Raw genomic sequence first — 144,179 nt, 5'->3', positions numbered from 1 at the left:
GGTAAAAGAGATCCGGTCAAGTCATACTCAATGTAAACTAATAGTAATGAATGCAAATGACAGTGGTGATCTCCAACTGGTGCTTTTTAATAAGAGGATGATGACTCAACATGAAAGTAAATAGATAGGCCCTTTGCAGAGGGAAGCAGGGATTTGTAGAGGTGCCAAAGCTCAGTTTTGAAACAGAGATGAATAATATTTTGAGCGGTATACTTTCATTGTAAACATAACAACCAAGAGATGGTGATATCTTCCATGCTACACACATTATAGGCGGTTCCCAAACAGAATGGTAATGTTTATACTCCCTGTCGGTGTCAAAACCGGCGGACCTCGGGTAGGGGGTCCCGAACTGTGCGTCTATGCCGGATGGTAACAGGAGACAGGGGACACTTTGTTTTACCCAGGTTCGGGCCCTCTCGATGGAGGTAAAACCCTACTCCTGCTTGATTAATATTGATGATATGGGTAGTACAAGAGTAGATCTACCACGAGATCGAGGAGGCTAAACCCTAGAAGCTAGCCTATGGTATGATTATGTATGGAGTTGATCCTCTACGGACTACAACCCTCCGGTTTATATAGACACCGGATGGGGTTACACAGAGTCGGTTACAATGGTAGGAGATCTTGAATATCGCATCGCCAAGCTTGCCTTCCACGCCAAGGAAAGTCCCATACGGACACGGGACTAAGTCTTCAATCTTATATCTTCATAGTCCAGGAGTCCGGCTGAAGGTATAGTCCGGCTATCCGAACACCCCCTAATCTAGGACTCCCTCACTCCCCCTCCACCAACAAGCATCAATCCATGGCTTGCTCGAAACAACGAGTGCCTCCAACTAACAAGAGTCCCAGGGGGAGTTTTGTTTGCAATTATTTTGATTTGATTTGCATAAAGCATGGGACTAGGCATCCCGGTGACCAGCCATTTTCTCGTGAGTGAGGAGCGGAGTCCTCTCCTCTTGAGAATAAGCCGCCTAACATGGAAGATACGGACAGCCCTAGTTGACACATGAGCTATTCGAGCATACAAAACAGAATGTTTATTTGAAGGTTTAGAGTTTGGCACATACAAATTTACTTGGAATGGCAGGTAGATACCGTATATAGGTAGGTATGGTGGACTCATATGGAATAACTTTGGGGTTTATGGAGTTGGATGCACAAGCAGTATTCCCGCTTAGTACAGGTGAAGGCTAGAAAAAGACTGGGAAGGGACCAACTAGAGAGCGACAACAGTCATGAACATGCATTAAAATTAATCAACACCGAATGCAAGCATGAGTAGGATATAATGCACCATGAACATAAATATCGTAGAGGCTATGTTGATTTTGTTTCAACTACACGCGTGAACATGTGCCAAGTCAAGCCACTCGAATCGTTCAAAAGAGGATACCACCCTATCATACCACATCACAACCATTTTAATAGCATGTTGGCACGCAAGGTAAACCATTATAAGCTCCTAGCTAATTAAGCATGGCACAAGAAACTATGATCTCTAGTTGTCATTGCAAACATGTTTATTCATAATAGGCTGAATCAGGAACGATGAACTAATCATATTTACAAAAACAAGAGAGGTCGAGTTCATACTAGCTTCTCCCATCTCAATCAGTCCATCATATATCGTCATAATTGCCTTTCACTTGCATGACCGAATGATGTGAATAATAATAATAATAATAGTGCGCGTGCATTGGACTAAGCTGGAATATGCAAGCATTCAATAAACCGGAGAAGACAAGGCAATATGGGCTCTTTTGTCAGATGAACAATAATGCATATAAGATCCACTTCAACAATTTAGTTATGGTCTTCTCCTATCGACCCCCAAAGAAAACAAAAGAAATAAAACTATTTACACGGGAAAGCTCCCAACAAGCAAAAGAAGAACATGAAATCTTTTTGGGTTTTCTGTTTAATTACTACTACAACCATGGAAATTAAAATTAGCTAAAAGCTATAACTATTTTTTTGGTTTTTCTTAAGGTTTATTAAATACACAAGAAGAAAGCATAAAAAGGAAATAAACTAGCGTGGATGATACAATGAAAAAGTATGAGCACCGACATCTAGCAATGAGTGTGTAAACATGAATGTAACGTCGGTGAGAAATACATACTCTCCCAAGCCTAGGCTTTTGGCCTAAGTTGGTCTAATGCCACGGATGGCCTGGTGGATATCCAAAGTTGTAGTTGGGGTCGTACTAAGATGCAGCAGTCATTGCATTGTGGGCTGCAGCTTGGAGGCGAGCTATCTCAGCTCTCCTCTTATACTCTTCCGCCTCCTCTCCGGTTATAGAATATCTCCCTTTTGCCTGAAAGTCAAAGAAAGTAGAAGCGGGGAGAGTGACGTGATAGGTGCGTCATCTGTCAAAGATTAGTCGGTACTGGAGGAACTGATCATTCATCTCAACAAACTGATGATGAACCATAGCCTCATAATCCAAATAAGCTGGGGGCAACTCAATATCATCCTCGCGTATGGTTATACCAAGAAAATTAGCTATGCGGGTTGCATAAATTCCCCCAAAGAAATCTCCATTAAATCTATTAAGATTCAACCTACGTGCAATAATGGCTCCCAAATTATAAGATTTATCTCCTAACACATCACTCCTAAGAATACTGAGGTCAGACACACACATATGGCATGCTTCATCTTTACCATTTATGCACCTACCTATGAAGAGAGCAAAATAATGTATAGCAAGAAAATGAATGCTCCCTGTGGTAGCTTGTGCTATATCTCTAGATTCCCCCACAGTTATACTAGCAAGAAAATCTCTAAATTCAGATTTGCGAGGTTCACTAGCACTACCGCATTGTGGAAGTTTGCAAGCAGTGGTAAAGTCCTCTACGTCCATAGTGTAAGATTTTTCATAAAGATCAAACAGGACAGTTTGAGAATTATGTGAAGATGAAAATTTGAACCTCCTAACAAAGGAACTAGTGAGATAGTGGTACTGACGGCATTTTTCTTCCTCGAAGCTCACAAGATCAGCGTTACGCAAATATGCGTTATATTCTTCCTTAATCCCCACTCGATCCATGAAGTCCTCTGAAGGCCATTCACAAGGCCGCACTGGAGCGTCCCTTGGTGGCTCATCATCAGCATCACGCATTGCAATCCCGGGTTCTTGTTTCCTTGAAGAACCACCTTGGTACATTTTCCTAAACATATTTCTTCCTCTGAAAAATTTCTGAAATTTTTGGTAACTTCGAATAAAAGTGAACCAAACTCAACAAAATTGATAGCAACTACTCCTACAAGTGCCTAGAGCCTATATCATGTATCAAAACTACTTGGGACCATATAAATTTGATGTGCAAGCTCAAGAACATGGTCACCTAGGCAGCATAAATTATCAATGAATAAAGCACTAGAACAAAAACTAATTGGGCCAATGAAGGAGACACATACGAAGGAACAATCCCCCAAAGCGGTTTTCTGAGAGGTGTTGTGAGCAAGGAGATCGAAAATCGCAGCAAAATGAGCTTGGACTCGGGCTTGAGCTGGATAATGGTGTTTGTGGGAGGAAGAAGGAGTGTGTGGGTGCAGGAATAAGTGGAGGAGGTCCACTGTGGGCCCACGAGGTAGGGGGCGCGCCCTCCACCCTCGTGTCCAGGTGGATGCCCCCCTGCTGTGCTCTCAGTGCCAAATATTCTCAAATATTCCAAAAAAATCATATTTAAATTTCAGGGCATTTGGAGAACTTTTATTTTTGGGGTATTTTTATATTGCACGGATAATTCAGATAACAGACAGAAAATACTATTTTTACTTCATTTAATATAAATAACAAAAAGTAAAAAGAGGGTACAGAGAGTTGTGTTTTCTAAATTCATCCATCTCATGATCATCAAAACGAATCCATTAACAAGGTTGATCAAGTCTTGTTAACAAACTCATTCCGAATAACATGGAACCGGAGAATTTTCGAATAACACTAGGTTACCTCAACGGGGATATGCACATCCCCAACAATAAGAATATCATATTTCTTCTTGATAGTAGGAAGAGGATATTCAAAACCTCTAAAAATAATTGATGGAATTTTTCCAATAGAATTAATACTGTGGACTTGAGGTTGTTTCCTCGGAAAGTGCACTATATGCTCATTACCATTAACATGAAAAGTGACATGGCCTTTGTTGCAATCAATAACAGCACCTGCAGTATTCAAAAAGGGTCTTCCAAGAATAATAGACATACTATCGTCCTCGAGAATATCAAGAATAACAAAGCCCGTTAAAATAGTAACGTTTGCAATCACAACAGGCACATCCTCACAAATACCGATAGGTATAGCAGTTGATTTATCAGCCATTTGCAAAGATATTTCAGTAGGTGTCAACTTATTCAAATCAAGTCTACGATATAAAGAGAGAGGCATAACACTAACACGGGCTCCAAGATCACATAAAGCAGTTTTAAGATAGTTTCTTTTAATGGAGCATGGTATAGTGGGTACTCCTGGATTTCCAAGTTTCTTTGGTATTCCACCCTTAAAAGTATAATTAGCAAGCATGGTGGAAATTTCAGCTTCCAGTATCTTTCTTTTATTAGTAACAATATCTTTCATATACTTAGCATAAGGATTCATTTTGAGCATATCAGTTAATCGCATACGCAAAAAGATAGGTCTAATCATTTCAGCAAAGCACTCAAAATCCTCATCATCCTTTTTCTTTGACGGTTTGGGAGGAAAAGGCATGGGTTTCTGAACCCAGGGCTCTCTTTCCTTACCGTGTTTCCTAGCGACAAAGTCTCCCTTATCATAATGTTGATTCTTTGATTGTTGGTTATCAAGATCAACAACAGGTTCAATTTCTATATCATTATCATTGCTAGGTTGAGCATCAACATGAACATTATCATTAACATTATCACTAGTTTCAGGTTCATTACCAGATTGTGTTTCAGCATCAGAAATAGAAATATCATTTGGATTCTCAGGTGTTGCAGCAATAGGTTCACTAGAAGCATGCAAAGTCCTATCATTTTTCTTTTTCTTCCTTTAAGAAGGACTAGGTGCATCTATATTATTTCTCTGAGAACCTTGCTCAATTCTCTTAGGGTGGCCTTCAGGATACAAAGGTTCCTGAGTCATTTTACTAGTTCTAGTAGCCACTCTAACAGCAAAATCATTATTCTTACTATTCAATTCATTGAGCAAATCATTTTGAGCTTTAAGTACTTGTTCTACTTGAGTGGTAACCATAGAAGCATGTTTACTAATAAGTTTAAGTTCACCTTTGACATTAGCCATATAATCACCCAACTGTTCAAGCATATCAGCACTGTGTTTTAATTCTCTACCAAAATAAGCATTGAAGTCTTCTTGCTTAACCATAAATTTATCAAACTCATCTAAGAATGGGCTAGCAAACTTAGTAATTGGGATTTCAGATTTATCATATCTATAGAGAGAATTTACCTTTACTACCTGTGTCGGGTTATCAAGACCATGTATTTCTTCAATAGGAGATGGATTAAAATTATGCATTTCTTCGACAGGCGGTAAATTGTTAACATCTTCAGCTTTAATACCCTTTTCTTTCATGGATTTGTTTGCCCCTTGCATATCTTCAGGACTGAGAAATAGAACACCCCTCTTCTTCGAAGTTGGTTTAGGAATAGGCTCAGGAGTTGGCTCGGGAAGTGTCCAATTATTTTCATTAGTCAACATATTGTTTAATAGAATTTCAGCTTCATTTGGTGTTCTTTCCCTGAAAACAGAACCAGCACAACTATCCAGGTAATCTCTGGAAGCATCGGTTAGTCCATTATAAAAGATATCAAGTATTTCATTTTTCTTAAGAGGATGATCAGGCAAAGCATTAAGTAATTGGAGAAGCCTCCCCCAAGCTTGTGGGAGACTCTCTTCTTCAATTTGCACAAAATTATATATATCCCTTAAGGCAGCCTGTTTCTTATGAGCAGGGAAATATTTTGCTGAGAAGTAATAAATCATATCCTAGGGACTACACACACAACCAGGATCAAGAGAATTAAACCATATCTTAGCATCACCCTTTAATGAGAACAGAAATATTTGAAGGATATAAAAGAAGCGAGTTCTCTCATCATTAGTGAACAGGGTGGCTATATCATTTAATTTAGTAAGATGTGCCACAACAGTTTTAGATTCATAGCCATAAAAAGGATCAGATTCAACCAAAGTAATTATATTAGGATCAACAGAGAATTCATAATCCTTGTCAGTTACACAGATAGGTGAAGTAGCAAAAGCAGGGTCAGGTTTCATTCTAGCATTAAGGGATTGCTGCTTCCATTTAGCTAATAACCTCTTTAGATCATATCTATCATTGCAAGCTAAAATAGCTCTAGTAGCTTCTTCATCCATAACATAACCCTCAAGAAAAATAGACAATTCATATTTATTAGGGGGAGAGTCTTCATCATCACTTTCATCAATATTATCAGTTTCAATAATTTCATCCTCTCTAGCCCTAGCAAGTTGTTCATCAAGAAATTCACCAAGTGGCACAGTAGTATCAAGCATAGAAGTAGTTTCATCATAAGTATCATGCATAGCAGAAGTGGTATCATCAATAACATGCGACATATCAGAATCAATAGCAGAAGCAGGTTTAGGTGTCGCAAGCTTACTCAAAACAGAAGGTGAATCAAGTGCAGAGCTAGATGGCAGTTCCTTACCTCCCCTCGTAGTTGAGGGAATGATCATGGTTCTTGGATCTTTCAAGTTCTTCATAATGATAAGCAGATATAAATCCCAAGTGACTCAAAGAATAGAGCTCTGCTCCCCGATAACGGCGCCAGAAAATAGTCTTGATAACCCACAAGTATAGGGGATCGCAACAGTTTTCGAGGGTAGAGTATTCAACCCAAATTTATTGATTCGACACTAGGGAAGCCAAAGAATATTCTCAAGTATTAGCAGTTGAGTTTTCAATTCAACCACACCTGGAAACTTAATATCAGCAGCAAAGTATTTAGTAGCAAAGTAATATGATAGTAGGGGTAACAGTAGCAAAAGGTAATCATAGCAAAAGTAATGTTTTTGGTATTTTGTAGTGATTGTAACAATAGCAACGGAAAAGTAAATAAGCGAGGAACAATATATGGAAAGCTCGTAGGCAATGGATTAGTGATAGAGAATTATGCCGGATGTGGTTCATCATGTAACAGTCATAACCTAGGGTGACACAAAACTAGCTCCAATTCATCAATCTAATGTAGGCATGTATTCCAAATATAGTCATACGTGCTTATGGAAAAGAACTTGCATGACATCTTTTGTCCTACCCTCCTATGGCAGCGGGGTCCTAGCGAAAACTAAGGGATATTAAGGCCTCCTTTTAATAGAGTACCGGACCAAAGCATTAATACATAGTGAATACATGAACTCCTCAAACTACGGTCATCACCGGGAGTGGTCCCGATTATTGTCACTTCGGGGTTGCCGGATCATAACACATAGTAGGTGACTATAGACTTGCAAGATAGGATCAAGAACTCTCATATATTGATGAAAACATAATAGGTTCAGATCTGAAATCATGGCACTCGGGCCCTAGTGACAAGCATTAAGCATAGCAAAGTCATAGCAACATCAATCTCAGAACATAGTGGATACTAGGGATCAAAACCTAACAAAACTAACTCGATTACATGATAAATCTCATCCAACCCATCACCGTCCAGCAAGCCTACGATGGAATTACTCATGCACGGAGGTGAGCAGCATGAAATTGGTGATGGAGGATGGTTGATGATGACGACAGCGGCGGATTCCCCTCTCCAGAGCCCCGAACGGACTCTAGATCAGCCTTCCCGAGAGGTTTTAGGGCTTGGCGGCGGCTCCGTATCGTAAAACGCGATGAATCCTTCTCTCCTATTTTTCTCCCCTAAAGTGAATATATAGAGTTTGACTTGAGGTCGGAGGAGCTCTAGGGGGCCCACGAGGTAGGGGGTGCCCAAGGGGGCAGGCGCGCCCCCCACCCTCATGGCTAGCGTGTGGGCCCCATGGCGTTGATCTTTTGCCAGTATTTTTTATTATTTCCAAAAATACGCTCCATGGAGTTTTAGGTCATTCCGAGAACTTTTGTTTCTACACATAAATAACACCATGGCAGTTCTGCTGAAAACAGCGTCAGTCCGGGTTAGTTCCATTCAAATCATGCAAGTTAGAGTCCAAAACAAGGGCAAAAGTGTTTGGAAAAGTAGATACGACGGAGACGTATCAGCCACCACATCCTCCCCCTCGGCCGTAGCCCCAGTCGCTGCGCTCGGGGCATCGATCGAAGCGTCCTTCTCGAATGGCTCTGAGCTCTTGATAGTCCCTGGTGTTGTGGGTATGCAGGTTATGGAAGGCGCAGAACGTTCGGCTGCTCTTGGACGACTCGGGCTGGTCTCTGCCGCGCTTGGTGTCTGGTTCTGCCGCGAGCACGGCTGCTCCCTTGCACTTCATGTCCTTGGCCTTGGCTTTCTTCTCTTTCGGGTCTGCAGCCGGGAGCCCGAGGAGGGAGAGGCGCCCCTGCTCAGCTCTGGCGCACTTGGTCGCCAGGTTGAACAACTCCAGAGACATGCACAGCTCCTCGTGGATGGCGAGCTCCTCCTTCATCTTGATGTCACGGATGCCATCAGAGAACGCGGAGATGATGGCTTCGTCCGTCACCTTGGGGATCTTGAGACGAACGTTGTTGAAGCGCTTGATGTATTTCTGGAGGGTCTCTCCTGGTTGTTGCTTGACACGACGTAGGTCACTCGCAGCCGGGGGGCGGTCGTGAGTGCCCTAGAAGTTGGCGACGAAGCGGTCGCGCATCTCGTCCCAGGAGGAGATCGATCCTAGAGGCAGGTTCAGAAGCCAGGAGCGGGCGCCATCCTTGAGGGCCATGGGAAACCAGTTCGCCGTGACTTTCTCGTCGCCGTTGGCCGTCTCGATGCTCAGCTCGTAGAGCTGCAGGAACTCCGCGGGGTCAGGGGTGCCGTCATAGCGAGGAGGCAGATCTGGCTTGAACTTGCCTGGCCAGGCGACGCTACACAGCTCGGGGGTGAAGGCGCGGCAGCCAGCCATGGTCACCAGGGCCCGCCTTGGAGGTGGAACTTGGTCTTGGCACCTGCGTGCCGCTACGGCAAGCGGTGCGAGGCCTTGCCGCAGCAAATGATCCTTGCGCGGCGGTGCGAGGAGTGGCAGAGCGTTCTCTTGCGGTCGAGGGACTTCTTGACAGCTTCTTTCTTCACACGCGGGCGCCGGAAGTGGTGGGTCGCGCCGTGGAGCCGCGCACCTTTGGCGCTAGGGTGACGTCTTGGTGCAGAGGTGGTGGAGGCGCTTCATGAGCTACGTCGCCCGTGGTTGGCGGAGGGCGAGGCAGAGAGAGGGACGGCGTAGGGGAGCCCCCTGCAGCGCGGACAAGCTCGGCGATGCGGTCAAGCCAGTCCTCGTAGAGGTCGTCGATTGGGCGGTAGCGCAGGAGCTCGTGTGCCATGAGGAGCGCAACCCATGCGTCCTTGGGAACGCGACGAGTGTGAGACGACGAACCAGCGGGAGTCAGTGATGGAGTGGCGATGCGGCCATCTTGTCGCACCGAGGGATGCAGCGAGGATGCTTGCTGCTCGTTCCCCGCCGGGCCGGTGGCGGTGTTGGCGGCCGGCAACGGAGAGCGACAGGGTGGCCCGCCGACAGGGGCCGTCTGAGCAACGCGGGTGGCGAGGGCAGCCCCGTGCTCGACGCGGGCGCGGCATGCATCCGCCATGGAGACGATGAAGCGACATGGCGCGGAGCAACGGAAGGGAAGCTTCGGCGCACCCCTACCTGGCGTGCCAAATGTCGGATCATGGGTTCCGGCAAAACCCTTAAGGTTCGAACTCTGGGGTGCGCACGAAGATTTCCCCCTACTGATCCACACCCTAGTTTTGCTAAGATCTCGCGGACTAACTCGACGAACTCGCAACACAAAGGACACAAGATTTATACTGGTTTGGTCCACCATTGTGGTGTAATACCCTACTCCGGTGTGGTGGTGGTGGATTGCCTCTCGGGCTGAGGATGAACAGTACAGGGGGAAGAACAGCCTCCTCGGGAGAGGTGTTCTTGCGCTTGGTGGATGTGCTTGTGGGGATGAACTAGTTCTAGTCTAAGATGACGTTGCCCCTTGTCTGAGATGAGGTCGCCCTAGCTACGGTGGTGGCTAGTTCTATTTATAGAGGCCTGGTCCTCTCCCCAAATATTGAGCGAGAAGGGAGCCAATAAAGGCCAATTTGAAAGGGGACAGCTAGTATAGCTTATCCTGACAAAAGTGGTCTTCGCCTGCAAAAGGCTCTGGTGGTGACGTCGCCTTGGGCTCCATGGTGACCTCCGTCTTGCCGTCCTGTTGGTCTTGGTCTTGTTGCACCGATATGGAAACCTTTGCTTGATGCCTCGGTACTTCGGACCTGCACTTGCCCCCTTAGCACCAAAGAGGAAATAAGGACGCTACGCGCGCTGGCGCCTGCCTGGCGCCCACCTGGTCTCGATCATCATGTCTCACATCACGGGAACCTCGCGAGGTTTGTTGTGCCTTGATCTCTCCGCCCCTCGCGAGCCTGCCTGGCGAGGCCGCTCCTGAGGGGGTCTTGCGTCATCCGCCTCGCGAGGCTTGGCCCCTCGCGAGGGTCTTGAATGCCTTGTTGATGAAGATGGGCCATACAGGCCTGGTAGCAAAGCCACATCGTGGGCCGCAGGCAGGCAAGTCTGGGGACCCCCGTTCCCAGAATGCCGACAAGTACTTCCATAACAATGGCTTCTGTTTGACAGAAACTTTGAAAAATCACTGAGGAAGATCCACTAGGAAAATAAAGTTGAATTTTGGAATGTGGCAATGATTTGGACATAAAAGCATGCCCAAAAAGTCTGGGAGTAAACAAGACAATATAAATGGCACTTCCTTCACAAAATGCCATTCAGGGCAGAATAGGAAAAGGAATATTGGGGAATTATTTTTGAACTAGCCAAGGAAACGTTTGGGCATATTTGAGCAATATATGACCCAAAGGAATTATGAGAATTATTTGGGAATTTTTGGATGGATAGAAATATAGGTTGCTTCACAACATAGGGCAAATAGGGTTATTCCTTTAATAGAAAAGGAATATTCCCTAGAAAAGGATTTTAGGGTTTGGTCAAGGAGTGAAGTGACATGATCTTGGGATGAGTTTGAGGATGAAGAGTCACTTGGGAGAGCAAATGAGGATGATCTCCCAGGTTGCAAAGCCACAGATCCACTCCAAAAAGAAAAATCAGAGCAAAAACCAATAAATCAAAGGAAAAAAAGAAAAGGGCCAAAAACCAGACTGTTACAGAAGGACCCCCCTATTGCCCACACTCACTTGGAGACGGTTCCAAATGCCGTCGTGGAAAGGGGTTAGAAACCATTTGTATAGCACCTCGTTGTACCAGTGTATGGCTTCCCACTGCGCCTACCCACCTTTATATAGGCATGGGGGTGGTATCTTGCCCTCCAAGCCCCTAGGGTCGTTGGCAAAGGGGGGAGGAAGGAAATCCCTCCTTTACTTCCCACCAATCGCTATCCCCTTTGTAGGGATCTTGATCTTATCCCTTCAGGATATGATCTTATTCCATTTGGGGGGGTCTTGGTGATCCTGGACCAGGGGTGTGGGGCCTTGCCCCACTACCCAGGTCCATGTGGGTCCCCCGTGTAGTGGGCTCCACTCCAGAACCATCTAGAACCTTAGCGGTACAATACCCAAAAATCCTGAACATTTTTCGGAACCCTGAATACGACTTCCCATATATAAATCTTGACCTCCAGACCATTCCGGGGCTCCTCGGATCCTATCTGAGACTCAAAAAATATTTGGTCTTGCCATTACTTATATCCCAATACTACCCTAGCGTTAGCGAACTCAAGTATGTCACCCTATGGGTTTGAGAACATGCAAACATGACCGAGACACGTCTCCGGTCAATAATCAATAGCGGGACCTGGATGCCCATATTAACTCCCACATATTCAACGAAGATCTTTATCGATTTGAACCACGATGTCGAGGATTCAGTTAATCCCTTATACAATTCCCTTTGTCCGGTGATATGTTACTTGCGTGAGATTCGATAGTCCGTATCTCCATACCTAGTTCAATCTCGTTACCGGCAAATCTCTTTACTCATTCTGTAATACAAGATCCCCATGACTAAATCATTAGTCACATGCTTGCAAGCTATTCACGTTGTTGTATTACCGAGAGGGCCTGGAGATATTTCCCCATCACACGGAGCGACAAATCCCAGTCTTGATCCATGCAACCCAACAAACACTTTCCGAGATACCTGTAGAGCACCTTTATGATCACCCGGTTACGAAGTGATGTTTGATAACCCACAAAGTATTCTTCAAGTATTTTGGAGTGGCATGATCTCATCGTCTAAGGAACAGATACTTGACATGAACAAAGTTGAAGCAAATAAACTAAGTGATACAATCTGATGCTAAACTTATGGTTTGGTCAGTTTATCACATCATTCTCCTAATGATGTGATCCCGTTATTAAATGACAATTCATGTCTATGGTTAGAAAACCTTAACCATCTTTAATCAATGAGCTAGTCTAGTAGAGGCCCACTAGGGACACGACATTCATTTATGTATCCACACATGTATTTAAGTTTTCTATCAATACAATTATAGGATGGATAATATATATTTAACATGGAAATATGATAATAACATCTTTATTATTGCCTCTATGGCATATTTCTAGCAGGTCTTGAGGAAGATCTTCATGCCACCTAAGAAGGGGCATGGACTTGGTCATGCGGGCTAGCGACCCAAGCTGCCTGTTACCGGCTGTTGTAGCCTGTGCAAGACGGTTCCGTGGGTACTGCGGTCTTCACGGGGCCGATAGATCCCCGTGTACTAAAGAACACATGACGGTCTAGGAAGCCTTGTGCAATGCAGCATGGTTAAAGGACATTAGAGGCCCATGCATATTCAAGCTTTTCTACAATTGATTACACTTCGGGAAAGGTCAGGTAACTTCCACTTTAGTTCGGGCTTCGTAAATGCTTGGCCGTGGCCGTGGAAAGCCAATGAGAAGTTTTCTACCAAATTGGTTTTTGCTACTCATTTAGTTGGCTCTCCAAGAAGCTGCACTACTGCAGACATTTGGAGTGCCAACACCCCCCTCAAATGCAAGCTCCACTTGTGCCTCGTTGTGTGCGATCACATTTGGATGACCGATCAACAAGCTAAGTGAGTGTTTCAACATAACGAACTCTCCGTCATGTGTAAGTCCTCACTGGAGGATTGCAGTCACTTGTTCGCATGTTGTCTTTCCAACATCATTTGAAATTCCCTAGTTCGTTCGGCTAACCTTCGGGTGGTCATGACCACCATGGATTAGGAGCTTATCCTACGATGGATTGTTGTTTGGGACGACAAGGATAAGGAGAGATTGGGTAGCCTCTACATAGAGGTGTTGGCCTTCCGCTACGGTCCATGACGTGGTGATTCAGATCCGATCGGTCAGATGGAGATGACTGCAAACATTATGCAGTGATTTCCTATGGCTCTGCGATGGCGGTGGTCAAGAAAGGTCTTCGAGGGGGCTCATCTCTCCTGATTCGATGGTTCACTTCGGTGGTGAGATACAAATTATGGACAACGACTTGGTGTAGAGGGATGGTTGTGCAGTGGCGACGATCACGTCGCATGTAGCTGCGGGGATCATGAAAAAGTGGTGGCGACAACACATCGGTGACTTTGATAGTGGTGCTACTTGAGCACCTGGTCTCGAGCTCCAGGGTGAAAGCCTAGGTCAAACTCGAATGGTTTTACCTGGCAACAGCGATGTATTTATTAAGTCATAGCCTTGTTGAAGGCATTGCTTGGATATGCTCAGACTGATTCTTCTGGGTGAAAACCTTGATTCTAGCCTTGTGGTTGGATCCGACGACGGCGCCACTTGAGTGTCGCTCCATTCCTGCAGGCGTTGTTGTTTAAGAACCTCGGCGTCAATGTGTGTCATGAGATGGTTGGTGCGAATATGATCATTGTTGTAATTTGCCAATCGCAGTTCTGATCACTTTGGGATTTTTTTCTGCCTACCCATAGCTTCGGTCTTATATGACTTTGCTAGTAATGACATGTTTTTGTGTGTGTGATTTGGTGTTGGCTATGTGCATCCTAGCTATGCGGAGGCCAGGTGTGTGCTCATTGTGTTTTGTATCTTCTTGATACTCCATTTCAAGCCAATAAAATCCACCCTTCTCGAAAAATCTGGCATGAAAGGAATGCTCATGTCTTCGACAACAAAGTCAGGCCCATCCTGCAAGCCATGAACCATTTAAAAGCATACTCCTACTTATATTTTTGAGACGCAAGTATGAGATTTGCCTCATCTATTAATTAAGGTGATGATAGAGTTTACTTGTTTCACAAGTGCCCCTCGTAATACAATATTCCCTAGTTTCTTGGCACCCACAGTGATCCACTTTGCATAAGCCATGATGATGTCGAGTAAGATTGCTGGTCGGGCGCTCTTGTGACTGAAGCTCGAGCATTTCTCTCATTCCAAATTGTCCAAGTGATAAGCTTGGTGAGAGAGACCATGGATTTTCTACTTGGGGTCCTCATGTCGTTTCTACTAGCCCACCAATCCTTGATGATGCCTCTAAATGCCAAGAAGAAGTATCCATGTTCTTAGCATGGAGCCTCTCAATAACGAAGTTCCAAATCCCAGGAGGGTATTGACACTTGAAGAATAGATGTGCCCGGGATTCTCCACCCTCTTACAAAAGGGACAAAGACGACAATTTTTCCACCCATGCTTGACCAACCTATCAGCGGTCCAAATTCTATGTTGTAGTGCCAACCAAGCAAAAAACTTAATTTTTGACAGTGCCCAAACTTTCTAAACCATATGCTACATGAGAGAAAGAAGTGTGCCTTGTAAGCGGAGACAGCCGAGTAGCGCCCACTAGCCGTTTTCTTCCACACAATGCCATCCTCAGCGAGCCTATCAAGGTGGAAGTCATGGAAGAGTATCCAAAGTGTGAAAAACTCATGAATGTGTTTCACAGAGATGTCTATAGAAGGATTGATCTTGAAGATCAAAGCATTGTCTTTTAGTACCTCACGCACCTTCCAATACGTTCTCGACGATGCCTAAAAAATGAGTGGAGCAATATACTTGGGCTTCTTTCCAAGAAGCCACAGCGAGTCCGAAAAGTGTTTCTTCATGTCGGTTCCCACCAAGACAGGGGTGGAAGCATCAAAGAAGTTGAGGTCCTCTTTGTCACACTGATTTCCATTCCCACCCACAACTTATAATTCAGAAAAATGTTGTGTCGTTTTATGTCTTACTTGTTTGGTTGAACCGTCTTTCGCAATTTGTTTTCTTTGGGGTCCTTTGATCCTACTCTTCTTATTATTTATATATTTATTAGTACTTGCAGTTCTCCTAAATGGTTTGAAAAAGATTTGTAAAATCTCAAATCCATATTAGTCAGTTATTTCGAGTCGAAATTTCAAATGTTCAAATGTCTAATTGAGATCCTATGTTTTAGGGCGACCTGTGAGTGAGAAGGGAACAAAATGTAGTAGGATTGCATATATTTTTTGGATTTCTTATGTTAGTGCTGACGAGCTTCTATGGGATGAAATGCAATATCTTCTATTCTGGTAAAGAGCCTTTTAATGATGCATGTAGAACATTCGATGAGGCTGTTCAACACCTGGGAAGGCTAATAACGGGTGAAGGTGAACGTGTTGGATATATTGGAACTTTCCCGACTAATCTAATCCATGAGTAAACACTAAGCATGGCAAATAAGGTAGGCATCTCATACCAATACCTAAGAATGTGAGCACGTACAGTACATAGAACCGAAACATCTATGAACATCATATATATACGGCCAGCACATGAACGAGCAAATAGGGAATGAACGAGTCATACCCTCCGGTTGGCCAGGCCAACGCGGCGGGGGCAGCAGTAGCCTCGGCATCGGTCGAGGCCTTCTTCTTGGCGGCTTCGTCGTCAGCCATGGAGTCGATGCAGGGGAAGTAGTGGAAGCATAGGCGATCAGTGAAGGGGGCGGATCGGGAGCAGTCGCGTCGAGACGCTCCCCAAAAACCTTATTGCCATTCTCCCGGGCAGGATATCGAACAACAGGGTTCCTAAGGCACATGCCCTCCTAACCAACCATGAACGCGGTCGTTGGGATGGGATCGCCGGAAGCAGCACAGAGAGAGGAACAGTAGATGACATCTAGGGTTGTGCGAGAGGGAGTGAGTGAACTGAGTTAGGGTTCACTCCACTGGCCGGCGCCTTCTTATATAGGCCGTCGGGTAGATGGGTCCTACCTCTTGAGCACTTGTGTTGGTTTTCCCTTGAAGAGTAAAGGGTGATGCAGCAAAGTAGCATAAGTATTTCCCTCAGTTTTTGAGAACCAAGATATCAATCCAGTAGGAGGCCGCGCACAAGTCCCTCGCACCTACACAAACAAATAAATCCTCGCAACCAACGCGATAAGGGGTTGTCAATCCCTACACAGTCACTTACGAGAGTGAGATCTGATAGATATGATAGGATAATATTTTTGGTATTTTTATGATAAAAAGAAATAAAAGATGCAAAGTAAAATAAATGGCAAAGGAAATACTAAGTATTGGAAGATTAATATGATGGAAGATAGACCCGTGGGCCATAGGTTTCACTAGTGGCTTCTCTCAAGAGCATAAGTATTTATGGTGGGTGAACAAATTATTGTTGAGCAATTGACAGAATTGAGCATAGTTATGAGAATATCTAGGTATGATCATGTATATATGCATCACGTCCGAGACAAGTAGACCGACTCCTGCCTGCATCTACTACTACTACTCCACACATCGACCGCTATCCAGCATGCATCTAGAGTATTAAGTTCAAGAGAACAGAGTAACGCTTTAAGCAAGATGACATGATGTAGAGGGATAAACTCATGCAATATGATATAAACCCCATCTTGTTATCCTCGATGGCAACAATACAATACATACCTTGCTGCCCCTACTATCACTGGGAAAGGACACCGCAAGATTGAACCCAATGCTAAGCACTTCTCCCATTGCAAGAAAGATCAATCTAGTAGGCCAAACCAAACTGATAATTCGAAGAGACTTGCAAAGATAACCAATCATACATACAAGAATTCAGAGAAGATTCAAATATTGTTCATAGATAAACTTGATCATAAACCCATAATTCATCGGTCTCAACAAACACACCACAAAAGAAGATTACATTGAATAGATCTCCACAAGAGAGGGGGAGAACTTTCTATTGAGATCCAAAAAGAGAGAAGAATCCATCTAGCTAATAACTATGGACCCGTAGGTCTGAAGTAAACTACTCACACTTCATCGAAGAGGCTATGGTGTTGATGTAGAAGCCCTCCGTGATCGATGCCCCTCCGGCGGATCTCCGGAAAAGGCCCCAAGATGGGATCTCATGGATACAGAAAGTTACGGCGGTGGAATTAGGGTTTTGGCTCCGTATCTGGTAGTTTGGGGGTACGTAGGTATATATAGGAGGAAGGAGTACGTCGGTGGAGCAACAGGGGGCCCACAAGGGTGGAGGGCGCGCCCCCCTACCTCGTGCCTTCCTCGTTGATTGCTTGACGTTGATACGTCTCCGTCGTATCTACTTTTCCAAACACTTTTGCCCTTGTTTTGGACTCTAACTTGCATGATTTGAATGGAACTCACCCGGACTGACACTGTTTTCAGCAAAATTGCTATGGTGTTATTTATGTGCAGAAACAAAAGTTCTCGGAATGACCTGAAACTTCACGAAACATCTATTCGAAAAATATAAAAAATCCTTGCAAAAGATGAAGACCAGGGGGCCCACCACCTGTCCATGAGGGTGGGGGGCGCCTGCCCCCCTAGGGCGCGCCCCACTACCTCATGGTCCCCCTGGAGCTCCTCTGGCCTCAACCCCAACTCTATATATGTGCTTTCGAGGAGAAAAAAATCAGGAGAAGGATTCATCGCGTTTTACGATACGGAGCCGCCGCCAAGCCCTAAAACCTCTTGGGAGGGCTGATCTGGAGTCCGTTCGGGGCTCCGGAGAGGGGAATCCATCGCCATCGTCATCATCAACCATCCTCCATCACCAATTTCATGATGCTCACCGCCGTGCGTGAGTAATTCCATCATAGGCTTGCTGGACGGTGATGGGTTGGATGAGATTTATCATGTAATCGAGTTATTTTTGTTAGGGTTTGATCCCTAGTATCCACTATGTTCTAAGATTGATGTTGCTATGCTTAATGCTTGTCACTAGGGCCCGAGTGCCATGATTTCATATCTGAGCCTATTATGTTTTCATCAATATATGAGAGTTCTTGATCCCATCTTGCAAGTCTATAGTCACCTATTATGTGTTACGATCCGTTAACCCCGAAGTGACAATAATCGGGATACTTACCAGTGATGACCATAGTTTGAGGAGTTCGTGTATTCACTATGTGCTAATGCTTTGTTCCGGTACTCTATTAAAAGGAGGCCTTAATATCCCTTAGTTTCTGCTAGGACCCCGCTGCAACGGGAGGGTACGATCAAAGATGGCATGCAAGTTCTTTTCCATAAGCACGTATGACTATATTCGGAATACATGCCTACATTACATTGATGAACTGGAGCTAGTTCTATGTCACCCTAGGTTATGACTGTTACATGATGAACCGCATCTAGCATAATTCTCCATCACTGATCCATTGCCTACGAGCTTTCCATATATTGTTCTTTGCTTATTTACTTTTCCGTTGCTATTGCTATCATCACTACAAAATACCAAAAACATTACTTTTGCTATTGTTACCTTTTGCTACCGTTACCACTACTATCATATTACTTTGCTACTAAATACTTTGCTGCGGATATTAAGTTTCCAGGTCTGGTTGAATTGACAACTCAGCTGCTAATACTTGAGAATATTCTTTGGCTCCCCTTGTGTCGAATCAATAAATTTGGGTTCAATACTCTACCCTCGAAAACTGTTGCGATCCCCTATACTTGTGGGTTATCAGACGTAGGGTCCAAGTCCTCTGGATCATGTTCGTTCCGAAAATCACGTTCCTGAAGGTTTCATTCCGTTTGGACTCTGCTTGATATTCTTTTTCTGCGAAATCCTAAAATAGGCAAAAAATAGCAATTCTGGGCTGGGCCTCCGGTTAATAGGTTAGTCCCAAAAATAATATAAAAGTGTATAATAAAGCCCAATAATGTCCAAAACAGAATATAATATAGCATGGAACAATCAAAAATTATAGATACGTTGGAGACGTATCAAGCATCCCCAAGCTTAATTCTTGCTCGTCCTCGAGTAGGTAAATGATAAAAACAGAATATTTGATGTGGAATGCTACTTGGCATAATTTCAATGTAATTCTTCTTAATTGTGGTATGAATATTTATATCCAAAAGATTCAAGACAAAAGTTCAATATTGACATAGAAATAATAATACTTCAAGCATACTAACTAAGCAATTATGTCTCTTCAAAATAACATGGCCAAAGAAAGTTATCCCTACAAAATCATATAGTCTGGCTATGCTCTATCTTCACCACACAAAGTATTTAAATCATACACAACCCCGATGACAAGCCAAGCAATTGTTTCATACTTTTGGTGTTCTCAAACTTTTTCAATCTTCACGCAATATATGAGCATGAGCCATGGACATAGCACTTTAGGTGGAATAGAATGGTGGTTGTGGAGGAGACAAAAAGGGGAAAGATAGTCTCACATCAACTCAGCGTATCAACGGGCTATGGAGATGCCCATCAATAGATATCAATGTGAGTGAGTAGGGATTGCCATGCAATGGATGCACTAGAGCTATAAGTATATGAAAGCTCAACAAAAGGAACTAAGTGGGTGTGCATCCAACTCGCTTGCTCACGAAGACCTAGGGCATTTTGAGGAAGCCCATCATTGGAATATACAAGCCAAGTTCTATAACGAAAAATACCCACTAGTATATGAAAGGGATAACATAGGAGACTCTCTATTATGAAGATCATGGTGCTACTTTGAAGCACAAGTGTGGTAAAATGATAGTAGCATTGTCCCTTCTCTCTTTTTCTCTCATATTTTTTTATTTGGGCCTTTTTATGGCCTCTTTTTTCGTCCGGAGTCTCATCCCGACTTGTGGGGGAATCATAGTCTCCATCATCCTTTCCTCACTCGGGACAATTCTCTAATGATGATGATCATCACACTTTTATTTACTTACAACTCAATACTTAGAACAAAATATGACTCTATGTGAATGCCTCCGGCGGTGTACCGGGATATGCAATGAATCAAGAGTGACATGTATGAAAGAATTATGAACGGTGGCTTTGCCACAAATACAGTGTCAACTACATGATCATGCAAAGCAATATGACAATGATGGAGCGTGTCATAGTAAACGGGGCGGTGGAAAGTTGCATGGCAATATATCTCGGAATGGTTATGGAAATGCCATGATAGGTAGGTATGGTGGCTGTTTTGAGGAAGGTATATGGTGGGTGTATGATACCGGCAAAAGGTGTGCGGTATTAGAGAGGCTAGCAATGTTGGAAGGAAGAAAAGTGCGTATGATCCATGGACTCAACCTTAGTCATAAAGAACTCATATACTTATTGCAAAAATCTACAAGTTATCAAAGCAAAGTATTACGCGCATGCTCCTATGGGGATAGATTGGTAGGAAAAGACCATCGCTCGTCCCCGACCGCCACTCATAAGGAAGACAATCAATAAATAAATCATGCTCCGACTTCATCACATAAAGGTTCACCATACGTGCATGCTACGGGAATCACAAACTTTAACACAAGTATTCTTTAAATTCACAACTACACAACTAGCATGACTCTAATATCACCATCTCCATATCTCAAAACAATTATCAAGTATCAAACTTCTCATAGTATTCAACACACTCATAAGAAAATTTTTATTAATCTTGAATGCCTAACATAATTAAAGCAAATTACCATGTTGTTTTGTAGGACTCTCAAAATAATCTAAGTGAAGCATGAGCGAACAATAGTTTTTATAAAACAAATCCACCGACGTGCTCTAAAAGATATAAGTGAAGCATTAGAGCAAAAACTATATGATGAGGACATGGCTACCATAGTTACACCCATATCCCCTACTGTTTTACATCTTGGAATAGTTGCTAGAGCTCAGATACGCCAATTAAATTATCAGGTACTTTCGTTTCTTGATAATGTTTATAGTGTTCATGAGAATATGCTGCTGCCTAACTTAGATACATTTGTGTTGCTTGCTATTGAAGGGCCTAGCATGGACAAGAAGGTTGAACATTGGAGCATGGTCAAGCATGGAAATGAAGGTGCGTGCGAAGAGAACAAGAACGGAGGTTCAAGTGGAGATTTTCGGACTTTGATGCCACCATGATGACATACAAGAAGATGGACGAAATATACAAGATGGCCTTTCAGAAATTTCGTCCATAGCTTATTATTGGTGTTGCGCCACCTTATTTTCGGCCAGGCCCATGTAATCTATTTTTAGAGTCCATATTGTAGGGGAAACGACTTAGGAGGTGTTTTAGTCCCACCTTGCCAACGGTGGACAAAATCCCCTCTCTTTTCCCTATAAATATAGCCCTTAAGGCATCGTTTAGACTTGGGTTTTATTTAGTTAAAAGTTAGTCATCGTTGCAACTTCGAGTACTTCGTTTGTGTCCAACGAGCAGACCAAGACCGCTTATGAAACCCCACTTTTATCAATACTTCATCCATACTCGCAATATTCAGATAGCTTAATCATATTCTTGGTTGTTCTTTGATTGCTTGCAGGAATAGACCTTCGTGGTCAGGTTGATCGTGCTCCAGCGTGGTCAATAACCTCTCCGAGTTGGTTTAGAGATTGCTAAGGCGCAACGTCGTGCATGTTTGTAGTCGGATCGTCAAAGTTGTCTCCACCAAATCGATAGTAATCATCTCATCGAAAGATCGGGACCCTTGCCTCTATCAAGTGGTATCAGAGCTTGTTGGAAAGTTTGGATATTCTTTTATTTCGAATCAACTATCGGCAAAATAGATTAGACTGAATCCTCCTTGAAAGGAAACTTGGATCGGCCGCATATAAAAAAGGAAGGACCAATATTTTTTTTGACCATGAAGACTGCAGGGCTTGCACCCCACAGCATTTTATTAATAAAGCAAACATATACAGAGATTGCTCAAGGTGAGGCAAGAAATAAAAAGATAAAAGAAGGAAGAAAAGCTATACAGGGAAGGGGTGTACTATACCTATAGATTACAAAGAAACAAAGAAACATAGAAGGAACTCTCCTCAAGGAGGAAGAAAATCAATCCACTTAAGAAGGACGTCTCTAAATTTCCGTTTGATTTGATGAGGAGTAGAGTGAGATCATGAATGAAGCTATTCCTCCATGCCCTGAAAGAGGGTTGAATGTTCCTGAAAGCTCTATCATTCCTGATCTTCCAAATATTCCACCAGGCCATGAAAACCACCTCCCCAAAGAAAGGTTTGTTGAAATCCTTCCTAGCATGACGAGCAATTTCCACCATATCATCACCATTTTTCCATTCAATTTGTAGGTAGTTCCAGACGCGAGCACTAAAATTGCACTGGAAAAATAGGTGATTTCTGTCCTCCAGAGTTCCAGTCAGGCAAAGAACACATTCTGGTCCTTCATTAATCCTCCAATGCCTCCTCTGAATCATGTCCTTGGTGTTAACCCTGTCCATTATGACAAGCCAAGCAAACATCTTGATCGACATAGTACAGCAACTTTTCCATATCCACCCCAGAATGGGGTTTGATACCATTGGCTGATAGACAAAATCATAAAACCTTTTTGCAGTATATTCTGATTTCTTGCCATGCCTCCATCCCAAGTGGTCATGGGAGTTACTGTCCAAATGGAAAGACCCCATTAAAGAGGAGAGCTGTTGTAGTTCCTGGAAAGCTTGTTCAGTAAGAGGCAATTAGAAAAGGTCCTGGAAAGTACTAGCCTCAAAGACTTCCTTGACTGAGAGATTTTTGTGGAGACAAAAAGAATATAGCCTAGGAAATCGATCTTGCAGAGGGACAGAACTGTTCCCAATTTGCCAATAGTCAGACCAGAACTGCACCGTATCTCCACTATGAACATCAACCGAGGTAACTGCCCTGAAATTATCCATCAACTTGCAGACATCTCTCCACCAAAAGGAGCCACAAAGAACAGTATCATGTGGAATCCTTTCAAAATAGTAAGAATCCCAAACTAACTGCACCCAGGGCACATCTATCTTGTTATAAAATTTACTGAGATGTTTCAGTAAGAGAGCATCATTCTGCAAACCAAGGTTTAAGATTCCAAGCCCCCCTTCGACTTAGGCCTGCAAACAAGTGGCCAAGCCGCCAGTGAATGTCCCCTTTCCTGACCATATTTCCTACATAAACACTGCCTTTGGATTCTTTCCAATTGTTTCAAAATACCCTGAGGAATTGACAAACTGCAAAGGAAAAAGATAGGCAATGAAGAAATGACAGAATTAACTAATTGCAATCTGCTCCCTTGAGGCAAGAACCAAGAACTTGCTGTCAATCTTCTCTCCATACAATCCACAAGGGGAAGAAGGTCCACAATTTTGGGCCTGGTGGTCCCCACTGGCAGACCCAGATAAGTAAAAGGCATATTGCCTAATTTGCAACCAAAATAGGCAGCAAGGTCAGAAGCATCCTGATCACTTACATTAATGGGATACATGGAGGATTTATGGAAATTGATCTGAAGTCCAGTTGCCTGTGTGAAGGAATGCAAAACTGATTTCAGAGCCCCCAATTGATCTATATCAGCATTTAAGAAAAGCAGTGTGTCATCAGCATATTGGACCACTGGGAAATCAGGATCATGGGTAGGCAGGGCCTGCTTATTAAACCTTGGTGAAGAAGATTATTAATCAATGTCTGCAAGAGATCAGCCGCAATAACAAAGAGCAAAGGAGAAATTGGGTCCCCTTGCTTGACTCCACATTTGCATTTAAAGTGATTACCAGGGACTCCATTCAGAAGGACAGAAGAAGTGCCAGAAGACAGCAACTGCTTAATCCAAATAATCCATCTTCATCAAAACCTTTTGCAATTAAAATCTTTATGATAGCCTCATGCTGGATAGAATCAAAAGCCTTTTCAAAGTCTAACTTAAGCAAAAGGATGGGCCTTTTAGACTGATTGCACTGATGGATATACTCAAAGGTCCAAGCAAGACAATCCTGGATTGTTCTCGATTTGATGAAACCATATTGATTTTTATGCACACATTTGGTGATCTCCTGTTGGAATCTGTTAGCAGCAAGCTTTGTAAGGAACTTCAGACCAACAGAGGTTAGTGAAATTGGCCTAAAGTCTCCCACACCCTCAGGTGTCTGCTTCTTTGGAACCAGGGTAATGTATGCATCATTCAAATTTTCTAACTGCACTGTTCCAGCATGAAACTCCTTAACCAGCTGTATAAAATCAGCAGAAATTATATGCCAACACTTTTTAAAAAAAGCCCATTAAAGCCATCAGGTCCAGGGGCCTTATCAATAGGCAAGTCCTTAATAACCTGCTCAATTTCTTTTAATTCAAACGGTTTTGTGAGCACCTCCAAACCCTGGACCCTAGGTATTAGAGACAATATGTTTGCATCCAAAGAAATTGACTTAACTGTCCCCATTCTGCTTTTGAAGGATGACAAGAATTCTTTGGCCATTTCCTCATGGTTTGACGTTACTGATCCATCAGACAGCAACAAGCTCGCAATAGAGTTTTTTCTATATCTCTCAGTTGCCATGGCCTGAAAGAATTTAGAGTTTTCCTCTCCCTCTTTGATGTACCTAATTGTACATCTCTTCCTCCAGTACAGATATTGCATGTGAAGCAGATGTTCATGGTGCAATTTAGTGATTTTCCTGAAATTAAACTCAGGCCTGGACAGAGATCTCTTATCCTCAAGATTGTCCAACCAAAGAATTACCCAGTTACACTTCTCAATCAACCTTTTAATATGTGATAAACCTTTCTGCCATTTCTTCAATGCAAACCTCAACGCTTTTAGTTTGTCAACAATTATTGCCGAAATATGGGTCTTACGAGGGGGGCGAGTCCAAACCTCCTGCACACACTCCATGAAACCAGCCTGATGGATCCAAAAGTTTTCAAACCTGAAGATATGTGCTTTTGGAATTGCTGTACTGATGGTCACCAGACAAGGAACATGATCAGACGCAGTCTTGGCCAAAGGGGTCAGTTGGGTCATGGGATAAATGTTAATCCAACTTGCAGAAGTAAAAACCCAGTCCAACTGTTCCAGAAGAGGCCTGTCTTGCATATTAGACCAAGTAAATTTTCGTCCTTTTAGAGGAAGTTCTAACAGTCCCAAATGGCCAATTATTTCATTGAAAATAAACATATCATTTATATCACCCCCGGGGAGATTCCTATTATCAATGGAACGGATGAAGTTGAAGTCCCCCATCAACATCCACATCTGATCCGGATCAATGTCCAAGTTGTAAATCCAGGAAACAAACTCATCGCGCAACTCACCCTGACATGGACCGTACACATTAACCAGAAACCATTGCTCATTATTATGAACCGAGGTAAATTGCATCATGATAGCGTAGGGTTTGACTGCGAGTAGGGTGCCATAGAACATATCAGAACGCCATGCTGTTAAAAGACCCCCAGAGGCTCCACTAGAGGGAGACTCGGCAAATTGATCAAACCCATGTGGGCAAATACTTTCATGATAGAACGTGAGCAAGAGGATAGCTTAGTTTCTTTCAAACAAAGCACTGAACACTGACTCTCTATCACTTTCTCCCTGACAGAGTGCTGCCTTGCATCTGAATTCAAACCGCGAACATTCCAGCATAAAACTTTCCAACTACGCGTTGTAACACGATTCATGAATAACCCTTGCGTAGAGTAGCAATAAGAGCTTGGCATATAATGCCATACCCTCCAAAATAAGACGAAGTTCAGTACCCCAAGGTGTCACATCCCAGACCGGACTCAGTTCAACAGACAAAAAGACAGACATAACAAGCACCCTCGGCCATGACATAGAAAGTAACATAAAGACTAAGTTGAAGATGCAGACGAATCCTCCTATGGATTAGCCATAAGATTGTCCACCGTTAGAAGCGCAGGATCAATCTCTAGCTCCGCGCCCACAGCTTGGAGAACATGAAGCGGGGTGTGTGGTGGTGCAGGCAGAGCATCTTCAGAGTCGTCCGCAGAAGTGGGCTGGGCCTTGTCCTCCATGTGCTTTGCACGGGGGCGCTTTTTAGATGGATGTAGAGAAAGTTGCTCAAAAACCACGTTTTTGTAGCCATCTAACTTTGCCGCGCTCCGAGTGCAGCGCCTTAGTGACGTATCAACAACAGGAGCCTTCTTCTTCTCTCTCCGCTTACGAGCAGAGGATTGCTCCACAGAGAACAAAGGGGTTGATTGAACCGATACAGGAACAGCAGAACCAGCAGACTCAACTTCTTCAGAAACAGAATCCGAAACAGCCGGCAGCGCCTCAAATAAAGCTCTGGCCACCGGGCGCTTCTGCATGACAGTTTTTCTGACAGTAGGAACCACAGGCAGTGAAGCAGCTAAACAACTAATCATCCTTGATTCGTCAAAAGCAATGGACCACGACCTCTTGGAGTAGATGATTGTGCCCATTGGCTTGGGGAAGATAGATCTTGGCACTTCCTTAACAGAGAAATCGAACATAAGGTTCTGGAAAGACCTTTTCCAAATCATCTCCGGAGGAAGAGGAGGTCCCGCCACAATGCGCGCCATGCCAATGATGATGTGCTGCTGCTGAATCATAGGGGGATGGTAGGGCATAATGGCAAGCTGACTCTCTACAAGGACAGGGTGCTGAGGTTCTGGAAGGGGCAAATCATGATGTTGTTGGATGTCAACTTCTTGTTCTTGTTGCTCTATAGACGCAGATCCTTCGGGCTGATCAATCACTATTGAAACTTGATCCTGTTTGGGAGCAGCAGGGAGCGGGGCCTGCTCATTGTCAGCTTCATCTCCCCACATGGCATTGCCCCAACCAGGTGCTTCGTCATTTACCAGTGGAGGAGGTGGAGCAAGTGGTGCATCATTCCAACCCAGCATTGGGTATGGTGGTAAGGCAAACATCAAATTATCAAGAACCAAATTGCCAGGCAAAGGGTGAGGGTTTCCATCTAAGGGCATAGGGTCTTCGTCATTTGGCATCTGGTCTGCAAAATCTGCGCCCAGAACATAGCAAGCAGCAGTCCAAGACACTTGGGCACCTTCATACTCTGCATAATCACCAAAAACAACATCTCTTGGAACCAATGGCGTATCTGGGAAACTAGCTTCAACCAAAGTCCGAACAAGATAAGGATCTTCACTGTCCCAAGAAATAAACTTTCCAAAAGTGCCTACGGCCTGCGAGATGTATTCAGTGGTGCGGTAATCCAGGGGAATCCCAATGAACATTAACCATCCCTTACGAAAACCATGTGTTCCTTTGAAATTTTCTCCCTCATCATGCTTCATAAATCTGACAAAATGATCATTGCCCAAAGGAAAAGGTGCATGCTGAACCAAGGTATATCTAACTGACGGATCCCTGACTTGAAACAGTCCTATCCCATGAAACCACGGCTGAGAAGATTGGACCATAATACCTCTGTTTTGCAGAAACTGGACGACTTCGTCCCGCACCGGGCCGAAAGGCCCCTCCGGCGCCGACATCACCTCGGCAACCATGAAGTCCTCATGCCTGCGGAGCGGGCGCGTGGCGGGCGTGAAGAAGGTGCGTGGAAGCCGATGATCGCCACCGTCAATGATGAGATGTCCAGGGGGCACAAAGCGCTGTGGATCGAGCTCGTAGTTCGCCATGGAGGAGCCAGAAGCTTGTCGGGGGTTTTCTTTGGCTTGGGGAGAGGAAAGATGCAATGGAGGCGGCGGCGATGGGACTGGACAGTCTATCCCAATAACGTCGGCTCTGTTCCCATGAGAAGCAGCAGATTCCGATAATCTCGTTTTTTGTTGCACCGAAATTGGCCTCCAAACCAATCCATTGGAGCGCGCGAAATCATTACAGGCCTGACTAGAGTGACCAGGACGAGAGCAAGCCGTACAGACTACTCGCATTCCACAAGTCGTTGACATGTGGCCCTTCTGAGCACAAATAGTACAGGTAACCACACGGTCCACCATGTCATCGACCATAGCATCAAACTTCCTCGCAGCCTCCTGAGATGAATGGATATCTGGACGGCCAAGAGGAGTTGGGATCGAAGGCCCCGAGGCAGATGGGCTAAGCAGTGAAGGTGGGGTAGCAACCTGACGGGCCTCTAAAGCCAATGGGTCAGAATTCGGAAAATTGTTTTGAATGTGTGACAATCCCGCCTCTGCGCAACTTACGGGCGAAAACTCCGCTTGTATAGGGGAAAGGTCCTCCGAAACCGGATCAATTACCGGTGAAGTAGATTCCGTCCGGCTCAACGCCGGCAAGGGAGAGACTATACCAAAAACGATAGGTGGACGAGCCACCGTCCAAAACAAGTCCATGGATGGCGATTGATGTATGACTACACGTTCACGAGCAGGAAGATCATACCCCGCCTCTGTCATGAAGTCAATGCACTCTTGCGTAGCCGGATATCTGTATCCCTTGCAAGCAGAGTATCGCTCAAACGTGGCAAAACAAAGCTCTCTACGAGCAGATGTAGCAGTTTTAATAGCTGATCTAACCGGAGGCTTATTCATGGCCAAAAGACCTAAAGTTGATCGACGCTTAGTAGGACTAACTAGAATCCACTCAGCGTCACATTCCTTCCTCCAGATCCGGAGCTCTCTAATCCAATTAGGTCCCCCATTTCCCCACAAATGAAAATAGCACTTGAACAGATCACAAGCATAGGAACGGAGATCCATAATAAGAAAACCAACTTGCTTGCAAGAGACATGAAAGGAGTAAACCTTATCTTTGATGTGATTAACCTGAAGATCAATTGCCGAACCTCCAATTACTGCCTCCAAAACCGCGGCCACAGAGTCCTCCGAGAGACGAAAGGCATGGCGGCTGAATGAAACCGCTAAGATGAAAGACCTCCTGTGCCCGGAAGGGTGGACCGTATGCCCAGTAGATCTGAAAAGCTCTTCTGCAAAAACCCAACCCTTGGAGAAATCCAAGCCAAGGGTAGATCCCCTAGAGGAACCCATTGGAGATGGGTATTTCCTTGATCCAAAGAGAACGCCGGAACAGATGATCGGTGAGAATCCACAAATTAGTGGAGAAAGAAGCAGATCACCGGAGAGGGTGGGAGAGCCGTGGTGGGGGGTGGGATAGCCATCCTAATATCTTTTCCTCGAATACATAATGCCTTTGGTAAGGACCAATATTTCGTTTGGATCCTTGAGAAAAATCAATAAGGAAAGTTTGAGCGTCCAAAAAAAGGAGTACAGATCCGTACTAGTTTCTCTTTAAATTAGCACTAGGATGTTGCTGATTTGGAAAGCTAGATTTGTGGATATCCTTTGAGATATTTGCCATGTTTTTGAATTTGGCAAGAAATGAAAGAGCGAGTAATCACGTTCTCTTGGTAAGGAAAGTTAACAAAGGAAGGTACGGTGATTGGTTTCCATCCACGTGCAAGTACTTTTTTTTGAAGGGCACGTGTACTTGGAAAGTAAGGAGAGAGAGAGAGATTACAGAGGAAGAAAAGGGGACGTGGTGTGCTATACTTGGAAAGCTTGGATAATCACTTATTTCGGATCAAGTCTTGAAAAAAAATCAGATCGAATCCTCCTAGTTTGGTAACCTTGGATAAAAAAAGTCAATAGTTGCCACGTTTGGATTTGGAAGTAAAAAAAACTGACCGATCAATTGTTAGCAGTGATCCGAATAAGTCAATAAAGATTAAAAGAGGAAAGAGATCTGTTGTTTATTTGGAAAGGAGGAAAGAAATCTGGACATAAATCAACGAGAGGTGGTTGTTTCCATGTTTGGAAGAAAAAAGGCAGGTTTTGTGCTGATCCGAATTAAAAAAAGTTGGGTTCTTTGGAAAGACCGGATTAGTGGTTTTGAGAATCAAATCCGTGGAGATTTCTTGAAAAAAAAATGAGGCGCAGAATTTGGGAGTAGTACTCCAGGTCAACCCCTTGGAACCATTAAAAAAAGAGGGCTGCTTTTGGGCGGGGGAAGAGAGCACATCTGTTTGGGAGACGTGGAGCTAAAAAACCTGTTTTGTTTGAAGTCCTAGTCATTCATGTTTAAGGAACGTGATGAGGAAAAAAAGGCAGGATTTGGTTCGGTTTCCAACGAGCACCATTGTTGTTGAGCTCTCCTTGTTTGTTGATTGCATATTCTAGTGGGCACGTTTGCACTTTGGAGAAAGAAAAAAAATTAGTGGTGCTTTGTTGTGCTATAAACTAGTAGGCGCTACAGTTACTTTGGAGTCGAAAAAAAAGTGAAAGGAGACTTGTACCAAAGTGTGGTGTTGGCAACATCTTGTGAATTCGTCTGTGTCTTAGGCTCGCGTCTCTAGCACGGTCTAACCTAGGGCTAGCACTCGACTACTTTGAGCGATTATTCAACTTGCATTAATTAACGTGGTTGTAGCATTTTTTCCCACATATATAAAGCTAACCCAGCTCCACATATTTCTACACCGTGTATGCATACGTTCACCTGGCAATCGCTTTACCCAACTCTTGAAGTTATTTGACACCCCTGGTTGCCGGTCATCACCTGCTGCATGGTAAGAACTTGTGAGACTTTGATTTGCTATACTATGAGTGTTTTACCATCACTTCCTAGTAGTTCATAGGAACATTATTTTTGGATTTTGTTTCTTGTTTCTACTAATCATGACAGGATCTAGAGTCAATTCATGGGGTTTGTCGATCGTGGGAGACGTGCCATCACCTATGCAAATACCACAACCGTCACGAGTGGTGCACAAACCTCCAAATGCACATAATCAGGTTAATGTTTCTATACCATCATTTAATGGCCATTTTAGACCTGCTTTATATATTGAATGGGAGTTTGACATAAATAATATATTTGCTTCCAATAATTTTGATGAACGTAAAAAAGTTAAGGTTGCGGTTGGTTCTTTCACTGGTTATGATGTAGTTTGGTGGAGTGGATATTGTCGGTTACACCCTAATGATATACCTACTACTTGGGATGATTTGAAACTTGCCATGCGACATACATTCGTTCCCGCTTATTATTCTCGTGACATGATTAAAAAGTTGCAACATTTAAAACAAGGTAGTGACACTGTAACGAAATATTACGATGCTTTACAAACTATCTTGTTGCATTTAAAATAGATTTTGGGGAAGATTAAACCTTGATATTCAGGAGATACTAATTCATGAAGAGTGTTATACTATGGATCGTTTGTTTCGTGTCGCTTGTAAAGCTGAACAGGAAATAAAACGACGTGTTGCCCTCAAAGAGAACAAGCACAAGGTGCACATTTCAAGAGATGATACTGTTGTTCTTTCAACTACAAGCCGTTCTATGACAACTACATCCGTTGTTGTGAGGACTACATCACCTCCACCATTGTGACGCCCGGATAATTAAGCTACAGTAACCCTCTACTAGTGATGCCGCGTCACCTAGATTACTGTGACAAATCTGGCGTTAGTTCGAAACTGATTCAAATTCGAATTCAAAATCAAGTCAAACATTAAAGGTTTTATGATATTAAAACTAAAATGTTCGGGTGGTTCCAAATAATTCATAAGTAATTATGGTGGAGGAACCACACTTTTATAAAAGGCATAAATACTCTAAAATGTTTTGAATAGTAGCAAAAACAATTAGTTGAATTCCTTGTACAATAAATAAAATATTAAACTATTTTATTTAGTTACCCAAATTAATGTGGCAGTAGTATGTGTAAGCAATACCAATTTAGGAACCATTGGTGTATTTTGTAAAACTAAAATAAAAGAAGACTACACATAAAACAAAAAAGAAAAGTAAAAAGAAAAGGCAAAGCAAAAAAAAAGGAAAGAGAGAAGGCCCCCCCCCACTGGGCTTCGGCCCAACAGGCCGGCCCAGTCGACCATCGGCCCAGCCGGCCACTCCCCATATCCTCACTCCACCCCGAAACCCTAACCGAACCAACCCCCCTCCCCCCTCACTCCCTCGTCTCTCCCTCTCCCCCGATCCAGATCGGATCGGGGCCGATCCCCCGGTCGTCGCCCGGTGCCGCCTCACGGCGCCCTTCTCCCACGCTCGTCGACCGCCTCACCTCGCCGCCCTCGTCGTCGACCCCTCCACCGACGGACCCCCCCTCCCCTCGAGCATCGTCGCCGCCCTGGCTTCGCGGGACGCCGCGCCCGAGGACCCTGCGCCCGCCCCCGACGCGTCCTCGCTGGCGCCCTTCCCCACCGGCCTGCCTCCTCAACCTCCCTCCTACGTGGATCCGGTCGGGGGTAATCGACGCCCCCGACGCCCTGCATCGACGCCGGAGCTACCCGCCGTCGTCAGCGCCGCCTCCCCGTCTACGCCGCCCCGTCCACGGTCTCCTCCTCACCGGCCGACCCCGCGCCCACTGCCCCGGACCCCACGAACCCCCCCTGTGAGGCCTCGCCCCTCTCCACTCCCCTCTGCCCCTCTCCACGAACCCCGTCGTCGCGCACCCCCCCCTCACGTGTCCTGGCCGCCCAGTGCGCGCGCTCGGTCGCGCCCGTCGCCGCGCCGACCCGTTGCTCCTCGCCCCGTCCGCGCTCACCCCATCTACCGTGGCCGGCACGTTCCCGGCCGCCTCCGCTCGCGACCACCGAGACCCCCAGGCGCGCTCACCCTCGCCTCTCATGGTGTCGGCTGCGAGCCCCCGCACCAGTTAGTCGCGGCCCTCCCCGTGCTCTGCCCGGTCGCAGCCGCCGGAGCTCAACGCCGGCGTGCTGGCGCCCGCGCCCTCCAGCCGCCCCTTGTTGCCCGATTGGGGGCGCCCCCGCGGGCTAGCACCCGTTCGGGCTGAGCCCCTGCGCCCGATCCGCTAAGGCCCCCGGGGCCAATGACAAGTGGGCCCCGCCCCGAGAACGTTTTGATAAAAAAATAATAGTAATAATAAATAAATAATGAAATTAATTAATTAACTAATTAATTAACTTAATTAATTCTGATTAAACTGACCAATTAAAATTAACTAACCTAATGATTAATTAACTTAATTAACTACTGTTAATTAGCTAATTAATTAGTATGACAGTGGGGCCCACCCCCTTAATTAATTATGATTAGTTTAATTAACCTGTTAATTAAAATGTGTCACTGACCAGTGGGACCCACTGGTCAGGTTGACCAGTCAACTCTGTTGACTGCTGATGTCAGCATGACATCATGCTGATGTCATTAATTCATTTTCGAATTAATTAAATAATTAATTAAATTCCAGAAATTAATAAAATCTTTAAAAAATCATATCTTTTAATCCGTAACTCGGATTAAAATACTTTCTACATGAAAGTTGCTCAGAACGATGAGACGATTCCGGATACGCAGTCCGTTCGTCCGCCACACACCCCTAACCTATCGAACCCGCAACTTTCCCCCTCCGGCTCCTCTGCCCGAAAACACGAAACACCGGGAATACTTTCCCGGGGGTTTTCCCCCCTTCACCGGTATCACCTACTACCGCGTTAGGGCACACCGAACACCGCGTATTGCCTTGATATATTTTGTGGTGCTTTGTTTGCTCTGTATTCATTATTTCTTCCCCCTCTTCTCTCCGGTAGACTACGAGACCGACGCTGCTGCTGACCAGTTCGACTACGGAGTTGACGACCCCTGTCTCTTGCCAGAGCAACCAGGCAAGCCCCCCCTTTGATCACCAGATATTGCCTACTCTTCTCTATACTGCTTGCATTAGAGTAGTGTAGCATGTTACTGCTTTCCGTTAATCCTATTCTGATGCATAGCCTGTCATTGCTGCTACAGTCATTGATACCTTACCCGCAATCCTAAATGCTTAGTATAGGATGCTAGTGTTCCATCAGTGACCCTACACTCTTGTCCGTCTGCCATGCTATACTACTGGGCTGTGATCACTTCGGGAGGTGATCACGGGCATATACTATATAGTTTACACTGTTACATTACCTGTGATACTGTTCGGAGTTGGGGGCTGAAAGGACAGGTGGCTCCACCCCGGTAGAGGTGGGCCTGGGTTCCCGACGGCCCCCGACTGTTACTTGTGGCGGAGCGACAGGGCGGGTTGAGACCACCTAGGAGACAGATGGGCCTGGTCCTGTTCGGCGTTCGCGGATACTTAACACGCTTAACGAGATCTTGGTATTTGATCTGAGTCGGCTACGAGCCTATACGCACTAACCATCTACGTGGGAGTAGTTATGGGTATCCCGACGTCGTGGTATCAGCCGAAGCACTTCAGACGTCAGCGACGGAGCGGCGCGCGCCGGATTGGAACGTAAGCCTGCTCTTGTATTAAGGGGGCTAGTTCTGCTTCCGGCCGCCCTCGCAACGTGCAGGTGTGCTATGGGCGATGGGCCCAGACCCCTGTGCGCTTAGGTTTAGACCGGCGTGCTGGGCTCTCTGTTTTGCCTAGGTGGGGCTGCGACGTGTTGATCTTCCGAGGCCGGGCATGACCCAGGAAAGTGTGTCCGGCCAAATGGGATCGAGCGTGTTGGGTTATGTGGTGCACCCCTGCAGGGAAGTTAATCTATTCGAATAGCCGTGATCTTCGGTAACAGGACGACTTGGAGTTGTACCTTGACCTTATGACAACTAGAACCGGATACTTAATAAAACACACCCTTCCAAGTTCCACAGACAACCCGATGATCGCTTTTCCGCAGGGCGACAAGGAGAGGATCGCCGGGTAGGATTATGCTATGCGATGCGACTGGAGATGCGCTTGGAGATGCTACCTGGATATGCTACTTGGAGATGCTACTTGGAGGACTTCAATATACTCTCTTCTACATGCTGCAAGACGGAGGCTGCCAGAAGCGTAGTCTTCGACAGGACTAGCTATCCCCCTCTTATTCTGGCATTCTGCAGTTCAGTCCACTGATATGGCCTCTTTACACATATACCCATGCATATGTAGTGTAGTTCCTTGCTTGCGAGTACTTTGGATGAGTACTCACGGTTGCTTTCTCCCCCTTTTCCCCTTTCCTTCTTCTGGTTGTCGCAACCAGATGCTGGAGTCCAGGAGCCAGACGCCACCGTCGACGACGACCCTACTACACCGGAGGTGCCTACTACTACGTGCAGCCCGCTGACGACGACCAAGAGTAGTTAGGAGGATCCCAGGCAGGAGGCCTGCGCCTCTTTCGATCTGTATCCCAGTTTGTGCTAGCCTTCTTAAGGCAAACTTGTTTAACTTATGTCTGTACTCAGATATTGTTGCTTCCGCTGACTCGTCTATGATCGAGCACTTGTATTCGAGCCCTCGAGGCCCCTGGCTTGTATTATGATGCTTGTATGACTTATTTATTTGTAGAGTTGTGTTGTGATATCTTCCCGTGAGTCCCTGATCTTGATCGTACACATTTGCGTGCATGATTAGTGTACGATTGAATCGGGGGCGTCACAAGTTGGTATCAGAGCCGACTGCCTGTAGGAATCCCCCTTTCCAACTCCTTGGCCGAAGTCGAGTCTAGTCGTTGAAAAACTTTTACTAACATGGCTGTGTGGCCCATGGGCCCACGTCGCCATCGGGAGGTATTAGGATCTTTTATTCCTCGACCTTTACTCTGGGATTCTGAACCCTCTTCTATTCGGGTTAAACGATTTTTACTAAAAACTAACTTTAGGTTCTCGAAAATACTTTCTCCCGGAGAGCCCCTTCAGTCCAGATGGTCACCGACTGCACCAGAAGATTTCGGAGATACTCTTTGATATTCTCTCGAGACTTTGTGCCCATCACTTTTGCTATTCCCGACCACCGATAAATCCTTATGGATAACTACTTACACTTGCCATTCTTACGATCATTCCCCATTGTTCTTGTTATTACAAGATACCCGAAGTTTTCTCTATTGTTCCGAGAATACTTCGTGCCTACTGCCTAGCAGTTCTTTGCCACATGAATACCCCTTCAAATAAATCGCCGCACTTGTCAAGTATCCGCTCATCCCCAGTTGTTCATGAGTTTCACAAAAGTCTTCAAAATACTATTCGATCTTCTGAAAATCCTCTAGAGCCTTTGGCTCTTGAAATTCTTGCCTGCTTGCATTATGGTTAATCCCATAAGTCTCGTAGTCTTAATGACATTCCTTGTCATTATCATTTTGAGTATGTTGACTCAATATGTTGCGAATGCACGTAATCATCAGTTGATCCTTTTAAATTATCTCTCCGGCTCAGACATCTTTCAAACATGAGTTGGTTCTCGACCAAACTATCTGTCGTCGATTGTGCCTCTGGTATATTCAATTGATCCATCCTTGATCAGAACGTCTGCTTCTGATCCTTTGTTTTGGAAATCATAATTCTTTTTTATTTAAGCTTTGAATTATTCAGATGATTCCATAACCTGTTGCATTTGCATTCCTTCCTCTTCTGGTTGAGTACCGATACTCATATCAGATCCTTTCTGGACTATCAAGTCCTTTGTTGGATTGTTATCCGATAGTGTCCTTCACATTTGAACACTTTGTGAGTTCTTCCCCTTATACATGATGCCCTTGTTAAGTTGTATCCTCTGCTTGGCCAACCGTGCTCTGCTTTCGGGCTTGTGTTATTTACTCTGGAAACTTGTGGTATATGTTTCTAAGAAGCCCCTATGGGTTGAACGTATGCCTTCTCTAAACCGTGTGAACCCGAAAGTTTTCACGAGTCATACTTATCTGGGATTGCACCAGGTAAAACTTTCAACAACTAATGTCATCTTTGAAATACGAGAGGTGAATGGAAGATTATGCATTGAGGAAGTGGGAGTCGACCTTGAACTTTGTGTTCATGCCCATGGACGCGATGTATATCCTATCCTGGAAGCTTCTTGTAATAATAACTATTTCCTTGATAGCTAACATATGGTATCTGTGAATTGATCCCTTGCAACCGTGGTTCCAACCATGATTGTTCTTCTTTGATCTCACTTCTCGGACAAGTTAAAACAATTGTCTCCTATGGATCAATACACCAGTCCAACCTTTACTTTGATCTTGTGTCGAGTATTACCCCCCTGGTATCTCGAGATTATCATGGAACTGCATAACTTTTTATGAGTTCTTCATCAAGTGCTACCTTCCCACTGATTCCAATTTTTCGCGGGCTCTGAGTTATTGAACACTCAAAGACCCCGATAGCTGAACCGAGTCCGCTCTACGGTTCAACAACTCTTCAGTAAGCTTCTATAAGTACGAGTTTGTACCCGATCACGCCATTCCTAGCCTGTTTGGCTATATCATTATCGTGACGATTCTAACTGTGCTACCTGGTCCTTATTCTCGGAGCACCAATTTTCGACGATGAACTAACCTTACGTCGATCCTCATCGTCATATCATTTCGCCTTGAACAACAAGCTTGGTTTCGAGTTTGGTGTCGTACCCTTGGTTCCAATAACCTTTCACTTCATCATTGTTTGACTTGATGTCATCGTCGATCGATTACATCTTCGTGAAATCTCTCGACAAATGTGTCGTGATCATCATCATCATTCCGAGCTCTTCCAGGAATTCAATTGAATTCATGATGGGTAATACCATCCTTGCCCCTCGATGATTCCTGTTCTCATCGACCACTTTATTGCCTTCCGTTCAACACAACTTGTTCGTGTTTTGTGTAAACCTTGAGATCACTGCTACCCAGCAGTTGATCTTCCTTACCTCGGAAGTATTACCATCTCTTTTTATCAAGAATGTGGTGAGAATTTCACCACCTCTTAATAATTCTTGATATCATAATACTTCTTGCCATCTTCGTTCATTCCTTGGTCCCCGTATTGTTTTCAACCAGAATACCGACAATGGAGCTATGACGTGTGAATTCAAAACTTCTAACAACCCTATTGCTTTGAAGTGAATGGGCGATAGTTCATTCTAAGTCCTTCGCTAATTGAATCACCATTCTGACATTGGTCGTGCAACCCAACCCATATTTCGGGCGCACCTTTCAACCAATGTTTAATTGTGTATGTTTTCCTCGAGCATACTTCCTTATATCAGTTGATCTGACAAATGTTATCTCCTTGTTCACTTAATGGTGGAAATCCATCTTTTGGGAATCTCGATGAATTGCCGTTGAGTTCACCAGACACCTCCTTGTCCTCTCCTTGGTTTAATGGTGAACTATTGCTTCAGAAACCCGCTCCCATAGTTCGTTTCCCGAGAAGCTTGCAATGCCATTTCAACGATTTGTGTTGCGCCTTTTCTTCTCGGACATCCTGAGTCTCAGGTATCCTGACACCAATCGGATCTGAATCTCGGTCAGATATGATGGTTGGGACAACTTTCCAAGAGTTATGACGTTGATACTTTGATGACCCGGTAACATGATGTCATGCCTAGCACCCCCCCCCCTCGGCTGGAGGACCTATTGCTATAATTTTCCTTTTAGCAATGCTATCCATTCATCCATGAGGAAATTGTAAGACTTATTCTACAAGTTATTCCTGATGGATCCTTCATGTTTCCAAAGTCTGATCTTCACCTGAAGACCTTGTCAATGCTATCTCGAAGCATGTCTATGGTACTCCAATTTTCAACAAGAACATTTGAAGCCCAATGTTAAATGTTTCCTGCCCAATTATCCAAACACCGCTGTATGGGTAATATCATGAAATTTCTCTCCCCTACCTAAGGAGTTTTCTACATAATATACTGTCATGGATATCATGCTCTGCTTGTCCTTGGGAAGGATATACCCTTGAAATATGTGTTTAAACATAATTTCCTTTCCATTGTTCTGTTTAATCTGATGATCATATTTTCCTTCCATTGTTGGTTTAACCTTTCTTGTGAACTATATGATCTGAGCAGTAATATTCTCCTGCTTATGTAAACACCTCGTTGTACAATTCTGTCAGTAAGACCCTGTTACTTTTGTTAATGACATTCCGGTAACCACCGATGGACGAGAACTTTGCCTACTGGTCCGCCTCGTTCAACGAGCAGGAAAATGGTTCTCTTCGTCCCTCGCCCTGGGTACTGACATTGTTGCCGACATAACTGACATGCTACTCTCTGACATGCCTTGCTATCGTGATCGTACAAGATGTCAGCCCCCCTTTCTACTTTTAACCCACATGGTGGGCCCATGACCCACAGGTCCCAGGAACGAAACCTGACTCTCCTGTACAACCTGTTGTCAAAGTTATTCCTCGTGCTTGACTTTGTATGTAATTCACGGGCCACTTGCATGTTGATCTATTCTGGTATCGGACACAATACTTATTCCCGTTGCTCAGAACCCCTTTCGCACTCCGCTTCAGGCAATGAACGATTGCCTATCCGCTTGAAACTTCTTATTGCACCGTCTTACTTTGCTCTCGATATGTGTAATTTGTTCAACTCGAGAGATACTCATATGTTCATTCTTGGGATACCCCCAGATGAATTTCCCTTATAACATCCTATCATTGTAGAGCTGCCCCTTACCTATTCGTAAGTACGATGTAGTTCCCCGAAGAAAGGACGACAACTTCATCATGATGCCTTGCAATAAAGAATTGAAGACATCAACGAAAGGGATTAACTTCTTCGAGAAGATCCGTTAGAATTTTGTAACTAGACCTCCCCCCCCCCCCTTTCTCTACCTCTTAAATCTCGGGACGAGATTTCTTGTAGAGGAGGAGAATTGTGACGCCCGGATAATTAAGCTACAGTAACCCTCTACTAGTGATGCCGCGTCACCTAGATTACTGTGACAAATCTCGCGTTAGTTCGAAACCGATTCAAATTCGAATTCAAAATCAAGTCAAACATTAAAGGTTTTATGATATTAAAACTAAAATGTTCGGGTGGTTCCAAATAATTCATAAGTAATTATGGTGGAGGAACCACACTTTTATAAAAGGCATAAATACTCTAAAATGTTTTGAATAGTAGCAAAAACAATTAGTTGAATTCCTTGTACAATAAATAAAATATTAAACTATTTTATTTAGTTACCCAAATTAATGTGGCAGTAGTATGTATAAGCAATACCAATTTAGGAACCATTGGTGTATTTTGTAAAACTAAAATAAAAGAAGACTACACATAAAACAAAAAAGAAAAGTAAAAAGAAAAGGCAAAGCAAAAAAAAGGAAAGAGAGAAGGCCCCCCCCCCACTGGGCTTCGGCCCAACAGGCCGGCCCAGTCGACCATCGGCCCAGCCGGCCACTCCCCATATCCTCACTCCACCCCGAAACCCTAACCGAACCAACCCCCCTCCCCCCTCACTCCCTCGTCTCTCCCTCTCCCCCGATCCAGATCGGATCGGGGCCGATCCCCCGGTCGTCGCCCGGTGCCGCCTCACGGCGCCCTTCTCCCACGCTCGTCGACCGCCTCACCTCGCCGCCCTCGTCGTCGACCCCTCCACCGACGGACCCCCCCTCCCCTCGAGCATCGTCGCCGCCCTGGCTTCGCGGGACGCCGCGCCCGAGGACCCTGCGCCCGCCCCCGACGCGTCCTCGCTGGCGCCCTTCCCCACCGGCCTGCCTCCTCAACCTCCCTCCTACGTGGATCCGGTCGGGGGTAATCGACGCCCCCGACGCCCTGCATCGACGCCGGAGCTACCCGCCGTCGTCAGCGCCGCCTCCCCGTCTACGCCGCCCCGTCCACGGTCTCCTCCTCACCGGCCGACCCCGCGCCCACTGCCCCGGACCCCACGAACCCCCCCTGTGAGGCCTCGCCCCTCTCCACTCCCCTCTGCCCCTCTCCACGAACCCCGTCGTCGCGCACCCCCCCCCCTCACGTGTCCTGGCCGCCCAGTGCGCGCGCTCGGTCGCGCCCGTCGCCGCGCCGACCCGTTGCTCCTCGCCCCGTCCGCGCTCACCCCATCTACCGTGGCCGGCACGTTCCCGGCCGCCTCCGCTCGCGACCACCGAGACCCCCAGGCGCGCTCACCCTCGCCTCTCATGGTGTCGGCTGCGAGCCCCCGCACCAGTTAGTCGCGGCCCTCCCCGTGCTCTGCCCGGTCGCAGCCGCCGGAGCTCAACGCCGGCGTGCTGGCGCCCGCGCCCTCCAGCCGCCCCTTGTTGCCCGATTGGGGGCGCCCCCGCGGGCTAGCACCCGTTCGGGCTGAGCCCCTGCGCCCGATCCGCTAAGGCCCCCGGGGCCAATGACAAGTGGGCCCCGCCCAGAGAACGTTTTGATAAAAAAAAATAGTAATAATAAATAAATAATGAAATTAATTAATTAACTAATTAATTAACTTAATTAATTCTGATTAAACTGACCAATTAAAATTAATTAACCTAATGATTAATTAACTTAATTAACTACTGTTAATTAGCTAATTAATTAGTATGACAGTGGGGCCCACCCCCCTTAATTAATTATGATTAGTTTAATTAACCTGTTAATTAAAATGTGTCACTGACCAGTGGGACCCACTGGTCAGGTTGACCAGTCAACTCTGTTGACTGCTGATGTCAGCATGACATCATGCTGATGTCATTAATTCATTTTCGAATTAATTAAATAATTAATTAAATTCCAGAAATTAATAAAATCTTTAAAAAATCATATCTTTTAATCCGTAACTCGGATTAAAATACTTTCTACATGAAAGTTGCTCAGAACAATGAGACGATTCCGGATACGCGGTCCGTTCGTCCGCCACACACCCCTAACCTATCGAACCCGCAACTTTCCCCCTCCGGCTCCTCTGCCCGAAAACACGAAACACCGGGAATACTTTCCCGGGGGTTTTCCCCCCTTCACCGGTATCACCTACTACCGCGTTAGGGCACACCGAACACCGCGTATTGCCTTGATATATTTTGTGGTGCTTTGTTTGCTCTGTATTCATTATTTCTTCCCCCTCTTCTCTCCGGTAGACTACGAGACCGACGCTGCTGCTGACCAGTTCGACTACGGAGTTGACGACCCCTGTCTCTTGCCAGAGCAACCAGGCAAGCCCCCCCCTTTGATCACCAGATATCGCCTACTCTTCTCTATACTGCTTGCATTAGAGTAGTGTAGCATGTTACTGCTTTCCGTTAATCCTATTCTGATGCATAGCCTGTCATTGCTGCTACAGTCATTGATACCTTACCCGCAATCCTAAATGCTTAGTATAGGATGCTAGTGTTCCATCAGTGACCCTACACTCTTGTCCGTCTGCCATGCTATACTACTGGGCTGTGATCACTTCGGGAGGTGATCACGGGCATATACTATATAGTTTACACTGTTACATTACCTGTGATACTGTTCGGAGTTGGGGGCTGAAAGGACAGGTGGCTCCACCCCGGTAGAGGTGGGCCTGGGTTCCCGACGGCCCCCGACTGTTACTTGTGGCGGAGCGACAGGGCAGGTTGAGACCACCTAGGAGACGGGTGGGCCTGGTCCTGTTCGGCGTTCGCGGATACTTAACACGCTTAACGAGATCTTGGTATTTGATCTGAGTCGGCTACGAGCCTATACGCACTAACCATCTACGTGGGAGTAGTTATGGGTATCCCGACGTCGTGGTATCAGCCGAAGCACTTCAGACGTCAGCGACGGAGCGGCGCGCGCCGGATTGGAACGTAAGCCTGCTCTTGTATTAAGGGGCTAGTTCTGCTTCCGGCCGCCCTCGCAACGTGCAGGTGTGCTATGGGCGATGGGCCCAGACCCCTGTGCGCTTAGGTTTAGACCGGCGTGCTGGCCTCTCTGTTTTGCCTAGGTGGGGCTGCGACGTGTTGATCTTCCGAGGCCGGGCATGACCCAGGAAAGTGTGTCCGGCCAAATGGGATCGAGCGTGTTGGGTTATGTGGTGCACCCCTGCAGGGAAGTTAATCTATTCGAATAGCCGTGATCTTCGGTAACAGGACGACTTGGAGTTGTACCTTGACCTTATGACAACTAGAACCGGATACTTAATAAAACACACCCTTCCAAGTTCCACAGACAACCCGGTGATCGCTTTTCCGCAGGACGACGAGGAGAGGATCGCCGGGTAGGATTATGCTATGCGATGCGACTGGAGATGCGCTTGGAGATGCTACCTGGATATGCTACTTGGAGATGCTACTTGGAGGACTTCAATCTACTCTCTTCTACATGCTGCAAGACGGAGGCTGCCAGAAGCGTAGTCTTCGACAGGATTAGCTATCCCCCTCTTATTCTGGCATTCTGCAGTTCAGTCCACTGATATGGCCTCTTTACACATATACCCATGCATATGTAGTGTAGCTCCTTGCTTGCGAGTACTTTGGATGAGTACTCACGGTTGCTTTTCTCCCTCTTTTCCCCTTTCCCTTCTACCTGGTTGTCGCAACCAGATGCTGGAGCCCTGGAGCCAGACGCCACCGTCGACGATGATCCTACTACACTGGAGGTGCCTACTACTACGTGCAGGCCGCTGACGACGACCAAGAGTAGTTAGGAGGATCCCAGGCAGGAGGCCTGCGCCTCTTTCGATTTGTATCCCAGTTTGTGCTAGCCATCTTATGGCAACTTGTTTAACTTATGTCTGTACTCAGATATTGTTGCTTCCGCTGACTCGTCTATGATCGAGCACTTGTATTCGAGCCCTCGAGACCCCTGGCTTGTATTATGATGCTTGTATGACTTATTTATGTTTTAGAGTTGTGTTGTGATATCTTCCCGTGAGTCCCTGATCTTGATCGTACACAATTGCGTGCATGATTAGGGTACGATTAAATCGGGGGCGTCACAACCATGTGACACAACACCACCGACAATGCCTACATCTGAGTTGATCGTAAGAGGTAATGACAAAGGTACCGATCTCCCCCCTCCACATGAGTATGATGAATACCTTGTCAATTTCAATGAACCATACGATGAGCTACCCACTACTATGATCACACCAGCTATTTTAGAAGACTATGTTCATGATTTGACTTTACCATGTGATCAAACAATTTTGAGCAAACCCATTGAATTAACTATCGACGCAAAAGAATCAAGTGAATCAAGGAATTAATCAGATTTGGATCAAATACGTTTCAAAATAATTGTGCCAATGTTTAATCATTTTGATATGACCTCTAATCTTGGTGATGGTTCATCAATGTTGGGATGGTTTAATGATAAGCATTGTCAGTCGTTTGATATGAATAAGAGCTTCACTTATATGTGCAAACTGAGTTGCAATATTTTCATGCCTTTGACCTATTGTGATAATATATTGGCTTTGTCACATGTGCCCCAACTGAGATCAGTGAAAATGGATGAGATATACATATACAGCCTGTACACCTTATCTCTTTTGTTAGCCGGATTTCAGATTCAGCAACGCCGAGGACGGCTTTGTTTTCAAGAAGGGGAGGATGATGAGGACATGGCTACCACAGTTACACCCATATCCCCTATTGTTTTACATCTTGGAATAGTTGCTAGAGCTCAGATACGCCAATTAAATTATCAGGTACTTTCATTTCTTGATAATGTTTCTAGTGTTCATGAGAATATGATGCTGCCTAACTTAGATACATTTGTGTTGCTTGCTATTGAAGGGCCTAGCACGGACAAGAAGGTTGAACATTGGAGCATGGTCAAGCACGGAGATGAAGGTGCGTGCGAAGAGAACAAGAACGGAGGTTCAAGTGGAGATTTCCAGACTTTGAAGCCACCATGATGACATACAAGAAGATGGACGAATATACAAGATGGCCTTTCAGAAATTTCGTCCATAGCTTATTATTGGTGTTGCGCCACCTTATTTTGGGCCAGGCCCATGTAAACTATTTTTAGAGTCCATATTGTAGGGGAAACGACTTAGGAGGTGTTTTAGTCCCACCTTGCCAAGGGTGGACAAAATCCCCTCTCTTTTCCCTATAAATATAGCCCTTAAGGCATCGTTTAGACTTAGGTTTTATTTAGTTAAAAGTTAGTCATCGTTGCAACTTTGTGTACTTCGTTTGTGTCCAACGACCAGACCAAGACCGCTTATGAAACTCCACTTTTATCAATACTTCATCCATACTCGCAATATTCAGATTGCTTAATCATATTTCTTGCTTGTTCTTCGATTGCTTGCAGGAATAGACCTTCGTGGTCAGGTTGATCGTGCTCCAGCATGGTCAATAACCTCTCTGAGTTGGTTTAGCGATTTCTAAGGCGCAGCATCGTGCACGTTTGTAGTCGGATCGTCAAAGTCGTCTCCACCAAATCTATAGTTATCATCTCATCAAAAGATCGGGACACTCGCCTCTATCAAGTGGTATCAGAGCTTGTTAGAAAGTTTGGATATTCTTTTATTTCGAATCAACTATCGGTGAAATAGATCAGACCAAATCCTCCTTGAAAGGAAACTTGGCTCAGCCGCATATAAAAAAGGAAGGACCAATATTCCATTTGGATCCTTGAGAAAAATCAATAAGGAAAGTTTGAGCGTCCAAAAAAAGGAGTACAGATCCGTACTAGTTTCTCTTTAAATTAGCACTAGGATGTTGCTGATTTGGAAAGCTAGATTCGTGGCTATCCTTTGAGATATTTGCCACGTTTTTGAATTTGCCAAGAAATAAAAGAGCGAGTAATCACGTTCGCTTGGTAAGGAAAGTTAACAAAGGAAGGTACGGTGATTGGTTTCCATCCACGTGCAAGTACTTTTTTAAGGGCACGTGTACTTGGAAAGTAAGGAGAAAGAGAGAAATTACAGAGGGAGAAAAGGGGACGTGGTGTGCTATACTTGGAAAGCTTGGATAATCACTTATTTCGGATCAAGTCTTGAAAAAAATCAGATCGAATCCTCCTAGTTTGGTAACTTTGGATAAAAAAATTCAATAGTTGCCACGTTTGGATTTGGAAGTAAAAAAAACTGACCGATCAATTGTTAGCAGTGATCCGAATAAGTCAAGAAAGATTAAAAGAGGAAATAGATATGTTGTTTATTTGGAAAGGAGGAATGAAATCTGGACGTAAATCAAGGAGAGGTGGTTGTTTCCACGTTTGGAAGAAAAAAGGCAGGTTTTGTGCTGATCTGAATTTAAAAAGGTGGGTTCTTTGGAAAGACCGGATTAGTGGTTTCGAGAATCAAATTCGTGGAGATTTCTTGAAAAACAAAATTGAGGCGCAGAATTTGGGAGTAGTACTACACGTCAACCCCTTGGAACCATTAAAAAAAGAGGGCTGATTTGGGGGGGGGGGGGGGGAGAGCACATTCATTTGGGAAATGTGGAGCTAAAAAAACTGTTTTGTTTGAAGTCCTAGGCATTCACGTTTAAGGAACGTGAGGAGGAAAAAAAGGCAGGATTTGGTTCGGTTTCCAACAAGCACCATTGTTGTTGAGCTCTCCTTGTTTGTTGATTGCATATTCTAGTGGGCACGTTTGCACTTTGGAGAAAGGAAAAAAATCAGTGGTGCTTTGTTGTGCTATAAACTAGTAGGCGCTACAGTTACTTTGGAGTAGAAAAAAAAGTGGAAGGAGGCTTGTACCAAAGTGTGGTGTTGGCAACATCTTGTGAATTCGTCTGTGTCTTAGGCTCGCGTCTCTAGCACGGTCTAACCTAGAGCCAGCACTCGACTACTTTGAGCGATTATTCAACTTGCATTAATTAACGTGGTTGTAGCATTTTTTCCCACATATATAAAGCCAACCCAGCTCCACATATTTCTACACCGTGTAAGCATACGTTCACCTGGCAATCGCTTTACCCAACTCTTGGAGTTATTTTGACACCCCTGGTTGCCTGTCATCACCTGCTGCATGGTAAGAACTTGTAAGACTTTGATTTGCTATACTGTGAGTGTTTTACCATCACTTCACAGTAGTTCATAGGAACATTATTTTTGGATTTTGTTTCTTGTTTCTACTAATCATGACAGGATCTAGAGTCAATTCATGGGGTTTGTCGATCGTGGGAGACGTGCCATCACCTATGCAAATACCACAACCGTCACGAGTGGTGCACAAACATCCAAATGCACATAATCAGGTTAATGTTTCTATACCATCATTTAATGGCCATTTTAGACCTGCTTTATATATTGAATGGGAGTTTGACATAAATAATATATTTGCTTCCAATAATTTTGATGAACGTAAAAAAGTTAAGGTTGCGGTTGGTTCTTTCACTGGTTATACTGTAGTTTGGTGGAGTGGATATTGTCGGTTACACCCTAATGATATACCTACTACTTGGGATGATTTGAAACTTGCCATGCGACATACATTCGTTCCCGCTTATTATTCTCGTGAGATGATTAAAAAGTTGCAACATTTAAAACAAGGTAGTGACACCGTAACGAAATATTACGATGCTTTACAAACTATCTTGTTGCATTCCTCTTTAGAAGAAAGTGAAGAAGATTTTATGGATAGATTTTGGGGAGGATTAAACCTTGATATTCAGGAGATACTAATTCATGAAGAGTATTATACTATGGATCATTTGTTTCGTGTCGCTTGTAAAGCTGAACAGGAAATAAAACAATGTGTTGCCCTCAAAGAGAACAAGCACAAGGTGCACATTTCAAGAGATGATACGGTTGTTCTTTCAACTACTAGGCGTTCTATGACAACTACATTCGTTGTTGTGAGGACTACATCACCTCCACCATGTGACACAACACCACCGACAGTGCCTACATCTGAGTTGGTCGTAAGAGCTAATGACAAAGGTACCGATCTCCCCCCTCCACATGAGTATGATGAATGCCTTGTCAATTTCAATGAACCATACGATGAGCTACCCACTACTATGATCACACCAGCTATTTTAGAAGACTATGTTCATGATTTGACTTTACCATGTGATCAAACAATTTTGAGTGAACCCATTGAATTAACTATCGATGAAAAAGAATCAAGTGAATCAAGGAATAAATCAGATTTGGATCAAATACGTTTCAAAATAATTGTGCCAATGTTTAATCATTTTGATATGACCTCTAATCTTGGTGATGGTTCATCAATGTTGGGATGGTTTAATGATAAGCATTGTCAGTCTTTTGATATGAATAAGAGCTTCACTTATATGTGCAAAGTGAGTTGCAATATTTTCATGCCTTTGACCTCTTGTGATAATATATTGGCTTTGTCACTGTGCCCCAACTGAGATCAGTGAAAATGGATGACATATACATATACAGTGTGTACACCTTATCTCTTTTGTTAGCCAGATTTCAGATTCAGCAACGCCGAGGACGGCTTTGTTTTCAAGAAGGGGAGGATGATGAGGACATGGCTACCACAGTTACACCCATATCCCCTACTGTTTTACATCTTGGAATAGTTGCTAGAGCTCAGGTACGCCAATTAAATTATCAGGTACTTTCTTTTCTTGATAATATTTCTAGTGTTCATGAGAATATGATGCTGCCTAACTTAGATAAATTTGTGTTGCTAGCTATTGAAGGGCCTAGCACAGACAAGAAGGTTGAACACTGGAGCATGGTCAAGCACGGAGATGAAGGTGCGTGCGAAGAGAACAATACCGGAGGTTCAAGTGGAGATTTTCGGACTTTGAAGCCACCATGATGACATACAATAAGATGGACGAAATATACATGATGGCCTTTCAGAAATTTCGTCCATAGCTTATTATTGGTGTTGCGCCACCTTATTTTGGGCCAGGCCCATGTAATCTATTTTTAGAGTCCATATTGTAGGGGAGACGACTTAGGAGGTGTTTTAGTCCCACCTTGCCAAGGGTGCACAAAATCCCCTCTCTTTTCCCTATAAATATAGCCCTTAAGGCATCGTTTAGACTTGGGTTTTATTTAGTTAAAAGTTAGTCATCGTTGCAACTTCGTGTACTTCGTTTGTGTCCAACGACTAGACCAAGACCGCTTATGAAACCCCACTTTTATCAATACTTCATCCATACTCGCAATATTCAGATTGCTTAATCATATTCTTGCTTGTTCTTCGATTGCTTGCAGGAATAGACCTTCGTGGTCAGGTTGATCATGCTCCAGTGTGGTCAATAACCTCTCAGAGTTGGTTTAGTGATTGCAAAGGTGCAACGTCGTGCACGTTTGTAGTCGGATCGTCAAAGTCGTCTCCACCAAATCTATAGTTGTCATCTCATCGAAAGATCGGGACCCTCGCCTCTATCACTATATAACTCAAAAGATATAAGTGAAACATATATAGTATTCTAACAATTTCCGAATCATGTGTGTATCTCTGAAAAGGTGTGTACAGCAAGGATGGTTGTGGAAAACTAACAAATAAAGACTCAAGTAATAAAAGACGCTCCAAGCAAAATACATATCATGTGGTAAATAAAAATATAGCTCCAAGTAAAGTTACCGATGGAAGTAGAAGAAAGAGGGGATGCCTTCCGGGGCATCCCCAAGCTTTGGATTTTAGGTGTCCTTAGATTATATTGGGGGTGCCATGGGCATCCCCAAGCTTAGTCTCTTGCCACTCCTTGTTCCATAATCCATCAAATCTTTACCCAAAACTTGAAAACTTCACAACACAAAACTTAAAGTAGAAAATCTCGTGAGCTTTGTTAGCAAAAGAAAACAAAACACCACTTCAAGGTACTGTAATGAACTCATTCTTTATTTATATTGGTGTTAAACCTACTGTATTCCAACTTCTTTATGGTTTATAAACTATTTTACTAGCCATAGATTCATCAAAATAAGCAAACAACACACGAAAAACAGAATCTGTCAAAAACAGAACAGTCTGTAGTAATCTGTAGCTAACACAAGATCTGGAACCCCAAAAATTCTAAAATAAATTTCTGGACGTGGGTAATTTATCTATTAATCATCTTCAAAAATAATTAACTAAATAGAACTTTCCAAATAAAAATGGCAGCAATTCTTGTGAGCGCTAAAGTTTCTGTTTTTTACAGCAAGATTAAAAAGACTTTCCCCAAGTCTTCCCAACGGTTCTACTTGGCACAAACACTAATTAAACACAAAAAACACAACCAAAACAGATGCTAGATAAATTATTTATTACTAAACAGGATCAAAAATCAAGGAATAAAAATAAAATTGGGTTGCCTCCCAACGAGCGCTATCATTTAACGCCCCTAGCTAGGCATAAAAGCAAGGATAGATCTAGGTATTGCCATCTTTGGTAGGCAATCCATAAGTGGCTATCATAATAGATTAATAAGGTAATTTAATTTTATTTCTAGGGAAGTGTTCCATGCCTTTCCTTAACGGAAATTGGAATCTAATATTCCCTTCTTTCATATCAATAATTGCACCAATCGTTCTAAGGAAAGGTCTACCAAGAATAATAGGACATGAAGGATTGCAATCTATGTCAAGAACAATAAAATCTATGGGCACATAATTCCTATTTGCAACAATAAGAACATCATTAATTCTTCCCATAAGTTTCTTAATAGTGGAATCCGCAAGGTGCAAGTTTAAAGTGCAATCATCAAAATCACAGAAACCTAACAAATCACACAAAGTCTTTGGAATTGTGGAAACACTAGCACCCAAATCACACAAAGCATAGCATTCATGATCTTTAATTTAAATTTTAATAGTAGTTTCGCACTCATTATTAGTAGTTTCCCATTCATGATCTTTAATTTAAATTTTAATAGTATTGGTGAAGTCACACAATTTAGTATTATCTTGAGCCATCGTGACAAGCAAGCAATCCAACACACAAGCAAACAAGAAATGGGCAAAAAGAGGCAAATAGAGAAAGAGAGGGAGGATGGAGAGAGAGGGCGAATAAAACAGCAAGGGTGAAGTGGGGGAGAGGAAAACAAGAGGCAAATGGCAAATAATGTAATGCGGGAGATAAGGGCTTGTGATGGGTAGTTGGTATGTCTTGACTTGCAACAGCGCCACAAGTGACTCGTTGTCGGGAGTCAAATCTTGAATTGTCTTGCGCAAACCTCCTCGGCAACAGTGCCAGAAATCCTTCTTGCTACCTCTTGAGCACTTGCGTTGGTTTTCCCTTGAAGAGGAAAGGGTGATGCAGCAAAGTAGAGTAAGTATTTCCCTATGTTTTTGAGAACCAAGGTATCAATCCGGTAGGAGGCCGCGCACAAGTCCCTCGCACCTACACAAACAAATAAATCCTCACAACCAACGCGATAAGGGGTTGTCAATCCCTACACAGTCACTTACGAGATTGAGATAAATAACAAATTAATATTTTTATGATAAAGAGAACTAAAAGATGCAAAGTAAAATAAATGGCAAAGGAAATAACTAAGTATTGGAAGATTAATATGATGGAAGATAGACCCGGGGGCCATCGGTTTCACTAGTGGCTTCTCTCAAGAGCATAAGTATTTACGGTGGGTGAACAAATTACTGTTGAGCAATTGACAGAATTGAGCATAGTTATGAGAATATCTAGGTATGATCATGTATATAGGCATCACATCCGAGACAAGTAGACCTACTCTTGCCTGCATCTACTACTATTACTCCACACATCGACCGCTATCCAGTATGCATCTAGATTATTCAGCTCAAGAGAACAGAGTAACGCTTTAAGCAAGATGACACGATGTAGAGGGATAAACTCTTGCAATACGATATAAACCCCATCTTGTTATCCTCGATGGCAACAATACAATACGTGCCTTGTTGCGCCTACTGTCACTGGGAAAGGACACCGCAAGATTGAACCCAAAGCTAAGCACTTCTCCCATTGCAAGAAAGATCAATCTAGTAGGCCAAACCAAACTGATAATTCGAAGAGACATGCAAAGATAACCAATCATACATAAAAGAATTCAGAGAAGATTCAAATATTGTTCATAGATAAACTTGATCATAAACCCACAATTCATCGGTCTCAACAATCACACCACAAAAGAAGATTACATCGAATAGATCTCCACAAGAGAGGGGGAGAACTTTGTATTGAGATCCAAAGAGAGAGAAGAAGCCATCTAGCTAATAACTATGGACCTGTAGGTCTGAAGTAAACTACTCACACTTCATCGGAGAGGCTATGGTGTTGATGTAGAAGCCCTTCGTGATCGATGCCCCCTCCGACGGAGCTCCGGAAAAGGCCCCAAGATGGGATCTCGTCAGGATGCCTTACTAGAGCGATGACGGGACTAGGGAGTAAAAAGAATTCCTAAACTCTCCGATATATAATTCCTAAATGACTCAAAACATTTTTCTAGACTCAACAACGGCTGCTAAAAACGATCAAGCAGTGGGGGCGCCTAAGGTCGGGGAAGGCTCTGATTACCAACTTGTAACGCCCTCGATGCGGCTATATCTCCCACGTGTCGAAGCACGACTTAGAGGCATAACCGCATTGAAAGCAATGTCGCAAGTGAGGTAATCTTCACACAACCCATGTAATACATAAGGGAACAAGATACATAGTTGGCTTACAATCGCCACTTCACACAATTACATGAATAAAGCATTACAACATCCAAATACAATCAAGGTCCGACTACGGAGCCAAAATAAAAGAAGAACCCCAAATGCGACAAAGGTCCTCGATCGACCCCAACTGGGCTCCACTACTGATCAACTAGAACGGAACAACACAAAGGACAAGATCTTCATCGAGCTCCTCCTTGAGCTTGGTTGCGTCACCTGCTCGGTTTCATCGGCACCTGCAAACTGGTTTTGGAATTATCTGTGAGCCACGGGGACTCAGCAATCTCACACCCTCGCGATCAAGACTATTTAAGCTTATGGGTAAGGTAAGGCATGAGGTGGAGCTGCAGCAAGCGACTAGCATATATGGTGGTTAACATACGCAAAAGAGAGCGAGAAGAGAAGGCAAGGCACGGTCGATAAAAAGTATGATCAAGAAGTGATCCTAGAACAACCTACGTCAAGCATAACTCCAACACCATGTTCACATCCCGGACTCCGCCGGAAAGAGACCATCACGGTAACACGCGCGGTTGATGCATGTTAATTAAGTTAAGGTTCAAATTATCTACAACCAGACATTAACAAATTCCCATCTGACCATAACCGCGGGCACGGCTTTCGAAAGTTCAAATCCCTGCAGGGAGTCCCAACTTAGCCCATCACAAGCTCTCACGGTCAACGAAGGAATAGACCACCTCCCGAGACGTTCCGATCAGACTCGGTATCCCGGTTCTACAAGACACTTCGACAAGTTAAAACAAATCCAGCAACACCGCCCGAATGTGCCGATAAATCCCGATAGGAGCTGCACATATCTCTTTCTCAGGGCACACTCAGATGAGACTAGCTACGAGTAAAACCAACCCTCAAGTTTCCCCGAGGTGGCCCCGCAGGCAGCTCAGTTCGGACCAACACTCAGAGGAGCACTGGCCCGGGGGGGTTAGAATAAAGATGACCCTTGAGTCTGCAGAACCCAAGGGAAGGTGGTAGGTTGTTAGTGCAAATGGTAAAACCAAGGTTGGGCATTGCTGGAGGAGTTTTATTCAAGGCGAACTGTCAAGGGGTTCCCATTATTACCCAACCGCGTAAGGAACGCAAAATCCGGGAACATAACACCGATATGACGGAAACTAGGGCGGCAAGAGTGGAACAAAACACCAGGCATAAGGCCGAGCCTTCCACCCTTTACCAAGTATATAGATGCATTAATTAAATAAGATATATTGTGATATCCCAACAAGTAAATATGTTCCAACAAGGAACAACATCTCCATGTTCCAACAATGAACAAACTTCAATCTTCACCTGCAACTAACAACGCTATAAGAAGGCTGAGCAAAGCGGTAACATAGCCAAACAACGGTTTGCTAGGACAAGGTGGGTTAGAGGCTTGGTTCAACAATATAGGAGGCATGATAAGCAAGTGGTAGGTATCGCAGCATAGGCATAGCAAAAGAGCGAGCATCTAGCAAGCAAAGATAGAAGTGATTTCGAGGGTATGGTCATCTTGCCTGAAATCCCGCAAGGAAGAAGAACGAGTCCATGAAGAAGACACACGGACGTAGTCGAACGGGTCCTCACAAACGCGATGTTATCGGAACCAACCCAAAAAAGCAAACACTGGAAAAAGCACACAACATAGTAAATAACCACCACATAGCCATGGCATGATGCACAACCAAATATGATGCATGTCCGGATTAATGAGGCATGGCATGGCAAAGTGCACAAACAAAACTACAAGTTAAATGGAGCCGAATATGCAACGAGTTGCATATTGACGGAACACCACATCAATTATTTAGTTCACTCCCGGTTAGGTACTCAACAATATTAAATGTTGTTAAGCATGTCAAGAGGTGAAGCATAACAAAACTATACCATTTAAACAATTTAAATGGGGCCAGATATAACAAACAACGCATCCGATAAATCCCCATATGCCTTAGTAATCTACTGCAACATTTTAATTGTTGTTATCATGATGTGGATGACATGGACAAGTTTATGCAATTTTTTATTAAAAGTTGACAAGAGCATTATGAAGCATTTCTCACCATGGTGGAAAGGAAAGGGGTGCCACTGCAACGATAACAAAAACGGTGCCACTGCAATGTTCCGGTTCCGGTAACTCGATTGAGATACCGATGCAAAGGAGAAGTGTGCGGATGCGTACAAAAGATGGTGGGGCACTGCCGGATACCGGGTGTCCCACGAGTTGGCGAAGGAAAACGAGTGACAATTTGAACAAGGTGCAAAACACGAGCATCTCATACAACACATGCAAACGTTCTCGGACAGTCGTCTTGGGGTTATACCTTCGAAGCGTGCATTATCGGAGGGGTTCGAGTTTGAAGCGGTGTAGGGGAAGTAGACGCTCTCGGACATCGAGGGAAGTAGTGGTTCACGCAACGATAGTCGAAGTAGTCGTCCTATCGTTCATCGGCGATCATCGGAGCGGTGGTGGAAGTAGAGGCTCACGACGTCTTGTCGAAAATCACGGCGGCGGTAGTCGTACACATGTCGTAGAGGAACTTGGTCTTGCGAAGAGGTACTTGACGGTAGTGGTACTTGACGCGTTTGAGGGTCGTCATGTCATGGTACTTGGCAAAATCCTCAGAGAAGGTGCTTGACGGTCCGGGTACGGTTCTTCGGAGATGGTAGTTGTTCACGTTGTAGTCGGACTTGAGGAGTGCACCGGTAGTTGTACGTTGGTTGAAGAGGAAATTGGCGCAGCTAGGGTCTTCGCGGATCATCGTTGTACTTGGTGTCCAAGTGAGCTCCGGGGAACTTGACGGATTGGAGACAGAGGCGTTCGGTCCAACAAGGGCCACATGCTCATAGAAGTAGCAAAAATGGTGTTGCGCGACCGCGGGCACAGGACGGTTGAAGGGGTGGCGAGGCAAGCCTCGGCTTGTGGCTATGGCAGCCACGAGGAGGAGGACGAAAGGGAGCAGAGGAAGGGGCGAGGCGCGGCAGAGTTGGCCGGAGAGGATGGCTCGGGCAGCGACTGTAGCAGGAGCTTGGGGTCGTCCTGGATGGCAGCGACCAGAGGTGCCGCAGAGTTGGCCTCAACTGGCGGCGCGGGAGTGCTTCGTGCGACATGAGGAGAAACAGAGACGCGAGGCGAGGGGCTTGGTAGCCGGCGGGGGCGCAGGCTCGCGATGGCGGCGGCAGGTCGGCCGGCACTGCGGGGGCTAGCGGCCATGTGAGTAGCTGCTCCTGTCAAAAACGACGACGACGAACTGGCGAGATGAGGCGACAGCGAGAGGAAGGGAGAGGCCATGAATCGGGCGAGAGGAGAGAGGAGCGTGGGCGCTGGAGATGGGGATCGAGCGGGTCTGGGTTCGCTGCAGGAAGGAACGAGAGGTGAGGAGGGGAGATGGGATCGGGCTCCTCGTCCCTGTGGCGGCGCGAGGGGAGAGGCTCCCTGGCGCTAGGCTTAGCTGTAGGTGGGGGCTGGGCCTTAGAGGCCAGCGCTGGGGTGGGCCTAGAGAGGCCCAAGTGGGCTGCGGCTCGCCTGAGGTGCAACTGGGCCTAAATGGCCTGTTGGGCACCCTCTCTCCCACTCAAAAGAAAAAAAAACAGAGATAAGGAAGAAAAGAAAGAGAGGATAGGGGATGACGTTGGACGCGCGGATAGTTTTTCCGGACTCACAAAAATATGTTAGGACCGAGAAAATTAGGAAAGACCAAGATTGAAAGAATAAATTCAAATGTATTTGAATTTAATTCAACTCGTTTGAAAGGAGTAGGGATCCGAAATTTCCAAAAATGTTGAACATTTAGGAAGAGCCTCGATAAAACGATAAAAGAAAATGAGGGCAAGTCGGAGACCAAGAATTGAGATAACCAAGGCATTGGGATTTATTTGCAAGTGTGTCAAGGGTTAATTCTAAAAGAATGGATTATTTAATATAGCTCCCTAATATCGGGAGGATAAGTTATAAAGAGAATCACCATGTGAATTCCCTCGATTTAAAAGGAACGAAGATCCATGCAATTTATTTAGTGAGTTTTAAAACGGGTTGCATATTGACATGATGCAATGCACATGATGCAAAGACGAAAAGCAACGGACCAAACAAATCACACGACGAAAACCGGGAAACCCTCGAAGGCATCTGAAGCTCCGGTCTTGGGGCGTTACAATGTGTTATGCAATCAGGTGTTGGGGGATACAGGGGAAGCATAATATCTCACCCAAAACTAACAAATCCTACATCCAGCTGTATCCATCCTTCAACACATAATCAAGAAACCTTCGGAAATCATCTACCTCAACCTTCAAAAAGCATATGTTATACGAGTTATGGCAATACTCTCGAACTCCTGCCCCAGTACTGGGTGGCGTCAAGGTTATCTCACCAACAACTGCATAAAAGAGATTTTCGTTGTCGGCGAAACTAAACTCAGGTATTCCAGAACTGCAACGATAAAATTGTGACGACAACACCTCGGAGCTCAACTCCCCGGGACACTGCCACAACCCCTAAATGACAGGAGGAACCAAGAACAATGTTCTCGTCACAAATCCATCGGAACGATTCCAAGATACCCGCGTGATCCTAAATTTTTTTTTAGTGAAATTTGAGAAGAGAAGAGTCAAAACTCTACATCAGGATGCCTTACCAGAGCGATGAAGGGACTGGGGAGTAAAAAGAATTCCTAAACTCTCCGATATATAATTCCTAAATGACTCAAAACATTTTTCTAGACTCAACAACGGCTGCTAAAAATGATCAAGCAGTGGGGGCTCCTAAGGTCGGGGAAGGCTCTGATTACCAACTTGTAACGCCCTTGATGCGGCTATATCTCCCACGTGTCGAAGCACGACTTAGAGGCATAACCGCATTGAAAGCAATGTCGCAAGTGAGGTAATCTTCACACAACCCATGTAATACATAAGGGAACAAGATACATAGTTGGCTTACAATTGCCATCACACAATTACATGAATAAAGCATTAAAACATCCAAATATAATCAAGGTCCGACTACGGAGCCAAAATAAAAGAAGAACCCCAAATGCGACAAAGGTCCCCGATCGACCCCAACTGGGCTCCACTACTGATCAACTAGAATGGAACAACACAAAGGACAAGATCTTCATCGAGCTCCTCCTTGAGCTTGGTTGCGTCACCTGCTCGGTTTCATCGGCACCTGCAAACTGGTTTTGGAAGTATCTGTGAGCCACGGGGACTCAGCAATCTCACACCCTCGCGATCAAGACTATTTAAGCTTATGGGTAAGGTAAAGGCATGAGGTGGAGCTGCAGCAAGCGACTAGCATATATGGTGGCTAACATACGCAAAAGAGAGCGAGAAGAGAAGGCAAGGCACGATCGATAAAAGTATGATCAAGAAGTGATCCTAAAACAACCTACGTCAAGCATGACTCCAACACCGTGTTCACTTCCCGGACTCCGCCGGAAAGAGACCATCACGGTTACACACGCGGTTGATGCATTTTAATTAAGGTCAACTTCAGGTTTCTACAACCGGACGTTAACAAATTCCCATCTGCCCATAACCGCGGGCACGGCTTTCGAAAGTTCAAATCCCTGCAGGGGAGTACCAACTTAGCCCATGACAAGCTCTCACGGTCAACGAAGGAATAGACCTCCTCCCGAGACGTCCCGATCAGACTCGGTATCCCGGTTCTACAAGACACTTCGACAAGTTAAAACAAATCCAGCAACACCGCCCGAATGTGCCGACAAATCCCGATAGGAGCTGCACATATCTCTTTCTCAGGGCACACTCAGATGAGACTAGCTACGAGTAAAACCAACCCTCAAGTTTCCCCGAGGTGGCCCCGCAGGCAGCTCAGTTCGGACCAACACTCAGAGGAGCACTGGCCCGGGGGGGGGGTTAGAATAAAGATGACCCTTGAGTCTGCAGAACCCAAGGGAAGGTGGTAGGTTGTTAGTGCAAATGGTAAAACCAAGGTTGGGCATTGCTGGAGGAGTTTTATTCAAGGCGAACTCAAGGGGTTCCCATTATTACCCAACCGCGTAAGGAACGCAAAATCCGGGAACATAACACCGATATGACGGAAACTAGGGCGGCAAGAGTGGAACAAAACACCAGGCATAAGGCCGAGCCTTCCACCCTTTACCAAGTATATAGATGCATTAATTAAATAAGATATATTGTGATATCCCAACAAGTAAACATGTTCCAACAAGGAACAACATCTCCATGTTCCAACAAGGAACAAACTTCAATCTTCACCTGCAACTAACAACGCTATAAGAGGGGTTGAGCAAAGCGGTAACATAGCCAAACAACGGTTTGCTAGGACAAGGTGGGTTAGAGGCTTGGTTCAACAATATAGGAGGCATGATAAGAAAGTGGTAGGTATCGCGGCATAGGCATATCAAAAGAGCGAGCATCTAGCAAGCAAAGATAGAAGTGATTTCGAGGGTATGGTCATCTTGCCTGAAATCCCGCAAGGAAGAAGAACGAGTCCATGAAGAAGACACACGGACGTAGTCGAACGGGTCCTCATAAACGCGATGTTATCGGAACCAACCCAAAAAAGCAAACACTGGAAAAAGCACACAACATAGTAAATAACCACCACATAGCCATGGCATGATGCACAACCAAATATGATGCATGTCCGGATTAATGAGGCATGGCATGGCAAAGTGCACAAACAAAACTACAAGTTAAATGGAGCCGAATATGCAACGAGTTGCATATTGACGGAACACCACATCAATTATTTAGTTCACTCCCGGTTAGGTACTCAACAATATTAAATGTTGTTAAGCATGTCAAGAGGTGAAGCATAACAAAACTATACCATTTAAACAATTTAAATGGGGCTGGATATAACAAACAACGCATCCGATAAATCCCCATATGCCTTAGTAATCTACTGCAACATTTTAATTGTTGTTATCATGATGTGGATGACATGGACATGTTTATGCAATTTTTTATTAAAAGTTGACAAGAGCATTATGAAGCATTTGTCACCATGGTGGAAAGGAAAGGGGTGCCACGGCAACGATAACAAAAACGGTGCCACTGCAACGTTCCGGTTCCGGTAACTCGATTGAGATACCGATGCATAGGAGAAGTGTGCAGATGCGTACAAAAGATGGTGGGGCACTGCCGGATACTGGGTGTCCCACGAGTTGGCAACAAGGAAAACGAGTGACAATTTGAACAGGGTGCAAAACACGAGCATCTCATACAACACATGCAAACGTTCACGGACGGTCGTCTTGGGGTTATACCTTCGAAGCGTGCACTATCGGAGGGGTTCGAGTTCGAAGCGGTGTAGGGGAACTAGACGCTCTCGGACGTCGAGGGAAGTAGTGGTTCACGCGACGATAGTCGAAGTAGTCGTCCTATCGTTCATCGGCGATCATCGGAGCGGTAGTGGAAGTAGAGGCTCACGACGTCTTGTCGAAAATCACGGCGGCGGTAGTCGTACACATGTCGTAGAGAAACTTGGTCTTGCGAAGAGGTACTTGATGGTAGTGGTACTTGACGCGTTCGAGGGTCGTCATGTCATGGTACTTGGCAAAATCCTCGGAGAAGGTGCTTGACGGTCCGGGTACGGTTCTTAGGAGATGGTAGTTGTTCACGTTGTAGTCGGACTTGAGGAGTGCACCGGTAGTTGTACGTTGGTCGAAGAGGAACTTGGCGCAGCTAGGGTCTTCGCGGATCATCGTTGTACTTGGTGTCCAAGTGAGCTCCGGGGAACTTGATGGATTGAGGACGGAGGCGTTTGGTCCAACAAGGGCCAGATGCTCATAGAAGTAGCAAAAATGGTGTTGCGCGACCGCGGGCACAGGACGGTTGAAGGGGTGGCGAGGCAAGCCTCGGCTTGTGGCTATGGCAGCGGCAAGGAGGAGGACGAAAGGGAGCAGAGGAAGGGGCGAGGCGCGACAGAGTTGGCCGGAGAGGATGGCTAGGGCAGCGACTGCAGCAGGAGCTTGGGGTCGTCCTGGACGGCAGCGACCGGAGGTGCCGCAGAGTTGGCCTTCACTGGCGGCGCGGGAGTGCTTCATGCGACGTGAGGAGAAACAGAGACACGAGACGAGGCGCGGGAGTGCTTCCTCAGGCTCGCAATGGCGGCGGCAGGTCGGCCGGCACTACAGGGGCTAGCGGCCATGTGAGTAGCTGCTCCTGTCAAAAACGACGACGACGAACCGGCAAGATGAGGCAGCAGCGAGAGGAAGGGAGAGGCCATGGATCGGGCGAGAGGAGACAGGAGCGTGGGCGCTGGAGATGGGGATCGAGCGGGTCTGGGTTCGCTGCAGGAAGGAACAAGAGGTGAGGAGGGGAGATGGGATCGGGCTCCTCGTCCCTGTGGCGGCGTGAGGGGAGAAGCTCCCTGGCGCTAGGGTTAGCTATAGGTGGGGGCTGGGCCTTAGAGGCCAGCACTGTGGTGGGCCTAGAGAGGCCCAAGTAGGCTGCGGCTCGCCTGAGGTGCAGCTGGGCCTAAATGGCCTGTTGGGCACCCTCTCTCCCACTCAAAAGAAAAAAAAACAGAGATAAGGAAGAAAATAAAGAGAGGATAGGGGATGACGTTGGACGCGCGGATAGTTTTCCCGGACTCACAAAAATATGTTAGGACCGAGAAAATTAGGAAAGACCAAGATTGAAAGAATAAATTCAAATGTATTTGAATTTAATTCAACTCGTTTGAAAGGAGTAGGGATCCGAAGTTTCCAAAAATGTTGAACATTTAGGAAGAGCCTCGATAAAACGATAAAAGAAAATGAAGGCAAGTCGGAGACAAAGAATTGAGATAACCAAGGCATTGGGATTTATTTGCAAGTGTGTCAAGGGTTAATTCCAAAAGAATGGAATATTTAATATATCTCCCTAATATCAGGAGGATAAGTTATAAAGAGAATCACCATGTGAATTCCCTCGATTTAAAAGGAACGAAGATCCATGCAATGTATTTAGTGAGTTTTAAAACGGGTTGCATATTGACATGATGCAATGCACATGATGCAAAGACGAAAAGCAACGGACCAAACAAATCACACGACAAAAACCCGGAAACCCTCGAAGGCATCTGAAGCTCCGGTCTTGGGGCATTACAATAGGTATATATAGGAGGAAGGAGTACGTCGGTGGAGCAACAGGGGGCCCATGCGAGTGGAGGGCGCGCCTGGGGGGTAGGCGTGCCCCCTACCTCGTGCCTTCCTCGTTGGTTGCTGGACGTAGGGTCCAAGTCCTCTGGATCATCTTCGTTCCGAAAATCACATTCCCGAAGGTTTCATTCCGTTTGGACTCCGTTGGTATTTTTTTTCTGCGAAACCCTAAAATAGGCAATAAAACAGCAATTCTGGGCTGGGCCTCCGGTTAATAGGTTAGTCCCAAAAATAATATAAAAGTGTATAATAAAGCCCAATAATGTCCAAAACAGAATATAATATAGCTTGAAACAATCAAGAATTATAGATACGTTGGAGACGTATCAATGGGCCTGTGCTCAGGCCCACGATCGAGTCCGCGAGCAGCCCACGGTCCAACGTCTCGGACAGCGGCACTTCTGTAAGCGATTCATTAATTAATTCGAGATTAATTAACCATTCCTGACCGGCAAAAATAAGCTTCGGCTCGGCTCATTCCTGAACCCACGGCGCGTGCATGCATCGTGACGAGGCGAGGCGTGACGAGGCGAGGCGTGGCGAGGCGAGGCGGGCGGCGGAGGAGGAGGAGCGTGCGTGTACAACTCCTATTCCCAAGCTCCCAATAGCAAGTGATGGAGCAGCCCTTATAAAGAGGTCTCACTCTTCTTACTGTAGCAGTATGGTACTAAACTTCGCACACTTCCCACCACTTGCCGTACACATGCATGGGCCTTAGAGATTAACCAGGGATTATTGTCTTATATGGGCCTAAGCCCATCCATAATCCAACAATCCCCCACAAAATCTCGAGGCACATAAGTTTTTCAACTGTTTCAAACAATGTTTGATATACCAGAATTTTCAATGGAGACTGTTAATTTGAACTTCCATCTAGAGCAATGGGATTAGACTTCTTCACAACGGAACAATTGACTATGCCTTGAATTGTCAGTTTGGCGTGTAGAAGTTTCGCCCATTGTCAGCTGATATGTGGCTGCCGAAGGCTAAACCCCATGGGTGGAGCTTATTAGTCGTACGCCGTACCTTCTCATGAGCTTCCTAGAGATCACCCAATCTCATAGACCGTGATCAGCAGTCGGGCTCACGTAGGTGTGTTCCTCCAAAGAATGCTCAGTAGGTTAGCATCTTGCTTACATAAGCTTTGGAACACATTAAGACAAAAGTGAGCCTGCCTTACAGAATTGAGAGTATTATTGCATCTCCAATAGAGTGGGTTTATTAAAGATACTCTCCTCAGTTGACCGCTGGATTGTTTTCCCAGGTCCTAGTTCACGAGATCTTCGTTCACATAGGTTGGGTTACCCCCATGGAAACTTACGTGGGTCTCATACCCATCCTCGATGCATTTTCTATCACAATCCATGATAGCCCTTTCACAAAAGGGTCTACCAGATTTTTAGCCGTCTGGATATAATCCAACGCTATCACTCAGAAGTTTCTTGATTTTCTGACAAATTTTAGTCTTCTTCTTATGTGCTTTGTGGATTTCATATTGTCTTGAACTCTTAGCCTTGGCAATCACCGTTTGATTGTCATAGTTCATAAGGACAACCGGGACTGGTTTATCAACCACCGGCAAATCCATCAAAAGCTCACAAAACCATTCTACTTAGACTCATGATGTGTCTAATGCTGTGAGTTCTGCTTCCATAGTCAATCTCGTTAAGATCGTCTGCTTGCAAGACTTCCAGGAAACAGCACCACCACCAAGTGTGAAGACATGTCCACTTGTGGCTTTCATCTCATCAGCATCAAATATCCAATTCAAATCACTATACCCCTCAAGTACTGTCGGCTACCCAGAATAGTGAATTCCTTTGTTCACGGTACCTTGCAAATAGCGCATCACTCGCTCAACATCATGCCAATGCGCATATCCCGAATTGGAAACAAACCTGCTCAGTTTGCCCACAACAAATGAGATGTCAGGACAAGTAGCACAGGCTAGGTACATCAGTGAACCAACCACTTAAGAATATCTCAATTGATCTACAGTCGTGCCTTCGAACTTTCGAATCCGCACGCTAGGATCAGATGGTGTTGCAGAAGGTTTGCAGTCCGAATATCCAAAACGGCTCAAAATCTTCTCAAGATAGTGGGAATACAAAAGTGTAATTTCACCCTCAGTATTTCTCAGCAGCTTGATGTTCAAGATAACATCAGCCACGCCAGGTCTTTCATCTCAAAGTTATGAGATAGAAAAGCCTTGACCTCCTCAATGACTTTGAGGTGGGTCCCAAATATCAGTATGTCATCGACATATAGACACAGTATAACTCCTTCGCCCCCACCATAGCGATAGTATACATATTTTTCAGCTTCGTTAATAACAAAGCCAGCAGATGTCAGAGTAGTGTTGAAATTCTCATGCCATTGCTTAGGCGCTTGTTTCAGGCCATACAAAGATTTCACTAGCTTGCACACCTTTCTTTCCTGGCCATTTACTACAAAGCCATCTGGCTGTTGCATGTAAATTTCCTCATCTAACTCTTCTTTGAGGAAATTCATCTTAATGTCCATCTGATGAACGAGAAGACCATGCGAGGCAGCCAATACGAGTAACACTCGAATGGTTGCCAGTCTAGCCACAGGTGAGTAAGTACCAAAGAAATCCTCTTCTTCTTTTTGGGTATAACCCTTGGCCACAAGCCTAGCCTTGTACTTCTCAATAGTACCATCGGTCCTAAGCTTCCTCTTGAACACCCACTTACGGCCCAATGGTTTACAACCATAGGGACGATCAGTGATCTCCCATGTCCTGTTTGCCAAGATGGAATCCATCTCGCTATGGACTGCATCCTTCCAGTAGTCAGCATCCGAAGATGCATAAGCTTCTAAAATGGAACTGGGAGTGTCGTCATCCACGAGGTACATGAGGAAATCATCACCAAAAGACTTTGTAGTCCTTTGTCTCTTGCTCCTAACAGGTGCTTAATCGTCATCCTCTGATGAACTTTCATCACTTTTGTGTTCATAATATTCCATCGGAATGGTAGGTTCAGGAGTCTCATTAGATTCCAGTCTAGAAGTGTTTTGCATATCTCTCATGGGGAAAATATCCTCAAAGAATGTAGCATCCTTAGACTCTATAATTGTACTGACCTTCTGGTCAGGTACCTCGGATTTCACTACTAGAAATCTATAGCCAACACTATTCTTAGCGTAGCCCAAATTAACGCAGTCCACGGTCTTTGGTCCAAGCTTACGCTTTTTGGGGATCGGCACATTGACCTTCGCCAAAAAGCCCCAAGTGCGCAAGTAAGAGAGTGTAGTTCTTTTATTTTCCCATTGCTCATAGGGAGTAGTCTCATTATCCTTCACGGGAACTTTATTCAGGACATGACATGATGTCAATACAGCCTCCCCCCACCATGCCTTGGATAAACCCGATGTATCTAAGATGGCATTAGCCAAATCTGTTAGAGTACGGTTTTTCGTTTGGCAACCCCGTTTAACTGGGGTGAATAGGGAGGTGTCCTCTCATGAATAATACCATGTTCCGCACAGAATAAATTGAACTCACTAGAAAATTACTCTCCACCACGATCAGACTGGACTCGTTTTATTTTCTTCTCAAGTTGGTTCTCAACTTCAACCTTATAGATTTTAAAGTAGTGTAGAGCCTCATCCTTTGTATTTAACAAATACACATAACAGATCTAGTGGAATCATCAATCAAAATCACGAAGTATTTCTTTCCACCTTTATTCAACACACCATTCATCTCACAGAGATCTGAATGCATGAGCTCTAGTGGTGCCAGGTGTCTCTCCTTCGCAGGATTGTGAGGCTTACGAGGTTGCTTTGCTTGCACACACGCATGGCACTTAGAGCCTTTGGCTAAAGTGAAACTCGGGAATAGATTCATCTTAGCTAGCCGCATCACACAACCAAAATTTATGTGACAAAGATGTGAATGCCAAACCTCACATTCGTTCACATTGGAATGAATTTGGTTCACGACTTTATTACAGAAATCCTCCATGTAAAGGCGGAACAAACCACCACAATCATATCTTTTTCCAACAAATAGTCCATAACGAGATACGACTACTTTGTTAGACTCAAATACTCACTTAAACCCTTCTTTACATAGGAGGGAACCACTAACGAGATTCTTCTTGATGGCGGGGACATGCTGTACATTCTTCAGTTGCACGGTCTTTTCCGAAGTAAACTTCAGATCTACCGTGCCAACACCATGAACAGAAGCATGCGAGCCGTTCCCCATCAGGACGGAACAATCTCGTGTGACCTGGTAAGAAGAAAACAAAGACACATCAGCACACACATGAATATTGGCCCCAGTGTCAACCCACCAATCGGTGGATTGAAAAACTAAAAGTACGGTAAAAAGATTACCGTACCCAGATGCCCCATCATGGTTGCTCAGAGTGACATTGACAGACTTGGCATCCTGTCCTAGCTTCTTATGCTTGTTTGGCCACTTGTTTGCCCAATGTTCCTCTAAACCACAAGTGAAGCAGCCATCTCTCTTCTTATCTTTCTTCTTACCCTTCTTCTTGAAGGTAGTATTCTGTTGGACAAAGTTCTTTCCCTTGAACTTGTGGAAGTTCTTCTAGACCACATTGGCACTAGAAGAACCCTCTGCCCCTTTCACATGTGAGTCATCTGCTCTCGAGTTCTATTCAACTCTTAGATGACCGATGACATCCTCAATAGAGAATTCACGTCTCAAGTGCTTGAGAGAAGTAGCAAAGTTCCTCCATCTAGGAGGGAGTTTTGCAATAATGCAACCCGCAACAAACTTGTCTGGTAACTCACACTTCAGGAGCTCCAGCTCCTTAGCGATGCATTGTATCTCATGGGCCTGGTCCAATACAGAACGGTTATCAACCATTTTGTCCGCTCATTCCCGCAACCCGCGGTGCGCGCGCGTCGTGCCGTGGCGTGGAGTGGCATGCGGAGGAGGAGGAGGAGGAGGAGGAGGTGTGTACAGCTCCTATTCCCAAGCTACCAATAGCAAGTGATGGAGCAACCCTTATAAAGAGGTCTCACTCTTCTTAATGTAGCAGTATGGTACTAGACTTCCCATATTTCCCACCACTTGTCGTACACGTGCATGGGCCTTAGAGATTAACCAGGGATTATTGTCTTATATGGGCCTAAGCCCATCCATAATCCAACAAAACGTTGTAGTTCTGTTGGGCTGTTCGCTGTAGACTATAACCATGCTTTGCAGTTTTGTTGGGCTGTTCGCTGTAGGCCGTAACCATGCTTTGCATGCATACACAGGCCTTCACTTTTGACCCATGTTGCTGGTGTATTGTATGCTATGAGCAGGTTTCTTATGCAACCAGCTACAAAATGAAATAAAACAGACTCTAGTGTCATCGCCAACGAAGCCACATACATCATGCGGCCCTGTAGGCTTTGCTCAATGGCGACACCGACCGCAGCTCACTACCATTGAGGAAGCCAGAGTACCAGCGGGCAGAGTTCCTTGCGTACCTCTTCCTCCCCGCCGTGTTCATATCGACACCGCACAACCCGAAGTGCATGCGGTTGCCGAATAGGAACTCGAACACATCAACGAACGACCACACAAAGTATCCCTGCACATTTGATCCCTTCTTGCAACCAGTAAATAGCTCTCTCGGAAGCTAATCGAGATCAAGAATGACATGATCCCAAGTCAATTCTTTCTCTGTTCCTCGAACCCAAGAGTTTCATCTTAATTCATACGCTATTCTTTTACTACTTGGGTATGGCACTGGTTGGCATTTATGTATAGGAAGATCAACTCTGAAAATTGACATATGAGAATGGGTGCAATGGAGCACTTTATTTTGAAGTTCAAAAAACCAGATTTTTATGACTAAAGAATTTCAAATTTTTGTGTGCATGAACGTATAGCAATGCAGTATATCGGGCCAAAATTTCACTAATATACATGCTTACATGTAAAAGATAAAAAAATACAAAATACATGAAAATTAGGGGCTTGTTTTTTGTTGTTTTTCGGCCGAAATTTTGTCTTTTTTGTGCAGCATGTAATACAATGTATTACTGAACGAAATTTTATAGGTATTTTAGACCACATGCATGCGTATTCATGTAAAAAAAATTGTTTTTCAGATCTTCTAAGCACCTTTTGGAGCAGTTCAAAATAAAGTCCTCCATTGCCCCCATGTTCTGAAAATCCGTTTTAGATGAACTCACCTTATGGACAGGTAGAGAACTTCCAAGTAATTTTGCAGAATCTTTGATCTGTTATCGTCATCGTATTCGATCTTGCCTGAGGTTTTGGGGGAGTCTCTCTATCGTGAATCGTCAAGCAAAAGATCCTTCATTTCTTTGATTTTGTTGTACAGAGGTCAGCATGTTTCGTTTTTCAGTTCACATGACACTGGCAAGTATTCAGTGTCGGCTCATCTCCAGAAAACAGGGCAATATATGCACCAAGCAAGATTGTTTTTTAATTTTAGTTTTCCTACCACTTTCATGGATAATGATTGCAGGGTTTCCATACTTGAGTTTTACGTGCTCCAACTGCTCCCCTAGAGCCCAAGGAGCATACTCATTCTGGCCCTGCACATGTTACATCAATAAAATTACATCTTAGGATTGAGAATGAGATGAAGGAAAAAATTACCGTAACACAGCTGATGTGTGCTGTGATTGCTGAAGAGATACTTTGCTTTGGTGTTTACCTCTAGGATGTATTTCGTTGGATCTGAATCAAGCAAGAAAGGTTTGCACAGTATAAGTAAGGCCGAATGGCATTGTATGAGTAGAGTAGCCTTATAATTAGCAGCTGCTTAGTTTAGTTACTTGCAACTCCTCTGTCGGCGAAGTAGTCCCTCTGCTTCAGATTGAAGGCGGTCCCGTCGGCCACCATGGGAAAAATAGCATAGTGGTTCAAGCCGATGAAGTCGAATGACCTGGAGAGTTTCTTCGACTGCTCCACCGTCACATTCGGCAACCGTGCACCAACCCTTATTTTCATTACCGGTGGGTAGTCCCGATACACCAAAGGATGCATGAACCTATCCAAAGAGAGCACGAGCTCTTACTATCTCTCTCTGCAAATTAATGATAAAAATTGTGCTTTGAAGTCCATGTTGGTAACAACTTTCAAGGAACTAGAGTCGGTACTAGCTACTAGCACTAACCATCCAATGTGAAAGTCATTCATCCTTATTGCAGCAACAACATCCTGGGATGCATTGGTAGCAAGAGCATACCACCCGGTCAAGATAGTAATTCCTATATGCCCCTTTTGACTTGCCTACACACGAGCATTGCATTGCATGGTCATGATAAATTGATAATCATTGGTGTCAACTACTATCATATAATAGGGAAGATACTGATATGACATACTTGGTACTTGTTTCTATACAGGGACACCGTCGACGCATGTGCTAGGAGGAGGTGGTGAGCAGCTATATACGGCTCCGTCATGGAGTTCCCTCCGGTACAGTTTCTGCCGAAAGGATGAGAACAACACTGCGGTGGCCAAGTGCCGCTGTCAAAGCCACCTAGAGTTTCGACATTGGGCTTGTTAATGGTGACCCAGTGCTTCACCCTGTCCCCAAAGCTTTTTTTTTGAGGAATCACCGGGGGAGAGGATCCCCACCTGTATGTATATTACTCAAAAGCCAGCAAGGGCCAAGCAAGATTACAGGGTCACGGGAAGCCGTGAGGTAAGGAAAAGCAGCCATGAGTTGGTTGTTGCCTTGTCAGCTGGGTCGCGGAATCTGTTCAGGCAGACCTCAAAGGCATTACAGATATTCCTAATAGTGACTAGGGGAGAGTGAACTTCATTAGGGAATACAACAGCGTTTATAGAGTCCCAAATTTTCCACAAGACCATGAGAAGAACTTCAGGCCACATATGGCCATCCAGGGCATCAGGAGGTTGGAGCAGCCAAAGGTCTTGAGACTTGGTAGTGGGAGTTAATCCCAGCCTTTCCCAAGTCCGAGTCGCATGCGGACAACCAAGGAATAGGTGGGAGGTGTCCTCGGAGGGGCTGCTACAGCGTGGACAGGCAGCGTCGATGGAGATCATCTTGTGGAACAGGTTGCACTTGGTATTGAGGTGCCCTCTGAATAGGCGCCAGACGAAGATTTTGAGCTTGTGGGGGGCTCTAGACCTCCAAATCTTTTGAAGCAGGTGTCCACGTACATGGTATAATCGTCTCTGGACATATGGCAACATATTCAGATTAAGAGCGAAGAGGGTCTAAAAAAGTTTGAACCTTAAATTCTTCATTCTGGAGTTACATGAATCTGGGGCTGAGCAGCCCGTTGTACTCATCCTGAAGGGACTGAGGGAGATCGAAATGGTAGATGGTGACATGAGGTTGTATGCCTGCAGAGCATGTTTCAGTCAGTGATGCTTAATCAAGATCGAGCAAAGGCTATTAAGTGCAGGTAGAGAAATTGGTCTTTACCATGTTGTATCAGTTCATCTATCAAGTTGTTGTAGTACTCCAAGCCCTTCAGATTCATTTCTCCTCTTCCATCTACACAGTTCAGTGTCAGTCACAGTTCAGAGGCGTACTACTACACTGACTACTCTATCTATGTGTCCTAAGTACCTGGGATAAGCCACGGCCATGAGATGGAGAATCTGTACGCATCTAGACCCAGGTCCTGCATAAACTTCACATCATCCTAATGTGAGAAGAGAAATTAAATTTGTTCAGTTTTTTGATAGAAAAATTTGTTTAGTTAGTTAACATGCATGTGCCTCATCCCACTTTGTTTTGTTTTAAAAAACCCCATTTCTTTTGTAAGCAGAGTAATTCGTGCTAGCTGTTGACACTAACTTTGTAATGATGATACTGATCCGCTGCAACATCCTCGGTACACTTGTCGGCAGAATAACCTGTCATCATCAGCACATTACAATTTTAAAAAATTAACAAGATATGTTTTCCGGATGTTTAAATGTCTTATGGATGAATAGCGTTGATAAGAAGAATTACTCCATCTTCTGTAGATATATGATAAAAATATGGTAATCTGAATTGACCTTGATGAGTGAAGGTGTCCCAGATGCTAGGTTTCCTTCCATCTTCTGTAGCCGCCACTTCCACCTAATTAAGGTATGCTCACTTGGCTTCATGCAACAAATGTATAGGGAGGGAGAGGCGGTACCTCGTAGGCCGAGGTGCCTGCGCCGAAGATAAACCCGTCAGGGAAGTCACGGCAGGTGAGCACGGTGGCATCTTCGGGCGGGGCAGTGACTAGGAGGAGGAGCAGAAACAAGAGTACCGGTGCCTAATCACTGGCAACTGATCCATGGTATAGAAGTGCATGCTCTAGCCAATGCAATCAAAATATTGATCTGATGGAAGAGACTAGGCAGCACATTATACATCAACACCCCCCCCCCTCACGTGTGGCTTCCTCAGGCCTAAATATGGACCGAAAGTGGGCTGCAATTTAATTGTGTCAGACGGGTCTTGAACTCAAGACCTCTTGGCTCTGATACCATGTAGAAGTGCATGCTCTAGCCAATGCAACCAAAAGACCGATCTGATGGAAGAGACTAGGCAACACATTATACGTCAACACACGACACCGCGAACTCCTAGGTACTAGTAGGGAAATAACCAACCATATGGTCCCCATCTCTCCACGTCAAGTGCAACAGTCCCTCTTGGGTAGGTACTAGGTAGTTCACACCCATCGAGATCGACGTGTTGGCATTGCTTTTGCAAAAGGTTAAAGAATTACTACTGATTTTCCATCACGAAAATCTGGAGCAAAAACAACAACGAACGGAAGAAATCAGACATCGGTACACATAGTAGCAAATTCTGAAGACTCCGTACTGCGAGCAGAGATAAGCGGCACAACATGAAAGGAAAGAGGACGGCTTTAAAGAAGGCGATGACACAGGCGATGTCATTGCCGGGGTGCACATGTGAAAGGATCGATATAGTTGACTAGAGGGGGGTGAATAGGCAACTAACAATTTTTATCTTTTCTATACCAATTTAAACTTTGCATCAAACTAGGTTGTCTAGATATGCAACTAGGTGAGCAACCTATATGATGCAACAACAATAAGTACACAAGCAAGCAAGGGATGTGACACAAGATAAGCTTGCACGAGTAAAGGGATGAGATAACCAAGAGTGGAGCCGGTGAAGACGAGGATGTGTTACCGAAGTTCCTTCCCATTGAGAGGAAGTACGTCTCCGTTGGAGCGGTGTGGAGGCACAGTGCTCCCCAAGAAGCCACTAGGGCCACCGTATTCTCCTCACGCCCTCACACAATCCGAGATGCCGTGATTGAAGGAGGCGACCGAACCTTTACAAACAAGGTTGGGGCAATCCCCACAACTTAATTGGAGGCTCCCAACAACACCACAAAGCTTCACCACAATGAAGTATGGCTCCATGATGACCTCAACCATCTAGGGTGCTCAAACACCCACAAGTAACAAGATCCGCGAGGGATTAATGGGGGGGATCAAATTTCTCTTGGTGGATGTGTAGATTGAGGCCTTCCCAACCAATCCCAAGGAGATCAACAAGTTTGATTGGCTAGCGAGAGAGATCGGGCGGAAATGGAGCTTAGAGCAACAATGGAGCTTGGGGTGGAAGAGGTAAGTCAACTCGGAGAAGAAGACTCCCCTTTTATAGTGGAGGAACAAATCCAACCGTTATCCACCAACTCAGCCTGCGACGCATGGTACTACCGCACTGGAGATGCGGTACTACCGTCAGGGCCCACGGTACTATTGCGAGGCACTGCGGTACTGCCGCCCACGCAGCAGTATTCAAAACAGCCCTGATGCGTTGAAGCAGAGGGCGGTAGAACCGCTGGTGCGGTACAACTGCTCCCCCTTGCGGTACTACCGCAAGGCAGGGATAGTCTAGATTGGGAAGGCATGGACATATAAAAATACATCTGTGGCAACTTCCGCTGAGTTTAGATCTATGCAAAAATCCGACATAGTAGTACCGCAAGCCAGGAGCGGTACTACCGCGTAGGGTGCGGATGTAAAAAAATTGCATCCGCCCCTTCTTCCGCTCGTGCTGCTGAGCCATACCTGAGGCCATGGTACTACCGCAACCGAGAAGCAGTACTACCGTGAGCACTTGCGGTACTATCGCGCCCAAGGCCGGTACTACCGCAGGGGCCTGCGGTACCACCGCATGCCCCAGTTCAGCAACACTAGAAGTCTTTCCTTTTGTAGAGATACGGAGAAACAAAGATGCTCCAAAGAGCCAAAGGAAAGGTGGTGCAAAAGGAACAGACGTGTATGTGTTTATTCCACCCAAAACTTTCCAACGTGGACCCCCTCTTAATAGTATGGCTTTCCTACGACTCAAATCCACCGAAAAGAAACATAGAGAAACGTCGTCTTCTATAGTCTTCGAGGGGCACCAAATCGTCTTGTGCCTAGACATGATATATCTGAAATGCTCAATGCACACGATTAGTCCGCAAAAGCATTGTCATCAATCACCAAAACTACTAAGGGATAAATATGCCCTTACAATCTCCCCCTTTTTGGTGGATTGATAACAATATGGGATTTGCACATAAAGTAAAGCATAGGCAAACCCAACATCTATAAAATATAGACGGGCTCCCCCTACATGTGTGCACTCTGGAGATGTGCTTTGGACTGCACGGCACACATACTAGGATCAACACTCCCCCTATATTTTATAGACGAGGCAAATCTTGCAATGGAGTAACTAATACTAATAGAGAGGCAAGATAATACATAAGAGCATAAGTTAACTAGCACAAGATAGCATAAGCTCATAGGCTACTAAGCAGGAAAGATAATAAGATACGATAGAGTGCATGGGAACACGACTCACGACAAACCAAACCAAAGCAAATGAGGTCCAACAGAACGAAAGCAAACACGACACAAGCAAACATGACACACAACTCGCAAATCCCTACACTCTCTCCCCCTTTGGCATCAAAACACCAAAAAGGCAGAGAGGACACCTATGACACAGGTGGTAGCTCAAGCTGGAGCAATCACTCGTCACGGTCCTCGTTGGCCTCGGCAGCGGGGATGGTCTTCTCCTTAGACTCAGTCCACTGGTAGCCCTACTTCTTCATCCATTCTACCTCTAGAGTGATGTGCTTCTCGGACCCACTGGATATCTCCTCGCCAAATGTCCTCAAGATCCTCTTGTCATGGCAGCAACTCTCCTTGGAAGCAACATGGATCCTGTACTTCCCCTTAGCTTGCATACAGAACAAGGTCTTCATCTTGGCCTTCAGCTTCTTAGCCCATGAGGGCTCAGTAGAGGGAGGAGCATACCCAGCAGAGTTGTCCTCATCCGCTTCCTCCTCCTCAAGCTCATCCTCATCAACGTCCATCTGAGCAGCCGCTGCCTCAGCACGGGTAGTGGTGTTAGCCCACTGAGGCTTGACGCGGAGCTTGATGGGCTCATGACGGGTCCAGTCGGGGGCCTCAAACTCAACATTGGGATAGAGCTTTTCCCAAGTCTTCGAGATCAGGTGAAACAAGTAAGGACCATAGATGGGTACCTTACGGTTGAACACCGCAAACCGTAGCTCACACTACATGATATGTGAGACATCAAGTGGTTGCGTCTAACACGACGCGCCTCCTCACAGATGAGCATCATATCCATGAGATAGGCATGTACCTTATCCTTGTCACCAATACATGGGAAGAAGGTGTTGCGGAAGATCCGATACATGATGTCAAGGAATGGGTTCAGCACCCACGCCTTCTTGCCACTGGGAAGCTGCTTCTCAACATAGTATGGCTGAAGCTTGTTCTTGTTGGCGGACTCAGAGTTGGCATGAGGGCGAACACCAATGGGCTTGTTGAGCCCCTCATCACGAACCTGTAGCAGATCCATGAAGTCCTTCCACTTGGGGGTCAGTTGTTGTCCATTTGTCATCCACGTCAAGGTATGTTCCTCATCAGTATGGAAGTGGACCGAGGCAGAGAACTGAGCCACAATCTCAGGGTCAAAGTCCAGGTGGAACGTGATCAAGTCATCAATGCCAAACTGGTCCACTAGGTCCAAAGCCTCACCAAAATAGGCATGGTGCTTATCCTGCCTCATATGATGCATGTCAATCCAGTGCACGTCCACGTAGATGTTCTGCTTGGCCTTGATCACATCCAGATAGATAAGATTCTGTTGCTTGGTCCAGAACAACTCATTCCCTCTGAAGTTTGCATGGGGATTCACATAGGGGTTGATCTTCCTTCGAGCGATAAACTCATCTAGTGGCATCTCATCCATGCATATTGTCGGCTCCTTGGTCTTGGTTGCGGTTGACTTGGTTTTGCGTTGGGGGCATTGGATCCCTCTGGAGCCTCATCTTGGTTGCGCAGACGCTTCGAGCTCGTGTCGTGAACGGGGTTCGAACGACGGACATTGGAACCGGAGCCACCACCTATGACACACAACATAAGAACATGCAAGAGAAGCGAGAAGGATCAATGCAAAGACCACAGCAAAACAAATGAAACAAGTAGAAACAACATTGGGTAGTTTCTATAGGGAAGGTTCGAACTCAATGGTAGTACCGCACAAGTGTGCGGAACTAAACTTTTACTGTTGTTCCAGTTGCGGTAGTACCGCGCCGGGATGGCATGGTAGTACCGTGCATGGAGCGGAAGTAAAATTTTACTTCCGCGCCTCACGCGGTAGTACCTCTACTGAGGAGTGGTAGTACCGTACGAGGTGAACATGGCCGGAGCGGTAGTACCACATGGGAGTTGCGATAGTACCGCTCGGGTTCAGATCCGAAACAAAAAACTGATCTGAGAAAATTTGTGCCAATGGAGCGGTACTACGGTTGATCAACACTACCAAGTAGCAACATACCAAATAGCATCTCTATGCATTACCACTCTCCTACATCCTACTCTTGCAAAGATTCGTCCAAAAATCTCAACAACAACATGCATCTCCCCAAAAACCTAGAGACAAAACAACAAGACAAGGAGAGAGGGATTTGAGGAGAAATCTTGTTCCATGGCAAGAGGATGATAACCCACAAGTATAGGGGATCACAACAGTTTTCGAGGGTAGAGTATTGAACCCAAATTTATTGATTCGACACAAGGGGAGCCAAAGAATATTCTCAAGTATTAGCAGCTGAGTTGTCAATTCAACCACACCTGGAAACTTAATATCTGCAGCAAGGCATTTAGTAGCAAAGTAATATGATAGTAGTGGTAATGATAGCAAAAGGTAACCGTAGCAAAAGTAATGTTTTTGGTATTTTGTAGTGATGATAGCAATAGCAACGGAAAAGTAAATAAGCGAAGAACAATATATGGAAAGCTCGTAGGCAATGGATCAGTGATGGAGAATTATGCTGGATGCGGTTCATCATGTAACAGTCATAACCTAGGGTGACACAGAACTAGCTCCAATTCATCAATGTAATGTAGGCATGTATTCCTAATATAGTCATACGTGCTTATGGAGAAGAACATGCATGACATCTTTTGTCCTACCCTCCCGTGACAGCGGGGTCCTAATGGAAACTAAGGGATATTAAGGCCTCCTTTTAATAGAGTACCGGAACAAAGCATTAGCACATAGTGAATACATAAACTCCTCAAACTACGGTCATCATCGGTAAGTATCCCGATTATTGTCACTTCGGGGTTAACGGATCATAACACATAATAGGTGACTATAGACTTGCAAGATAGGATCAAGAACTCTCATATATTGATGAAAACATAATAGGTTCAGATCTGAAATCATGGCACTCGGGCCCTAGTGACAAGCATTAAGCATAGCAAAGTCATAGCAACATCAATCTCAGAACATAGTGGATACTAGGGATCAAACCCTAACAAAACTAACTTGATTACATGATAGATCCCATCCAACCCGTCACCGTCCAGCAAGCCTACGATGGAATTACTCACGCACGGCGGTGAGCATCATGAAATTGGTGATGGAGGATGGTTGATGATGACGATGGCGACGGATTCCCCTCTCCGGAGCCCCGACGGACTCTAGATCAGCCCTCCCGAGAGGCTTTAGGGCTTGGCGCGGCTCCGTATCGTAAAACGTGATGAATCCTTCTCTCTGATTTTTTTCTCCCCGAAAGCAAATATATAGAGTTGGGGTTGAGGTCGGAGGAGCTCCATGGGGCCCACGAGGTAGGGGGCGTGCCCTAGGGGGGAAGGCGCGCCCCCACCCTCGTGGACAGGTGGTGGGCCCCCTGGTCTTCATCTTTTGCAAGGATTTTTTATATTTTCCGAATAGATGTTCCGTGAAGTTTCAGGTCATTCCGAGAACTTTTGTTTCTGCACATAAATAACACCATGGTAATTCTGCTGAAAACAGCATTAGTCCGGGTTAGTTCCATTCAAATCATGCAAGTTAGAGTCCAAAACAAGGGCAAAAGTGTTTGGAAAAGTAGATATGACGGAGACGTATCAACTCCCCCAAGCTTAAACCCTTGCTTGTCCTCAAGCAATTCAGTTGATAAACCGAAAGAGATAAAGAAAAACTTTTACAAACTCTGTTTTCTCTTGTTGTTGTAAATATGTAAAGCCAGCATTCAAGTTTTCAGCAAAGATTATGACTAACCACATTCACAATAACGCTTAGGTCTCAAGTTTACTCATATCAATGGCATAATCAACTAACAAGAAATAATAATAAATCTCGGATGACAACACTTTCTCAAAACAATCATAATATGATATAACAAGATGGTATCTCGCTAGCCCTTTCTGAGACCGCAAAACATAAATGCAGAGCAGCTTTAAAGATCAAGGACTGACTAGACATTGTAATTCATGGTAAAAGAGATCCAGTCAAGTCATACTCAATGTAAACTAACAGTAATGAATGCAAATGACAGCGGTGCTCTCCAACTGGTGCTTTTTAATAAGAGGGTGATGACTCAACATAAAAGTAAATAGATAGGCCCTTCGCAGAGGGAAGTAGGGATTTGTAGAGGTGCCAGAGCTCGGTTTTGAAATAGAGGTGAATAATATTTTGCACAGTATACTTTCATTGTCAACATAACAACCAAGAGATGGCAATATCTTCCATGCTACACACATTATAGGCGGTTCCCAAACAGAATGGTAAAGTTTATACTCCCCCTTCCACCAACAAGCATCAATCCATGGCTTGCTCAAAACAACAAGTGCCTCCAACTAACAAGAGTCCCAGGGGGAGTTTTGTTTGCAATTATTTTGATTTAGTTTGCATAAAGCATGGGACTGGGCATCTCGGTGACCAGCCACTTTCTCGTGACTGAGGAGCGGAGTCCACTCCTCTTGAGAATAACCCGCCTAACATGGAAGATATGGACATCCCTAGTTGATACATGAGATATTCGAGCATACAAAATAGGATATTTATTTGAAGGTTTAGAGTTTGGCACATACAAATTTACTTGGAACGGCAGGTTGATACCGTATATAGGTAGGTATGGTGGACTCATATGGAATAACTTTGGGGTTTATAGAGTTGGATGCACAAGAAGTATTCCCGCGTAGTACAGGTGAAGGCTAGCAAAATACTGGGAAGCGACCAGCTACAGAGCGACAACAGTCATGAACATGCATTAAAATTAATCAACACCGAATGCAAGCATGATTAGGATATAATCCACCATGAACATAAATATCGTGAAGGCTATGTTGATTTTGTTTCAACTACATGCGTGAACATGCACCAAGTCAAGTCACTTAAATCATTCAGAGGAGGATACCACCCTATCATACCACATCACAACCATTTTAATAGCATGTTGGCACGCAAGGTAAACCATTATAACTCATAGCTAATCAAGCATGGCACAAGAAACTATGATCTCTAGTTGTCATTGCAAACATGTTTATTCATAATAGGCTAAATCAGGAACGATGAACTAATCATACTTACAAAAACAAAAGAGGTCGAGTTCATACCAGCCTTTCTCATCTCAGTCAATCCATCATATATTGTCATAATTGCCTTTCACTTGCACGACCGAATGATGTGAATAATAATAATTGTGCACGTGCATTGGATAAGCTGGAATCTGCAAGCATTCAATAAACAGGAGAAGACAAGGCAATATGGGCTCTTTTGTCAGATCAACAATAATGCATATAAGAGCCACTTCAACTATTTAATCATGGTCTTCTCCTATCGACCCCCAAAGAAAAGAAATAAAACTATATACACGGGAAAGCTCCCAACAAGCAAAAAGAAGAACAGGAAATCTTTTTGGGTTTTCTTTTTAATTACTACTACAAGCATGGAAATTAAACTAGCTAAAAGCTACAACTATTTTTTTTGGTTTTTTCTTAAGGTTTATTAAACACACAAGAAGAAAGCATAAAAAGGAAATAAACTAGCATGGATGATACAATGAAAAAGTATGAGCACCGACATCTAGCAATGAGTGTGTGAACATGAATATAATGTCGGTGAGAAATACGTACTCCCCCAAGCTTAGGCTTTTGGTCTAAGTTGGTCTATGGCCATGGCTGGCCTGGCGGATATCCATAATAATAGTTGGGGTCATCCTGCGATGAAGAAGACTCTGACTGCCACTGGTTGGCAATCATTTCCGGATCCCAATGGTAATTAGACTGTCGTGGAGGATCAACTTGTGGTTCCGGCTCTGGCTCTGTGGCTGATGTAGGGTTCCGATAGGCGTGAATAGCCTCTAACGGAACAAGGTACTGGCCTGCAGATAAATCAAACAAGGAAGGAGCAGGCAGGGTAATAGTCTAAGGGCTTGTATGGGACTGCTCTGCTTCGCCAAAATCAGCTTCGCTTCACTAAATTTTCTTTGGAGCAGTTTCAAGCTGAAGTTGTAGCACTACCAAAGAGAATGTTTGGCTTCCATCTAGCTCCAGCTTCAAGAATGGGAAATTTGGTGGAAAGGATCTATTTGATTGGTTGAGGGCGGAGAAATGAAGGGGTATCCACTTACTGGTGGCAGTGGTGGGTAATTTTCACCCAACTCCAGCTTCTAGAGTTTTTTGGAGCACCCCCTGAAGAGCTTCATAAAAAACTAGGAGTTGCGCCCCAGATTCTAGTTTTTTGCGGAGCAGCATATCTTGGAGCTATCCCTATTTGGCTTGTGTTTTCCGGAGAAGAGTTGAATTTTAAGAAGTAGAGCAGTCCCAAACATACCCTAAGGATGATGTTTATCAAAGAACAATTTGTATTTAAGTTCCCCTTCCCTATTCTTAACACTAAAATCGTGTGCCACCATACTCTTATAATCTAAATAGACACGAGGCAGCAATTTTTCTTCCTTCTCATAATGCCTAATGGGTATGTTAAAATGTGCAACTAGGCGTGAAGCATAGATGCCTCCAAAGATGGGGCCCTTTGTACGGTTCAGACTTAACCATTTAGCAATAATACCGCCCATACTAACAAAGTTATCACTAAATAAACCGTGGAACAAAATAATAATATCAAGAACACTAAGGTTTCCACAGTTTCCGCGACCAATTAAGCAATGACTAGCAAATATTGCAAAGTAGCATAAAATAGGAAAATGTATGCTAGTGATTCGTGCATCGGAAACCTTCCTTGTTTCCCCTACAGTGATGGTGCCAATAAACCCATCCACATCGCTGCGATGTGGTTCCTCTGTCGTGCCCTCGAAAGGGACCAAACAAACCTGACAAAAATCATAAAGTGACATCTCCTTATGCTCATCATATAAATAAAACTCCACCGTAGGTGGTGAGCTCCTAGAATGGAAATGAAAGTTTTGCACAAAGATATTTGTGAGTAAGAGATACTGATCGCGTTGGTCGTGGAGGAAAGCGGTGAGGCCTGCATTCTCAGCCAATTCATAAAAATCATCATAAATCCCGGCTGCTCTCAAGAATTCATCGGAAGGCCATTCACACAACCGAACCTCCGTGGTGCGAGGCAAATTATACTTGGGCTTCTGTGCCTTTTCCTTTGAGCTTCGGCTCGATGAGCCCCTCAAAAGTCTCTTCATTATTTTTTGAAAAATTCTGAAATTTTTAGTAACTTCAAAATAAAAGTAAGCCAAACTCAATAAAATTGATAGCAACTACTCCTACAAGTGCCTAGAGCCTATATCATGCATCAAAACTACTTGGAACCATATAAATTTGACATGCAAGCTCAAGAACATGGTCACCTAGGCAGCACCAATTTGCAATGAATAAAGCACTAGAACAAAAACTAATTGGACCAATGGAGGAGTCACATACCAAGGAACAATCTCCCCAAGAAGTTTTGTGAGAGGTGCTTTGAGCAAGGAGATTGAAAATGGTAGCAAAATGAGCTTGGACTCGGGTTTGAGCTGGTTATTCGTGTTTGTGGGAGGAAGAAGGAGCGTGTGGATGAAAGGATAAGTGGAGGAGGGCCACCGTGGGCCCACGAGGCAGGGGGCGCGCCCCTGACCCTCGTGGCCAGGTGCCAGCTCCCCCTGCTATGTTCTCGGTGCCAAATATTCTCAAATATTCCAGAAAAAATCATATTTAAATTTCAGGGCATTTGGAGAACTTTTATTTTCAGGGTATTCTTATATTGCACGGATAATTCAAATAATAGACAGAACATACTATTTTTTTATTTAATATAAATAACAGAAAATAAAAGTGAGGTACAAAAGGTTGTGCCTTCTAGTTTCATCCATCTCATGCTCATCAAAAGGAATCCACTAACAAGGTTGATCAAGTCTTGTTAACGAACTCATTCCGGATAACATGGAACATGAGAAATTTTGAATAACACTATGTTACCTCAACGGGGATATGCACATCCCCAATAATAAGAATATCATATTTCTTCTTGACAGTAGGAAGAGGAAATTCAAAACCTCCAAATATAATCGATGGAATTTTTCCAATAGAGTTGATATTGTGGACTTGAGGTTGTTTCCCCTGTAGTATTCAAAAAGGGTCTTCCAAGAATAATAGACATACTATCGTCCTTGGGAATATCAAGAATAACAAAGTCCATTAAAATAGTAACGTTTGCAACTACAACAGGCACATCCTCACAAATACCGACAGGTATAGCAGTTGATTTATCAGCCATTTGCAAAGATATTTCAGTAGGTGTCAACTTATTCAAATCAAGTCTACGATATAAAGAGAGAGGCATAACACTAACACCGGCTCCAAGATCACATAAAGCAGTTTTAACATAATTTCTTTTAATGGAACATGGTATAATGGGTACTCTTGGATCTCCAAGTTTCTTTGGTATTCCACCCTCAAAAGTATAATTAGCAAGCATGGTGGAAATTTTAGCTTCCGATATCTTCCTCTTATTTGTAACAATATCTTTCATGTACTTAGCATAAGGATTCATTTTAAGCATATCAGTTAAACGCATACGCAAAAAGATAGGTCTAATCATTTCAGCAAAGCGCTCAAAATCCTCATCATCCTTTTTCTTGGATGGTTTGGGAGGAAAAGGCATGGGTTTTTGAACCCCAGGCTCTCTTTCCTTTCCGTGTTTCCTAGCAACAAAGTCTTTCTTATCATAACGTTGATTCTTTGATTGTGGGTTATCAAGATCAACAGCGGGTTCAATTTCTATATCATTATCATTACTAGGTTGAGCATCATCATGAACATTATCATTAACATTATCACTAGTTTCAGGTTCATTACCAGATTGTGTTTCAGCATCAAAAATAGAAATATCATTTGGATTCTCAGGTGTTTCAGCAATAGGTTCACTAGAAGCATGCAAAGTCCTGTCATTTTTTCTTTTCTTCCTATTAGAAGGACTAGGTGCATCTACATTATTTCTCTGAGAATCTTGCTCAATTCTCTTAGGGTGGCCTTCAGGATACAGAGGTTCCTGAGTCATTCTACCACCTCTAGTCATAACTCTGACAGCATTATCATTATTCTTACTATTCAATTGATTGAGAAATTCATTTTGAGCTTTAAGTACTTGTTCTACTTGAGTGGTAACCATAGAAGCATGTTTACTAATAAGTTTAAGTTCACTGTTGACATTAGCCATATAATCACCCAAGTGTTCAAGCATATTTGAATTGTATTTCAATTGTCTACCAAAATAAGCATTAAAATCTTCTTGCTGAGCCATAAATTTATCAAACTCATCTAAGCATGGACTAGCAATCTTAGTAAATGGGATTTCAGCTTTATCATATCTATAGAGAGAATTTACCTTTACTACCTATGTCGGGTTATCAAGACCATGTGTTTCTTCAATAGGTAATGGATTAAGATCATATGTTTCTTAAACAGGCGGTAAACTAAGACCGTGTATTTCTTCAATAGGAGGTAAATTCTTAACATCTTCAGCTTTAATACCTTTTTCTTTCATAGATTTCTTTGCCTCTTGCATATTTTCAGGACTGAGAAATAGAATACCCCTCTTCTTCGGAGTTGGTTTAGGAATAGGCTCAGGAGCTGGCTCAGGAGGTGTTCAATTATTTTCATTTGCCAACATATTATTCAATAGAATTTCAGCTTCATCCGGTGTTCTTTCCCTGAAAACAGAACCAGCACGACTATCCAGGTAATCTCTGGAAGCATTGGTTAGTCCATTATAAAAGATATCAAGTATTTCATTTTTCTTAAGAGGATGATCAGGCAAAGCATTAAGTAATTTGAGAAGCCTCCCCCAAGCTTGTGGGAGACTCTCTTCTTCAATTTGCAAAAAATTATATATCCCTTAAAGCAGCTTGTTTCTTATGAGCAGGGAAATATTTAGAAGAGAAGTAATAAATCGTATCCTGGGGACTACACACACAACCAGGATCAATAGAATTAAACCATATCTTAGCATCACCCTTTAATGAGAACGGAAATATTTTAAGGATATAAAAGTAGCGAGTTCTCTCATCATTAGTGAACAGGGTAGCTATATCATTTAATTTAGTAAGATGTGCCACAACAGTTTCAGATTCATAGCCATGAAAAGGATCAGATTCAACCAAAGTAATTATATCAAGATCAACAGAGAATTCATAATCCTTATCGGTAACACAGATAGGTGAAGTAGCAAAAGCAGGGTTATGTTTTATTCTAGCATTTAGAGATTGCTTATTCCATTTAGCTAATAACCTCTTGATTTCATATCTATCTTTGCAAGCTAAAATAGCTAAAGAAGCTTATTTATCAAAAACATAACCCTTAGGAATAAAAGGTGAATCTTCATCATCACTTTCGTCAGTGTTATCAGATTCAATAATTTCATTCTCTCTAGCCCTAGCAAGTTGTTCATCAAGAAATTCACCAAGTGGCACAGTAGTATCAAGTATAGAAGTAATTTCATCATAAGTATCATGCATAGCAGAAGTGGCATCATCAATAACATGCGACATATCAGAACGTATAGAAGAAGCAGGTTTAGGTGTCGCAAGCTTACTCAAAACAAAAGGTGAATCAAGTGCAGAGCTAGATGGCAGTTCCTTACCTCCCCTCGTAGTTGAGGGATAAATATTGGTTTTTGGATCTCTCAAATTCTTAATAATGATAAGCAAATATAAATCCCAAGTGACTCAAAGAATAGAGCTATGCTCCCCGGCAACAGCGCCAGAAAATAGTTTTGATAACCCACAAGTATAGGGGATCGCAACAGTTTTCGAGGGTAGAGTATTCAACCCAAATTTATTGATTCGACACAAGGGGAGCCAAAGAATATTCTCAAGTATTAGCAGCTGAGTTGTCAATTCAACCACACCTGGAAACTTAATATCTGCAGCAAGGTATTTAGTAGCAAAGTAATATGATAGTAGTGGTAACGATAGCAAAAGGTAACAGTAGCAAAAGTAATGTTTTTGGTATTTTGTAGTGATGATAGCAATAGCAACGGAAAAGTAAATAAGTGAAGAACAATATATGGAAAGCTTGTAGGCAATAGATTAGTGATGGAGAATTATGTCGGATGCGGTTCATCATGTAACAGTCATAACCTAGGGTGACACAGAACTAGCTCCAATTCATCAATGTAATGTAGGCATGTATTCCGAATATAGTCATACGTGCTTATGGAAAAGAACTTGCATGACATCTTTTGTCCTACCCTCCCGTGGCAGCGGGGTCCTAATGGAAACTAAGGGATATTAAGGCCTCCTTTTAATAGAGTACCGGAACAAAGCATTATCACATAGTGAATACATGAACTCCTCAAACTACGGTCATCACCGGTAAGTATCCCGATTATTGTCACTTTGGGGTTAATGGATCATAACACATAATAGGTGACTATATACTTGCAAGATAGGATCAAGAACTCTCATATATTGATGAAAACATAATAGGTTCAGATCTGAAATCATGGCACTCGGGCCCTAGTGACAAGCATTAAGCATAGCAAAGTCATAGCAACATCAATCTCAGAACATAGTGGATACTAGGGATCAAAACCTAACAAAACTAACTCGATTACATGATAGATCCCATCCAACCCATCACCGTCCAGCAAGCCTATGATGGAATTACTCACGCACAACGGTGAGCATCATGAAATTGGTGATGGAGGATGGTTGATGATGATGATGGCGATGGATTCCCCTCTCCGGAGCCCCGAACAGACTCCAGATCAGCCCTCCCGAGAGGTTTTGAGGCTTGGCGGCGGCTACGTATCGTAAAACGTGATGAATCCTTCTCTCTGATTTTTTTTCTCCCCGAAAGCAAATATATAGAGTTGGGGTTGAGGTCGGAGGAGCTCCAGGGGGCCCACAAGGTAGGGGGGCGCCCCCACCCTCGTGGACAGGTGGTGGGCCCCCTGGTCTTCATCTTTTGCAAGGATTTTTTATATTTTCTGAATAGATGTTCCGTGAAGTTTCAGGTCATTCCGAGAACTTTTGTTTCTGCACATAAATAACACCATGGTAATTCTGCTGAAAACAACGTCAGTCCGGGTTAGTTCCATTCAAATCATGCAAGTTAGAGTCCAAAACATGGGCAAAAGTGTTTGGAAAACTAGATACGACGGAGACGTATCAGAGGACGTGGTGGGGAACGATCCCACCGGACGGAATGCGAGGAGAGAGGCCGGAGACGGAGATCCGATGAGGTTCTCCGGCGCCGTTCTTGGGCAGGAGAGACAGAGGACGTGGGGAAGATGAGCTGAATGGGTATGGGTGAGTTGGAACTCCCCCTGCCCGCTCTTAACCCCCACGCACTCGTGACTGTAGTACTGCTCTTCCAGCGGCAGTAAAAAAACTACTGCCATGCTGGTTGCGGTAGTACCGTGCACAGCTCCTGCGGTAGTACCGTGGCAAGCCACGGTGGTATCGTGAACCCAATAGAATGCACGTTTCGCAAACAATAGAGGAAAACAACCTTTGCAATGCAACCTTCAAGCGAACAGACACACCAACGAGCAAACACACGAGGCAACTCAAACACAAGCACGACACGACGAAAGAGAGGCAAAAGACAACAAGGACCAAACACGCGACATAACCTCTCCATAGGGAGGGCGGTGGCCGGAGCCACCTATGTTTGATTTAATTGGTATGGCACCGCGAAGAATTATCCTTGGGCCCATGACCAAAACTCGTTTTTGAAGCACACACACCATCACAAATGGCTAATGTGAAAGAGTTGATCAATTTATGCATAATGGGGGAGGGAGAGTTCATTGAGAGAACAACACTCCCCCTATGTCCATGCCTACACCTAAACAAGATAACAAGTTGAGTATGGTGGGGTGTGCAAGGGTTCAAGCAACATTGCTCGAATCAATGATATTTAGCTCATGCCTTAACTCGCGAAATCTTGCTTCATCCAAAGGCTTCGTGAAGATATTTGCAAGCTTATCATGAATGTTGACATAGTTGAGCTCGATCTCCCCTTGCCTAATATGATCCTGGATGAAGTGATACTGAGTCTCAATATGCTTCGTCTTGAAGTGTTGCATCGGGTTGAGAGAAATCTTGATGGCACTTTCATTGTCACACCAAAGAGGCACTTTGTCACAAATGACACCGTAATCCATTAAAGTTTGCCTCATCTATAAAAGTTGTGCGCAACAACTACCGTCCGCCACATACTCCGCTTCGGTGGACGAGAGAGACACACAACTTTGCTTCTTAGAAGACCAACTCACCAAAGAGCAACCAAGGAATTGGCACCCTCCGGAAATTGACATCCTATCCACTTTGTCTCCCGCCTAGCTGGAGTCCGAGTAGCCTACAAGGTTGAAGTTTGCTCCTCTTGGGTACCATAAGCCAAAGTTTGGGGTATGAGTCAAATATCGAAAGATTCGCTTGACCTACACAAAGTGACTTTCCTTAGGTGCGGCTTGAAACCATGCACAAATTCCCACACTCAACATGATATCCGGTCTAGATGCACAAAGGTAAAGCAAGGAGCCAATCATGGAGCGATATACCTTTTGATCCACCGCTTTACAATTGGGATTTATGTCAAGTTGGCATTTGACGGGCATTGGAGTGGAAGCCGGCTTGACTTCACTTAGCTTGAATCTCTTGAGCATGTCTTGAGTGTATTTGGCTTGGTTGATGAAGGTTCCTTCTCTCCGTTGCTTGATTTCGAACCTGGGAAAGAACTTTAACTCTCCCATTATGGACATCTTGAACTTTGAGGTCATGAGAGCAGAAAATTCCTCATTGAAAGCTTTGTTAGGAGAACCAAAGATAATGTCATCAACATATAGTTGGCACACAAACAACTCCCCTTTGACATTCTTAGTAAAAAGAGTGGGGTCAATTTTCCCAATTTCAAACCCACGATCTTGCAACAACTCAGTAAGGTGGTCATACCACGCATATGGGGCTTGTTTAAGGCCGTAGAGTGCCTTATCGAGTTGGTACACATGATCTGGGAAATAGGGATCCTCGAACCCGGGGGGTTGTTTGACGTACACCAACTCATTAATAGGACCATTAAGAAAAGCACTCTTCACATCCATTTGTTGCAACTTGAAGTTATGATGAGAAGCATGAGCAATCAACAAACAAATAGATTCAAGGAGAGCAACGACAGTGAAGGTTTCACTGTAGTCGATACCCTCGACTTGGGAGTAGCCTCATCTTGCTTGTTCTTGAATATCCACTTGGTTCCAATGACATTATGGTTCCCCATTGGCCTTGGCACCAATCTCCACACCTTGTTGTGCTCGAAGTTGTCGAGTTCTTCATGCATGGTGTTAAGCCAATCCGGATCTTCGAGCTCCTCATAGACCTTTTGGGGTTCAACAAAAGAGACAAATGTGTGATGTTCACAATAGTTTGCCAATTGTCTGTGAGTTCTTACCCCCTTTCGAATGCTTCCAAGCACATTTGTCATGAGATGACCCTTGGTAGAGAGCTTGGATGCAATCTTGGAGGCACGACGCTCCAATTCCTCCTCAGGAGTGAGTTGAGGAGCGGTTACTTGATCATCTTGAGCGTCATCTTGAGCTTGTTCTTGATCTTGAGCTTGCTCTTGACCTTGAAATTTCTCGGAGGAGAGAACTTGACCTTGGGCATCACTTGGTGGTTCAACACCATCTTGAGGTTGATCTTGCCCTTGGTCTTGTTCATGAGGTTGAGGGCCTTCACTTTGTTCTTCGGAAGCGTGTGGGCCTTGGGTTGGTGATGGTTCCACTTGAGTGGACCATTGTCCTTCTTCTTCGGCCACAAGGGGTTCCTCAATGGGTAGGCTAAAACCAACACCCATTCTTCTTATGGCTTGGGGAGGAATTTCATCATCTACATCACAAGTGCCACTTTGCTCCACTTGGGAGCCGTTATTCTCATCAAACTCCACATTACACGTCTCCTCAATAAGTCCCCTGGACTTATTGAGGACATGGTAAGCATGAGAGTTTGTAGCATAACCAACAAATATGCCCTCATAAGCTCTAGCCTCGAATTTAGACAAGCAAACACCTTTCTTGAGAATGAAACACTTACACCCGAACACCTGGAAGTACTTGAGGTTGGGCTTGTTACCGGTGAGTATCTCATATGGAGTCTTGTTCAAGCCTTTGCGGAGAGAGAGAGCCAATTGGATGCATGACACGCAGTGTTGATGGCTTCATCCCAAAAGTTGTATGGAGACTTGAACTCCGCCATCATGGTCCTTGCCGCATCCATGAACGTCCGGTTCTTCCTCTCCGCTACACCATTTTGTTGAGGGGTGTAAGGTGCAGAATATTGATGCTTGATCCCCTCATCACTGAGAAACTCATCCAAGGTGTAGTTCTTGAACTCGGTGCCATTGTCACTTCTTATTGTCAAGATCTTTGCATTGTGTTGACGCTGAGCTTCATTTGCAAAGTCAATGACGGTATGTTGGGTCTCACTCTTCCTCTTGAAGAAGTAGACCCAAGTGTATCTTGAATAGTCATCCACAATCACCAAGAAATACTTTCTACCCCCAAGACTATGAAAGGATGGAGGCCCAAAGAGATCCAAGTGAAGGAGTCCAAAGGCCTCTTTGAGTAAATGATAGTCATGGGAGGGTGATCCTTATCATGTAGCTTTCCTTCAATGCAAGCACTGCAAGCACGATCTTTGGCAAAAATAACATTTGTTAGTCCATGGACATGGTCCCCCTTGAGAAGACTTTGCAAAGATCTCATATTGACATGGGCTAAACGGCAATGCCAAAGCCATCCCACGTCAACTTTAGCCATTAGGCATGTCGCGGTCTTAGTGGGTCGCTCCAAAAAGTTAATCACATAGAGACCGTTCTCGACATTCCCAACAAAGGATACTTTAAGAGTCTTGCTCCACAAAAGGGCCACGGTATCAATATCAAAGAAAGTGGCAAAGCCCATGATTGCAAGTTGACGAACGGAAAGTAAATTGTATGCAAGGGACTCAATAAGCATGACCTTCTCGATCGTGAGATCATGAGAAATGACAACCTTGCCAAGACCCAATACCTTAGAGGTCGAGTCATCACCCCACTCAACATTGGTGGAAATAGATGGAATCTTGTGCACGTCCACCACCAAGTCCTTGCTTCCAGTCATATGATTAGTGGCTCCACTATCAAGCAACCATGATCCCCACCGGAAGCAAACACCTACAAGAGATCAATGCTTGGTTTTAGGTACCCATTTTGTAATGGGTCCTTCGATGTTAGTGACAAGGGTCTTAGGAACCCAAATAGACCATTCAATGTACTCATAAGGAGAACCAACAAATTTAGCATAAACATGCCCATCACTAGCACGACATAACACATAGGAAGGGTTAAAGTCGCCGACTTTGTTGGAAGGGGTGGCATTTCCCTTCTTGACACCACCACCCTTCACATTGTTCTTCTTCTCCTTAGAGGCACCCTCTCCCTCTTTGACAAAAGTTTGCATGAGAGGAGGAGGTCGTTTGTCCTTGTCATTCTTCTTCTTGTTCTTGGACTTGGGTGCGAACCCAATACCTTCCTTGGCCACAACTTCCTTTTGATTGCTCAAAAGATCGTTGAGGTTCTTCTCACCTTGTATGCATGACACAAGGCCTTGCTCAAGTTGCTCCTTCAACTTTGCATTCTCCTCAACAAGATGCAGATGCTCACAACAAGGGTTAGTAGCATTTGCATTATCAATTAAAACCATATGAGTAAAAGTGGATTTCTCCTTGGTTAGCCTCACTTGGAGTTGATCATGATACTCTTTAAGACTAGCATGAGTACTCTTCAAGGCCTTGTGAGCCTTGTCAAGTATATCAAACTCCTCCTTGAGTCTAGAAAGATCAACCCCAAGTTTGGCCTTCTTGAAATTTAGCACACGAGACACAACAAGAGCATGATCAAGATCTTTCTTTAATTTAGCATGGTCATCGTTGTGTGACTCCTCAAGATCCAAGCGATGACCACTCTCTTCCTCAAGAGCATAAGAGAGATCCGATATCTCATCGGCATAGTCACGACTATGCCCCTCCATCTTAGAGATGGTGTCTTCGTGAGCCTCGATCATGTCATTGGCTTCACCAAGTTGTTCCAAGAGAGCAATGAAGTGCTTCTTGGATTTACCCTTGAGCTTACTCATAAAAGACTGAAACTCATTTTCCTCCATGTTGGACCCCCCACTTTCATCAATGCAATCCATCAAATAAGGATGAGTAATGATGGTAGTTTTGATGTTGGGGGTTACCTTGTTGGTGGATTTAGCCATGAGGCACTTGGCGGTGATGTTCTCATTGGGTGAGTCGAAGAGGGACGCCCGTGGGGTTGTCGCAATGGCCACGTCGGCCATGGCAACCGTCTCACCGTCTTCATCATCATCCTCATTGTACTCTTCTTGTGCCACCAATCCCTTGGGAGGAGTCTTCTTAGTGAAGTGGTTCTTGTTGGGGAAACACTTGGCCTTGTCCTTCCGGATGAGCTTGCCACCATTGTCTTCCCTCTTCTCATAGGGGCACTCCGCAACAAAGTGGCTCACATTGCCACAATTGTAGCAAGTCCTCACACGTTGCTTGCCCTGGGCGCCACTTGAGTTGCTCTTGTTGAAGTTGGGCATTGAGTTCTTCTTGCTCCAAAATTGCATTGAAGTGAGAGCCATGTGCTCATGATAATCATATTTTGTATCCTCGGGGTTGCTCTCCTCTTATTCCTCTTCTTCCTCTTCCTCCTCTTCTTCCACACTAGCCTTGGCTTTCAAGGCAAGGTTGGGTTTCTTTGCTCTTTGAGAATGCAACACCACATAGTCGGCAGTCTTGTCCAAGGTACTCATTGCCACAAACTCATCCAACACTACACTTGAGGACAAGGTGTGGAAGTCCGACCTTTGACGGATGACGGGGGACATGGCCTTATGGTAAGGCATCATGGCTTTGAGAAATTTCCGCTTGGTCCAATTGCCATTTGTATCCTTGCTCCCATGATCTCGGAGTGAGACCGCGAGTGTGGTTAGTCTCCGGTAGAGCTCATGAGGTTCTTCACCTTCATTCATAGCAAATTCATCGGCTTCATCTTGCACCACTTCATACTTGGAGCGTTGAATGCTTGCGCTTCCCTTGTAAAGGGAAACCACATGGTGCCATGCTTCGTTTGCCATGGTGAATGGTCGGAGATGCGCAATATCTTCGGGAGGGATTGCATCTTGGATGATGAAGAGAGCATTCTCATTGAATTGATGATCCGCGGCTTCTCTTGGGGTGAAGTTTCTTGGATCATGCGGATAGAAACCTTGCTCAATCATTCTCCAAAGGTTAGTATTAACATGATTTAAATGAAGTTTAAAGCGATAGACCCAAGCGTCAAAATCCTCATTTTCACAATCTTAGGAGGAGAACCGACATGATTTAAATGAGTGGAGGGAATCGGTCCTCCATAGTTAAGTGGAGGTTCCACATGGGCAAAGATGCCATTACCACTTTTACCACTAGACAAAGGAACTTTATCACTAGAAGCTTGCCCCTTGTCAGAGTTAGCATCTGTCACCTTGTTAGTGGGATCGACCACTTCCAACGGTGGGGTGGACAATTTAATACCATCAAGAAAGTTCTTAAGCACGCCTTTGACCTCGGCCGTCATGGAGGTTTTAAATGTGTCCAAGGCCTCATTGAGCTCCTCACGTGAGACCGAGGTTCCCCCATCGGCCGTAGACGAGGATGGAATCACACCGGGGTGCTCCTCCTCAACGTCTACGATGTCAACCATACTCTTCGGACGACAAAGTCCTTAATAAAGAGATGAGGCTCTAATACCAATTGAAAGGATCGATATAGTTGACTAGAGGGGGGGTGAATAGGCAAATAACAATTTTTAGCTTTTCTATACCAATTTAAACTTTGCATCAAAGTAGGTTGTCTAGATATGCAACTAGGTGAGCAACCTATATGATGCAACAACAATAAGTACACAAGCAAGCAAGGGATGTAACATAAGATAAGCTTGCACGAGTAAATGGATGAGATAACCAAGAGTGGAGCCGGTGAAGATGAGGATGTGTTACCGAAGTTCCTTCCCTTTGAGAGGAAGTACGTCTCCGTTGGAGCGGTGTGGAGGCACAATGGTCCCCAAGAAGCCACTAGGGCCACCGTATTCTCCTCACGCCCTCACACAATGCGAGATGCCATGATTCCACTATTGGTGCCCTTGAAGGCGGTGATCGAACCTTTACAAACAAGGTTGGGGCAATCTCCACAACTTAATTGAAGGCTCCCAACAACACCACGAAGCTTCACCACAATGAAGTATGGCTCCGCAATGACCTAAATCGTCTAGGATGCTCAAACACCCAAGAGTAACAAGATCCGCGAGGGATTACTGGGGGGAATCAAATTTCTCTTGGTGGATGTGTAGATCGAGGCCTTCTCAACCAATCCCTAGGAGATCAACAAGTTTGATTAGCTAGGGAGAGAGATCGAGCGAAAATGGAGCTTAGAGCAACAATGAAGCTTGGGGGTGGAAGAGCTAAGTCAACTCGGAGAAGAAGACTCCCCTTTTATAGTGGAGGAACAAATCCAACCGTTATCCACCAACTCAGCCTGCGACGCATGGTACTACCGCACCGGAGACGCGGTACTACCGTCAGGGCCCGCGGTACTACCGCAAGGCACTGCAGTACTACCGCCCACTCAGCAGTATCCAAAATAGCCCTGATGCGTTGAAGCAGAGGGCGGTAGAACCGCTGGCGCGATACTACCGCTCCCCCTTGCGGTACTACCGCAAGGCAGGGATGGTCTAGATTGGGAAGGCATGGACATATAAAAATATATCTGTGGGAACTTCCGCTGAGTTTAGATATATGCAAAAATCCGACACGGTAGTACCGCAAGCCAGGAGCGGTACTACCGCGTAGGGCGCGGATGTAAAAAATTACATCCGCCCCTACTTCCGCTCGTGCTGCTGAGCCATACCTGAGGCCACGGTACTACCGTGACCGAGAAGTGGTACTACCACGCCCAAGGCCGGTACTACCGCAAGGGCCTGCGGTACTACCGCTCTGAGGAGCAGTACTGCCACATGCCCCAGTTCAGCAACACTAGAAGTCTTTCCTTTTGCAGAGATACGGAGAAACGGAGGATGCTCCAAAGAGCCAAAGGAAAGGTGGTGCAAAAGGAACATACATGTACATGTTGATTCCACCCAAACCTTTCCAACACAGACCCCCTCTTAATAGTATGGCTTTCCTACGACTCAAATTCACCGAAAAGAAACATAGAGAAACGCCGTCTTCTATAGTCTTCGAGGGGCACCAAATCGTCTTGTGCCTAGACATGATATATCTAAAATGCTCAATGCACACGATTAGTCCGCAAAAACATTGTCATCAATCACCAAAACTACTAAGGGATAAATATGCCCTTACAACATGGCTACCCCGGCGGGCGTTGCATCTCCGGCGCCTCTGCCAGCGGTGCCCCTCCCTCTCCGTGCTCGATGCCGCTTCCCTGGAGGCCGTTAGGTCGCGCATGGGCTGACATAACTGACGAGGAGACCCAGGGCGTGGGTTGCGTTAAGTTCGCTCAAATCAAGGGCAACCTCTCTAGTGGGCCGGCACGGTAGGGTTCTTTTAGCTCTTTTTTTTCAGTGTGAGGCTTGCGTTTTTTCTTTTTCTTTTTTCCTTATATTTATATTTCTAAAATGTCCTAAATATATATATGGAATGTTAATTTGTTTACTCAAAAAAATTGACGGAATACTATAAAATGTTCTAAGAATGTAAAAGATTTGTTCTAGCGGTTTTAGGAAAATGTTTGTACATTTCAAAAAGCGTCAGTGACTTTTAAAAAATGCTCAAACATTTTCAAATATTTCCATGTGATAAGAAAAAAATTACACATAAAAGATGTTTGAACTATATACGAAAAATGTTCAACACAGAATATATTTTAAAATATAAAGGAAAAAAGACAAGAAAAGAACAAATCAGTAGAAAAAATAAAAAAAATAAAACCAATAAATAAAAATACAAAAATGAAAAATGATCTGGGAATATAAAAGTTTTGTTCTCACTGTTTTAGGAAATGTTCATACATTTCAAATCAGTTTTTGTGACTTAAAAAATACTCACACATTTTGAAAATACCGCCATGTTTTTCTAAATGTCCATGCAATATTAAGAAAAAAGTTTAAGATAGAAAAAATTCAACATGTATCTGAAATGTTTAACCTGTATACGAAAAAATATTCAACATATATTCATAAAAAGTAAACATATAACTTAAAATGAAAAGTAAAAGAGACAAGACAAGAAAATAAAAAGGCAAATACAAAGAGGAAAAACTAAAATTTAAAAAACCAACAGAGAGAAATACAGAAAAAAAACCCGCATAGAACCTTCCGAAATCAGACGGAAGTTCCCATGAACGGGTCCAGAGAAGCTTCCCAAAACCGCTGCATACTAGTTATTGGGTCGACCAAATTTAAAGGCGAGCACGAATAACGGGAAAACCCTATTCGCCGCATTCTGCGGCGAATTGTCGACCTACCGCACAGGTTCGATAGTAACTGGGCCGGCCCAGTTAGCTCTTTTTCACGTTAGATCTCTTTCCGGTTTTGGGAACCTTCTGGATGCTTCCTGGCCGGTTTTGGGAATCTTCCAGAAGGCTCTTGAACCGGGTTTTCTGGTTTTCTTTTTTATTTTATTTATTCTTTTCATTTATAGTTATTTCTGTTTTTTTTCTTTTCTTTTTTTCGTTTTTTCTGTTTCTTTCTTTCTTTGGTTTTTTTCTTTCTTTTTATTTTCTTCTCCTTTTTTTTGAAAATATTTAAAATTTTGTTCGTGTTTCCAAAAAGTGTTCAGATTTTGAAAAAATGTTCTCAAAATTCAAAAATTGTTCTCGTTACACAAAAAAGTTCAAAACTTTCGAAATTCAAAAAATGTTCTGGATTTCAATTTTTTGTTCACGCACTCAAATAATGTTCGCGCTTCCAATTTCGTTTGAGATTTTAAAAATTGTTCTCTGTTTCAAAATTTGTTCTCAAGATTCAAAAAATGTTCGTGCTTCCAAATTTGTTCTCCATTTCGAAATTTGTTCTAAAGATTCAAAAAATGTTCCTGCTTGGAAAAAATGTTCGCTTCGTTTCAGAAATTGTTCACCTTTTTATGTTATTTCACAAAACAAAAATTATTTTGTTTCAAGAAAAATCCCAGTTTCAAAATTTGTTCACAAATTCAGAAAATGTCACATGTTTAAATTTTGTTCGCACATAATTTTTTTTGGGGAATTTCAAAAATTGTTCCAATTGTTGTTCATAAATTCAAAGATGTTCAGGAATTTCAAGAATTCTTCCTGTTATTCAAATATGTTCACAAATTGAAAAAACATTTTTGTTTTCAAAATTTGTTGACATATGCAAAAAAATGTTCTCATGTTTAATTTTTGTTCAAAATTCAATAATGTTTGCGAATTTTAAAAAAAGTTCCTTTTTCTAAATTTGTTCACATATTGAAGAAACATTACAGTTTTTTTAAATTTGTGCACAAATTGAAAAAAGGTTCGTGTTTTTCAAAATTATTTCTAAAATTATAAAAATGCTACCCGCAAGTTTAATTCCTCGCCCGCATGTTTTGTGGAATTTTGTGAACTTGTTTTTTTTGTGCTACTTCTGTTTGGTATTTTTATATTGGCGCTGCCTCTCTTTCACAAATAGTTCACCTGGTTGAGTGGCTAATCGCATAGCGTGCACATGAAGAGATTGCGGGTTCGATTCCGGAACTGTCGCTCCCTTTATTTTTGGCATCTGTTTCATTCGGCGAAGGACATCGAATGGGCCGGCCCACGCGAACCTCCTCTTGTGCGAAACGGCGACATCTTGCCGCAGCGAGCGGCGTATAGGAGCACTCCGAATAACGGTCTCGCGGTAAGCAATTTGTGGCAGGAAGTGTGGGCTTTAAATGGGCCTACTGGGATCCCTACTCTTCAGCCTGGCCTGTGAAACGACTACTGGTCATTTTTTTTATAATCATGTTTATCCTGTCCAACAACTTACTCCCTCCGTCTCATAATGTAAGACTTTTTTGACACTTACACTAGTGTAAAAAACATCTTACATTGTGGGATGGAAGGAGTAGTTCATAATTTCTAGCCCAAATCTGTTTCTAAGGTGCATGTAAATATATCCACACTTGTCCTCCTTTTACACAAAGCTAACCAAACATGATTTTATAACAGCATTGTTTAAAGTTTATGTGAGTACAAACACAACTTTTTATAAGCACATTCCTAATCAAATTATTAGCAAAACTAATTTTGCGAAAAATCTTTTTTTTGCGAGAAAACTTCCGATCTAGTCATCTCCAATCATGGCAGTGCAACAAACACCAAAAATAATAAAAATTACACCCAGATTCATAGACTGCCTAACGACAAGTACAAAAACTAAATTTGCGGGAAATCTTCTTCAAACAAGTTTAGGTAAAACTGATTACCTAGCTACATATAATAACCCATCGACATGTCGTAGATTAAAGAGAAATGGGAAATCAAAGTAGGATGCTTAGGACCAATTCTTTAGAAGGCTTCAAAAATAAGCTACCATCCTCGAATAGAAGCGGACTTCTAAAATAAGATGGGGAGGTCATAAGCCGAAAAAATAATAGCCTTTATTTCATTTGTGGATTGGCGTTCGTGAGCACTAACCGAAATCAGCAGATTCTAATTGGTCATCATAAGTTACAAGGAGGTCCAATTCTGGTGTGGCCCAGCCGAATCCAGGTTAGAAGCGACGGAACTAGAGAATTTCGTCATTTCTAGTGGTCATGCTGGTTTTTTCTATTTCATGTGGAGTGGAACCTTATTTTCTTTTCTCTATGTTCGTTCATGGTGCGGGGTGGGTGCGACGGACGGACGAAGCCAGCGGAAAGGGAAAAACTAAGTTCTTTTCTTTACCTATAATAATAATTAATAATTAATAATTAATGTTAATATTAATAATTAATATTATTAATAATTAATAATAATATAATAATAATATTGTTATTATTATAGAGAGGATTGTTTCTCCATTTTTTTTGGTTTACTAGCACAAATGCCCGTGCATTGTAACGGGGGAGAAAATTGATGCATTGATTTGAGAAAAAAACTAATTTCACCATTCACCAAAACGCTCATCAGCGTGGCATATGCATCACGAAAAAAAATTATATAAGACCAGGTCTTACGGGCTAGCAAGTGAGACCCACGCTAATGGATGACACGTGACATCAGGGTGGGTCTCACATGCTAGCCCGTGAAACCTTAGTGAGGCTCGGTTAGATGTTTTGTGATTTATAAATGCATGTACGTTTATCATGTCATCATTTTCTTTAATTAGAGCCATGCATGTCCTTCCTCTCATTTAATTTAATTAGAGCCAATCACGCCATGCCAAGCCCACAAATCCTTCTAAGTAGAGCCAATACAGCATGCTTGTGTGGTGCATGTGCCGTCCTTTATGGAGTTTTCTCTCCTTTAGGCGGATGAGACTTGCCTGCTCCCCCCGCGTGTACCCATCCGTACTCCCGCGTACGTGGCTTGATTTGATTGGACAAAATAAAACCCGGTTCCACTCCCTTAAAATCAGGGGGGAGATGATTAGATAAGAAAGAAAAACAGAAAAAAAACAACCGTAGAATGAAGTGGGAGCACGGATGGACACACACGGGGAAAGCAGGCAAGCCGGATCCCCTTTTGGCATGATGTTTTCTCTCTTTCTTGGTTTTGGAGGTGACTTGCTCGTATTTAAGACAACATGCAAATCCATATAATTGGTGGGATTTGATATTTAAAAATTAAGATGAGAATATTAGAGGGAGAACCCTTTAGTATGGCAGAAAAGAAAGCTAGGTCGGTTGGCTTTGTCCTACTGTATCGCCGGTGAGATCCAAAAACAACCACTGCAGATTAGTCTCAGGTCAGCCCATGCGATGGATGGACTAAGCGCAGGCCTGGCCAATACGGACCTTTTTTACTCTACGAATTAGTGAGTTTGTCTCAAAGAAAGGTTGTCCAAAAAAAGACACTACAAATTAGTACCACCTCGAGTATTTCACATAATGTAGGATTAGGTGCGGGATGAAACTAAGAGTATCACCTTGCTTTATTAGTATTAGCAAAAGAGCCCGCGGGTTGCAACGGGAGAAAAAACATAACACACGCTCTTAACTCAACAACCATCACTCAAGACCACAATAGGTCCATCTCCTTTATTTCTGCGAGACATCATATTTGTGTTGCCGCTTACCCTCCTTCTCACTCACCGGCGATGGCCTCGGTATTCACACAAAACAACAAAAAAACGTGTGTTGAATATGGTTAATCCTAAGGCGTCTCTCTCTCCCTCTCTCTCTCTCTCGCTCGCTTTCTCTCACTCTCGCGATGAGAAATCTGTTGTTTTCCCCTGCGACATTTTTCAGAGGTATGCATGTGTAGTTATCGATATTTTCTTTTTCGTATATGGTCATAGTGGGGTGTTTATTTGCAATCCGGATCACCGCCGGAATGAAAAAAAGAATCTTGCGCTATAAATTATAAGTTTGCTTCAATAACAATATTTAAAAAATATTTAACAAGTAAAATTAACATAATATTTAGATTCCACATATTTTTCTAATAAAATTTCATATATAATATGTTAAAATCGAAGTTACGGTTTAAAAGATACAGATAATTTAGAAAAAATCATTTTTTTAACTCAAATATATTCCAAAATAATATTTAAAAATACTTAACAGGTAAAAATAATCTCATATCCATATTCTACATAATTTTCTAATCAAATTTTATATATAACATGTTCAAATCGGAGTTACGGTTTAAAAGATATGGATGATTTTAAAAAGCATTTGTTTGACTTAAATATGATCCACGGATGAATTACCTAAAACATCAGGGGGTTTCGAAAAATGTAAAATAACGGTTCGGGTGTGACTTAAATCCGGACGGCGGGTTGATTTCAGGAAAAAAACAGGGACTTTTATGTAAAACACAAAAATAACGATTCATTTTAACTTCAAACAAGACAGCGGGTTGAATTTTCTGAAATAGAGAGAATTTTCTGAAAAATATCATGACGAACGAAAGAAACCCAATTTTTTGAGGAAACAAGAGTAAGGTTACTCAAGAGGAGGAGTACATTCCGAGAGCATCAGGGTCTGAAGAGGATCAAGAACTGACGCGATCATAAGTACATCTCCATTCAGTCTAGCCGTGGCTGCCACTTCGTGTGCAAGGTTGTTGCATTTCCTCCCAACAAAGGTAATTTTGTGAGATGCGAACCTCGACAGTGCTTCTTTGATGTCATGGATTATCCCATAGTGCGGAGAGCGAGGCACACCTGGGGCATTTAGCATATCAGTTGCATCCTTACAATCCATTTCCAGCTCCACTGGCCCATGATACTTTGCTCCCAAAGTCTGCACTCCAATTAAGGCTGCACGCAGCTCTGCCTCCTCGACACAGCTTGAGGACGCCAGATACTTGCCTACTGAAAGGAATACGTGTCCTTTGTAGTCCCTAGCAACGGCACCAGCCCAGCTTTGCCCACTGTCCGGGAGGAAGGCCGCATCAAAGTTGATCTTTGCGGTTCCCCGCTCGGGTGCAGTCCACCTCATGTGTTCGTGGGTTGCCTCCCGGATGGGTGTCTCCGTCAGCATGGCAGGGGCCTTCTCTGTATCAGAAATGGGATTTAGCGCAGCTTGCTGCAGGTCTTCCTCATATTTTAACAGGAAGGAGACTGATTGCCCGATTGTTTCTTTCCCGTTACCATGGACACAGTTATCCCTCAAAAACCAGCACCTCCATAGAAGCAGTAGAATCCTCGTCCGTGTGGTCTCAGGTACAGTGCTTAGCAGAAGTTGCAGCCAATCAGGTCCGGTACGTCGGAAACAAGCTTCCGGTGGCAGGTCCCAATCTTTCCTCAGGGCATCCCTAAGCGCTCTGCTCTTTGTACATTCAATGATTGCATGAAATTCATCTTCTTCTCTACAACCACATAGATTGCAAGTATTATCCAACTCCAAAGTTCTTCTGAACTTGTTCTTTTTCGTTGCTAGTGTACTCGTTGCGATCCTCCACCCAAAAATTCTTACTTTAGGTGGAACCCTTGCCTTCCAGACGAGGTCCCAAATGCTCCTATCTTGCGCTGTCCCGGATGAGCTAGATGTTGCAGGAACAGCTTGGCCTTTGAGTGATGTAGCAAGCTTATAAGCGCTTTTTACTGAAAACACACCGTTCCGCTCGCAGTGCCAAGCAATACAGTCCTCCACCTCGGCGCTCGGAATGTGGATTTTGCAGATCTCTTCCGCATCGAAGTCATGAAAGATTTGCTTAATGAGATCAACATTCCACTCCTTCCTATCCGGTAGCATTAGTTGGTTAACCCATCGGAGTCTCGATCTCCTCACAAATGCAGCTGTTTTAAGACCTTCATTTCTAGGAATCCACTGATCTCTCTGTATTTGGATGTTCTTTCCATTTCCCACCCTCCAGATTATTCCTTTCTTAAGTAATTCCAGGCCAGCCTCTATCCCTCTCCAGACCGGTGACGCATCTGACGCAAACACAATGTCAAGCAGATTGCCATGCGAGTAGTACTTTGACTTGATCACTCTGGCGCATAGGCTATCCGGATTTTGCAGAAGTCTCCAACTCTGTTTAGCTAGAAGAGCTAGATTGAAAAGGTGCATGTCTCGAAATCCTATACCTCCTGCTCGTTTTGGCTTTATCATACGTTCCCAAGACATCCAGTGTACTTTCCTATGGCCCTCTTCTTCTCCCCACCAAAAGTCTCGAATCATCCTTTCATGTTTCTCACAAAAGCTTTTCGAGAAGAGGAACACACCCATTGTATAGCACGGTAGAGCCTGAACTATAGATTTCACGTGTACTTCTTTTGCTGCATACGACATGAAGTTCTCACAGACGTCACTGCATCTTTTTTCGAATTTTTCCATGATAGGCTGGAAGTTTCCATCCTTCATCCTGCCCTCAGGTGTGGGTAGTCCGAGGTACTTGCTCTCAAATGCCTCAGCCACTACCCCCAGCACATTTTTGATTTCATCTCTGGTACTTGCTGGGCAATGTTCGCTGAATAAGAGTGAGCATTTACTCTCACTCAACAATTTCCCAGTAGAATTCTGGAATATGTACAACACTTTCCTCATGGTAACCGCTTGTTCCACTATGGCTTTGAAGAATAACAGACTGTCATCAGCGAACAAAAGGTTGGATATGCCCGGGCTATTCCTTGCAATTTTAATCGGTATCAGATTTTGTAACGCCCTCGATGCGGCTATATCTCCCACGTGTCGAAGCACGACTTAGAGGCATAACCGCATTGAAAGCAATGTCGCAAGTGAGGTAATCTTCACACAACCCATATAATACATAAGGGAAAAGATACATAGTTGGCTTACAATCGCCACTTCACACAAATACATGAATAAAGCATTACATGATCCAAATACAACCAGGGACCGACTACGGAGCCAAAATAAAAGAAGACTACCCCAAATGCTACACAGATCCCCGATCGACCCCAACTGGGCTCCACTACTGATCAACTAGAACGGAACAACACAAAGGACAAGATCTTCATCGAGCTCCTCCTTGAGCTTGGTTGCGTCATCTGCACGGTTCAACGGCACCTGCAAGCTGGATTTGGAAGTATATGTGAGCCACGGAGACTCAGCAATCTCACACCCTCGTGATCAAGACTATTTAAGCTTATAGGAAAGGCAGGGTAATATGTGGAGCTGCAGCAAGCGACTAGCATATATGGTGGCTAACCTGTTCGCAAAAGAGAGCGAGAAGAGAAGGCAAAGCACGAACGAAGAACTAGAGAACAACCTACGGCAAACATTACTCCAACACCGTGTTCACTTCCCGGACTCCGCCGAGAAGAGACCATCACGGTTACACACGCAGTTGATTCATTTTAATTAAGTTAAGGTTCAAGTTATCTACAACCAGACATTAACAAATTCCCATCTGCCCATAACCGTGGGCACGGCTTTCGAAAGTTCAAATCCCTGCAGGGGTGTCCCAACTTAGCCCATCACAAGCTCTCACGGTCAACGAAGGATAAACCTTCTCCCAAGACACTCCGATCAGACTCGGCATCCCGATCTACAAGACATTTCGACAATGGTAAAACTAAACCAGCAACACCGCCCGAATGTGCCGACAAATCCCGATAGGAGCTGCACATATCTCGTTCTCAGGGCACACTCAGATGAGCTCTCCATACAACTAAAACCAAACCTCGAGTTTCCCCGAGGGGGCGCTGCACAGGACTCTAGTTTGGACCAACACTCAGAGGAGCACTGGCCCGGGGGGGGTAAAATAATGATGACCCTCAGGAGCGTGACTCCCAAGCGAAAAGAAAAGGCTAGGTGGCGAATGGTAAAACCAATGTTGGGCATTGCTGAAAGAGTTTTATTCAAGGCGAACTGTCAAGGGGTTCCCATTATAGCCCAACCGCGTGAGGAACGCAAAATCCGGGAACATAACACCGATATGACGGAAACTAGGGCGGCAAGAGTGGAACAAAACACCAGGCATAAGGCCGAGCCTTCCACCCTTTACCAAGTATATAGATGCATTAATTAAAATAAGATATATTGTGATATCCCAACAAGTAAACATGTTCCAACATGGAACAACATCTCCATGTTCCAACAAGGAACAAACTTCAATCTTCACCTGCAACTAACAACGCTATAAGAGGGGATGAGCAAAGTGGTAACATAGCCAAACAACGGTTTGCTAGGACAAGGTGGGTTAGAGGCTTGGTTCAACAATATGGGAGGCATGATAAGCAAGTGGTAGGTATCGTAGCATAGGCATAGCAAAAGAGCGAGCATCTAGCAAGCAAAGATAGAAGTGATTTCGAGAGTACGATCATCTTGCCTGAAATCCCGCAGGAAAGAAGAATGAGTCCATGAAGAAGACAAACGGACGTAGACGGACGGTTCCTCACAAACGCGACGTTATCGGAACCAACACGAAGAAGCAACACCGGAAACGAGCAAATAACCTAGTAAACAATCACCACATAGACATGGCATGATGCGCAAACAAGTATGATGCATGTCCGGTTTAAAGAGGGCATGGCATGGCAAAGTGCACAAACAATCCTACAAATTAAGTGGAGCTCATTATGCAACGGAGTTGCATATTGAAGAAAACACCACATGACTTATTTAGTTCTCTCTCGTTTAGGTATTCAACAATATTAAATGTTGGTTAGCATGGCAAGAGGTGAAGCAAAAAGAAAACTACCTATCTAGGCAAGTTTAAATGAGGCCGGAACAACAAACAACAAGTCCGGAAAAATCCCCATGTGCAATTTAAGGATTTGGTACTGATCTGCCCTAAACACAATTTTAGGGTTGTTAAACATGCAAAGTGATGCCACCATGATAAGCTAGGCAAAATTCTACCCCATTTACATATAAAGTTTATTAAAATCCAAGCTACGGTTATTAAGCTATGAATTAAAGCATTTTACATGGCAATATGGGAAAATATATGCAAACATCATTTTAAACATTTTAAACATAGATGAAAATTGCATATTATTAAACTAGATGAAAAACTAAGCAAGTTTCATATATAATGTTTTTACAAAAGATGCCCGGTTGGTGAGTTATGATATGCATGGAGCTTAGGGGTTTTACCGCAAATCTGTAAACTCTGGAAAAAAACTAAATCGCAGATCCTAAAAAAACCTACACGGGCCGGATCTGGAACATGGCCCAACAGAGAAGAAGAAAAAATAAGAAAAAAAGGTGGGGTGCTGGGGTGGCTCACATTGGGCTGAGGCCCAGTTGGGAAGAGGCTGCAGCAGGCCGGATCTGGGGAAGGAGGGTGGATCTTGGCAGTGGCCCAGCGAGGCGATGGGAGAGCGCACGGTCAAAGCGAGTGGGCGAGGCGCTGCACTCGGCTCATTCTGAAGAAGAACGGCAGCGACAGGCTGAAGGCGAGGTAGAAGACGCGATGCACGAGGTTCAACGACGAGATCGGCGGGAACCGGCCGGAACTTGGCGCTGTCGTACTCATCCTTTGTGCTCGCACACAGACGCAGGGGAAGCGGCAAATGACTTGGCGGTGTGGAGGGAGGTTCAAACGAAGCAAGGCAGGAGCGGCGACGGGCAGGGCTGCAGATCATGGCGATGCAAGGGAGTGGCAACGGCAAACTTGGCGCGGGAAGGCCGGATCCGAGGCGGGGGAGGCAGATGAGATTGGGGTCGGACGCGAGCTTGACGGCGGCTGGGTAAAACGGCGACGAGGTGTGCACTGGTGCGGTCGACATGGCGCAGAGGAGGTTGCTGGCGACGGGGCTCCTCCTGTTGACAAACCAAGACAAAGGGAGCGATGTGAGGGAGAGGGAGATGAATGGAAGGAGGGAGAACAGAAGAGATGGGAGGGATGCTCATCTGGTGGTCAACAACGATGGCGTAGGACATCGTCGGGCACGGGGTTGGGATCCGGTAGTGGCGTTGGTCCAAGGCGCGGGTGGTTCATGGAGGAGCTCTTCTCCGGATCGAACTGGAAGGATAAGGCAGCAGGGCGCTGGTCTCTGACGAGGCTGGTTGAAAATGGCGGCCTCAGGCAGGTGAGCTCGGGCTCCTGGATCGAGAGGGGCACGGGAAATCGGGCGTCATCGTGCTCTGCTCCCCGGCGAGCTCAGGCAAGGCCAAGGGGATCCACAGGCGCGTGGGGCTGCTGATGCGGTGTGAGGAGAAGCAGAGGCCTCGGCGCTCGTGGGCGTGGGAGAAGGAGCTCGGGTCCCTGGTTGGTGGGTGGAGGAAAACGAGGAGCGGGGGATCCCGAGGGGATTTGGTGGAACAGCGGCGGCAGAGTGATTGGATGGATGGAGGGGACAGGATCCCTAGTTTCTAGGGTTGTCCACTATTTATATTGCAATGAGATTAGGGTAGGGGCTATCACGTCCCTACGATCGTAATCGGGCGGCTGAGAAAATATAGGTTAGGAAGTCCAATTAACAAAACAGAGACGTTTTGTAGATGTTTAGGGATGATCCGGAACCAACGGAGACGACTGCCCGGGTCGGGTCCGGGATAATTTTCGGACATGCGCGAGAGGAGGTCCGCGGGCTGACGAGAGAGGTTAGGTAGGGCCTGGCAGATTGTGAAGAGCGGGTTGGTCTGAGAGGAGAGGGGAGAGATGCAGCCTGGCACGGTTTTCAGAGACCAAAAACGCCCGACGTTAGACCGGCTATAATGCTGCTATAGTTTAACGGTTGGGCTATCAAACGAACTCCGAATGCGATGAAACTTGACAGGCGGTCTATCTACACTAAAATAAGACCACACGCCAACTTTCAACCCATTCCGAGAATATTTTTTGGCCACTTATAAAATACTATTACGGACATGCCGCGGGCGCGTGCAAGTGTGTCTAGGCTCAGAACAGACAACGGACGAAATAAGGAGACCGGGACGGATGCAAGTATTTTAAAACATGATGACGCAATGCACATGATGACATGATAAGATGCAACACGCAAGCAAATGACATGACAACGACATCGAATAACTGGAAGACACCTGGAGCATCGGTCTTGGGGCGTTACAACACTCCACCACTACGAGAGGATCTCGTCCCGAGATCTAGAATGGCACCGGAGAGAAAACGGAAGAGAAAGAGAAGAGGTAAAACTAAGTTGCTTTTTTGACAAACGAGTGAAACCAAAGTACCTTGAAAACGTTAAGCCATTTCGAGAAAAGAATACAAAGGAGATGAACAAAGTTGAAAACACTCCGTTAGAAAAGAGGAACAAGGAAGAAACAACTTCGGGCAGCACTCTAGTTGAGAAGAAAAGAATTGAATAAGAACTTGATAAGATGAGAAGATACTTGAATGAAAACACGAGACACTACCTCCGGAACTATTGAATGAATGGAACAAGGGGTAAGAAAGATCTCAGACAGCACTCCGGTTGAAAAGAGGTGCAAGGCTTGATAAGGCGAAAAGAACTTGAGCAAAAAGGTCACAACACTCCGGTTAAATAGGATAAGCATGAAAAGATCATGATCTTCATGATTCGAGATGATGACTGAAAAAGAGCAACATCACAATGCCTCCGGAAGGAATGAAAGAATGCAAAGAAAAGAACGGAGAAGAAAAACAACATGTTCTACCTCAAATGAGCTTGAAAAAGCATCTTTAGGAGAAGGTTCGAACAGAATTGTTGGAAAAACCAACAACGAAAAGAATAAGCTTTAAATGGTCTTATGGGATACATCTCAAATTATGAGGTGACAACCTACCACTCCCGGGAAAAAGAATTGGATTGGTATGACCAAGGAGACGAGAACGTATTTCACTGGGAGGATAAATGAAGAACTTGGGTCATATATAAGCACCATAAATAGCAACAAACCTTAGGGAAAGTTTTAGATGAAAAATAACCCAGGATAACTCCAACGAAGAGGTTGATGGATTTAAAATATCTCATCCTTGACAACATGTGAATCATGAAACATGAACTCAAATTATCAAGAATGACATAATACCACCTCTATTGATATGGAAGGAAGAATTGCACTCCAGATTGCAATATGAAGAAAGCTTGAGCTTCTTAGAAAAGAATCTCGATGAAAAAGTTGGAGAAGGAATTAAATCCTTGATGGACCATTATGTAGAACCTCCATGAAGAACTCCGGTAACGAAAGGATGATCAAAACAGAATGAAGGAGAAGTTGAAAACACAAGTTGAACCCTTGCAATGATTAGATGGATCTTCGTGACGATATAGTTGAGAGGGCTTGGAACTCCGGTAAAAGAAAAGATAAAGCATCTCGAACTGAGAATATGATATGATGAACCACTCCGGAAAAAGGAATTAATCACTTGGATGGAACAAGAATAAGAATTATGTTATGCGTATCCTTCAACAATTTAATTGCTGATAAGCAACGGATTTGGCATACTACTTATCCTCGTAGAAAGATTAAGATAGATATAGCGCAAACTTGAGAAAGTCTTCAACAGTCCACCGGTAGAATTTGAAAAGCACGAATGCATAGATATGATACACGAAGGAAGAAAACTCTTGAACGAACCACCGTAAGAATTAAAATGACCGAAGGGTAGATAAAGGAACACCGAGAAGAATTAGCAAATGAACGAAGATACATGAGAGAGTTTAGATACAAAAGAACGAAGAGATCATGAACTGATTAGAGGATATTTGAATGATGCACCGATGAGATTTGGGGAACGAGAGCTGAAAGCTGAGAATGAACAAGTCTTCTGAAATGATGGGCTCCGGATAATCGAACTGAAAATACCCTTGAATATCTCCTGATGGGTGAAAAAGGATTCTCACAATCGAAAATAATTATGAGAGGATGGCAACAAGCTAGCACCATGAATCTTGAGAGAACGGATATGATTTGGAGGGAAAATCTTCTTCTGTCTTCAAAATCTAGGAATTACGATGGAAATAGACACTTCGGAATGAATAATAGAAAAGGTAGAGCCAATGATGAAAAAATTTGAAAGATCTTGGAGAAAAGCATTTGATTGATGATAACTCATTCTTACATCAAACTTGGAAAAGAATTTAGGATAGCTCCGGGAAAATAAGAAGAGTCAGGTAAGATCCTGGGAAAAGACCTGTGGGTTAGGGCCCACTCAAAAGATACACCGTAGAACGATTTGAAGGAGAGATTGCACTGGTTGAATTAAATGGCTTGAATAAGATAGGACCTCGAAATAGCTTGAATGGATGCAAAGTGGAAAACACGAATCTTCGAGATAACTTGAACACTCCGGAACAAATGGATAGCGAGAAGTGGAATGATAATGAGGTACACCGGCATAAGAAAAGCATTGGACAAAAGAGAAGACAATGCTCAATACCGAAGTTTGAATTGAATCCACCGGAGAAGGAAAATGAGTGAGGAATGACGAACTAGAAGAGCATCTTCATGTGAACCACCGGGTAGAACATTGAAAGAAAAGAATGAAGAGACTTCACAAGAATAAAAGGATGCTTGATTAAGAAATCCGAGTCCTTAAGGAAAAAGGGTGGGAAAAACAAAGGCAACTTGGAGACGGATGAAACAAACACCATTGAGAAGAAGTGATAATTGATCTTGCGGAAGTTGAAATGATCGGATCCACTTGAAGAGAAACACGCTGGTTTAAAAGAAATTGGCATCACAATCTCGATTATCATGAAGGATTAGTATTCCCATAGAAATACGAGAACACCATTTAGGAAAGGTATGGAACCCACATTTGACTTCGAAGCAACTCGAATACCACAACTCAAAACAAAAACAAAGGATTGGCTTGCAGAATAAGCCGGAACAAACATATGATAGAGATTTCGTTCGAAGTTTTCGTGGTGGGGCCTACACGGGCTCGATCGTACAGCACCATCATGTACAAGGCAGTGCACATGACATACGAAGCGTCCCCGAGTCGGCATAGCCAAGGACTCTTTAAGACACAACGAGACCACTATAAAACCAACCGTGAATAGGCGGACCACTAGACGTCGAACCCCAATTTCAAATCATACATCTGGCAGAAAGATATCCTAAGAGCTACTTGAATTCCCACTTATAGACTCCCGAAATTTTCCGGTTATGCAATCAGGTGTTGGGGATACAGGGAAAGCATAATATCTCACCCAAAACTAGCAAATCCTACATCCAGCTGTATCCATCCTTCAACACATAACCAAGAAACCTTCGGAAATCGTCTACCTCAATCTTCGAAAAGCATCCGTTATACGAGTTATGGCAATACTCCCGAACTCCCGCCCTAGTACTGGGTGGCGTCGAGGTTATCTCACCAACAACTACATAAAAGAGATTTTCGATGTCGGCGAACTAAACTCAGGTATTCCAGAACTGCAATGATAAAATTGTGACGACAACACCTCGGAGCTCAACTCCCCGGGACACTGCCACAACCCCTAAATGTCAGGAGGCACCAAGAACAATGTTATCGTCACAAAACCATCGGAACGATTCCAAGATACCCGCGTGATCCTAAAAAAAATTAGTGAAATTTGAGAAGAGAATAGTCAAAACTCTACGTCAGGATGCCTTACCAGAGTGATGAAGGGACTGGGGAGTAAAAAGAATTCCTAAACTCTTCGATATATAATTCCTAAATGACTCAAAACATTTTTTTCTAGACTCAACAACGGCTGCTAAAAACGATCAAGCAGTGGGGGCTCCTAAGGTCGGGGAAGGCTCTGATACCAACTTGTAACGCCCTCGATGCGGCTATATCTCCCACGTGTCAAAGCACGACTTAGAGGCATAACCGCATTGAAAGCAATGTCGCAAGTGAGGTAATCTTCACACAACCCATGTAATACATAAGGGAAAAGATACATAGTTGGCTTACAATCGCCACTTCACACAAATACATGAATAAAGCATTACATCATCCAAATACAATCAGGGACCGACTACGGAGCCAAAATAAAAGAAGACTACCCCAAATGCTACACAGATCCCCGATCGACCCCAACTGGGCTCCACTACTGATCAACTAGAACGGAACAACACAAAGGACAAGATCTTCATCGAGCTCCTCCTTGAGCTTGGTTGCGTCATCTGCACGGTTCAACGGCACCTGCAAGCTGGATTTGGAAGTATATGTGAGCCACGGAGACTCAGCAATCTCACACCCTCGTGATCAAGACTATTTAAGCTTATAGGAAAGGCAGGGTAATATGTGGAGCTGCAGCAAGCGACTAGCATATATGGTGGCTAACCTGTTCGCAAAAGAGAGCGAGAAGAGAAGGCAAAGCACGAACGAAGAACTAGAGAACAACCTACGGCAAACATTACTCCAACACCGTGTTCACTTCCCGGACTCCGCCGAGAAGAGACCATCACGGTTACACACGCAGTTGATTCATTTTAATTAAGTTAAGGTTCAAGTTATCTACAACCGGACATTAACAAATTCCCATCTGCCCATAACCGCGGGCACGGCTTTCGAAAGTTCATATCCCTGCAGGGGTGTCCCAACTTAGCCCATCACAAGCTCTCACGGTCAACGAAGGATAAACCTTCTCCCAAGACACTCCGATCAGACTCGGCATCCCGATCTACAAGACATTTCGACAATGGTAAAACTAAACCAGCAACACCGCCCAAATGTGCCGACAAATCCCGATAGGAGCTGCACATATCTCGTTCTCAGGGCACACTCAGATGAGCTCTCCATACAACTAAAACCAAACCTCGAGTTTCCCCGAGGGGGCGCTGCACAGGACTCTAGTTTGGACCAACACTCAGAGGAGCACTGGCCCGGGGGGTAAAATAATGATGACCCTCAGGAGCGCGACTCCCAATGGAAAAGAAAAGGCTAGGTGGCGAATGGTAAAACCAATATTGGGCATTGCTGGAAGAGTTTTATTCAAGGCGAACTATCAAGGGGTTCCCATTATAGCCCAACCGCGTGAGGAACGCAAAATCCGGGAACATATCAACGATATGACGGAAACTAGGGCGGCAAGAGTGGAACTGAACACCAGGCATAAGGCCGAGCCTTCCACCCTTTACCAAGTATATAGATGCATTAATTAAAATAAGATATATTGTGATATCCCAACAAGTAAACATGTTCCAACCAGGAACAACATCTCCATGTTCCAACAAGGAACAAACTTCAATCTTCACCTGCAACTAACAACGCTATAAGAGGGGCTGAGCAAAGCGGTAACATAGCCAAACAACGGTTTGCTAGGACAAGGTGGGTTAAAGGCTTGGTTCAACAATATGGGAGGCATGATAAGCAAGTGGTAGGTATCGTAGCATAGGCATAGCAAAAGAGCGAGCATCTAGCAAGCAAAGATAGAAGTGATTTCGAGAGTATGATCATCTTGCCTGAAATCCCGCAAGGAAGAAGAACGAGTCCATGAAGAAGACAAATGGACATTGTCGGACGGTTCCTCACAAACGCGATGTTATCGGAACCAACCCGAAGAAGCAACACCGGAAACGAGCAAACAACCTAGTAAACAACCACCACATAGACATGGCATGATGCGCAAACAAGTATGATGCATGTCTGGTTTAAAGAGGGCATGTCATGGCAAAGTGCACAAACAATCAAACAAATTAAGTGGAGCTCATTATGCAACGGAGTTGCATATTGAAGAAAACACCACATGACATATTTAGTTCTCTCTCGTTTAGGTACTCAACAATATTAAATGTTGGCTAGCATGGCAAGAGGTGAAGCAAAAAGAAAACTACCTATCTAGGCAAGTTTAAATGAGGCCGGAACAACAAACAACAAGTCCGGAAAAATCCCCCTGTGCAATTTAAGGATTTGGTACTGATCTGCCCTAAACACAATTTTAGAGTTGTTAAACATGCAAAGTGATGCCACCATGATAAACTAGGCAAAATTCTACCCCATTTACATATAAAGTTTATTAAAATCCAAGCTATGGTTATTAAGCTATGAATTAAAGCATTTTACATGGCAATATGGGAAAATATATGCAAACATCATTTTAAACATTTTAAACATAGATGAAAAATGCATATTATTAAACTAGATGAAAAACTAAGCAAGTTTCATATATAATGTTTTTACAAAAGATGCCCGATTGGTGAGTTATGATATGCATGGAGCTTAGGGGTTTTATCGAAAATCTGTAAACTCTGGAAAAAAACTAAATCGCAGATCCTAAAAAAACCTACATGGGCCGGATCTGGAACATGGCCCAACAGAGAAGAAGAAAAAAAGAAAAAAAAAGGTGGGGTGCTGGGGTGGCTCACATTGGGCTGAGGCCCAGTTGGGAAGAGGCTGCAGCAGGCCGGATCTGGGGAAGGAGGGTGGATCTTGGCAGTGGTCCAGCGAGGCGATGGGAGAGCGCACGGTCAACGCGAGTGGGCGAGGTGCTGCACTCAGCTCGTTCTGAAGAAGAACGGCAGCGACAGGCTGAAGGCGAGGTAGAAGACGCGACGCACGAGGTTCAGCGACGAGATCGGCGGGAACCGGCCGGAACTTGGCGTTGTCGTACTCATCCTCCATGCTCGCACACAGACGCATGGGAAGTGGCAAATGACTTGGCGGTGTGGAGGGAGGTTCAGACGAAGCAAGGCAGCAACGGCGACGGGCAGGGCTGCAGATCATGGCGATGCAGGGGAGTAGCGACGGCAAACTTGGCGCGGGAAGGCCGGATCTGAGGCGGGGGAGGCAGATGAGATTGGGGCCGGATGCGAGCTTGACAGCGGCTGGGTAAAACGGCGACGAGGTGTGCACTGGTGCGGTCGACATGGCGCAGAGGAGGTTGCTGGCGACGGGGCTCCTCCTGTTGACAAACCAAGACAGAGGGAGTGATGTGAGGGAGAGGGAGATGAATGGAAGGAGGGAGAACAGAAGAGATGGGAGGGATGCTCATCTGGTGGTCAACAACGATGGCGTAGGACATCGTTGGGCACGGGGTTGGGATCCGGTAGTGGCGTTGGTCCAAGGCGCGGGTGGTTCATGGAGGAGCTCCTCTCCGGATCGAACTGGAAGGATAAGGCAGCAGGGCGCTGGTCTCTGACGAGGCTGGTTGAAAACGGTGGCCTCAGGCAGGTGAGCTCGGGCTCCTGGATCGAGAGGGGCACGGGAAATCAGGCGTCATCATGCTCTGCTCCCCGGCGAGCTCAGGCAAGGCCAAGGGGATCCACATGCGCGTGGGGCTGCTGATGCGGTGTGAGGAGAAGCAGAGGCCTCGGCGCTCGTGGGCGTGGGAGAAGGAGCTCGGGTCCCTGGTTGGTGGGTGGAGGAAAACGAGGAGCGGGGGATCCCGAGGGGATTTGGTGGAACGGCGGCGGCGGAGTGATTGCATGGATGGAGGGGACAGGATCCCGAGTTTCTAGGGTTGTCCACTATTTATATTGCAATGAGATTAGGGTAGGGGCTATCATGTCCCTACGATCGTAATCGGGCGGCTGAGAAAATATAGGTTAGGAAGTCCAATTAACAAAACGGAGACGTTTTGTAGATGTTTGGGGATGATCCGGAACCAACGGAGACGACTTCCCGGGTCGGGTCTGGGATAATTTTCGGACGTGCGTGAGAGGAGGTCCGCGGGCTGACGAGAGAGGTTAGGTAGGGCCTGGCAGATTGTGAAGAGCAGGTTGGTCTGAGAGGAGAGGGGAGAGATGCAGCCCGACACGGTTTCCGGAGACCGAAAACGTCCGATGTTAGACCGTGATCATGAACGAGGCTCACAATTCTCTCCTCTCTCCATCCACCCAGGGAGCACGAAGATGTATCAGGACCTCAAGCAAGCTTATTGGTGGACTCGAATGAAGCGCGAGATTGCTCAATTCGTGAATGAATGTGATGTCTGCAGAAGAGATAAGGCAGAACACCAAAGGCCAGCAGGTCTCCTCCAACCTCTTGCCATTCCAGAATGGAAGTTTGACCACATTGAAATGGACTTCGTGACTGGGTTTCCAAAGTCCAAGCGTGGCAATGATGCTATATTCATTGTCATCGACAAACTCACCAAAGTGGCTCACTTTCTGCCTATCAAAGAGTCGATCACTGCAGCTCAATTGGCGGAACTCTATAACTCTCGTATTGTCTCTCTGCACAGTATTCCACAACTGATCTTTTCAGACCGTGGCAACATCTTTACCTCGAAGTTTTGGGATTCTTTTCAGAAGGCCATGGGCACCAACATTCACTTTAGCACAACTTTCCATCCTCAAACTAGAGGTCAAGTCGAGCGTGTCAACCAGATTCTTGAAGATATGCTTAGGGCTTGTGTGGTCTCTTTCGGCATGAAGTGGGAGGATTGTCTTCCTTATGCTGAATTCTCCTACAACAACAGTTTCCAAGCAAGTTCGGGCAAGGCCCCATTTGAAATTCTGTATGGCAGGAAGTGTGGTACCCCTCTCAACTGGTCCGAAACCGGTGAACGTCAGCTTTTGGGCAATGACTTAATCACAGAGGCAGAAGAAATGTGCAAAGTCATTCGTGATAACCTCAAAGCAGCCCAATCCCGCCAGAAGAGTTACTATGATAGCAAGCACCGTGATTTGGCTTTCGAGATCGGAGATCATGTTTACCTCCGCGTCTCTCCTATGAAAGGTACTCGTCGCTTCGGTATCAAAGGGAAGCTTGCCCCTAGATACGTGGGACCTTTCAAGATTGTGAGCAAGAGAGGCGACCTCGCCTATCAACTCGAGCTTCCTTCAAACTTTGCAAATGTTCATGACGTGTTCCATGTCTCTCAGCTCCGAAAGTGCTTCAAGACTCCTGACCGCACCGTCAACTTCGAGGACATTGAGCTCCAAGAAGATCTCTCTTACCGTGAGCACCCCGTTGCTATCCGTGAAGAGACTGAACGCAAGACTCACAACAAGTCAATCAAATTTCTCAAAGTCAAGTGGTCACACCATTCCGACCGTGAAGCTACCTGGGAACGCGAGGATCACCTCCGTTCTGAATACCCGGCGTTCTTTCAGTCCTAGATCTCGGGACGAGATCCTTTCGTAGTGGTGGAGTGTTGTAACACCCCGGATGTAACTTCCCCAATTTGTACTCCAACTCTTGCCGTTTCCGGCGTTAAGTTAATTTATTTCCTCGGGTTCGGGTCTTTTGTCTCTGTGTCTTGTTATCGTTATCATGCATCTCATATCATGTCATCATGTGCATTGCATTTGCATACGTGTTCATCTCATGCATTCGAGCATTTTCCCCGTTTTCCGTTTTGCATTCCGGCGCTTCGTTCTCCTCCGGTGGTCATTTCTACCTTTCTTTCGTGTGTGGGGATGAAACATTTCCGGATTGGACCGAGACTTGCCAAACGGCCTTGGTTTACTACCGGTAGACCGCCTGTCAAGTTTCGTATCATTTGGACTTCGTTTCATACTCCAACGGTTAACCGAGGGACCGAAAAAGCCTCGTGTGTGTTGCAGCCCAACACCCCTCCAATTTGGCCCAAAACCCACCTAAGCCTTTTCCATCATCTAGATCGTTCGATCATGATCGCGTGGCCGAAAACCGCACCTCATTTGGACTCTCCTAGCTCCCTCTATGCCTATAAATAGATCCCTCCACGAAATCCCGGGTCTTCCCCTTCCTCTAACCCTAAAAATCCGTCTCCGCTGCCGCCGGACATGTCCGGACGGAGCCGGACAACGTCCGGATCTCACCGCCGCCAATCACCGCCTGCCACGTCACCGCCGCCGCCGCCACTCCCGCTGGCTCGCCCAGGCCCGAGGCGGGCCCTCTCCCGCGCCTCACCAGGCCGCGCGCCTCGCGCCCCTTCTCCTCCCGAGCCGGCCGCGCTCCGCCGCCTCCGCCGCGGGAGCTCGCCGCCGCCGCCGTTCATCGTTGCCGGCCACCCCGACCACCACCGCCGCGGCCAACTCCGCCCACCGCCCGGCAGCTCGCCGCTTGCCGCCCGCCGTCCGCGCCGGCATGCGCCGCCAAGCCCGGCCGGCCTCGCCTCTCCCTCACCTCCCCGCCGCCTTTTTCGAGCTCGCCGGAGCCGCCGCCACCTCTCCGGAAATCGCCTCGATCTGCGTGCCTCGGGTCAAACCCTAGATCTGGGAGGTTGAATTTTCGTCTGTCCCTAAAATTCCAGATCCAAGTGCTCTTGTTCGTAGCTCTGTAACTTTGCATCCGTAGCTCCGATTCATGCATATAGCATATCAAAATGTTCATCTCAGAGAGTACATCATTTCATTCCATTGCATAATTTTAATTTGAGTTCATCTTGATGCCCGAAGTGCTGTTAGAAGAGGGCTACTTGAGTTAATTGTCAGATCTGCTGCTCCATTTAGGTTTTTGTCATTTTTTGCCATGATTAATGTGTGCATGATATGCCCTGATGCTCTACATATGTTTTGTTAAGGGTTTTGTCATTTTTCCAGAGGTGCAACCCATGTATTTTTGTGATGTGTGTGGTGACTAGCACAAGCTTGCAAAGTGGTGCACTTGTTAATTATGTTTTCAGGGACTTAGCAATTCCACTAAGTCCTTGAGCTGTTTATCTCATGTTGTCATATGTTCATGTTGTTTCCTAGTGATCCGTGCCTCTTTTGAGGATGATCAGTAAGGATGTTTTGTTAATATTATAGTGCTCTATCCATCCATGTCTTTGTTTGCAATTATGGAGCACCCTAGCTTGAGTCAATCGAGCTCTACTTTTGCTACTTTCTGAATCTGGGCAGATTGTCAACTTGTTTGCAATTTTGCCGATGATGTTGTAGTTGAACCGTGCATGCTATGCTATTGTTCTTGCCATGTCTAGCTTGCATTTTGTGTATTGTTAATGGATGTATGCTTATCTTGTCATGACTTGCTCCGTAGTGAGTGCATCGAGCTCGTAAACATGCCTACTTGAGTTATGTTTCAGCATGTTCCAGTTTTCACTAAGTCTGAAAACTGATTATGTTTTTGCTATGTTCACATGCTTGCAATTGTATTTTCTGATCCATTTTTGCTCAAGGTCACTAAGGGACTTTTGTTAAGATCTTTGAGTAGCTCCATGCCATGCTTTACTTTGCCATGTTCAGGTCCTGTAGCATGTAGTTTTGTTGCTCCGAAGAGTGCTACCTGATCTGAAATTCCAGACAAGTGTTAATTTCACTAAGTCTGAGATCTGTTTGTCATATGCATTTTTGCCATGCTTGTTTGAACCTGTTAATGGATGAATTGGCCGTAGCTTAGTGCTAGACTTTTGTTAAGAATCTTGAATGCATCCCTGCCATGTATTGTTTTATCATGTTTGGGTGCTGTAGCATGTTTATTTCGTTGCATTTAGTTGGCTACTTGCTGTAAATCGCAGACCGATGTCATATTTGAATCGCTTGCCATTTCCAAACCGTAACTCCGTTTCCGGTGTTCTTTATATCGTTTTCAGGCGATTTCATCTCATATTTCCAGTGGCACACTTGGAATTCCAAGTTGAGGCCAGGTTCATGCATTTCCTGTCATATCTTGCATTTTGCATCCCGCATCGCATGCTGCATAACATATCATCATTTCATCATTTTGCTTGATCCTTGCACGTGGTTTGTGCCCTGAGAACGAGATATGTGCAGCTCCTATCGGGATTTGTCGGCACATTCGGGCGGTGTTGCTGGTCTTGTTTTAACCTGTCGAAGTGTCTTGAATAACCGAGATACCGAGTCTGATCGGAACGTCTTGGGAGGAGGTCTATTCCTTCGTTGAACGTGAGAGCTTGTCATGGGCTAAGTTGGGACTCCCTTGCAGGGATTTGAACTTTCGAAAGCCGTGCCCGCGGTTATGGGCAGATGGGAATTTGTTAATGTCCGGTTGTAGATAACTTGAACCTTAACTTAATTAAAATGAATCAACTGAGTGTGTTACCGTGATGGCCTCTTCTCGGCGGAGTCCGGGAAGTGGACACGGTGTTGGAGTAATGTTTGCGCAGGTTGTTCTCTAGTTTCTCGCTCGCGCTTTGCCTCCTCTTCTTGCTCTCTTTTGCGAACAGGATAGCCACCATATTTGCTAGTCGCTTGCTGCAGCTCCACATATAATTACCTTGCCTTACCTATAAGCTTAAATAGTATTGATCGCGAGGGTGCGAGATTGCTGAGTCCCTGTGGCTCACAGATTACTATCACACCAGATGCAGGGCCTGATGATTCCGCTCTAGGAGACGCGCTTGAGCTCAAGTGGGAGTTCGAGGAGGACTCTCAATGTTACTATGTTTCCTTTCCAGATGATCAGTAGTGGTGCCCAGTTGGGGGTGATCGGGACCGTGTCGCATGTTGGGTTATCTTTTATTTTGGCGCCGTAGTTGGGCCATGAGTGTTTGGATGATGTAATGTTATTTATGTACTTGATTGACGTGGCAAGTGTAAGCCAACTATGTTATCTCCCCTTTATTTATTTATATTACATGGGATGTTGTGAAGATTGCCTAACTTGCGACATATGCCTTCAATGCGATTACGCCTCTAAGTCGTGCCTCGACACGTGGGAGATATAGTCGCATCGAGGGTGTTACAAGTTGGTAATCAGAGCCTTCCCCGACCTTAGGAGCCCCATTGCTTGATCGTTTATTAGCGGCCGAGTTGTGTCTAGAAAAATGTTTTGAGTCATTTAGGAATTATATATCGGAGAGATTAGGAATTCTTTTTACTTCCCAGTCTCCTCATCGCTCTGGTAAGGCATCCCGACGTAGAGTTTTGACTCTTCTCTTCTCAAATTTCACTAAATTTTTTTTAGGATCACGCGGGTATCTTGGAATCGTTCCGATGGTTTTATGATGAGAACATTGTCTTGGTGCCTCCTGTCAGGGGTTTAGTGGAAGTGTCCCGGGGAGTTGAGCTCTGAGGTGTTGTCGTCATAATTTTATCGTTGCAGTTCTGGAATACCTGAGTTTAGTACGCCGACATCGAAAATCTCTTTTATGCAGTTCGTTGGTGAGATAACCTCGACGCCACCCAGTACTGGGGCGGGAGTTCGGGAGTATTGCCATAACTTGTATAACGGATGCTTTTTGAAGGTTGAGGTAGATGGTTTCCGAAGGTTTCTTGGTTATGTGTTGAAGGATGGATACAGCTGGATGTAGGATTTGCTAGTTTGGGTGAGATATTATGCTTCTCTTGTATCCCCAACACCTTATTGCATAACCGGAAAGGTTCGGGAGTTTCATAGGTGGGAATTCTAGTAGCTCTAGTTCTTCTTCCACGGATATTGGTTTGAGATTGGGATTTCTTACCGATTATTCGTTCTTGATCCGTACCTTGTTGATTTATTTCTCTACCTTAATTCTACGTGGCTTCTCAATTTATGGATATGTGACCATTTCAAGAGAAATGCATTTGTTCATTCTGTTCGGATGTGAAGACTATATGTTGCAATTTTCTTCCGTTGGATTCAGCTTCAATATTTGTCTATCAATGTGCTAATGGTGGTCAACCTCTTCAAGATGGCTCCTCCAACACGCACGACTCCGAATCCTGATCCGCCACCACCTCCACCTCCTCCAGAGGCATGGCAAGCTGTGATGGCCGCAACCAATGCAAATACACAGTTGATTATGCAAATTCTTCAAGAGCGCAATCAAGGCAACCAAGGGAATCAAGGCAGCAATCAGAATCACTTTGCTTCACTCAACCAGTTCCTTGCTAACGGGCCAAAGACTTTCAGCAATTGTGTTGAGGCAACCGATGCTGACGATTGGCTTGTGGATCTGTGCAAGCATTTCGAGTGTGGTAACGTTAGGCCTGAGGACTTTGTCAAGTTCGCTTCCTTCCAACTCAAAGATCAAGCTGCAGAATGGTTCCAGCAGTACAAGGATTCCAGGGGTGGACGTGTTATCACTTGGGATGATTTCCGTCGGGATTTCCGAGCACATCATATTCGTCAGAGCATGGTTGAAAGCAAGCGTGAGGAATTCCGCAACCTGAAGCAAGCTCTTTGTCTGTCTATGACTACAACAAGTTGTTTCAAAAGCTCGCCCGCTTTGCCAAGCAGGATGTCCCTGATGAGAAGAGCATGATATATCAGTTCAGGGGTGGTCTCAGAGAAGAAATTCAGCTCGCTCTTGTCCTCTTCGAGCCCTTGAGATACGATGAGTTCTACAACATGGCACTGAAGCAAGAGGCTGCTCAGTTGAGGTGTGATGCTTCCAAGAAGCGAGTCAGAGATGTTACTCCTTCTTCCTCTACTCAAGTGGCCAAGCAGCAGAAGTATTGGCTTCCTCCTCCTCCGTTCCGTCAGCCGTATCAGCAGAAGAGCAAAGGTGGCAGTGGTTCCTCCCACCCACCCAACCCTGGCTTTCAGAACAAGACCTCGTCTCAAGCTCCAAGATCGGGTGCTCCGTATCACCGTCCGCTTTCAGAGGTCACGTGCAACAAGTGTCAACAGAAGGGTCACTATGCCAACAAGTGTTTCAACCAGAGGCGTCTTCCTCCTCCTCCTCCTTTTAGATCGGCAAGTACAGCTGTGGTCAAGCATAACCCCAAGCATGCCAAGGTCAATTTGATGAATGCAGCCCAGGCAGAGGACTCGTCAGATGTGATCATGGGTAACCTTCCTGTTAACGATGTTCCTGCAAGATTTCTTTTTAACACGGGTGCATCACATTGTTTCATGTCTAAGCCATTTTTTACCAAGCATGAGTTCGTTTCTTCTCATTTGGGTAAACAAATGCATATCGTTTCTCCTGGCAAACATTTGAGTGCAAGTCTGGAGGTGCCAGATGTTACTATCACATTGGGCGACTACAAGTTCCTTTCTTCCCCAATGGTTCTTGGTAACTCGGATATTGATCTTATTCTCGGAATGGATTGGCTTTCTAAGCACAAGGCTCAGCTTGATTGTGCAGCCAGGCAGATTCAATTGACTCATTCGTCTGAGGATGTTATTGTCTTTGCCGCTCGTGATGATACCATCCGTCTGTTTTCTCTCAATGAGAAGGGTGAACTAGATGCCATCTCTCAAATTCCAGTCGTTTGCGAATATCAAGACGTCTTTCCAGAAGAGCTCCCAGGAATGCCTCCGCACCGGCCAGTTGAATTCGTTATTGATCTTGAGCCTGGCATGGAACCTGTGTGCAAACGTCCTTACAAGTTCGGACCTGAAGAGTTGAAGGAGCTGAAGAAGCAACTCAATATTCAAGAGAAAATGGGTCTCATCCGGCCTAGTTCTTCTCCGTGGGGTTGTGGTGTTCTTTTTGTGAAGAAGAAGGATGGAACGGACCGACTTTGTGTTGATTACCGTCCAGTGAACAAGAAGACCATCAAGAACAAATACCCACTTCCCAACATCAATGAGCTGTTCGAACAACTCAAAGGTGCCCAAGTATTCTCCAAACTTGATCTCCGTATGGGTTATCATCAGATTCGAATCCGTGAGCAAGATATTCCCAAGACGGCGTTCAGGACAAGCTTTGGTTCATATGAATACACTGTCATGTCTTTTGGCCTTGTCAACGCTCCTCCGATGTTCTCTCGCATGATGAACTTCATCTTCAACGCCTACACCCATGAATTCGTTTTGGTCTATCTCGACGACATTCTGGTTTTCTCGAAGAACAAGGAAGAACATGCCAAGCACTTGCGTTTGGTTCTCGATAAGCTCAGGGAACATCAGTTCTACGCCAAGTTCTCCAAGTGTGAACTTTGGCTCGATGAGGTTCTTTATCTTGGTCATATCATCTCTGCCAAGGGCATTGCCGTGAATCCTGAGAAGGTGTCTGCAATTGTGAATTGGGAACCTCCTCAGAACGTGAAGCAACTCCGCAGCTTCCTCGGTCTCGCAAGCTATTGCCGAAGATTCGTTGAAAACTTTTCTAAGATCGCGAAGCCTCTCTCAAATCTTCTTCAGAAGCACGTCAAGTACGTTTGGTCTCCGGAGTGTGACATTGCTTTCAACACTTTGAAAGAGAAATTGATCACTGCTCCAGTTCTCACTCCGCCTGATGAATCCAAGCCGTACGAGGTCTTTTGTGATGCCTCTCTCCAAGGTTTTGGCGCAGTATTGATGCAAGAGAAGAAAGTTGTTTCTTATACCTCTCGCCAGTTGAAGCCTAATGAGAAGAACTACCCCACTCATGATCTCGAGTTGGCGGCAGTTGTGCATGCTCTTTTGACTTGGAGACATCTTCTATTGGGACGAAAAGTGGACATTTTCACTGATCACAAGAGTCTCAAGTACATCTTCACTCAGCCTAATCTCAACCTCAGACAAACTCGATGGGTCGAAATGATTCAAGAGTATAATCCGAGTATTGAGTATACTCCAGGCAAGGACAATGTGATTGCTGACGCATTGAGCAGAAAAGCTTACTGCAACAGTCTGATTCTCAAGCCTTATCAACCCGAGCTTTGTCAAGCTTTCCGCAAACTTAATCTGCAAGTTGTTCCTCAAGGTTTCCTCGCCAACCTTCAAGTCTCTCCTACCTTGGAAGACCAGATTCACCAAGCCTAGCTTCTTGATGCTATGGTGAAAAAGATGAAGATTGGGACTGCCAAGAGTCAGCCCAAGTACAAGTGCTACCGCCTTGATGACAAGGACACTCTCTTCTTCGAGGATCGTATTGTTGTACCCAAAGGTGACCTCCGTAAAGTGATCATGAATGAGGCTCACCATTCTCTCCTCTCCATCCACCCTGGGAGCACGAAGATGTATCAGGGCCTCAAGCAAGCTTACTGGTGGACTCGAATGAAGCGTGAGATTACTCAATTCGTGAATGAATGTGATGTCTGCAGAAGAGTTAAGGCAGAACACCAAAGGCCAGCAGGTCTCCTCCAACCTCTTGCCATTCCAGAATGGAAGTTTGACCACATTGAAATGGACTTTGTGACTGGGTTTCCAAAGTCCAAGCGTGGCAATGATGCTATATTCATTGTCATCGACAAACTCACCAAAGTGGCTCACTTTCTGCCTATCAAAGAGTCGATCACTGCAGCTCAATTGGCGAAACTCTATACCTCTCGTATTGTCTCTCTGCACAGTATTCCACAAGTGATCTCTTCAGACCGTGGCAGCATCTTTACCTCGAAGTTTTGGGATTCTTTTCAGAAGGCCATGGGCACCAACATCCGCTTCAGCACAGCTTTCCATCCTCAAACTAGCGGTCAAGTCGAGCGTGTCAACCAGATTCTTGAAGATATGCTCAGGGCTTGTGTGATCTCTTTCGGCATGAAGTGGGAGGATTGTCTTCCTTATGCTGAATTCTCCTACAACAACAGTTTCCAAGCAAGTTCGGGCAAGGCCCCATTTGAAATTCTGTATGGCAGGAAGTGCCGTACCCCTCTCAACTGGTCCGAAACCGGTGAACGTCAGCTTTTGGGAAATGACTTAATCACAGAGGCAGAAGAAATGTGCAAAGTCATTCGTGATAACCTCAAAGCAGCCCAATCCCGCCAGAAGAGTTACTATGACAGTAAGCACCGTGATTTGGCTTTCAAGATCGGAGATCATGTTTACCTCCGTGTCTCTCCTATGAAAGGTACTCGTCGCTTCGGTATCAAAGGGAAGCTTGCCCCTAGATACATGGGACCTTTCAAGATTGTCAGCAAGAGAGGCGACCTCGCCTATCAACTCGAGCTTCCTTCAAACTTTGCAAATGTTCATGACGTGTTCCATGTCTCTCAGCTCCGAAAGTGCTTCAAGACTCCTGACCGCACCGTCAACTTCGAGGACATTGAGCTCCAAGAAGATCTCTCTTACCGTGAGCACCCCGTTGCTATGCTTGAAGAGACTGAACGCAAGACTCGCAACAAGTCAATCAAATTTCTCAAAGTCAAGTGGTGACACCATTCCGACCGTGAAGCTACCTGGGAACGCGAGGATCACCTCTGTTCTGAATACCCGGCGTTCTTTCAGTCCTAGATCTTGGGACGAGATCCTTTCGTAGTGGTGGAGTGTTGTAACACCCCGGATGTACCTTTCCCAATTTGTACTCCAACTCTTGCCGTTTCCGGCGTTAAGTTAATTTATTTCCTCGGGTTCGGGTCTTTTGTCTCCGTGTGTTGTTATCGTTGTCATGCATCTCATATCATGTCATCATGTGCATTGCATTTGCATACGTGTTCGTCTCATGCATTCGAGCATTTTCCCTGTTGTCCGTTTTGCATTCCGGCGCTTCGTTCTCCTCCGGTGGTCATTTCTACCTTTCTTTCGTGTGTGGGGATTAAACATTTCCGGATTGGACCGAGACTTGCCAAGCGGCCTTGGTTTACTACCGGTAGACCGCGTGTCAAGTTTCGTATCATTTGGACTTCGTTTGATACTCCAACGGTTCATCGAGGGACCGAAAAGGCCTCGTGTGTGTTGCAGCCCAACACCCCTCCAATTTGGCCCAAAACCCACCTAAGCCTTCTCCATCATCTAGATCGTTCCTTCACGATCGTGTGGCCGAAAACCGCACCTCATTTGGACTCTCCTAGCTCCCTCTATGCCTATAAATAGATCCCTCCATGAAATCCCGGGTCTTCCCCTTCCTCTAACCCTAAAAATCCGTCTCCGCCGCCGCCGGACGTGTCCGGACGGAGCCGGACAACGTCCGGATCTCACCGCCGCCAATCACCGCCTGCCACGTCACCGCCGCCGCCGCCACTCCCGCCGGCCCACCCAGGCCCGAGGCGGGCCCTCTCCCGCGCCTCACCTGGCCGCGCGCCCCGCGCCCCTTCTCCTCCCGAGCCGGCCGCGCTCCGCCGCGGGAGCTCGCCGCCGCCGTCGTTCATCGTCGCCGGCCACCCCGACCGCCACCGCCGCGGCCAGCTCCGCCCGCCGCCCGCCGCCCGGCAGCTCGCCGCTCGCCGCTCGCCGTCCGCGCCGGCGTGCTCCGCCATGTCCGGCCGTCCTCGCCTCTCCCTCACCTCCCTGCCGCCTTTTTCGAGCTCGCCGGAGCCGCCGCCACCTCGCCGGAAATCTCCTCGATCTGCGTGCCTCGGGTCAAACCCTAGATCTGGGAGGTTGAATTTTCGTCTAAGCCCCTAAAATTCCAGATCCAAGTGCTCTTGTTCGTAGCTCCGTAACTTTGCATCGGTAGCTCCGATTCATGCATATAGCATATCAAAATGTTCATCTCAGAGAGTACATCATTTATTCTATTGCATCATTTTCATTTGAGTCCATCTTGATGCCCGAAATGCTGTTAGAACAGGGCTACTTGAGTTAATTGTCAGATCTGCTACTCCATTTAGGTTTTTGTCATTTTTTGCCATGATTAATGTGTGCATGATATGCCCTGATGCTCTACATATGTTTTGTTAAGGGTTTTGTCATTTTTCCAGAGGTGCAACCCATGTATTTTTATGATGTGTGTGGTGACTAGCACAAGCTTGCAAAGGGGTGCACTTGTTAATTCTGTTTTCAGGGACTTAGCAATTCCACTAAGTCCTTGAGCTGTTTATCTCATGTTGTCATATGTTCATGTTGTTTCCTAGTGATCCGTGCCTCTTTTGAGGATGATCAATAAGGATGTTTTGTTAATCTTGTAGTGCTCTATCCATCCATGTCTTTGTTTGCAATTATGGAGCACCCTAGCTTGAGTCAATCGAGCTCTACTTTTGCTACTTTGTGAATCTGGGCAGATTGTCAACATGTTTGCAATTTTGCCGATGATGTTGTAGTTGATCCGTGCATGCTATGCTATTGTTCTTGCCATGTATAACTTGCATTTTGTGAATTGTTAATGGATGTATGCTTATCTTGTCATGACTTGCTCCGTAGTGAGTGCATCGAGCTCGTAAACATGCCTACTTGAGTTATGTTTCAACATGTTCCAGTTTTCACTAAGTCTGAAAACTGATTATGTTTTTGCTATGTTCACATGCTTGCAATTGTATTTTCTGATCCCTTTTGGCTCAAGGTCACTAAGGGACTTTTGTTAAGCTCTTTGAGTAGCTCCATGCCATGCTTTACTTTGCCATGTTCAGGTCCTGTAGCATGTAGTTTTGTTGCTCCGAAGAGTGCTACCTGATCTGAAATTCCAGACAAGTGTTAATTTAACTAAGTCTAAAATCTGTTTGTCATATGCATTTTTGTCATGCTTGTTTGAACCTGTTAATGGATGAATTGGCCGTAGCTCATTGCTAGACTTTTGTTAAGCATCTTGAATGCATCCCTGCCATGTATTTTTTTTATCATGTTTGGGTGCTGTAGCATGTTTATTTCGTTGCATTTAGTTGGGTACTTGCTGTAAATCCCAAACCGGTGTCATATTTGAATCGCTTGCCATTTCCAAACCGTAACTCCGTTTCCGGTGTTCTTTATATCGTTTTCAAGCAATTTCATCTCATCTTTCCAGTGGCACACTTGGAATTCCAAGTTGAGTCCAGGTTCATGCATTTCCTGTCATATCTTGCATTTTGCATCCCGCATCGCATCCCGCATAGCATATCATCATTTCATCATTTTGCTTCCTTGCACGTGGTTGATTGTGTCCTTGTTGCTTGTTTGTATTGTTTGGGTAGAGCCGGGAGACGAGTTCGCTAACGAGGAGCCCATTGAGTTTGCTTTCGAGGATCCAGTCAAGTCTGACAACTTTGTAGGCAAGATGATCATACCCTCGAAATCACTACTATCTTTGCTATGCAAGTTTGCTCGCTCTTTTGCTATGCCAATGCTACGATGCCTACCATTTTCTTTCAAGCCTCCCAAATTGCCATGTCAAACCTCTAACCCACCATGTCCTAGCAAACCTTTGATTGGCTATGTTACCGCTTTGCTCAGCCCCTCTTATAGCGTTGCTAGTTGCAGGTGAAGATTGGAGGCCGTTCCTTGTTGAAACATTTATTTACTTGTTGGGATATCATTATATTAACTTGTTATCTTAATGCATCTATACACTTGGTAAAGGATGGAAGGCTCGGCCTCTCGCCTAGTGTTTTGTTCCACTCTTGCCGCCCTAGTTTCCGTCATATCGGTGTTATGTTCCCGGATTTTGCGTTCCTTACGCGGTTGGGTTATAATGGGAACCCCTTGATAGTTCGCCTTGATTAAAGCTTTTCCAGCAATGCCCAACCTTGGTTTTACCATTCGCCACCTAGCCTCTTTTTCCCTTGGGTTTCCGGAGCCCGAGGGTCATCTTATTTTAACCCCCCCGGGCCAGTGCTCCCTCTAAGTGTTGGTCCGAACCGGGCAGCCTGCGGGGCCACCTCGGGGAAACTCGAGGGTTGGTTTTACTCGTAGCTTGACCTATCTGAGTGTGCCCTGAGAACGAGATATGTGCAGCTCCTATCGGGATTTGTCGGCACATTCGGGCGGTGTTGCTAGTCTTGTTTTAACCTGTCGAAGTGTCTTGAATAACTGAGATACCGAGTCTGATCGGAACGACTTGGGAGGAGGTCTATTCCTTCGTTGACCGTGAGAGCTTGTCATGGGCTAAGTTGGGACTCCTCTGCAGGGATTTGAACTTTCAAAAGCCGTGCCCGCGGTTATGGGCAGATGGGAATTTGTTAATGTCCGGTTGTAGATAACTTGAACCTTAACTTAATTAAAATGAATCAACTGAGTGTGTTACCATGATGGCCTCTTCTCGGAGGAGTCCGGGAAGTGGACACGGTGTTGGAGTAATGTTTGCGCTGGTTGTTCTCTAGTTTCTCGCTCGCGCTTTGCCTCCTCTTCTCGCTCTCTTTTGCGAACAGGATAGCCACCATATTTGCTAGTCGCTTGCTGCAGCTTCACATATAATTACCTTGCCTTACCTATAAGCTTAAATAGTCTTGATCGCGAGGGTGCGAGATTGCTGAGTCCCTGTGGCTCACAGATTACTATCACACCCGATGTAGGGCCTGATGATTCCGCTCCAGGAGACGCGCTTGAGCTCAAGTGGGAGTTCGACGAGGACTCTCAACGTTACTATGTTTCCTTTCCAGATGATCAGTAGTGGTGCCCAGTTGGGGGTGATCGGGACCGTGTCGCATGTTGGGTTATATTTTATTTTGGCGGCGTAGTCGGGCCATGAGTGTTTGGATGATGTAATGTTATTTATGTACTTGATTGACGTGGCGAGTGTAAGCCAACTATGTTATCTCCCCTTTATTTATTTATATTACATGGGATGTTGTGAAGATTGCCTAACTTGCGACATATGCCTTCAATGCGATTATGCCTCTAAGTCATGCCTCAACACGTGGGAGATATAGTCGCATCGAGGGTGTTACACTAGTAGACCATCAGGGGCCACATCAGTCTCCTGCTTGTATAGCTCCTGAAAGAAATTCCTCGTCATATCATGTAGATCCTCCCTGTTTTCTATCCACACTCCTGCACCATTCTTCAGTTTTGAGATGTCATTCTTTTTCTTCTGCCATGTTGCTTTCCACTGGAACCACTTAGTATTTCGATCGCCTTCCCTTAGGTATGTGGCCCTCGACCTTTGCCTCCACATGATTTCTTCCCTCAACAAGAGTTCATCTAGTTTAGATGAGAGTTTATTGATCTCTTTCTAGTTAGCTTCCGACCATTGGTCATTCCATAAATAGCTTAATCTCTTCCGAATTGAAGCTGACTTCTTTATTACTGACCCAAAGTCTTTGTTGGCCCAGCCTTTTAAATCTTGCTGCATCCGACTGATTTTGTTGCACACTTCCTGTAGGTTGTTTGCTGTAGCTGTGCGGTTCCATCCCTCATCTATAGCCGCTTTTAGGGATGCAACTCGTTCCCACATGTGCTCATATCAGAAAGGACGTTGTGTCTTCTCTCCTACCGGCCTCCATTCCTTCCGTCCTCCCAGTCTCAAGAGGATTGGCAGGTGGTCCGAGCGGGAGGAACAGATGTGCTCAACCGTTGCATACTTAAAATGTTCAGACCAAGAAGGGGTAGCAACTCCTCTATCCAACCTCGCTCTTACATTGCTGCGTCCGTCTTGCTTGTTGTTGTATGTCCAGATAGGTCCTTTATATCCTAGATCCATCAGGTTGCACTCTGACAGTACCTTTCTAAAGTTCTCCATGTTCCTCTCTGACCTCTTTGCTACTGAAATGTGTTCAGACTGCCACATAGTTTCATTGAAGTCACCTATCATCATCCAGGGAGCACTAGAATTAGGTTTGATTCTACGCAAAAGATTCCACATATTATGTCTTTCATGGGCCTTTGGTTCGCCGTAAACAAAAGTACCACGCCATTGTATCCCATTTGAACTCAAACGGATTAGCACATCAATATACCTCGGTCCAACGGCAAGCTTTATTACTTCCACATTTTCATCATAGAAAAGCGCAATGCCGACACTTTTCCCAATGCCCAGCTGCGCAATACAGTGTTTGAGGCCAAGCCTCCACTTCAGATTATTAACGTACGAGGTGCTTTGTCGCGTTTCAGAGAGGAACACCACCTTGGGTTTGTACGTATGCACGAGGCATACGAGTTCTTGGACTGTCGGGGGTTGCCCAAGTCCCCGGCAGTTCCAACTTAGGACCGTCATTTGCCCTGACGGGCACCGCCATTAGCGCCCGTCAGTGTGCCGGCAGCCCCTGGGCCGGTCGCTTCCGTTCCACCTGAACCTTCCATGCTTTTGTCCTCTCCCTCTGAATCACCTATCTTCTTCTTTTTGCTCATGTCCTCTCTCTTTCCATTGGTACCTATACTGTCCTTGTGTTTGTCGTTGCCCATACCATGATCCCCATGCTTTCCCAGAACCGAGGATGATCCATCAGCTGGTTTTACACCCGGTTTCCTCAGTACCAGCAGAGTGTTCTTGTCATTTGTTTTGTGGACCCCTTTAGCTTTCACCTTTTCCCCTGAGCCACAACCCTGCTGCTTGCCTGCATCCTTCTTGACTGTCTGGTTCTCTGCCTGTACCTCCTGCTTGTGCTCATTTTCCACATCACCAACTTGCATTCCGTTCTGCAACTGAACTTCAGGCCCCCAGTGATCAGGCCCTCAATGTTGGCCTGGGGAGCCGGCGGCACCAGGGTTGGTGTAGGGCCAGTCGCCAGCTCCAAACGATAGCGAGGAACAGGGCCAAAGCCCGGAGGGGCTTCCATGCTAGACTCTTTGGAATTCTGATCATCGTTCGCTTCATGAGCATCAACGGTCGAGCGAGGCATGGAAATGTTGGTGGCGGACCCCTCGTCGATCGCATCAGGGGCAGAGTTCAGAGTAGGATGTGGAGGGGTTTTGTTGGTATTGGACCCCTCCTCCTCCATTCCAAGTTTTGGATCTGGCGTCTCCTCCATCGTACTTTTTCCAGGTCCGAGCCTAATGGCACTAACCGCTGCAATCGCAGCCTGCACTGCCGGGTCCATCAGCACATCCTCAGGGATGTCCATGCTGTTTCCTGCTTCATGCCTCTCCGATTCTGCTCTTATCCAACATCCGACCTCCGAGTCGAAGTGCAGATAGCGATGGGCGTTGACAGTGCCATGGTTGACATAGCTATTCCTACCATTACTGTGCTTGAAAGGAGAAGCGCGCAATGCCGCCGAGAACCTCATCTTTTGGAGGTCTATGGGTAGTTTACAATCGCGCTGGCTATGACCGAGGAAACCACAGTAGCTACAGAAACGAGGGACTCTCTCATATTTGACCTCTAGGAAGAAAACTTCATTTTCAGCAAAATCATGAGACTCTAAGGTGCTACAGAGGGGCTCATCTACATAATGGTTAATGCGGATTCTGAGATAGTCGACCCATATATTACCTTCTCTGTCCGTGTGCACCTCGAGCACTTCACCGAGCCTTCTGCCGATCTCACGCGCCACAGGTTCAGAGAGCATGATCGCGGGTGCATCATAGATACGAACCCAAATCGGCATGTGCGTGATCTCCACATCGCTTGGCCTGGCGCTCCCGTCCACTGCGGACACCAAGAAGGCGTCTCCATGGTGTGTCCATGGACCATTCCTGAGGATGAACCTGAGGTCGCCCTCGTGCTCGAACTCGAGGAGAAAGCGGTTGTTCTTCAGGGGCGAATGGATGAGTCGCCCCCTCAGACCCCACTTGCTCTTGAGCTCCTTGAATAGTCCTCCAATGCTGAACAGCTGCACCGAGAAGAAGAGCCCGACAGCTATCCATCTTGTTCGCATGGCCGCCCTCTCCTTGGTTAGGTTCAGGTGCACCACCTTTGGCACCTTCTTCTCCAGGGCAACAGGGAAAGCAGGCATGACAGCGCCTCTGCCCGCCGTCATGGAGCCTTGCGGCGCCGCTCCTCCCTGCCCCACAGGGGTGCGGTACGGGTCACCACTCCCCCGTGAGGATCCACCGCGCAGCAGTGGCTTGGATCCCAGCTTGCCCTTGCCGATCACCTCCAGCTTGCCGGACTGCTCCATTGATTCCTTGCCCTCACGATGTGGTTTGTCCGCCATGGGCTCTGGTTTGTTTATGGTGGATGAACAAATTGGGTCTGGTGAGCTTCGCAGTCCCTCGGTCCCCTCCTTAAGAACCTGTGGTCTCCAAATCTTAGATGGTATCTGATCAACCAGATCCGCCAATCCGTGATTAACTTCCATCATATGCCTTCCCGTATCATCATTACTTAGCAACTAACCTCCTCCTTTATCCGGCGGATCTGCAGAATGAGGAACCCCTAGACCCTTTTCCTCCCCGAAACGATCTCCTACCATAAACTTACATTGCAGATCCGTTTTCATTTGATGAACTTTGCACCGGATCCTATCGAATCCCTGATCCAAGGAAACTAAGCGATTTTCCCCGCTTTCCTGCCGATGCCGCATGGTCTCCTTCCTTTTTGCAGCGAGACGCCGCACGGAACCTCTCATCCGGATCCAATCCTCGCGCAAGCCCAGTGGATCTGGCTCCGCACGGGCACTCCATGATCGCTCAACTCTCACATCTTTCCTTCCAATCTCTTGCGGATCAGTTGTCGGGTCGACGGATTCATTCCCTCTGGGCAATCGCCTCGGGCTCGCCCCGACAAGGTCCCCGCTAATCACGCTCATCTTGTGTCATCCCGCAGAATAAAGAAACCCAATTTGCTTTGTTATTAGGTAAATATTACCAGGGACTGCTACACCCGCAGTCCTTGCCAGCACGACAGGCTAACTTTGGTGCAATGTTTGCAGCGCAGCGCATTAGATATAAAAAAACGGCAGTGGCAAAATATAAAAACAGCTAGCAAAAAGTTGTGCTTGACTGGGACCAATCATATACCTCCAGTGAGTTAACAACGTCCCTAGCGACTATAGTTCTTCGATTTTGTTTCTCTAAAAATTACAGGACAAGAATTAAACTTATTTGAGTTTTCAAACATTTTTTTAAAAGGAGTGAACAAATTTTGGAATACTGAACTATTTTCGAATGCCTGGACAAAATTTAAAAACATGATTCTTTTTTTTAGAAATAAACACATTTTGAAAAATGCAAACATTTTTTAAGATTCCGAACATTTGTTGTAAAAAGAAAAAGAAACCGTGACTAAATTGGGCTAGCTCGTACTTCTGTCTCTTACCTCCATCCATTATTATGAAGCCATATGCAATGAGTACGTCTGTTATTTTTGAGTCGTTCGTGAAAAATGGTTGATTTAGTCCCTCCAGCGGATCGTCGTAGAGCACCAATCAATGCATGCGATGGTTTTTCCCCTCCAATTTGTGCATTGTATGCGGAAACTGCTTCTTCACGCCGTCATTGGCCACATTTAGATGCATTACTCTTGGTCCTACAGTTTTGGCCCTCGAGCCCTTTAAATCCAGATGAGAGGGTTTGTTTACTTATCAAATTAAATAATCACTTCTCATTTTTTACACTAAATTTCATCAGTTTATATACGTTTGCAAGTTGTATGGAAAATCAATAAACCACTCCATTAATCGATAGAGGGTGAGGAGTGGGTCTTGATTATCCATGGAGAGACTAACACACAATTGTTTTGTTACGGATGAGCAGGAAGGATTTAACTCACATTTCTTGAAAAGAAGAAATTAACTCCCAATACTCTGGATACTTTGTACGCAAGATTGTGGGTGAACATGAGTTAGACAATATATTATGAGACTATGGGAGTATGATATAACTTCATATATAATTGCAATCCAACGATGTTTAACTTTGCCGTGTTGTAGGTTCATCGACTTCACATTCACAACCTAGACTTAGGGTCAATACATATATATTATTATAAGTTCAAATATAATGGGGAGTGCCCTTAGAGAAATTGAGTGTGTCAGTTAAAACTACTTAATGAGTTGATATGTTGTGATTGCACATCCAATGTTCCGTAAATTTAAATACATATCAATTTTCTTTCCCGTTGCAACGCACGGGCATATGTGCTAGTCATAAAAAATAAAATTGGCAGTGAACAAGTTCTTTTCAAGTAGGCAAGATGATCTGAGATTTTCAATCAGTTCTGCTAAGGCATATCCAAGTCTTGTGTCACTGATTTTACGCGAAGATTCGTGTGGGTATTTTTTTCCTTTTTCTTTTTATGCCTAATTGAATCGCTTAGATGTGCAATAACTAGGGCACACCTAATGTGCCCTAGTCCTATCCATTTTCTATTAACTAAGTTTCTTTTTAGATAATAGAAAAGTTTTTAAAATAAGTAGTCACTCCGTAATATGATCTGAACGCTCTTATATTTTTTAGGAAGGAGTAGAAGAGATTGCAACTTATGCTCCTCGCCATCCAAACAATCACTTGGAGGGTCACGCTGGCCCTGGCCCTAGCCCTAGCTTGTAGCTGTACCAACTTTTAAGCCTTCTTTGGTTCATAGGATAAGAATTTTATAGGAATAGGAAAATCATAGGAAGTGAGATGACATGCATGTCAATTCCTATAGAGAAAGAGATGTCATTTGGTGCATATGATAGGATTTTTTCCATTGAGTCTAGGCTAATGTTTTTTTTCCTTCAAAACATGAAGGATTGATTCCTATCCTATGTAGGAATAGGAATCCATTCCTACAAACCAAAGGGCTTCAAAGGAATGTTTCCTTTGCAAATCCTATTTTATAGAATTCCTACAAAAATCCTACAAACCAAAGGAAAGCCTCGTAGCTTTCCCACACAAGAGAGCATTGGAAGGCATGGGCAGCTCGTCTCTGGGATCAGGCACTTCGGAGTCGCCCTGCCTCACTCGCAGGTACAGCTCTTGGCCTAGGTACCTCTTCACATCTTGAGACCTCAGGTTCCACATGCCCTCGTTATCCAAATACACCAGCACAGCGGTCCATGACGTGGGATACACCTGCACGGTAGACCGGTACATGGCGTCAACCAGATTGTACGTCGACCTTGCGTCCGGGCTCCATTTGCCCCACGCCATCCTGTCAAATTCACAGCCACATCAATTTGTTTATGATTAGCACAAAAGTGAAGATGAAGCTCACACGGCGCAGCCGATTTGATCTACCCGACAACGAAGAAGCTGTGGCCGTCGAGGTGCCAGGTCTGCATGGACGGCAGCCTGTTCTCGAACACGATCTGGACGTAGTCCCGGTAGGAGGCGTCGATGACCGTGGTGCCGAGGGACGGGTTCCTCGTCTCCGGCCTGCCGGAGACGACCTTGAAGACGCCGGCGATCCTGAAGTAATCGGCCAGCTTCAGTGGCGTGCCCGCGTTGGCGAAGGCCACGCCGTTCACCGTGCACCTCCGCCGGCCGCCGATGTCGGACTCATCGTTCCGGAGGAGCAGGGTGCGGGTGACGTTGATATCCCCGTAGTGGAAGGAGCCCTGCGGGTTGGGCCGTGCCGCGCCGGAGGTCAAGTTCATCCTGAGTGACATATGCGCCCGGCCGGCCGGTAATTTTATTAATTTCTTACGCATTATATACTAGGGGTTCCCTGGAACGGCTGGCCTGGAACAGATACCTTATGGACATGGCCTGCTCCATGGAACGGTTGTAGTTGTTGTGCGAGGAGCGCTCGTCCAGCGGGGCGTCGCCGGAAGGCGGCTGCTCGCCGGAGCCGGCGTAGAGGACGGTGGCGACGCTGAAGATCTCCGGGAGGACGAAGAGCGACCTGACGACCATGTAATACGCCTTGGGCGCCTGGTCGGCCGCCACGAGGACCGAGACGGATTGGCCGGGGTGGACATCCAGCGAGGCGTAGTGCTTCTGCAGGGTGTAGGTGCCCTCCACCTCCACCAGCAGCAGCTTGTGGCCCTGGAGCCGGAAGTTGAGCGACGTCCTCGCGCCCACGTTCGACACGCGAAGCCGGTACGTGCGCCCTACCTTGAACGTCACCTCTGCCTCGTAAGGGCCCAAGCCGTTGACCAAGATGCCGTTCGGCGGCGGCAGTTCACGGCCTCTGTCCAGGCGCTCTTTCATTTCCTGCTCCGACCAAACCACACGGATTACAATCGAATTATGTACTGAACTAGACGAGAACAGTTAACTTGGATGGAGAGTACACGTCCTGGTGTAACCTTTGCGTCCATGTTGTACCAGTCCCCTATGAGGACGTCGAACTCGCCGTCGGGATGGGGGAACGGGACGTCGATGACCGGGCGGTTGTTGACGCGGATGGGGCCATGGCCGCCGGCAGCGGCGTGCAGCCCCAGGGACGGCCGGTAGAAGAAGCTGCCAATCTCGTCCTTGGCCTGGAACACGTAGGTCCAGTTCGCCCCGGGCTGGATCGCGCAGTTCGTGCCCGCCACACCGTCGTTCCACGAGTTTCTCCTCATATGCAGACCGTTCCTGCACACAAATACTTGAGCTGCAGAAGATCGCGTCTAGCCATGAGAGCTACTGAGGCGCACGCACGTGCGCGTACCATGTGAGGAGGAAAGGCTCGTCTAGGGTGTTGACGACGTTGACGTGGGCGACGTCGTTGGTGGTGAGGTTGAGCAGCGGCCCGGGGAGCCGGCCGTTGATGGCGATCACCCTCTTGGAGACGCCCAGCGGGGATCGCACGGAGTAGGACACCTCCCAGTTCAGGAAAACGTGCCGGTCCTCGGCGGCGACGACGGCCGAGTGCAGGATGCTTGCTAGCAGAACGGCGACAAGGCGCCCGCGGTCCATGGCGCTACCACGGCCGGGGAGACGATGGTTTAGTTACTTCTCACACAAAGCAAAACAGATGTGCCTGATTAGTTTGGTGCAAAAATAACCACTCCCGCATGAGGAGTGTATTAGTGTGAGTTACGTGGTTGTTCTGAAACTGGTGGGAGTCTGGCGGCTTGTTGCTGTGGAATAATGCTTGGGCGTGGCACACACGAGATACATGGATGTTTCAGCTTTTCCCTTGTCGGTCAACTTCTCACAAGGAGATTACGCTAGCTCATAATTATGGAAATTAAAAAATGCTAGACATACGGGGGACTTTTAATGGGATCAAGAGACTGCCCTTCTTCCTCACTAATCCCCCGAGCTTTCCTACATCTACGTAAAATCTGTTACGAAACTTTTTTTTGAGTAACCATCTTTTTTTTTGAGAATTTTTTGAGTAACCATCTGTTACGAAACTTATGTACATACTTTCAGAGTGAGCCCCACTTCATCCTAATTACTCAATCAAAACAACCCACCTCAGCCCAACCCGTAAACTCCTGTAAAAACCACCTAACTGTAGCATTGCTCATGGAAATTTGTTAAGCAAAATGGCCGCGATTACCGCTCCTTCTGTCGGGGTGACTGGATGGCTATCCTTGACCGGATCCGAGACCACGATTCTGATGGATAGGAGGATTTATTTTTTTCGAGAGTACGCCAATGGTGTACCGTATTTTTATAGAAGGGGGAAGTTATGAAGAGAATGCCTACACGGAAGCTCCGGCTCCAACAAAAAAACATAAGACTACCCTCTCACAAATCTATCTAAACCCTCAACTCCTATACCCGCCTTCTTCCAAAGTTTGATCTCCTCGTGGATGAGCTAGACAAGGTTAGTGTCCCAGCGCACTTGATCATTCCGGTTGAACACTCTTGCGTTCCTTTGCTTTCATAGATGCCACACGATCAAGATAACGAGCGAGTCAAAACCTCTCTTGAATTTTCCTTGGAAGGACTTCCGAACCTTGTCCCACCACTCCATGAATGTGTCCTTGGGGCTTGGAGTTTGGATGTTGATTTGTAGAGACTGGAAGCAACCATTCCAGATTTGCCTCGCATAAACGCATCTAGCGAGGATATGATCTGTTGTGTCCTCCTCTTGGCAGCAGGTATAGCGTGCCGAAGGCCTCTCTTGGAGTCCATGTCTCGCACGTCGGTCCGAAGTCCATAGCCGGTACTGGGAGGCAAGCCACGCGAAGATTTTACACTTGAGAGGCGCCCAACTGCTCCAGATGCATTGAGCGGCAACAAACCGAGTCATGCCCTCGCAGAGCATCTTGTAAGTGGATTTGGCACTATATGATCCCGTAGCACTCCAGGGCCAGTAGAAGACATCATCCTCCGATACATTCCTTTGGGTCGTCGCCACATCTTGTTACAAGTGTATGAGTTGCATGTGCGCTGTGAAGGAGAGCTCTCCCGTGATGTCATGGACCCAAGCTCCCTCAAACAAAGTGTTGGGGAACGGAGTATTTCAAAAAAAAATCCTACAATCACGCAAGATCTATCTAGGAGATGCATAGCAACGAGAGGGGAGAATGTGTCTACGTACCCTCGTAGACCGAAAGCGGAAGCGTTAAGTAACGTGGTTGATATAGTCGAACATCTTCGCGATCCAACCGATCAAGTACCGAACACACGACACCTCCGCAATCTACACACGTTCAACTCGGTGATGTCCCTCGAACTCTAGATCCAGCTGAGGCCAAGGGAGAGTTTCGTCAGCACAACGGCGTGGTGACGGTGATGATGAAGTTACCGACGCAGGGCTTCGCCTAAGCACTATGACAATATGACCGAGGTGTGTTTCTGTGGAGGGGGGCACCGCACAGGGCTAAAACAATTGTCAACTTGTGTGTTCTATGATGCCCCCTGCCCCGTATATAAAGGAGCAAGGGGGAGGCCGGTCGGCCCTATAGGGCGCGCCCAAGGGGGGCAATCCTACTCCTAGTAGGAGCTGGACCCCCCCCTATTCCTATTCCTATGTAACACCCACGATGCGGCTATATCTCCCACGTGTCAGAGCACGACTTAGAGGCATAACCCTAGTAGGCATGTCACAAGAGGGGTGATCTTTACACATCCCATGTATTGAATAAGTTAGAGATAAAGAGTTGACTTACAATCGCCACTTCACACAATACATAAATATAGCATTACATCATCCAGAATACAATCAAGGTCCGACTACGGAACCAAAATAAAGACAACCCCAAATGCGATAGGATCCCCGATCGCCCCAACTGGGCTCCACTACTGATCGCCTGGAAAGGAAACATAGTAACGTCCTGAATCCTCGTCGAACTCCGCCTTGAGTTCGGTCGCATCCCTTGGAATGCATCATCAGCACCTGCATCTGGTTTTGGAAGTAACACTACAAAAAAAAGACACATCCGTGACATTTTGGGCCGAATGAAATTTGTTTTTTGTCATACATATGACACTTCTATGACGATAATTGTGACAAAACCCGGTATCATCATAGATGTGGTGGGCTCCTACTTCTATGACAAAAAATCATGACGGAAAATGGGCTTTTCGTCCTGGGCGGGCCGGAGACGCAGCTGCATGACATTCTTTGGGCCGTCCATGACGGAAAAAACCGTGGTAGAAGCGAGGGCGAGGAAAATTTCGGAGAGTTCCCGGTTACGGTGGGAGGTCGGTGGCCGAGCGATGCGCGTTTCTCTCGTACACACACGCGTGTGTATGCGAGGCGTTGGCTCTAACTGAACCCGAGCGAGGCGTTGGGCTCTAACTGAACCCGAGCGATTGCACTGCAGGCTACGCGTTACTAAACCCGAGTGATCGATCGATGGCTGTTAACTGAACCCGATCGAGCGATTCCTTCGCTACTGCTGCTAACTGAAGCCGATCGATGCTGCCTCTAGGATGAACAGTGAGCGTTGTGGGGGTTTGGATGAACAGTGAGCGGTGGCGTTGCCTCTGGATGAACAGGACCCCGTGGTGTGGTGGAGGGCTGGATGAACAGTAGACGGTGGAGGGGTGCCCGTGGAGGGGTGGTTGAACAGGACCCTGTGGTGTGGAGGGCTGGATGAACAGTAGATGGTGGAGGGGTGGTTGAACAGTAGCCGGTGGAGTAACACGCGGTGGAGGCTAGATGAACAGGAGCCCGTGGAGGCTGGAGGAGGTCGACGGTGGAGATGAACAGTATCCCGTGGAGTCCTGTTTTGCGGTACGCCACACCCGTCCCGATGAACAGGACCCCCGTTTCGACCGTAGCGCTCCAACACAAGTCCGTTTCGTCCGTTTTGCGGTACGCGACACCGCTCCCGATCAATAGGACCCCCGTTTCGACCGTAGGAGGTCCGTTTCCTCCGTTTTGCGGTACGCCAGACCCCTCCCGATCAACAGGACCCCGTTCCGAACGTAGGAGGTCTGTTTCCTCCGTTGTGTGGTACGCCATGCCTCGTTTCCATCGCCTGTTCCGTCCAAGCCCTCCTGATGAACACGACCACGCATTCCGTTCCGACCCAGTCGGTTGGCTCCCACGCGTTCCGTTGCCTCCCGATGAACACGACGCATTCCGTTGCCTCCCCATGAACACGACGCATTCCGTTGCCTCCCCATGAACACGACGACGACGTTGTTTCTCCGTTTCGACCCAGCCATGTACACGAGCCCTGGCCGTACATATGCGCGAGTAGGCGTTCGAGACCCCTCCCGTATGTACACATACGTGGCCGTATTTTATTTCTTGCACCCTGGCTGCAGTACGTACGTGTACATGCTACGTGCGCGCCTCTACTACGACATGTACACGCCTCTAGTACGACACGTGCGCGCCTCGACATCCACCAGTATATATGTACGTACACATTCGCGACCAGAATGACAACGCTACGTATGCTTCGACCAGGTGGGTCCCGACTGTCAGGCACTTCCTTGCGTGCGAAGATGTAGCTGGTGGGTCCCAGCAGTCAGGGGGGCGAATCGTTTTTTTTGCCTGGACGCAATTCCTTGCGTGCGAAGGTGTAGCTGGTGGGTCCCAGCAGTCAGGGGGGAAACATTTTTTTCGCGAAATACGGTGGCCCGTCCGGTGAGTCCCCGATGTCAGGTGAAGGAATAATTATTTTGCATGTAATAAGGAGGCACTTTGTTGCTGCGGCCGTGGACCCAGTTGACAGCCTCTCCACGTACAGTCCACGTCCGATGGAAGCCGTTCCTTGACCACGTTGACCACGCCGCGCCAAGAGCACCAGGACGGTGGACGACGGCGAGGCCTAGGAAGGGGACGACGTGGAGCCGAGGAAGACGCGGTAGTGGATGCCCACATGTAGAGGAGTATGAGGGTTCACTGGTTCGCTGCGGTGTGAGGCTTCCGTTGCCGCAGAATAACAGGGGGTGTGGGTGAGTAGAGGGATGGCCTGGCCAGCGGTGGGAGTAGAAGGGGGCGGTGAGGCCTCCACCGCATCGCAGCCGGCCACGGGAGGCAGGAGCACGAGGCACGACCGGCGCTGGTTTGGGCGGCTGGAGCAAGAAGACCAGAGGTTGAAGAAGCACTACGGCCGTTGGATGGACATCGTACGGTCACTGGAGCTAGAATCGTGCATATTGACTAAGTTGACAAAGCCTTCCGTCTCCGTCAACTTAGTAGGCCCACAAGTCAGCCTGCCACTATACTGGGTCCCAGCTAACAGGGGGAGTATTCATTTTTTTGTGCGTAATAAGGAGGCACTTCCTTGCGTGCGAAGATATAGCTGGTGGGTCCGAGCTGTTAGCGGTGGCAACTTTTTTTGCGAAATACAGAGGCCCTTTCGGTGGGTCCCTAATGTCAGGTGGAGGAATCATTATTTTGCGCGTAATAAGGAGGCATTTCCTTGCGTGCGGCCGTGGACCCAGCTGTTGGCCTCTCCACATACAGTCTACTTCAGATGCATGTCGGTCGTTGACCACATTGACCAGGCCGCGCCGAAAGCACCAGGGCGGTGGACGACGGTGAGGCCTAGGAAGGGAACGACACAGAGGCAGGGAAGACTCGACAGTTGTTTCCCCCGCGGAGGGGAGTACGATTGTACGAGGGTTTATTGATTCGTCTGCCGTCGCCGGAGAATAACAACAGGTGTGGGTGAGTAGAGGGATGGCTAGGCCAGCGATGGGAGTACGGTGGGGCGGTGAGGCCTGCGCGGCAGCACAGCCGGCCGTGGGGAGGAGGGAGCAGGCAGTCCCGCCGGCACTTGTTTGAGCGGCTGGAGCAGGAAGAGCAGAGATTGAAGAAGCACGACGGCCGTTCGATGGACATCCAACATTCACTGCTTGTGCGTCAACCTTTTTTTAGGAAAGCCTCAAATCTGTGGAAAACAGCATACAACCCATCTGCCCTTATTTTTAATAATTTACAGCCCATTTGCTAATTCTTAAGGTTTTTTGGAGCCCATATTATTTTTGTTAGCATTACAACCCATATTGTGGCCACGGTTAAAAAATTATACGAAATTTTGCATATTTCGGTGCGGTCCGAACTGTTTTAATCCCGAAATTTCGACTCACATTCAAACTGATTTTAAAAATAAATGTATATCAATATAAAATCCAACAAATTCTCCATGCATAAAAATTAATGTAATTTAAAATCTCAAAAGGAAAAAAGGATATTTGAAACTAATTACCGGTTTAATGTGTTTTAAAAATATACAGTCCATTTCTCATTACTGATGGGCCATTTTCTCGGCCAGCCGAATGAAAGCCCTCCTCGTCTTGAAAGATTTGCAGCCCAACATACATGACAAAGCGACTTACTTGGCAAATCACAAAAAAGCTGGGCTATGGCCGTGGACCCAGCTGTCAGCCTCTCCATGTACAGTACTATTCCGATGGAAGTCGTTCCTTGACCACCTTGACCACACCGCGCGGAGAGCACAATGGCGGTGGACGACAGCGACGCCTAGGAAGGGGACGACGCGGAGCCGGGGAAGACGCGGCGGTGGAAGCCCGCGCGGAGAGGAGTACGAGGGTTCACTGGTTCGGCTGCGTTGTGAGGCTGCCGTCGCCGCAGGGCCTGGCCAGCAGTGGGCATAGTAGGGGGCGGTGAGGCCTCCACGGCAGCACAGCCGGCCACGGGAGGCAGGAGCATGCGGCACGACCGACACTGCTTTGGGAGGCTGGAGCAAGAAGACCAGAGGTTGAAGAAGCACTACGGCCGTTGGATGGACATCGTACGTTCACTTGAGCTAGAATCATTCATATTGACTAAGTTGACAAAGCCCTCTGTCCCCGTCAACTTAGTAGGCCCACAAGTCAGCCTCCCACAATGGTGGGTCCCAGCTAGCAGGGGGTATTCATTTTTCTGTGCGTAATAAGGAGGCACTTCCTTGCGTGCGAAGATATAGCTGGTGGGTCCAACATGTCAGCATGGGGAACATTTTTTTCGCAAAATACAGAGGCCCTTCCGGTGGGTCCCAGCTGCCAGGTGGAGGAATCATTATTTTGCGTGTACAATCCACTGCTGATGGATGTCGTTCGTTGATCACGTTGACCAAGCTGCGCCGAGAGCACCATGGCGGTGGACGACAGTGAGGCCTAGGAAGGGAACGACACGGAGCCGGGGAAGACTCAGCAATGGTTGCCCACACGGTGGGGAGTACGAGGGTTTACTGGTTCGGCTGCCGTCGCCGGAAAATAACAGGAGGTGTGGGTGAGTAGAGGAATGGCATGACCAGCAATGAAGTAGGGTGGGGCGGTGCGGCCCGTGCAGCAGCACAGCCGGCCACGGAAGGCGGGAGCAGGCAGTCCCACCGGAGCTGGTTTGGGCGGCTGGAGCAAGAAGATCAAATATTGAAGAAGCAGCACGGCCGTTGGATTAACATCCAATGGTCACTTCTACTAGAATCGTTTGTGGACTAAGTTGACAAAGCCAAAGTACACGCCAACCTAGTAGACCCACAAGTCAGCCTCCAAATCTGTCCCAAACAGCATACAACCCGAAATTTCTAGCCAGATTCAAATTAATTTTAAATCTAAATATACCTTAATTTAAATTCAATGAAATTTTACCCGCACAAAAACAATGAAATTTAAAATATCAAAATCCGAAAGAAAACAGTATTTTGGAACTAATTGCATGTTAGCTGTATTTTTTCATTTTACAACCCATTTATTATTACTTATAGCCCATTTCTTATTACTTATAGCCCATTTTCTGGGTAAAATGCATCCCTCCTCGTCTTGAAAGATTTCCGGCCCAGCAGGGCGTAGAAAAGCAAGTAGGCCTACGTTGGTTATTCTGCAAAAAACAAAATAGCTGGCTAGCCATTTTCAGAAAGGAAAAAAACAAACTGGGTTGGTCATGTGCTAAACATATGAAATAAAAGCTTGGGCTAGACGGGCCACGGGCCCCGCACAACCCAGTTGATACCCTTCTCCGTCCCGAAAAAACAAAATTACTGCGCGCGCTGCTGGGTCCCTACTTTCATCCTCACCATGTACAATCATCTCCTTATTCCTCTCGGTTGTTTACCATGTTGACAACACCGGAGGGCGGCGCCGCGAGGAGCGAACCAAGAAGGAGGACGATGGTGAGGCCTTGGGCAGGAACGAACAGGAGCGGGGTTAGATCACAACCAGCCGTGGGAGGCGGGAGCAGGCGGTCCCGCCGGCGCTGGTTTGGCTTTGGCGGCTCGAGGAAGAAGAGACTGAAGAAACGCGACAGACGTTGAATGTCAATCCAACGGTCAAGGTTGGCACAATCGTTTGTTGACTAAGCGGACACCAAGTAGCATACTTTTTTATATATAGAAAGAAAATCAAAGACTTGGGAAGGCGTACAGAACAAGCTAGTGTACCAGTAAAGAGACATTGCCGAGTTTTATAAAAAAGAAAGACGTGCTCCTGTAGCTGGTTCGAATCCAAACCTAGACTATGACTATATATGGTGCTATGCTACTCTGCAAGTAATGAAACTGACATATCCGACGTTCGCTTCTCCTCTTCTCTACTTACTCTGCCTAGCATCAGAAGCTCTGGCCGCAGCAACTATGTCCGTTGGCTGCTTGTCCACCTGCTCTTCAGCAGGTAACAACCAGATATGCGCCAAGTCGCCACCCGTACCATCGCATGTGGGTCTCATCACACCCCCACCAGCACATGCACCGCAGTCGATTGCTCATCGCAACCCGCTGCCGTTGGTGTGGTGCCACTGCTACAAATCACGCAGAGTCATCTGTCGTGTCTCAACCACAATCCGCAACCCTGGCCAAGTCTTCTACAAATGCCCGAATCATGGGGTAATAATATGTTTAAGTGTTGTTCTGCTGCTTTCAGTTGCTGATTTTTTAATAGTTTGGTTGATGATCTTCCAATTTGATTCGTGCAGAAAAGGGAAGATTCATGTGATTTGTATTTCTGGGAAGTTGCTGATGTGGGGGAATGC

General features: G+C 45.4%; 1 protein-coding gene and 1 pseudogene across 1 annotated transcript; both read right to left on the bottom strand.

Moving 5' to 3' along the window:
• Positions 1–66,957: 66,957 nt before the first annotated feature.
• Positions 66,958–129,288, bottom strand: LOC123056875 (beta-glucosidase 32-like; annotated as a pseudogene).
• Positions 129,289–133,720: 4,432 nt separating this feature from the next.
• Positions 133,721–135,906, bottom strand: LOC123058231 (monocopper oxidase-like protein SKS1). Its single transcript, XM_044481026.1, has 5 exons — positions 135,516–135,906; positions 135,169–135,439; positions 134,613–135,073; positions 134,156–134,515; positions 133,721–134,069 (listed from the first exon to the last, which is right to left on the bottom strand). Exons 1-5 carry the CDS (start codon positions 135,761–135,763, stop codon positions 133,775–133,777), a joined length of 1,635 nt encoding a protein of 544 aa, XP_044336961.1. The 5' UTR covers positions 135,764–135,906; the 3' UTR covers positions 133,721–133,774.
• Positions 135,907–144,179: the final 8,273 nt, after the last annotated feature.

The sequence above is a fragment of the Triticum aestivum genome, chromosome 3A (assembly GCF_018294505.1).
Source record: "Triticum aestivum cultivar Chinese Spring chromosome 3A, IWGSC CS RefSeq v2.1, whole genome shotgun sequence".
Classification (NCBI taxonomy): domain Eukaryota; kingdom Viridiplantae; phylum Streptophyta; class Magnoliopsida; order Poales; family Poaceae; genus Triticum; species Triticum aestivum.
Note: the sequence above shows the minus strand (reverse complement) of the source record. Positions and strands in the feature narration are given on the sequence as shown.

What these genes read in the sequence shown, in the direction of transcription:
- LOC123058231 (XM_044481026.1), bottom strand. Translation starts at nt 135,763, where the DNA reads ATGGACCGCGGGCGCCTTGTCGCCGTTCTGCTAGCAAGCATCCTGCAC. An exon ending in GAGCCTTTCCTCCTCACATG is followed by an intron (nt 135,440 to 135,515) that starts GTACGCGCACGT and finishes ATTTGTGTGCAG; the next exon opens with GAACGGTCTGCATATGAGGA. An exon ending in GAGCAGGCCATGTCCATAAG is followed by an intron (nt 134,516 to 134,612) that starts GTATCTGTTCCA and finishes TATGTCACTCAG; the next exon opens with GATGAACTTGACCTCCGGCG.